Here is a 130,300-nt window from a genome sequence, read left to right on the forward strand (position 1 = left end):
GGCTTCTACCCCCTAGCTGGCCCTCCTGACCTTTAACAATGAGAGATGGGAACTGTCCTTCCCATGCAACTTATTGGTCGACCCAGTGTGGGAGGAAGAGAGTGAGGCAGGGTGGCCCTTGGTAATGGTGCCAGAGGGGGTGCTGGACAGGAATTGGGGACAAAAGCTCCTCTGTGCAGCTGAGTGAGGGCAGTACTGGGGAAGGGGTATCTGTAAAAGTGGCCAGGTGGAGTGGGGCAGGGATTTGGGGGCCCAGGAGGAGGCATTTGATATTCAGTGCTTTGGAGCAGCTGGACTTGGACATGCTTGGCATTCAGGAAATACACATTAATGACTTTAGGGTAGCTTGATGGGCAAAGGGTGTTTGGAGGAAGGGTCTGTCTTTCTGGTCCTCTGGGCCAGGGAAGAATGATGGGGCTGGAGTCTTGTTCTTCACATTTGGGGTGCAAGTACAGAAGGTGGTAGAGCTCTGACCAGGGAGGGTATTACTGGTGGACTTTGTGCTCCGTGGCACTGGTTATCATTATATTAGTATGTATGGTCCTCAGTTAAGGTGTGAAAGGAAAGATCAATGGAAGGAACTGGTTCCCTTCCTCTGGACCTCATGGTGTTTGGTTTTGCGGGGGGATTTTAATTGTGTCAGCCAGCCTGAGGACCACTGGTCCTGTTTTCCTGACCATCAGAGGAAACTCTTCTATGATGAGCACTACCTGGTACAGCTCTGTAGCGAGGTTGGCTTAGACGATGTGTTTCTTTATAGTGGAATCAGTGAGGGTGGGCTGTAGCCTCCTATTCCTCTGATCCGAGCTCACACCAGCCGCAGAGGGGGTACACCTTTCTGCAGGGACAGGCCAGGAGTCGCATTGACTGGATTTACATGAAAGAGAGCATGTCGACAGCCCAGTGCAGGGTAGTGCCAATGGACTGTTCAGATCATGCAGTTCTCACGATGTGCCTCAATGTGGGCAATTCCCTGACTCATGGCAGAGGATATTGGAAGCTGAACATCCAGAGCTAGCAAGATAAAGGGGGCGGGGGTGGCGAGGCCTGGTGGTGTTGGCAGAACAGGAAAGCATCAGAGGGTTCTATGGCAACCAGGGGGATTAGTGGGAGTCAGTGCGGGAGGAGCTGGTGGCTTTGTTCCAGCAGCCAGGCAAACACCACCGTGTTAAAGAAACCAACGGAGCCAAGTTCTGCAGCATCGTCTGTGGGATTTCCACAAGAGCATCCAGGCAGGGGAGCCAGTCAGCGTGTGACTGTACGACCAGATCAAGCGACAGCTGGCTGAGTTCCAGGACATGCGGCTGCAGCTGGCCGATATGAGTGGGACCACTGAGGGAAGGGAGGGGAGGCCTCCCCTGGCATTTTTGCAGCCTGCAGGGAACAGATACAAAGCAGGGGGATGCAGGGACTCAGGGCAGGACCTGCGGATCCAGTAGAGCAGGACCATGGTCGATGGAGGAGAGAGAATCCTGCAAGAGGAAGCAGCTGAAGGGAAGCAATAAGTGCAGAGTGCTAGCCAGCCAGCTGGGAGTCACAGGAGTCCGGAAAAAGAAACAACAGCAGGTCCCATGGTGTAATGGTCAGCATTTGGGACTCTGAATCCTGCGATCTGAGTTCAAATCTCAGTGGGACCTCCTGGGGCTATGTTGGTTTGCTGCAAAGCCTTGGAGCTCAGTGTGCTTGGTTTCCGTGTCTCTGGGTGAACCAGAGTGACGCTCCTCCCCTTGTGCTGGGTGACTGACGTCCACTGGAGATAGGTCTTTGGTCCGGCTGGTTTGACAGAATGGCCGCTATAGGTTGGGGCCCTAGAACTTCACAGTCTGGCTAGAGATTCCTGCTGATTGACCTGATGGTTGTGTGTGTTGCTGCTTCACCTGATGTCCACAAGTTTGATCCTTGTACCTGCAGTTGCCACCCTCTTCCTGTTGCCCACATGGCATTTAAAGGAAGGAGTGTCAGGGCCAGGCCATCCCTGATAGGCAGGAGGGAGGAAGAGTCCCAGGCTGGAGCCCAGCACACCTCTCCTCTCTGGGCAGTTGCCACCCTCTTCCTGTTGCCCACATGGCATTTAAAGGAAGGAGTGTCAGGGCCAGGCCTGATAGGCAGGAGGGAGGAAGAGTCCCAGGCTGGAGCCCAGCACACCTCTCCTCCTCTGGGCACCTAGAGCAGAGGTGGCTGGTGCTGACAGCTCCAAGGGAAGGCTTAAAAGGCACAGAGCAACTGAGGGTGGGGCAAGAGGATCATGCCTATGCGTGGCCAGCAGACAGCCACAAAGACATCCAGCCAGCCTGCTCTCTGGCATGGAAAACCCCCACTGAAGGCCACCCACAGACCAGCATTTGTTCTGCGGCCAGCATCTCAAGGTGGTAGGAAAGCAGGGCCAGCCCCCCGTGGAGCCTCTTACCATCAGTACCAGGTTTACCATGGCACCCCTGGCGTCATGGCGCCGGGCCCAAGCTCCAAAGGGGCCCCTGCCTGGCCCGCTCTTCTCTGCCCCCCTCCCCTGTGGATATCAGCATGGACTGGCAGGGGCGCTTTGGGAGCGGGAGCTGTCAGTGTTAGTGCACAGCTGATTTCACATCCATTGGACACACAGACATCTCTTTCCAGTATCCCCCGGCACCACTGCTAGAAATGTGAAACTTGATTGACATCTGTGATCTCTCTGATCTCCAGCTGTAAGTGGAGAGGCTGTGTCATCCCCCCCCCCCACACACACACACAGAGTCCTTTCCCCTCTGTCTTGAAAGGGGACCTGGAGCTCAGTGCCTGTTGCATTCCCCAGGTGCCAGGGAAGGCAGAGCGAGCTGTGATGTGAATCTATGTGCTCGCTTTTAGTCCACAGCCCCAGCTCTTCCTGCGATGCTGGGCATCAGTGGAATTCTTACTTTCCCCCAGGAAGATCAGACCCACTCCATGTGTGACATTCAACCCCCCAGGAAGCCGAGAAATCAGAATAATGCAGATTCCAAGGCCAGAAGGGATGATAGAGAGATAATCTCATCTGCCCTCCTCTAGAACAGCCTAGAGACCTGCCACCAATTCATTCCTAGTGCAGAGCTTTTAGAAAAACATCTTGTCTTGATTTAACAATGGGCAGTGAGGGAGAATCCACCAGAACCCTGGGTACATTGTTTCAGGGCCTAATTACTTTAAAATGTGAAGGCACCTCAGTTTGTTCTCTTTGTAATAATGTTTCTGCCACTGTATCCAGGCAGGGAACTAGTGGGGTAAGACTGGAATCCTGGGGAAGAGGCGTATGAGCCAAAGCAGCCAATGGCTTAGACAAGCATTAATGTCATAATTTGGGTGGCACTAATTGCTGGGCAGCGGCGGTTTAACCAGCATTTCAGCCGGGAGCATTTCTAGTTTGTGCATTTTAAAGTCTGCCTTTGCTGTGGAAGAAACCCTAAGAAAATCCAGCCAGTGATCAATCTCTGGTCATTACTTTGAACACAGCTTTGGGATTCAGCGGGGAAAGGTGAACTGTCAAGTTGGAGGGAGGTTACCAGTGGAGTTCCTCAAGGATCAGTTTTGGGACCAATCTTATTTAATCTTTTTATTACTGACCTGGGCACAAAAAGTGGGAGTGTGCTAATAAAGTTTGCAGATGATACAAAGCTGGGAGGTATTGCTAATTTAGAGAAGGACAGGGATACCCTACAGGAGGATCTGGATGACCTTGTAAACTGGAGTAATAGGAATAGGATGAAATTTAATAGTGAGAAGTGTAAGGTCATGCATTTAGGGATTAATAACAAGAATTTTAGTTATAAGCTAGGGACGCATCAACTAGAAGTAACGGAGGAGGAAAAGGACCTTGGAGTATTGGTTGATCATAGGATGACTATGAGCTGCCAATGTGATATGGCTGTGAAAAAAGCTAATGTCGTCTTGGGATGCATCAGGAGAGGTATTTCCAGTAGGGATAAGGAGGTTTTAGTACCGTTATATAAGGCACTGGTGAGACCTCACCTGGAATACTGTGTGCAGTTCTGGTCTCCCATGTTTAAGAAGGATGAATTCAAACTGGAACAGGTACAGAGAAGGGCTACTAGGATGATCCGAGGAATGGAAAACTTGTCTTATGAAAGGAGACTCAGGGAGCTTGGCTTGTTTAGCCTAACTAAAAGAAGGTTGAGGGGAGATATGATTGCTCTCTATAAATATATCAGAGGGATAAATACCAGAGAGGGAGAGGAATTATTTAAACTCAGTACCAATGTGGACACAAGAACAAATGGATATAAACTGGCCACTAGGAAATTTAGATTAGAAATTAGACGAAGGTTTCTGACCATCAGAGGAGTGAAGTTTTGGAATAGCCTTCCGAGGGAAGTAGTGGGGGCAAAAGATCTATCTTGCTTTAAGATTAAACTCAATAAGTTTATGGAGGAGATGGTATGATGGGATAACATGGTTTTGGTAATAGGCCCAATGGCCTGTGATGGGTTTTTAGATGGGGTAAGATCCAAGTTACCCGGGAAAGAATTTTCTGTAGTATCTGGCTGATGAATCTTGCCCATATGCTCAGGGTTTAGCTGATCGCCATATTTGGGGTCGGGAAGGAATTTTCCTCCAGGGCAGATTGGAAGGCCCTGGAGGTTTTTCGCCTTCCTCTGTAGCATGGGGCACGGGTCACTTGCTGGAGGATTCTCTGCTCCTTGAGGTCTTCAAACTACAATTTGAGGACTTCAATAGCACAGATATAGGTGTGAGGTCTTTTTTAGGAGTGGTGGGTGAAATTCTGTGGCCTGCATTGTGCAGGAGGTCAGACTAGATGATCATAATGGTCCCTTCTGACCTAAATATCTATGAATCTATGAATCTATGGAGAGCCAGAAGGAGTTCTTAGTCTTTCAAGGAGGCTCTGCTTCTATTTTAGGCGGAAAGCGTTAGCCAGAACCAGCCTGAGAATGGCTGGGTTTGGACTTTGAAAAGTGCAGCTGCATATGATCTCAAAGAGGTAAGTGAGACCAGTGCCTGCAAATTAGGCAGGGGGTGGGGATTTCTCTCGGGTGTTTGGAATGATGTTGACAAGCTCCTGCAGCTGGGACACAGAAACCACCCCCCTGGCTGGGTCCAGGAGAGGCACTGCTGAGAGCGGCTCTGCGTCAGATGGAGATTTAAGTTGTAGGAGTGAAGAGGAAGGGTGGGCTTGTGGGTAAAGCACTTGCCTGGGGCTCTGGTGAGCAGCAGTCAGTCCTGCCTCCGCTGTAAAGTCCCTGTCCATCGGTCAGTGCCTCAGTTTCCCACCTGCGTGTGTCTCGCTCCCCATGACTTTAGAATAGGAACACTTCCTAACTAGAGCTGGTTGAATATTGGTGATTGTGAAATACAAAAAAATAAATAAATAAACAGGGAACAAAAAAGCTGAAATTTCAAAGTGTCCCTTGGAACAAGAATGATGAAAAAGCTTCAGTTGATCCCTCCTATTGTTGCATTTTGATCATGGAGGTTTATTTTGCTTTGCTGGTCACCTTTTATGAAATATGATGTGGTACCATATTGGCAACAGGATCCAAAATGATAAAAATGTCACCAAAATCTACATGCAAAACATTTTGATTTTGACAAAACTGGAGTTCTGGGACCGAAAACGGTTTGTCAAAAAACCCAACAACTAAAAACCTCTCACAGCACCCCTACAAGCAGGGCAGTGCCATGGCTCTATCCCCACGTCTCAGAGGAGCTGCTGAGGTACAGAGAGTTTAAGTGACTGGCCCAGGGCTACACTGGAAGTCAGTGATGAAGAAGGAACCTAGGTGTTCTTCCCCCCCCCCAATCTGCTAGAAGCTCTTCTGGGCAGGGACCATCGTGCTCCATGGGTGTGTCAACATGGCAAGTGCTCCAGCTACAGCTGTGCTGTGTAGGATAGACACTTACTACCGAGACAAAAGGGGACAAGGGGTTTCCCCCTTCCTCTAGTAAATCCACCCCCAGGAATGGCAGTAGCTGGAAGAATTACTCCATTGACCTAGCTGCATCTGCAGTGTGAGTTACACCAAACGAACTACACGGTGTGGGGCAGGACTTTGTTCACAGCCCTGAACAAGGCAGCCAAGCCCACCTAAGTTTTAGGTTTAGACTAAACCTCCTGGAGGGCCAAGCTGGATTGGGGCCTGCCAGTGCTACAGTAATAAGACTAGTGTCAACAAGAGTCAGCCCTAGAGATCACTGCTGCTTGGATGCCATAGTGATGGGGGCTGGAGTGGCTATGGAGAGAGATCTGTCCAAAGGTGCTCAGCCGACTCTCCTCCACCCGAATTGCAGTGTTTGACACGGAGGCATTGGTAATATTCGGAGCAGAGTTCATGCCACAGTTTCTATAGCATCCCTCCCAGCTGTCAGCCTGCTCCATCAGCGGGGCTCTCAGCCATGCAGTGAGAGATGGAAACACTTGGGGGGAGCAGGGGAGACGTGCAAGGGGCAGAGGAAGAGCAAGGAGGAAAGAGGACAAAGGGGGTAGGGTGGGGAGGAGATGGAGCAGTGGGGAAGGGGCATGGGATGGGGAAGAGAAGGGGACAGGGGAAGCAGGGGCAGGGGGAAGGAAGGGAGTGGGCTGGGGAGGATATGGAGTAGTGGGAAAGGGGCATGGGATGGGGAAGAGAAGGGGACAGGGGAAGCAGGGGCAGGGGGAAGGAAGGGAGTGGGCTGGGGAGGAGATGGAGTAGTGGGAAAGGGGCATGGGATGGGGAAGAGAAGGGGACAGGGGAAGCAGGGGCAGGGGGAAGGAAGGGAGTGGGCTGGGGAGGAGATGGAGTAGTGGGGAAGGGGCATGGGATGGGGAAGAGAAGGGGATGGGGGAAGCGGGGGCAGGGGGGAAGCTGGAGCTCAGCATGCGGATCCCCTTGGCAGAAGCTGGGGCTCCCCTGTTAAGCAGGCCCATCAAACCCTCATCATGACAAGCCCCACCTCCCCTGCATCTGTACCACCCCGATGAGCCCCCCAGATACCCTCCCAACTGAGCCCCAACCACCTGCACCTGGATCCCCTGCAGAGTCCCATTGCCCCTGCACCTAGAACCCCCCAATGAGCTTCTGTGCATCCAGATCTCCCACTGAGCCGCCCGCACCCAGAGAACTCTCTTTCCCCCACCTGGATCCTCCCACACTAAGTCCCTCTGCACTTGGATCCTGCTGCCGGGCTGAGCCTGCTCGCCCACCCCGGTGCACCTGGCACAGAGGGGTAGGGCTCCAGGGTGTTTCTGGGGCAGGTCTGGCCCTTGCATTGTGTCAGGGTCGGGTGCAGCCTCACTGCCGAGTCCCTGTCCCGGGGTGGGGTGGGGGAAGGCTGCAGGGATCTCCCACCTTCATGCAATCAGTGTCCTATGCTCCCCACTGCCATGTTGGAGCCTCCACATTTATTTATTGACAAATAAAATTTGCAGAATTTTAAAATGTTGTGCACAGAATTTTTAATTTTTTGGTGCAGAATCTCCTCAGGAATTCGGGATGCTGTGCAGCTGGGATGGTGGAACTGTGTGGAAGGTGGTGGGCAGTGGGGAAGTCTATGGGCGGGGGGTGCTGGGCGAGCGGTGTGGTGTGCAGGGTGCTGTGCAGTTGTGGTGGGAGGCCAGCGGGGAGCTTTCTGGGAGGCGTGGGGGCTGGGCATAGAGATCTGTGGAGGAGGTCTCTGGGCGAGGGGGCAGTGGGCATAAGGGTGGGGCACTGGGCAGGGACGGGTGTGGTGCAGGGCCACCCTCAGGGGGAAGGGGCACGCTGGCAGCACAGAGCTGGGTAGGCCAGTGTGCATCTGGCAGCTGCAGGATAGTAAACAGTGCCTCCTGCTGGGCTGTGCAGAGCGGGGCTGCTCCCACCGCACTGTGCCTCATTGCCCCCAGCCCGCCCTTCAGACTGGAGACTGACCATCCCGCCCCCCCCTACACTTTGCCCCATGGGGGCCCACAAATGTGTTTGGAGCCAGGCCCACAAAAAATTAATCCGGCCCTGTCTGTGGGTGTGGCCTCGGGAGGAAGGGTGGGGTGAGGCCTCCAGGAAGAGGGGCGGAGTAAGGGGACTTGGGGAAAGGGGTGTCATTGGGGGTTCCACAGTTCAGATGCCGGTGGCCCCCACACAGTAAGGAAGCTTCCGCCGCCCAGCTCTGTGTTCGTCGCGTGGGGGAGAGCAGATGTCCATGGGCGTGATTTGCAGAGCAGCAGGCTCAGCTGTCAGAACTTCCCGGAGCGATGAAAGGGGAGGGGCCCAGCCTCTGCAACAGGAATGCCGGGCAGGCGAGTTCACGGCGGGCATTGTGGGATACTGGCAGAGGCCAGTTATGGTGATATAATGACCAGCAGCTTCTACACTGACGTTTTCTTGCTTTACCTTTGCCGCAAAAAGCTCTAGACCTCTCGTCGAGGTGGTTTTATTCTTTCGGCAAAACAGGGCAGTTTTGTCGCCAGACGTGGCATTGCAGTGTGTACACCAGCCAAAGGCCGCCAACCAAGGGAGTGTCGTGTGAACATGCGCTACCAATTTTCTTATAGCGCTTTCTGACTGTCAGCAAAACTGGCCTCCACCAGTATCCCACAATGCCCACTGTGAACTTGGCTGCCCTGCATTCCTGCTACAGAGGCATGAGCCCCTCCCTTTTCATAGGGCCTGGGCATATAGACTCGCTACTGCTCTGTCCAGAACACAGGCCAGAACCTCCTGATTGCTTGCTGCTCTGATCTGCCTGAGGGCTCGGGCTTATGGACACTGCTGCCCTACCCTGATTGTAGGCCAGAGCCCTCCAACTGTTTGGTGCCCCCTACCCTCAGTCCTGTGCTATCCCACAGAGTGGCGGAGACCCCTGTGCTAATTCTCCCCTGAACTGTGCCCTTCCAGAGGACTTGTTGCAAGGGGCATGGCCTCCCTCCCAGACAGATGGAGTGACAGCTGGAAGCGTACCATGGATTGATATAGAGGCAATCAGATCTTTTCTGTCTTCTTATCTATCCCTTTCCTGATGATTCCCAATATCCTGTTACCTTCCCAGCAACCTGACCTGTCTCCCCAGGTACTATGAGATTGTCTGCTGCATCTTTGCAAGGAAGAAATGTTTTCTGCTGTGAGAACCCCCCATCCCCCGAGTTGCTGCGGGTACCCTCCTCCACTCTACAGTGTTGACCTAATTTGGTGGTGCAGATAAGCCCTCACAGAGAGAAGACAAAGCAGCTGTTTTTTGCTACAGCTGGTAGTGTGGCTAAGTAGTCTAAGGGTATGTCTACACTATGGAATAATGTCAAATTTATAGAAGTTGTTTTTTTAGAAATCGGTTTTATATATTCGAGTGTGTGTGTCCCCACAGAAAATGCTCTAAGTGCATTAAGTGCATTAACTTGGCGGAAGGCTTCCACAGTACCGAGGAAAGTGTCGACTTCCGGAGTGTTGCACTCTGGGTAGCTATCCCACAGTTCCCGCAGTCTCTGCTACCCCTTGGAATTCTGGGTTGAGATCCCAATGCCTGATGGGGCTAAAACATTGTCACGGGTGGTTCTGGGTACATATCGTCAGGCCCCCATTCCCTCCCTCCCTCCGTGAAAGCAAGGGCAGACAATCGTTTTGCACCTTTTTTCCTGAGTTGCCTGTGCAGACGCCATACCATGGCAAGCATGGAGCCCGCTCAGGTAACCGTCACCCTATGTCTCCTGGGTGCTGGCAGACGTGGTACTGCATTGCTACACAGAAGCAGCAACCCATTGCCTTCTAGCAGCAGATGGTGCAATATGACTGGTAGCCATCATTGTCATGTCTGAGATGCTCCTGGCCACGTCGGCCAGGAGCGCCTAGGCAGACATGGGCGCAGGGACTAAATTTGGAGTGACTTGACCAGGTCATTCTCTTTAGTCCTGCAGTCAGTCCTATTGAACCATCTTATGGTGAGCAGGCAGGCAATACGGATTGCTAGCAGTCCTATTGCATTATCTTCTGCCAGGCAGCCATGAGATGTGGATGGCATGCAGTCCTTCTGCACCGTCTGCTGCCAGCCAAAGATGTAAAAGATAGATGGAGTGGATCAAAACAAGAAATAGACCAGATTTGTTTTGTACTCATTTGCTTCCCCCCCTCCCTCATCTAGGGGACTCATTCCTCTAGGTCACACTGCAGTCACTCACAGAGAAGATGCAGCAAGGTAAATCTAGCCATGTATCAATCAGAGGCCAGACTAACCTCCTTGTTCCAATAAGAACACATTTAAGACCACCTGGAAACATCCTTGGTCCAAACATTGGCACCTCCTTGACTACGTTATAGCAGAGCCCGAGACTATACCGATGTCCATATAACAAAAGCTATGAGAGGTACCGATCATTGTTGGATGGACCATGGATTAGTAAGATCAGTCATGTACCTTCGGCTCGCTCCACAATACTGCAAACACCCCAAGACTAAGTGAAAGCAGTACAACATCAAAGCACTTGAAAACCAAGCCAGTTGTGAGACGTTCCAGCAACATCTGTCTGAGAAACTCTCTAAACTGCCTGACAACATCATTGACCTTCAAGAGCACTGGGATCAACTTAAAAACACATTCACAATTCTACGATTCTATGATTCTGTAATGCATGTGCTGAAACCATAGGGTATTCCACTCTTTAGCACCAAGACTGGTTTGATAAAAACCACAAGGAAATCCTAGCAATAATTCACAGAAAAGAAATTAATTTTGTAACTGTCAAAATGATTCCTCTAACAAAAGAAAACATGAGGCCTATCACCTGCTTAAAGCCAAAGTCCAAAGGAAGCTACGTGACGTCAAAAACAAGTGGCAGCAAGAGAAGGCCTCTGAGATCCAGGGTTTCGTAGACCAGGATGACACAAGCAGCTGCTTTCAAGCAACCAAAGCTATATATGAGCCAAGCTCCAAAGGCCCAACCCCCTTACGTTCTCAGGATGGCTTCACCCTCGTCAAGGACAGTGCAGCCATTAAACAATGCTGGAAGGAGCAATTTGAGAGGCTACTAAACCACAAATCCATGGGTCTCTGAAGACAACATCGAGTTTATTCCACAACTCTCAGCAATGGAACACCTTGCTGATCCCCCCATAACCAGAGGAAGTCCAGCATGCCATCACCCAGACAAAAAAATCACAGGGCTCCAGGCCCAGATGGCATGCCAGCTGAGGTTTTTAAAGCTGGTAGAACTATGCTCCAGCACAAACTTTGCCAACTCCTCAAAAAATCTGGACCTGCAAAGAAATTCCACCTGACTTTAAGAATGCTAACATTATTACAATATTCAAGAAAGGGGACAAATCTTTGTGCAGGAACTATAGAGATATAGCTCTCCTCTCCATCGCAGGGAAGATTCTTGCCCGGATCCTACAAAACCACCTCCTCTCCTTTGCTGAGGAACTCCTCCCTGAATCACAGGGTGGCTTCAGGCCATCCATGGCACAACCAACATGATCTTTGTGGCGTGACAGATTCAGGAGAAGTACAGAGAGCAACACCAGGAATTGTTCATGGTATTCATAGACCTAACCAAGGCCTTTGACTCTTATCAATCATGATGTCCTATGGAAGGTGTTGTGTCTGTCCACAGAAATTCATTTTCATCATCAGATGACTCCATGATGGGATGACTGCCACCATTTTGTGCAACAGCTCAGAGACAGAATCATTCACCGTTTGCACCAGTGTCAAGCAGAGCTGTGTCATTGCTCCAACACTCTTCTCCATTTACCTTGCCACAACCCTGATTCTCATCCGTGACCGCCTTCCTGACGGAATTGGGATTGAGTGTCATATGGATGGTCAACTCATCAATCTCCGTCTCCTCCAGACAAACTCTACGATCAAGAAAATTGGCATACTGACCTTCCACCTTGGTTCCGAGGTCCGTCGGGGACATCAGTTGGCGGTTCCTTCTTGGAGCTGTGAGTACGGGCACGTACTTGGCGCGGTACACCCCCGTCCCAGATACTTGTCCCCTTTGTGGAGTGAGGGAAACCCTGGCGCACGTATATTTGGAGTGCGCCAGGCTGCAGCCCCTGTTCCAGCTCCTCACAAATCTCCTATTACGTTTTTGGTTGCATTTTTCCCGTCACCTTTTTATTTATGCACTCCCCATCCGTGGCCTCACAAAGTCGCAGGATCTCCTAGTTAACCTCCTCCTGGCCCTGGCTAAAACGGCCATCTATAAAACCAGAGAGAGGAGGTTGGCCAATGGAGTTTTCTGTGACTGTGGGGCCGTTTTCTGATCCTCAGTCCATTCACGTATCCAGGCGGAGTTCCTCTGGGCGGCGTCCACCCACTCCCTTGATGCTTTTGAGGAGCGGTGGGCACTGTCCAAGGTTCTCTGCTCGGTGTCCCCATCCGGGTCCCTTTGTCTGACCCTTTGATTGGGGGAGAGAGTAAGAGACCCCAGCCCCAGCCATTGCTGCTGCGGACACCACCACCTTAGAGGGATCCTTTCACACGTGGGTGCACTTCCCCCCCCCCCAGATTGTCCACCCCACAGCCTGCCCCTCTTGTTGGGTGCTTTCTGAGGAGGGAATTGTTGGTGACACTCAGGTGTGGCGCCAGGTAACCCAAGGGGGTGGAAGACCACGAGAGTCGATGAAGCCCCCTCACTCTGGGCCCCCAGGTAATTCGGAAGGGTGGAAGACCACTTGAGTCGAGGAAGCCCCCCGCTCTGGGCCCAGGCAAGCTTGAACACTTCCCTCCCCTGAAGCTAATAAGAAAACAATTGTGATTGGTTGCTGTGTTACACATTGCATATGCTGCTGTGTTTACTTTGTAAGTGTGTTATGCAAAAAAAGCATCTTTTGCTTAAAAAAAAATTACTCTCCTATAGCCATCTGGCCCGTCCCTGTCACACAATTTGAATTTACTATAAATATGTTGGATGTTTTTTTACGTTTTCCTATATTTTGATTTCAGTGATAACACAGAATACAAGTTGCACAGTTGCTCACTTAATATTATCTTATTACAAATATTTGCATGGTAAAAATGACAAGAAGTCAAAACCTGAAGGGGCATACGAATGTTTTGCATCTCTGGCACGTAAATACCTTGTGTGACACTGCCCCCCATATTAATCATAGTTCTATAATTATGATATGATTGTGACATAATAATGATGCATCTGGTACAAGGTGTGTCTTGTGAGCTATCTATGGAAAAGTTATGATTTTCTGAATATGAATATCCTGTTTGTATGTGCGTATCAATTTTATATCTGGAGTTATGAATTTTGACTATGTATCTGTATTTCAAATGTGCTTACTCTGGGTAACATCCACAACTAGCCTTTCAGGTACAACACCCGGGCATACGTCCTTGGGGGGGTGAGGGAGAGACACCCGCAGAGCCGGTGGAGGGGGCAGTGGGGAGGGACGCCGTGGTCGGTGGTGGGGCCGTAGCAGTGGGGGTGGCCCCTGCCACGGAGAGCCTGGTGTTTTTAGCGGGGCCCTTTCCCTTCTTCTTGCCCTCATCTTTCCCGCCGGCTGGGGGGGCTCCCCTAGAGTCTGGGGAGGCGGTGGGCATGGCACCGGCGGACGTCACCCCGGTGCCCTCCATTGCCGATGCCCCAGCAGGGGTGGTGGCAGGTGGTTAACAGGATTTGGGGTCAGGTAAAAAGGGACAGGCTGTGGGATGGGCAGTTCGGGGGGGGGCACATGAACCACCGTACGCTTGTCCAGAGAGTCCTGTTTGGTTGGCTGGTGCTTCTGGCCAACACAGTGGAATCAGGGCGAGCAGCTAAGTCCAGAGGCAGACGTTAAACAGCCAGCAATGATGATGGAGGGGGCAGTGATGAGGATAGTAGTGTGGGGGTTGGGAGGACACAGATGGATCGGGGGGCAGCTCCATGTCACACCCCCTGTGTCCCTACAAACACAGTCACAACACAGTCAAGGCCTCCCCCCACATGAGAGCACAGTTCGAAAGTTACTCAGTCTTGGGCCCCCTCCACGGCGATTTGTAGATTCCCCGGGCGGTGTTCCTCCAGTAGACAGCTGTTTCTCTGTCTGTTCCGGGCTTTCTTTTTCACATTCCAGGGATGCCGGAGCAGATGATAAGAAATTCTCTCAGCCGGAGATGGGTCCACAGACAAACAGCAAGCGGCTGGGTCTGGGGGCTCGGTCCTTCCACTCCCCCCCTCCGGGGAAGCAGGCCGGCAGCTCCGCCCTCTCTCGGGGGTGGGTTTCAGCTGGAGCGGCAGCAGCGTCCGAGGGCAGGCGGGGGGGGGGGGGGTGCTAACAGCCAGCCGGCAGCCAGCCAGCACTCTAGCAACAGCGGAGAAAGAAAAAAAACAACAAAAAGAAAAGAAAGAGGGGAGAGCATCTGGCCCGGTCGGGGGAAGCCGAAAGCAGGGGCAAAAGCAAGGAAAGACCAGGCCAGAGGGCAGCAGCAGGAGAGCAGGCTAAGTAGGTCCCTTTTCCCTGGGTAAGTAACAGGGAAGGGGTTTGTTTTTTTTTGAAATAGAAAAGAATTTAATTGTGTAATGCTTGCAAAGAATTACTAAAGAAAACAAAACAAACTATGCAACAAAACAACGCAAGGGTAATAGCAAGGGTGGAACTCCCTTGCTCGCCTGGGTGTTGTAGAGAAGGTATCTCTTGGGCCCGGACAGGAGCAGCGATGGGTTGAGTAGGAGGAGGGTTGATTTCAGGTGCCGGGCAGCCAGGGGCGTCGGCAATGACGGGGCCGATGTCCTGCTGGGTCTCGGGGGTTTCGGATGCCCCTCCCCCCCGGGCCACAGGGCAGTCTCTGCGGACATGCCCCGCTGAGCGGCAGAGGTAGCACCGGGCCTCTCCGGTGGAGTAAAAGACCCGATAGCGGGCTCCCTGATAGGGGACTAGGAAAGACCCCTCGAGCGCCTCTCCGTCACGTGCCCCCGCCGGCGGTAGAAGCTGCACTTGCCGGCGGAACGAAAGGACGTGACGGAGGGTGGGGTCCTTGCAGCCCAACGGGAGAGGGCTGATGACAGAGACAAGTTTCCCCAGGGTGGAGAGAGCGGGTAACAGGGCAACATTGGGCAAAAAGGGAGGAACGGAGGTGAGGACGAGGCAAACGCCCAGGTCTTCTAGCAGCTCTACGGGGACAAACACCTCCCCCACCGCCAGGCCCCTCTCCACCACCTCCTGGGTGGCAGCCTCCAAAGCTAAGAAAAAAAACGACCTTCCCATACATCTTGGAGGCTGCCACAATAGCCGTGGGTCCTACCACCTTCGCCAACGCCTGCATGTATGTCTCCACGTGGGGCGAGGCGGGCACCAGGAGGCAACGGACACCGTGCCTCCTGGTCAAGGTGGGAAAAGGGCCCCGGCCGCTGCTGATGGTAGCGGAGGCGGGGGGGGCGAGATGACGAGGCGGCAGGCAGGGGGGGAGCCCGTCACTGCCCGGGCATACGTCCTGGGGGCCGGGGGAGGGACATTCGCAGAGCTGGTGGAGGGCAACGCAGGGAGGGGCGCCACGGTCGATGACGATGTGGGGGCAGCCTCGCCCCTCTCATTCCCCACCATTGTGAGCAGGGAGAGACGGGGAGACACCAGAAGGAGGAGGGGGGAGGGGGAAGCAGATTAACCACTCCTTCCTGCTGGGCTGCAGGTGGGGTGGGGCGGAAATGCCAAATGGGGTTGACTGGGAGGGGGGAATAACAGAAATTGGGGTCCGGTGATAGGGGCAAGCTGTGAAATAAGCAGTCCGGGGGGGTGTGTAGACCCACGCACGTCTGTCCAAAGAGTCTCGTTTGGTCAGCTGTTAAGTCCGGTCCGAAAGGCAAAGTTCAAAGCAAACAGCTAGATCCGAAGGGAGATGGCAGGTTGCCAGCAGGGACGGACGGCGGGAGGGCCGTGACAGTTGTAGTAATGGGGGGGGGGGTTAGGGGCACCGATGGATCGGGGGGCAGCTCCGTGCCACACCCCCTGTGCCACCACAGACGCAATTAAAACACAGTCAAACTCCCCCCATGAGAGTAAAATTCAAAAAATTACTCAGTCTTACGGCCCCCTTCACGATGATTTGTAGCTTCCCTGGGTTATTTCTACTGTCTTCTGAAATCTTCTTCTCCAGCTGTGTTGGCTGTGTTCCAAGGCTTCCGGCAGGCTGTGAAAAATTACAGAAATTAGCTGACAGCAAAATGATGAGGTCTGGGGGCTTCCACTCCCCCCTCCGGATAGCAGGTCGGCAATCTTCCCCCCCTCCTCCAGGGGTTTCAGCTAAGGCAAATAGCTGTGCCCGGGAACAGGCGTGGGGGGGGCGGGTGCTGGCAGTACATTGGCAGCTGACCAGCACTCAGCAACAGCAGAGAAATGGCAGAAAGACAAAACGAAACAAAAAAGCGTCTGGCCCGGTCGGAGGGGGGAACTAAGGCAGGTTCAAAAAGTAAGAAAAATCCACAGGCCAGGGGGCTTTAGGAAAGAATAGAAAGCAGATAGCTGAGGAGCAAGCAAAGGACGTCCCGTTTCCCAACAGGGAAGGCTTTTTTTTTTTTTTTTTTAAAAACAGAAAAGAAGTTTATTGGTAACACTTACAAAATTACCAAAGGAAACAAAACAATGCAAAAAGAAGGTATAACACAGCAGCTTTCAGGAGGGAGAAGTGTCCAGGCTAGCCTGGGCCCAGAGCCAGGGGGCTTCCTCGACACTCGTGGTCTTCCACCCCCTCGAGTTACCTAGTGCCGAGCCCAGTGTCACCGATTATCCCTCTCCTAAGAGTGCCCGGCAAGATGGGCACTGCTGCGGGGTGGGCGGTTTAGGGGTGGGGGGGGTAGACACCCATGTATTATAGGACCCCTCCTACATGACAGTAATGATGGTATCCACAGCGGCAACAGCTGGGGCTGGCGTCTCTCGCTCTTCCCCTCAATCAAAGGGTCAGACGGAGGGAACCGGACAGGGTCACCAAGCAGAGAACCCCAGACAGCGCCCACCGCTCCTCAAAAGTGTCAAGGGAGTCGGTGGACGCCGCCCAGAGGAACTCCGCCCGGATACGTGAGTGTACTGAGGATCGGAAAAAGGCCCTACAATCGCAGGACGTTTCATGGGCCAACCTCCTCTCTCTGGTTTTATAAATGGCTGTTTTAGCTAAAGCTAGGAGAAGGTTGACCAGGAGATCCCGTGACTTTGTGGGGCCATGGATGGGAAGTGTATAGATAAAAAGGTGAGGGGAGAAATGAAGCCAAAAGCGCAATAGAATATTTGTGAGGAGCCAGAAAAGGGGCTGCAATCTGGAACACTCTAAATGTACGTGCGCCAGGGTTTCCCTCACATAACAAAAAGGGCAAGTATCCGGGATGGGGGTAAACCGTGTCAGAAAAACACGCCCGTGCTCACAGCTCTGTGAAGGAGCCACCAACTGATGTCCCTGACGGGCCTCGGGACCAAGGTGGAATACAGGCTGGCCCATTGAGGTTGCTCACCCTCCAAAGGTGGCAGGAGGTCCCGCCACTTTGTATCAGGGTGGGACACCAGGGTGTGGGCGTGAAGGGTGTGAAGCGTGAGTGTGTATAAATATTTCCGTGGTGCAATTTGAAAACTGACCGGCTGCAGTTCATGCAGCCAGCTTGCAGTGAAAGGGTGAGGGGTTTGTTGGGATCTACGGGGTAGGGGCCCAATGGAAAGGTCCGGCGGGCCTGGGGTGGAGGATGGGCGGGGTGTGCCCTCGCGCAAGGCTCGGTTGACATAAGCCCGAGCAGCAGGGGTCAAGGCGGCCTTCACCTCCTAAAGTACGCGCCGGGGGGTACGGGGGCTGGAAAGCCCCATGCACCGAGCGAGCGTCAGGGGATCCAGCCAGTCTCTCCGGTCGTAGTCCAGGAGGTCTCCAACCCTCGTGACTTCCGCCAGGACCAACCTCCGGCGCACCGAGTGGGACTCCGCCACCTGCACACGGAGCTGGGGGTTGTCTAGCAGGGGCTCCGTGAGGAGATCTGCTCCCACAGTGGCCGCCACGGACCTGGTCGTTAGAAACAGTTTCCAGGTCCGGAGGAGGTCCTGGTAGAAGACCGGCAGCCCGGAGAGGTCTCACGGAAAACCCCTCGGACAAAAATAAAAGAGCTGCCGGTCGTATCGGAGCCCTTGGACGCGGCGCAGGAAGACGTGCGCCAGTATGCTCCATGCCGAACTACTTGCACTATAGAAGAGCCTCTGCAGGGCCTGGAGGTGGAAAACGCGGACCTGAGCGTACAGACACTTCAGGCCCTGCCCTCCTTCCTTCAGGGGTAGATGAAGAACTCCAACAGGGGCCCAGTGCATTCCTGACCAGAAGAACTCTAGAATCAATCTCCGGAGGTGGGTCAGGAAACCCGGGGCCAGGGCCACGGTGTTGAGCCGGTACCAGAGCGTGGACAGGACTGGTTGGTTAAGCACCAGTGCTCTCCCTCGGAGGGGGAGACATTGGAGTAGCCTCGTCCATTTCCGGATCCGCTCTATCACCCCGGCCTCTAAATTTTGCCAGTTCTCCGGCGGGGAAGGGTGCGTGGCGGAAAGGTAAATGCCGAGATAGAGCAGTGGACCCGCACTCCACCGGATGGTCTGAAGCGCGGGTGGGAGGGAGCTCACCTGCCGCCAGTCCCCCACTGCTAAACCAGAGCTCTTGACCCAGTTGACTCGGGCGGAGGAAGCTGCCGAATAGATGGCACGAGTGGAGGCATGTCAGGCCAAGTCGCCCGGGTCCTGGACCACGAGGAGTACGTCATCAGCGTATGCCGACAGGACCAGCTGCAGCTCCGGCTCCCGCAGCACCAACCCTGTCATCCTCCTGCGGAGGAGACAGAGGAAAGGCTCGATCGCCAGAGCGTACAACTGGCCCGAGAGGGGGCACCCCTGCCGCACTCCTCGCCCAAAGCGGACCGGTTCAGTCAGGGTCCAGTTGAGCCTAACCAAACACTCTGCGGAGGCATACAGCACCCGGAGAAAACTCACAAACTGAGGTCCGAATCCAAACGCCTGCAGAGTGCTCAGGAGGTACCCATGGTCTACTCTATCGAACGCCTTCTCCTGATCAAGAGACAAGAGGGCGAACGACAGACCATCTCTCCGCCCGAGTTCCAAAAGGTCTTGGACTAGAAATAGGTTGTCAAAAATGCTGCGACCCGGGACAGTATAGGTCTGGCCTCGGTGAATCACGTCCGCCATCACAGACCCTAGACGCAGCGAGATTGCTTTCGCTACGATTTTGTAATCCGTGCTAAGGAGTGAGACGGGACGCCAGTTTCGTAGATCATAGAATCATAGAATATCAGGGTTGGAAGGGACCCCAGAAGGTCATCTAGTCCAACCCCCTGCTCAAAGCAGGACCAATTCCCAGTTAAATCATCCCAGCCAGGGCTTTGTCAAGCCTGACCTTAAAAACCTCTAAGGAAGGAGATTCTACCACCTCCCTAGGTAACGCATTCCAGTGTTTCACCACCCTCTTAGTGAAAAAGTTTTTCCTAATATCCAATCTAAACCTCCCCCCCTGCAACTTGAGACCATTACTCCTCGTTCTGTCATCTGCTACCATTGAGAACAGTCTAGAGCCATCCTCTTTGGAACCCCCTTTCAGGTAGTTGAAAGCAGCTATCAAATCCCCCCTCATTCTTCTCTTCTGCAGGCTAAAGAATCCCAGCTCCCTCAGCCTCTCCTCATAACTCATGTGTTCCAGTCCCCTAATCATTTTTGTTGCCCTTCGCTGGACTCTCTCCAATTTATCCACATCCTTCTTGAAGTGTGGGGCCCAAAACTGGACACAGTACTCCGGATGAGGCCTCACCAATGTCGAATAGAGGGGAACGATCACGTCCCTCGATCTGCTCGCTATGCCCCTACTTATACATCCCAAAATGCCATTGGCCTTCTTGGCAACAAGGGCACACTGCTGACTCATATCCAGCTTCTCGTCCACTGTCACCCCTAGGTCCTTTTCCGCAGAACTGCTGCCTAGCCATTCGGTCCCTAGTCTGTAGCTGTGCATTGGGTTCTTCCGTCCCAAGTGCAGGACCCTGCACTTATCCTTATTGAACCTCATCAGATTTCTTTTGGCCCAATCCTCCAATTTGTCTAGGTCCTTCTGTATCCTATCCCTCCCCTCCAGCGTATCTACCACTGGAGATATCGCGGAGGTTCCCCCTTCTTCGGCAACAAGGCGAGCACCGCACGCCTGCACGACAGAGGGAGGACCCCGCTCTGCAAGGACTCAGCCCAGACGGTGACTAGGTCTGGGCCGAGGATGTCCCAGAACGTGAGGTAAAACTCCACGGTCAGCCCGTCCATGCCCGGAGATTTATTGATGGTCATGTGATGGATGGCTTCCGAGAACTCGGCCAGGGTGAGAGGCAGCTCTAGTCGGTCTCGGTCGCCCACGCTGACCGTGGGGAGTTCCTCCCAGAGCACCCAGCAAGCACCAGGATCGGTCAGATCCGGGGAGAAAAGGCTTGTGTAGAAGTCACGGGCCCTCCCACACATCTCCTCCGGATCCTTGAGGGGGGTTCCGTCTTCCGCAAGAAGGCAGGTGACGTGTTTCTTGGCCCCCCTCGTTTTCTCCAGGACATAGAAGAAGCGGGAGCCGCGGTCCATCTCCCGAAGGAGGCGGATGCGGGACCGAACGAAGGCACCTCGGGCCCGGTGGTCCTTGAGGGCCCGGAGCTCCTCCCGCTTCTCCCGGCACGCTCCGCAGAGAGACGGGTCCTCGGGGTTGGCGGCCAGGCGCCTCTCCATCTCTAAGACTTCCCGTTCCAACTGCTCTTTCGCTGCATTTCGCCGTCGGCTGGTGCCCCAAGTGTAGTCACGGCAGAAGAGCTTGGCGCGCACCTTCCCGAGATCCCACCATCGCTGCAGCGAGGGAAAGGCACGCCACTGCTCTCGCCAGGCCAGCCAAAACTCCCGGAAGGACGTCACGAAGCTCTCGTCCTCCAACAGGCTGTTGTTAAAGTGCCAATAGGCCGGCCCCGGTCTCTCTGCACGGAGGGAGACCGTTATGGTGACTAAGTGATGGTCGGAGAATGGGGCTGGCCAAATGGCGGAGGAGTGGGCCTGTGAAAGATGGAAACGGGATAAGTAAATACGGTCCAACCGAGAGTGGTGTGACTGATGACCTCCACCCGGACAAAAGTGAACGTGGAAGTGTCATCTGGTTGATGGTCATGCCAGACGTCCACTAGGGAGTGATGTTCAACTATCCCTCGGAGAATATTCGCGGCGGCCGGGCTCGGCTCGGCCCCTGAGCGGTCCCGTTCCTCGAGGGTGGTGTTAAAGTCCCCTCCCAGGACCAGGCACTCGTGCGAATCTAGGGTGCCGAGAAAGTCGGATACCCGCTGATAGAATTGTGGCAGCCTTGAGCTGATTTGCGGGGCATAGATGTTAACAAGATTGACCACGAGCCTCTCCATACGGACTCGAAGGTGCAGCAGGTGGCCTGGCACGGCCTCAGTGACCCCTAGTACCTCAGGCCGTAGGTTGGGGGAGAACAGGGTCGCCACTCCAGCTTGCCAAGTCGAGAAGTGGCTAAAGTATGCCCCATCCCCCCACTCCAGCCGCCACCTGTCCTCGGCAGTCGGGTCCGTATGGGTCTCCTGCAGGAAAACTACAGAGTACCCCCCTTCCTGAAGGTCAGAGAGCACCTGGGACCTGCGGAGAGCCATCCTACAGCCCCTGGTATTCAGGGTTGCAATAATAAGAGGCGTCATGCGGAGGGCTGGGGGAGTGGGGATTTCTTGTTGGTGGGGGTGTTCAGGGCCCCCGGCGGGTTGCACAGCAACCCGTGACCCATCCCGTGGATGAGTAGATCATGTCGGAAGCCGTAGGCTCGCTCGTAGGCCGCAGCACCGCGCCTTCCTTGCCCCCTGCCCTCCTGTATAAGGGTCCTTGTGGCCTGGAGGATTTGGTCAAAGTCCCCCCATAGCTGAAGAGCCAGCTGTACCCTATTGCGGGCGCCACGGGTGTGTTCTAGGAACTTCCGTAGTGCATGCCGCAGCTCATGGGGGGGTGGGGTTACAATTTCCGGGGTATTCCCTGGTGGAACTCTTAATACAGCCTCGTGGTCCGCTAAGGCGGGTAGACAGGGTGCGGACCACCGATGGGGCGTCTGACAGGCTGGGGTTATTAAGTTCATTTCACGCCTTGGGGTGGAAGGGGATGGCAGGGAGAAAATTGCAACGCCTAATGGGTCGCGACTAGAAAGTGCAAAGACTGCTCCCTGGGGGGAATCTGCGAAAGGTGGGAAGGAAATAACCCCGGGGTGGCATTAGCATTGCAGGAGGACGGGAATTGGGCAGTGACAGGGGTGGGGACAGGGTCAGGGGTAAGGCTCTGGGGTTCAGGAGGCAAGCAGCTAAAGGAAAGTGCCTCCTGAGCAGAGTCAAGGGTTAAAGGGTAAAAGAGGGCTAGGCACTGGCTCCATGGTGGTCTTAGCGGCCATGGCATCAGGTGGTGGACCACCTTCTGCAGGGTGCTCGCCCGGGAAGGCAATTAGGGGGAGGGAGCATGGGGAAAAGGGGGCTGGGGTAAGGTTGCCCAGCTCGAGGCCAGCCGGCAGTAGATCATCCTCTCCCTGGGTGACCGGGGTCAAATCTAGGGCCTCAATCTCCGCATACACGGGGGAGAGGCCAGCTCCTGCTACCCCGGGGCCTCTCCTCTAGGGCCCGCCTCAACGGTCGCCTCGGGGTCCACGGGGGGTTCAGGTAGTGTCCAGGCAGAAGGCGTCCTCAGGAGTCTCGGAGGGGAGGGTCTCCCATGGAGGGGGGATTCTGCCCTCCAATGCCAGTCCGTCTTCCCCTCCCGACACCAGCAGACGGATCTCACTCGTGGCCGTAGAGGGAGGCTCAATATCAGTGCCTCCTTTCCTGATCTTCCGGGGGGCTTCTGCATCGGATGGATGCAGCGGAGCTCGAGCCTTCCGCTTGCCTCACTTCCCCTGGACTAGGGTCCAGTCCTCCATAGTGTCATCTGGGGGTTGGTTAGCAGGGGTCATGTCGGGGGGCGGAGGCGATGGTTCAGGGGTTCGGGGGGGTAGTGGTGAGGCAGCATGAGGGGCGGGGGTTTCTCCTTGCGGCGGGCCCTCTCCTATACCTGGTAATATTCTTGCCACACCCTCCTCCATAGGCTCTGCTGGATTGGTAATAGCAAGGGTGGAACTCCCTTGCTCGCCCGGGCGTTGTAGGGAAGGTATCTCTTGGGCCCAGACGGGAGCAGCGATGGGTCGAGTAGGAGGAGGGTTGGTTTCAGGCGCCGGGCAGCCAGGGGCGTCGGCAGCGACGGGGCCGATGTCCTGCCGGGTCTCGGGGGTTTCGGGTGCCCCTCCCCCCCGGGCCAAAGGGCAGTCTCTGCGGACATGCCCCGCTGAGCGGCAGAGGTAGCACCGGGCCTCTCCGGTGGAGTAAAAGACCCGATAGCGGGCTCCCTGGTAGGGGACTAGGAAAGACCCCTCGAGCGCCTCTCCGTCACGTGCCCCCGCCGGCGGTAGAAGCTGCACTTGCCGGCGGAACGAAAGGACGTGACGGAGGGTGGGGTCCTTGCAGCCCAACGGGAGAGGGCTGATGACAGAGACAAGTTTCCCCAGGGTGGAGAGAGCGGGCAACATTGGGTAAGAAGGGAGGAACGGAGGTGAGGATGAGGCAAATGCCCAGGTCTTCTAGCGGCTCTAGGGGGACAAAATCCCCCTCCACCGCCAGGCCGCTCTCCACCACCTCCTGGGCGGAAGCCTCCGAGGCTAAGAAAAAAACGACCTTCCCATACATCTTGGAGGCCGCCCCAATAGCCGTGGGTCCTACCACCTTTGCCAACGCCTGCACGTATGTCTCCACGTGGGGCGAGGCGGGCACCAGGAGGCAACGGACGCCGTGCTTCCTGGTCAAGGCGGGGAAAGGGCCTCGGCCGCTGGTGACGGTGGCGGACGCGGGGCGAGATGACGAGGCAGCAGGCAGGGGGGAACCCGTCACCGCCCAGGCATACATCCTGGGGGCCGGAGGATGGACAATCGCAGAGCTGGTGGAGGGAAACGCAGGGAGGGGTGCCACGGTTGATGACGAGGCCACAGCGGTGGGGGCAGCCCCTGCCATGGAGGGTGTAGTGGTTTTAGCGGGACCCTTTCCTTTCTTCCCGCCCTGGCCCTTGTGGCCAGCTGGGGGGGTTTCCTAGAATCTGGGGGGGGGGTGGGCGCAGCAGCAGCAATCCCCCGGTGCCTCCTGCCGCCGGTGCCCCAGCGGAGGGGGTGGCAAGTATCTTAACAATAGTGGGGGGGGACCTTGGGGGTCGGGCAGGGGGGGAAGGGCAACTGATTTTGTTGGAGGGGCCTCGCCCCTCTCATTCCCCGCCATTGTGAGCAGGGAGAGACAGGGAGACACCGGAAGGAGGAGGAGGGAGGGGGAAGCAGAGTAACCGCTCCTCCCTGCTGGGCTGCAGGTGGGGGGGGAATGATGAAGGGGTTGGACTTGGAGGGGGGGGGGGAAACAAATCAGGGTCCGGTAATAGGGGCAAGCTGTGATATAAGCAATCCGGGGGGGGGGGTGGCGCAGACCCTCGCACGTTTGTCCAAAGAGTCTCGTTTGGTCGGCTGTTATATCCGGTCCGAAAGGCAAAGTTCAAAGCGAACAGCTGGATCCGAAGGGAGATGGCAGGTTGCCAGCAGGGAAGGACAGCGGGGGTGCCATGACAGTTGTAGTAATGGTGAGGGGGTGGGCACCGATGGATCGGGGGGGGGGGGGCTCCATGCCACACCCCCTGTGCCGCCACAAATGCAAGTAAACCACAGTCAAACTCCCCCCCACGAGAGTATAATTCAGAAAATTACTCAGTCTTACGGCCCCCTTCACGATGATTTGTAGCTTCCCCGGATTATTTCTCCTGTCTTCTGAAATCTTCTTCTCCAGCTGTGTTGGCTGTGTTCCAAGGCTTCCGGCCGGCTGAAAAAAATTACAAAAATAAGCTGACAGCAAAACGGCTGGGTCTGGGGGCTTCCACTCCCCTCTCCGGATGGCAGGTCGGCAATCTCCCCCCCCCCCCCGGGGATTTCAGCTGAGGCAAATAGCTGTGCCTGGGAACAGGCATGGGGGGGGGGGGGTGCTGGTGCCAATTTGGCAGCTGACCAGCACTCAGCAGCAACAGAGAAATGGCAGAAAAACGAAACGAAAACAAAAAAGCGTCTGGCCCAATTGGGGGGGGGGGGGTGGAAACTAAGGCAGGTTCAAAAAGTAAGAAAAATCCAGGCCAGGGGGTTTTAGGAAAGAATAGAAAGCAGATAGCTGAGGAGCAAGCAAAGGACATTCCGTTTCCCAACAGGGAAGGCTCCAGAATAATCAGGAACCTTCTGGAGACAATTAAGACTGGCTGCAGGTGTTCTAATCAGCCTATCAAGAAGCTGCTAGAATCAATTAAGGCAGGCTAATCAGGGCACCTGGGTTTTAAAAAGGAGCTCACTTCAGTTTGTGGTGTGTGTGTGAGAAGCTGGGAGCAAGAGGCACTAGGAGCTGAGAGTGAGAACATAGACTGAGGTGTACAAGCATTATCAGACACCAGGAGGAAGGTCCTGTGGTAAGGATAAAGAAGGTGTTGGGAGGAGGCCATGGGGAAGTAGCCCAGGGAGTTGTAGCTGTCACACAGCTGTTCCCGGAGGCATTCTAGACAGCTGTATTCCACAGGGCCCTGGGCTGGAACCCAGAGTAGAGGGTGGGCCCGGGTTCCCCCCAAATCCTCCCAACTCCTGGTCAGACACCGGAGGAGTTGACCTGGACCGTGGGTTCAGAAAAATGGCCAAGCTGAGGGCTGCTGTGAAGCTCCAAGGTGAGCAAATCTGCCAATAAGCACAAGACCCACCAAGAACTTTGTCACAGTTGGTATTTTATTGTTGTTTAACAGTGTGATTAAAACTGAATTAAATCACAACTTTTTTTTAAACCCCACGATTAATTACAATTTTTTTTTAATTGTTTGAAAGCCCAAGAAGGAAGTTATGAGCAATATTTGCCCTGAGGATATGCCACCTGCTGGGGACAATCCTGAACCCAGAGATCTCACAAGGTCTTTGTTGGGAATCCGAGCAGTTTCCTTCAGGCACAGTTTAACGACCCCTCACCTGTGCAGATGCCTCTCAGGATCTCTCTTTCCTCTGAGCCCTGGAGATCTGTGGACAAAGGCTCTTCCTCTTTGTCATAAATATAAAGGGAAGGGTAAACCCCTTTAAAATCCCTCCTGGCCAGAGGAAAAATCCTTTCACTTGTAAAGGGTTAAGAACCTAAAGGTAACCTCGCTGGCACCTAACTAAAATGACCAATGAGGAGACAAAATACTTTCAAAAGCTGGGAGGAGGGAGAAAAACAAAGGGTCTGGGGCTGTCTGTGTGGTGCTTTTGCCGGGGACAGAACAGGAATGGAGTCTTAGAACTTAGTAAGTAATCTAGCTAGATATGCGTTAGATTATGATTTCTTTAAATGGCTGGGAAAATAAGCTGTGCTGAATAGAATGACTATTCCTGTCTGTATGTCTTTTTGTAACTTAAGGTTTTGCCTAGAGGGATTCTCTATGTTTTGAATCTAATTACCCTGTAAGGTATTTACCATCCTGATTTTACAGAGGTGATGGTGTAAAACATTTTGATTAAATGACAGGTTTCAGAGTAGTAGCCGTGTTAGTCTGTATTCGCAAAAAGAAAAGGAGTACTTGTGGCACCTTAGAGACTAACCAATTTATTTGAGCATAAGCTTTCGTGAGCTACAGCTCACAGAATGCGTCCGATGAAGTGAGCTGTAGCTCACAAAAGCTTATGCTCAAATAAATTGGTTAGTCTCTAAGGTGCCACAAGTACTCCTTTTCTTATTTTGATTAAAAATTTCTACCAGCTAGTCACCATGTGCTTTAGTCAAGGAGACACTGGTGCCAGCCAGGGGGTGCTGGACCCCTAGCTGTGTCCCAGGCCCTATCCCCCACTCCACCCCTTTCCCCAAGTTCCCACACCCACCTCCACCCCACCTCTTCCTGCCCCCTCCCCCGAGTGAGCTGTGTCGTCACTCCTCCCCCCACCCAAGCCTCCTGCGTATTGCAAAACAGCTGAGCGTGGTGGGCAAGAGCACAGGGAGGGAGGAGGCGGCAGCACTGCGGGAGGGAGGGGTGAGGCTGCGCATCATGTCCTCACCCCTTCCCCTCCCCACCAAGAGCCTCCTCAATGCCACGAAACAGCTGATTGTGGCAGGCAGGAGGCGCTAGGAGAGGAAGGGGACAGTACGCCACATCCTCACTCCTCTGCCCTTCCCCCACCCCAGGCTCCTGAACACCGCAAAACAGCTGATCACAGTGGGCAGGAGGCATTGGGGGAGGGAGGAGGTGCTGATTGGGGGGGGGGCCGCCGGCAGGCAGGAGGCATTGTGGGAGATAGAACGAGCTGATGGGGGGGGGGGGCGCCGGCAGGTGGGAGGCATTGGGGGAGGGGCGGGGGGCTGATAGGGCTGCTGGAGGGTGCTGAGCACCCACCATTTTTCCCCCCAGAGTCAGCTCCTGGCAGGAGCCACATATTATCTTCTGAAGAGCCGCATGTGGCTCCGGAGCCACAGGTTGGCCACCCCTGACCTATGTGTTTTGTAGAAGTTAGTTATAAAAGACTAGATAATATAGTGTATTTTGGAGCTGTCCTCTTAAGCTATCTTGGGAGATGTTTTTCCTGATATCCTTTCTCCCCGGTGGGTGAGCAACTGGCCATTGTGAATCTGCTGATAATTACTCAATACTGTTCCAGATGTTAGGTAAATATCTGGGATGTTCTAAACCTATTGCTTATGTCTGTGTTTCCTTAAATCTAATAAACTGCAGTGTTAGACAAGAGCATGCTTCCTTGCATTTAATTCTGGATCAGACAGAATTGCTGTGTTCCTATTGATTTATTAGTGACACCACATAGGGTGAAATAGTTAAGTTGCCCCTGCTGTGGGTTCTGAAAAGCCCGGATAACAACAGGACCAAGTAAACTTAGACCATCCCTCACAGGTGTTTGTCTAACCTGCTTTTTAAAACGTCCAATTATGGGGAATCCACAACTTCACTTGGAAGCCTATTCCACAGCATAACTACCCTTATAGATTGAAACTTTTTCCTAATATCTAACCTAAATCTCCATTGCTGCATAGGAAGCTCATTAAGGACCTGGCTGAAGAGACAGGAGAAGGAGTAATGGGCTTGAATTGCAGCAAGAGAGACTTAGGCTAGACATTAGTAAAACCTTCACAACTGTAAGAATCGTTAAGCAGTGGAACAAATTACCTAGGCTGGTTGTGGAATCTCTGTCACTGGAGGTTTTTAAGAACAGGTTGGAAAAACTCTTGTAGGGGATGGCCTAGATAATACTTAGTCCTTCCTCAGCTCAAAGGAATGAACTAGATGACCTTCAAGGTCTCTTCCAGTCCTGCATTACTATTAGGGCTGTTGATTAATCACAGTTAACTCATGCAATTAACTCAAAAAAAGGGTGACTAAAAAAATCGCAATTAATCGCCATTTTAAATGCACTGTTAAACAATAGAATGCCAACTGAAATTTGTTAAATATTTTTGAATGTTCTTCTACATTTTCAAATATATTGATTTCAATTACAACACAGAATACAAAGTGTACAGTGCTCACTTTATATTTTTCACTACAAATATTTGCACTGTAAAAATGATAAACAAAAGAAATAATATTTTTCAATTCACCTCATAAGTACTGTAGTGCAATCTCTATCGTGAAAGTGCAACTTACAAATATATATTTTATTACATTGTTTTGTTTTTGAGTGCAGTTATGTAAAACTTTAGAGTCTACAAGTCCACTCAGTCCTACTTCTGGTTCAGCCAATCTCTAAGACAAACAAGTTTGTTTATATGGCTTCCTGTGGTGGAGTTCTTCATATTCCCCCTACCGTCTCCAAGGATGTTAAATTTAATTACATTATCATCTCTATTACTAAGTGGTTCAGCTGTATTCACCTTTTGGATCACATCTTGTGTGCCACTTAGGACTAAATCAAGACTTGCCTCTCCCTTTGTGGTTCCCAGGACTAGCTGCTCAATCATTAATGGTATCTAAAAGCTTTATCTCTGGATCCCGTCCTGAGGTGACATGTACCCAGTAAACATGGGATAGTTGATATCCCCAATTATTACTGAGTTTTCTATTTTTATAGCCTCTCTAATCTCCCTAAGCATCTCATAATTACCATCACCATCCTGGGCATATTCCTACTGCCATACTCTCATTATTCAAGCATGGAATTTCTATCTGATTTTATGGCACAGTTTCATTCATTTAAACTTGGTTTTACTATATTTGACTGTTTTCTTTTACATATAGTGACACTGCCCCATCAGCACAATCTACTCTGTCATTCCTATCTAGTTTGAATCTTGGTATTACCATGTCCCACTGATTATCATCATTCCACAAAGTTTCTGTAATACTTATTATATCAATATCAACGATGAGTCAAAGCGACTGAAATTCACATGTGCAACAAGATGAAGGTCTTTTAACAGCTAGAGTGTTTCCAGCAATCTAATGTCACAGTAATTAGCGTGTTCTCTTGGTCTGGCCATGGCCACTGAACCTGAGCTACATCAGACATTTGAGTCTGAGCCCTATCACTGACAACTTTCTGACAATGTGTTGTGGATTTTGCTTACATTCTGAAGGAGTTTCTGTTAGGATAAAGATATTCAGGCCTGTCTGCAAAGGCCTGTACTTTAAGAATTTAGGTGTATTATCACTTGGCTAGTTCTAGAGGTATAAAAGAGAGAATCAAAATCACTATCTGCTGGTGTAAGGGCCTTCTCTTACTGTGACAGTCTGAGGCCCTGTTCTTAGGCTAAGGCCTTTGGCTAAGCAGCAGAGGCAGCCATAAGCTAGGAAGCGAACAGTCACATTGAAATAAGGTGCTATTGAGCTGTTAGGCACTATCAGGACAGAATTGTATTCCTATCACCTCCAGAGAAAGGGAAGTGCCTAGAAAATGTAAAAGGAAACTTAGTTTGATAGCATCCTGTCTGGCAAGAACTCACTTATCAATAGCTGGGATGTGAAATCCTCACTTCGGTATTGTTTTGTCATTATAGTTCCCACTTTGCTATTGTTTGTCTGTATAATCTCTCTGGTTCTGTGATTGTTCCTGTCTGCTGTATAATTAATTTTGCTGGGTATAAACTAATTAAGGTGGTAGGATATAATTGGTTACATAATCATGTTACAATATGTTAGGATTGGTTAGTTAAATTTCAGGAAAATGATTGGTTAAGGTATAGCTAAGCAGAACTCAAGTTTTACTATATAATCTGTAGTCAATGAGGAATTGGGTGGGGGTGTGGGGGAGATGGGAACAGGGAATGGGGGTAAGAAAATTGGAATCATGTTTTCCTAAGGGTAGGAATGGGAACAGGGACACAGGTGTAAGGCTCTGTGGGTCAGAGCTGGGAAGGAGGATACTAAGGAAGGAAACTGGAATCATGCTTGCTGGAAGTTCACCCCAATAAACATTGAATTGTTTGCACCTTTGGACTTCGGGTATTGTTGCTCTCTGTTCATGCAAGAAGGACCAGGGAAGTAAGTGGGTGAAGGAATAAGCCCCCTAACAGTTTCTCTTAGAAGTTTTGTCCTTGTATCAATATTTGTGTGTTAAGAACAATGTTTTGAGGTGGTCTCAAATCTACATGGAGATATGGGACTAATTACGCATTTTGCAGCATTGCTCTGTCAGTTAATGGTGTGAAAAAATCACAAAAGCTCTAATGTAGACAGTTATAGAAACAAAAGTCCAATTAAACGAAATCTAGGAAATTAAATGTCCATAAGTAAAGATTTTAGTAAAGCTTTTGATACTGTCTCACATGACCTTCTCATAAACTAGGGAAATGCAACCTAGATGGAGTTACTATAAGGTGGATGCATAACTTGTTGGAAAACCATTCCCAGAGAGTAGTTATAAGTGGTTCACAGTCATGCTGGAAGGGTATAACAAGTGGGGTCCCACGGGGATCAGTTCTGGATCCGGGTCTGTTCAATATCTTCATCAATGATTTAGATAATGGCATAGAGAGTTCACTTATAAAGTTTGCAGACGATACCAAGCTGGGAGGGATTGCAAGTGCTTTGCAGGATAGGATTATAATTCAAAATGATCTGGACAAACTGGAGAAATGGTTTGAAGTAAATAGGATGAAATTCAATAAGGACAAATGCAAAGTACTCCACTTAGGAAGGAACAATCAGTTGCACACATACAAAATGGGAAATGACTGCCTAGGAAGGAGTACTGTAGAAAGGGATCTGGGGGGCTATAGTGAACCACAAGCTAAATATGAGTCAACAGTGTTGCAAAAAAAGCAAACATCATTCGGGATGTATTAGCAGGAGTGTTGTAAGCAAGACACGAGAATTAATTCTTCCACTCTTCTCTACATTGATATGGCCTCAACTGGAGTATTGTGTCCAGTTCTGGGCACCACATTTCAGGAAAGATGTGGACAAATTAGAGGAAGTCCAGAGAAGAGCAACAAAAATGATCACAGGTCATGTTTTCTAGACCTTTAAGGGAAGATTGAAAAATTGGGTTTGTTTAGTCTGGAGAAGAGTGAGAGGGGACGTGATAACTGTTTTCAAGTACATAAAAGGTTGTTACAAGGAGGAGGGAGAAAAAATGTTCCTTTTAACCTCTGAGAATAGGACAAGAAACAATGGGCTTAAATTGCAGCAAGGGTGGCTTAGGTTGGACATTAGGAAAAACTTCCTAACTCAGAGTGGTTAAGCACTGGAATAAATTGACTAGGGAGGTTGTGGAATCGCCATCATTGGGGATTTTTAAGAGCATGTTGGACAAACACCTGTCAGGGATGGTCTAGATAATACTTAGTCCTGCCTTGGGTGCAGGGCACTGGACTAGATGACTTCTCAAGATCCCTTCCAGTCCTATGATTCTATAAACTACATTAAAGCAGTGTTAAGGTTGCCTAGTTCTGCCTCTTGTCCTTCCAGCATATGAAGAGTGGTGAAAGTTAAAACATCTGACAACCAGCAAATAAACTATACACCACACCTGCAAAAGGAAGCTTAACTCTGCCCCTACTCTCTAACCATGGAGCCAGTAAATGTCACTGGGAATAGGTCAGTAAGGGTGATGCAAAGGTTTACCAACTAACCAGGGAAGTGATAAATTTTCCATCTCTTGAAGTCTTCAACGCAACATTGGATGCCTTTCTGGAAGATATTTTCATCAAAACACAAGGTATTCAGCTCACTTCAATGGTAACTGGATGAAACTGTATAGCTTGTATTAAGAGAAGGTCAGACTAGATGACCTAATAGTATCTCCTGGCCTTAAAATGTACTGATCAGAGAACATGCCATGTTTGTGTTGTGTTTGACAGATTTGAATTCCACCACTTATCTCCATGCACTTCAGCTATGCACACTGTGTCAGCTGTAGCTTTACATGAACAGTGGAGGGAACAGTTGGAGCAGCTTGGCAGAACTGTGATGAGAATCACAGAATATCAGGGTTGGAAGGGACCTCAGGAGGTCATCTAGTCCAACCCCCTGCTCAAAGCAGGACCGATCCCCAATTAAATCATCCCAGCCAGGGCTTTGTCAAGCCTGACCTTAAACTTCTGAGGAAGGAGATTCCATCACCTCCCTAGGTAACGCATTCCAGTGTTTCACCACCCTCCTAGTGAAAAAGTTTTTCCTAATATCCAACCTAAACCTGCAACTTGAGACCATTACTCCTCGTCCTGTCATCTTCCACCACTGAGAACAGTCTAGAGCCATCCTCTTTGGAACCCCCTTTCAGGTAGTTGAAAGCAGCGATCAAATCCCCCCTCATTCTTCTCTTCCGTAGACTAAACAATCCCAGTTCCCTCAGCCTCTCCTCATAAGTCATGTGTTCCAGTCCCCTAATCATTTGTTGCCCTCCGCTGGACTCTTTCCAATTTTTCACGTTCTTCTTGTAGTGTGGGGCCCAAAACTGGACAAAGTACTCCAGATGAGACCTCACCAGTGTCGAATAGAGGTGTTGGAGACCCCAGGGCATGGCCACTAGTTAAGTTGAGGGGATGGAAGGCCTCCCTGCTGAAGGCCTAAGGGCTTCTTCTCAACCCCCCTTAATAGAATTCAGGCCTGGCTGGTTTGAGTAAGCGCTTTTGCTCTTAAAAGAATGTTGCAGCCGCAGATAATGCCTTATAGTGTAAGGTTTGCTGACGCCAAGTTAAAGATAAAAGGAGACGGCTACAAGGCCAGACAGAATGTGCTGGTTGTTTAAGTTGCTAGGAATGCTTGTTAGAGATTGTAGGAAATAAACATTGTTGTAACCCATATAAGGAAGGCAGAGTATTTGTGCAAAGTTTTAATTGGCTGATGTGTAGTGCAGTAGCATTAAGGAATATAAAAGTGTGCGTAATGACCTGCTCTGGTGTGCAGGATTTGAGATTCTATTCTCCCTGTACCTTGTTTGCAGCTGCAAATAAACTTTTCTGCTTCTCCACCCCGTTGCGATTGAGTGAAGCACACCGGGTAACGAACCCCTGCTGTTTTGCCTCTCGGCACTGAGTGCCGGCAACAGAGGGGAACGATCACGTCCCTCGATCTGCTGGCAATGCCTCTACTTATACATCCCAAAATGCCATTGGCCTTCTTGGCAACAAGGGCACACTGCTGACTCATATCCAGCTTCTCGTCCACTGTCACCCCTAGGTCCTTTTCTGCAGAACTGCTACCGAGCCATTCGGTCCCTAATCTGTAGCGGTGCATTGGTTTCTTCCGTCCTAAGTGCAGGACTCTGCACTTGTCCTTGTTGAACCTCATCAGATTTCTTTTGGCCCAATCCTCCAATTTGTCTAGGTCCCTCTGTATCCTATCCCTACCCTCCAGCGTATTTACCTCTCCTCCCAGTTTAGTGTCATCTGCAAACTTGCTGAGGGTGCAAGCCACATCATCCTCAAGATCATTTATGAAGATATTAAACAAAACCGGCCCCAGGACTGACCCTTGGGGCACTCCACTTGATACCAGCTGCCAACTAGACATGAAGCCATTGTTCACTACCCGTTGAGCCCGACAATCTAGCCAACTTTTTATCCACCTTGGAGTGCATTCATCCACTCCATACTTCTTTCACTTGCTGGCAAGAATACTGTGGGAGACAGTGTCAAAAGCTCTGCTAAAGTCAAGGCACAACAAGTCCACTGCTTTCCCTTCATCCACAGAGCCAGTTATCTCATCATAGAAGGCAATTAGATTAGTCAGGCATGACTTGCCCTTGGTGAATCCATGCTGACTGTTCCTGATCACTTTCCTCTCATGTAAGTGCTTCAGAATTGATTCCTTGAGGACCTGCTCCATGATTTTTCCAGGGACTTAGGTGAGGCTGACTGGCCTGTAGTTCCCAGGATCCTCCTTCTTCCCTTTTTTAAAGATGGGCACTACATTAGCCTGAAGAGAGGTGCATGTGAGTCTTGAAGGAACAGGTATTCCTCACATCAGTGCTAAGTGTTGTAGGTTGTGTCAATGAAGGTGCACAGGGTATGTTCTTTCCACAAGGGTTGTCAGCAGTCTGATGGCATATGTGCTAATGGTCTCCAATGCTCAGTGACGGTAAGTAAAGGAATCTGGAGTGCAAGGGTAAAGTGGTGGTGACATTAGGAAAGTCTGAGATAGTGAGCAGTAGACTCAGTGTTTGAGTACAGGCCAGGGGTAGGTAGCTTCTGTTCCCTGGACTGGACCTAACCAAGTTTTGCCTTTGCAAAGAGAAAGTGTTGGACTTACTGTAATCCTGCTCCTGTCCTCTGTTTGCTCTGCCCTGCTACACAACACTTTGGAAAGTGTTCATATGCGTCTCATTGGCCTGTTGGAGTGTTGCTGAAAAAGGGCACAACTGAGGTTGCATTGAGGGGTGTTGTGAACCTCAACTCTTCTTTCCCCTTCAATAACCAAGGGGACAGGAATCCTTACCCAGCGAGGTCAAATTCTCATAGTTCTCCTGCATTACATCTCTGTAGAAGGCTCTCTGAGCAGGGTCCAGCAGAGCCCACTCGTCTACAGTGAAATACACAGCCACCTCCTCTAAGGCTATTGGCCCCTGAAAGAGCAATAGCCCCTCACTCGGTACCTGCTGCGTACTGTAATAAACTCAGGACAGACAGCTGCAAGGGGGAGTAGAAAACAGTCCCAGAAGTTTAAAAGGCCCACGTCCCTATCAACTGAGGAGAGGACCACAGGTCAATCAGGTTCAGGTGAGAAGGGGTTATCAGAGAACCAGTTAGGATCAGCTGAGAGGGAATTACCTGAGGTAACCTGAGGTTGATTAGTAGGGGTTGTGATGGTCCCTCATACGTATACTAGACCAGTTAAAATGAATGGCATAGAGACCACTGTGTTAGTGGACTCGGGAAAGCTGGTCAGGCAAGACCAACTATCTCAGGCCAAGTACACAGGAATATCCTGTATACATAGAGATGTCACTTACTACCCGACCATCCCAGTAAAAATAGAAGTCCTGGGAAACCCCACTAAGGTGACAGTGGGAGTAGTCCTGAAACTCCCCTATCCAGTCCTCATAGGATAAGACTTCCCAGGGTTTGGCAGCCTACTCCCCAGAGAGGAGTCAGAAGAAGATAATAACCCCGAGAGCAATGGGATGACCCTGATAGTTAGCACCCCCCCCCCGCCCCAGTCTTCCATGAATTTGCCCAGGATTTGTTTTCTCCCCCTGGGAAGCCCAGGAAGACTCGGCGAGAAAGGAGGGCAGATAAGAGGAAGGGAATAAGAATCTTGGCCCAGAACCAGAAGTCTATACTTGTAGGGGAAAGAGTTGGCCCAACATACAAGGGGACTATGCAGGCAGTCGACGAACTGGCAGCTGGACCTAGTTCCCCGGGGACTCCCTCCAAGAGGGAGACAGAAATAGATCCCCCTGAGTTTGGGCAAATTGGACCTTCACTGGAGAATTTTGGGCAGGATCAGGGCAATGATCCGATATATAACAATATTTGCCAAGAAGTAGTTGAGGTGAATGGGGTCCCTGTGGAAGGGAGAGCCAAGGGCCCAGGGCCATATTATATGATAAAGAAGGACCTGCTATACAGAGTAGTCTGGGTCCAAGAGCAAGTCATGGAACAGCTCTTAGTACTGCAGAAGCACCAGAGGGGTGTGATGGATCTAGCCCACAGCCATCTGTTCGGGGGCATCTAGGGGTAGATAAAACCCTCCAACTTCTGCAGAGGTTTTTCTGGCTTGGAATTTATGCGGCGGTCCGACGATATTGGGCCTCCTGTCCTGAATGCCAATTACCTGGCTCCTGACCACACTTAAGGGCCCCTTTGGTACCTCTGCTGATTACTGAAGTCCCATTCGAGCAAAGAGGGCTGGGAAGAACAGCCGAACCCAGGGAGAAACATCATCGAGCATGTGTTGCAGATGAAAGACAGAATAGCCCAAGTCGCCCCCATACTGCGGGAACACATGGAGAGGGCACAAGCAGCCCAGACTACAGTCGCCAAGAGATGATCCAGAAGTTCCAGGTAAGAGACTGGGTAATGGTGCTCGTACCCACAGCAGACAGCAAGCTCCTGGCCAGGTGGCAGGGGCCATACGAGAAAATAGAAGCCACTGGAGAGGTCGACTATAAGGTCCAACAGCTGGTCGCCAGAAGCTGGAACAGATCTATCATATAAACCTGTTGAAACCTAGGCAAGACAGAGAAGCTTATGTGGTCACTCTAGGCTCGCCACCCCACAAAAGCAACTGGCCTGGCCAAGTGGGAATATCCCCAGAATTGACCCCTGACCAACGAACTGAAGTGATCAACATCATCAGATGCAACCAGGACATATTATTGGAAAAGCCAGGCAGGACTACTGAGGTTCACCATCACATCCTCACAGAGCCTGGAGTGAAGGTGAATGTCAAGCCATACCGGAGCCGAAAAGAGAAGAGATCAAGACAGAAGTCAGGAAAACGCTGAAGTTAGGAGTCACTGAAGAGTCTCATAGCCAATGGTCAAGTCCAGTTGTCCTAGTACCTAAGCCTGATGGCAGTATGAGGTTTTGCAACGACTTCTGGAAACCAAATGAAGTGTCCCAATTTGATGCATACCCTATACCCCGGATAGATGAGCTAATTGACCGATTGGGAAAAGCATGATTTTTGTCCACCTGACCAAGAGTTATTGGAAAATCCCCCTGGCCAAGGCCGACAAAGAGAAGACGGCCTTTTCAACACCAGAGGGACTGTATCAGCACACAGTCCCCCCTTTTGGTTTACATGGGGCTCCCGCAACTTTCCAACAACTCATGGACAAACTGTTGCATCCACATGGCAAGTATGCAGCCGCCAATCTCGGCGACATCATAATACATAGCCCAGATTGGGAGACGCACTTGGAGAAGGTGGAAGCAGTCTTGGACACCATGAAGAAGGCCGAGCTGACTGCAAATCCCTCCAAATGCGTGGTTGGGCTAGCAGAAGCCAAATACCTCAGGTACATAGTGGGGAGGGGTGTGGTGAAGCCCCAACTCAACAAGTTAGAGGCAATACAGAATTGGCCCCGACCAGTCTGGAAGAAACAGGTCAGAACATTCCTGGGACTAGTTGGATACTATAGGCGGTTCATCCCCCCACTTTGCCACCAGGGCATACCCATTAACAGACTTAACAAAAGCCTGTGGCCCAGACATAATAAGATGGACCAGTGCAGCTGAGGAGGCTTTTGCAGATCTGCAGACCACCCTTTGCACCTAGTGCTTGTAGTTCCAGACTGGGAGAGAGATTTTATCTTGCAAACCAATGCCTCTGAGGTTGGGTTGGGAGCGGTTCCTTCACAAATGGTCGGAGAAGAAGAAGAATACCCAGTCCTGTTCCTCAGTAGGAAACTCCTGCCCAGGGAATGTAAACATGCCGTAGTAGAGAAGGAATGCCTTGCGGTAGAGTGGGCCGTAGAAAGCCTTCGCTACTACCTACTTGGACAGAGGTTTACCCTTGTCACTGACCGTTCCCCTCTGAAGTGGATGCACCAAAACAAAGAAAGAAATGCAAGAGTAACAAGGTGGTTCCTGTGGCTACAACCCTTCCACTTCAGAGTATGACATAGATCCGGAATCAAGCATGGCAACTTGGATGGCCTGTCGAGAGTGCACTGGTTGCCGACCCAAGTAGCCCAACCCCATAGTGTTGAGCAGTGTGGGGAGCAATATGTGATAAACTCAGGCCAGACAGCTGCAAGGGGTGGGGTAGAAAACTGCCCCAGAAGGTTAAAAGGCCCTCCTCCCATCAACAGAGGAGAGGTAACTACAGGTCAATCAGGCTCAGATGAGAAGGGATTCTCTGAGAACCAATTCGGATCAGCTGAGAGGGAGTTACCTGAGGCTGATTCCAACCAAGGGCTGCCTGAGACCTTTTTAAACCCTCCCCTGGTGGGAGAGGGAGAAAAGGAGTCCAGCTACTAGCAGGATAGGTGCATCAAGACAGTGAGCCTCTCCGGGAGGGGAGGCTGCATTCCTTCCCAGAAGGGAGGAAAAACAAGCCCAAGCGACTGGCTGAGAGGAGGAACAGACTGCCCTTGTGCACCCTAAAAGGTCAACTTTTAATAGAAGTAAAGGAATCACCTCTGTAAAAACCGGATGGTAGATACCTTACAGGGTAATTAGATTCAAAACATAGAGAATCCCTCTAGGCAAAACCTTACATTACAAAAAAGACACACAGACAGGAACAATCATTCTATTTAGCACAATTCTTTTCTCAGCCATTTAAACAAATCATAATTTAACACATACCTAGCTCGATTACTTACCAAAAGTTCTAAGACTCCATTCCTGTTCTGTCCCTGGCAAAAGCAGCATACAGACAGCCCCAGACCCTTTGTTTTTCTCCCTCCTCCCAGCTTTTGAAAGTATCTTGTCTCCTCATTGGTCATTTTGGTCAGGTGCCAGCAAGGTTAGCGTTAGCTTCTTCACCCTTTACAGGTGTAACCCTTCTGGCAGGCCAAGTTGATAGCAGCAAGGGCCGGGTTCAGTACACAGGGGTTCCCTCTCATCAAAACAAATGCAAAAATGGCTCGAGCCCCCATCCAGCGACCTGGGAAAATCTTACACACCCCCTGGGCACCTCAAAGAGGCAATACTTCCCCTCTCACAGAGACTGGGTGTAGCAGAGAATCTTTAATAACATGAGGTAAACGACATCAGCATTAAATTGGGGAAACACCAGAACTAGTGTTGATTAACCAAACCATGAGCAAAGACCCACACCAGCAAATTGGGCCATATCCTTTCCCTCAGGTTCTTGAGTCCCAGAACCCAACCGTCTGGAGTCCAGCAATCCACAAATCACCCAAAGTTCAGCCCCAGAGTTCAAAAGTTCATCTCCCAGAGTGTTACTCCCCAGTCTGACTAAACAATGTGCCTGTGTGCGGGGGGGGAAGGTAAGGGGGCACATTACTTGACCTGAAGCTGACTGCCCCACAGGACCCACTCTGCACAGCTCAGCATCTCACAAACACTCCACTCCGCCATCTCACGAGCAGCTCTGCTCAGCTCGCCTCACTGTCTCACAAACACTCCACCAGCCTATCCACAAACAGCACCACTGCACCCTATATCTTCTAGCTCCCCACTACTTGACACAGTGATTTCAGCTCATAGTAGTGGGAGCCTTAGTGCTGGTGCACCGTAAGGCCAAAGCGAATTCAGCACAGTACCTGTAGCAAAACTCCTAATAGCCCCAAAATTAGCTCTGACATTCCACAGTGGAGAGAGACAGAAGTGCAATTGGTGCTTCATGCCCTCACAAAGGGACCCACACCACCAGGTACTAATACCTGTCTCAAGCCCCTCATTTCACAGAGTTTTGGAACCCATGTCCCTTGCCTATCGAGTGCTACTAAGTTGATGGTGAGTCCCTCCATCACAATAAAAGGCCAAGTACAGTTCCAGGCACAGTTCCCATAATCAGTGTAATAACAATTTATTCTTCCTGCCCCAATAACAGAGACACTGGGGATCCCACAACAGCCAAAATGACTTGGGCAGTTATGGCCTCATTCTAGGCGGGGTGGGTGTGCCTATGCAAATGAGATCAGCCCCTGAAGTTCTTTTCCACAACTTGCCACACCTCACCACCAGATGTCAGGGTGGAGCTCATCCTGACTCTGCTTACACAGGTGAGAGGATTTTTCCTCTGGCCAGGAGGGATTTTAAAGGGGTTTTAGCCTTCCCTTTATTTTTATGACAAAGCTGCTTTCAGTTAAGCCTACAGCTGTTAGGGGACATGGTTCAGACCTGGGTCTGGGTTTGCAACAGGCTAGTGGGTCTGGCTCAAACCAGGCAGGATGCTGGAGTCCTAAGCTGTCAGGGCAGGAAAGCAGGAGCAGAAGTAGTCTTGGCACGTCAGGTGGCAGCTCCCAGGGGGTTTCTGTGATCCAACCCATCACAAGCAGAACAAAAGGAGTGACCCTGGGGGAATTCTCCTGACATTGGCCCCAGGGCAGCACACTCTCACAGCAGGGGGCACAGTCAGAGTCAGGAATTGGCTTTTCCTCTCCCTGCATTTCACCTTGTTCACTGGAAAGTGAATCTGCCCAGGGATGCTGCACTAAGTCTGTGTGGGCACGTTAAAGATCTGGGAATCTCTCTCCCCAATTATTTCTCCCACTACCCCTATCAATCTCTCTCTCCTTTTTCTCCTTGTGTTTCCCATCTCCGGTCCCTTCCCCTCTGGCGGACAGCCAGCCATTCCTGGGTGTTTGCTCTCCTATGGCTGGATCAGCTCCTGCAATTGCTAAGGGGAGGAGAGTGTGGGGTAAGGAGGGGCTGCTTGTGCAGTCACTTTCATGCCCATCCCCAGCATGTTCCCTGAGGTCTCTATCAATCATTTGTAGTATCTGCCTCTGAAGCTGGTGTGGGCAGAGCCTAGGGCTGGCCCATGGAGCTAATTACAACTGGAGAAAGTCCTCACCTTGCCTGGGCATAGAGGAAGCTTCACTCCAAGTCACTTCCAAGCCCAGACCCCACCGGGGGAGCAGCAGCTGCTGCTCAGTCTGGGCTCCCAGATCACAATGCAGGCAGCAGAATCTTACCCAGGAAGCTCAACCCAAATATCCTGAGAAGAGAGAAACACAGTCAGACAGAGACTGAGGGCTTCCCCCCTCTTTAGCAACAGCTAAAAACCCCTCCCCACAGGGACATATCCTGATTTTATTTGCCCCCATGTTAATCTGGAGTCACTCCATGGTCTTCCTTGAAGTGTCTCAGTGAGACCAGAAACATGGCTCAGGAGGGATGAGGCCAGAGTCCTTTCCTCCTCCCTCATTCCCTCCTCTTCTTCTGAGAACAGCAACAGTTTCCCCTCCAAAACCTGAAATTCCTCCAGTTTTGAAAATGGGGAGAGAAGCAAAGTCTGTCGTGATTTCATATCAGTATTTGATAAATGCATAGGGAGTTATCAGCTGCGCCTCCCAGCCGTTCACACGGGGTGGTGGGAGCCCTGGGCGAGACTTCTTTAACAGGAAAATGGATGGCATGGAGGAGCCAAATTTTTTAAGAAATTTCCATGCTCAGTGACTGGCAGATAATGGCCAATAGGTACCTACTCCCGAGACAACTCCGTCTCAGCGCTGGGCGAAGCAACCCCTCATAGAGACCATTTGCCATGGGGGGTTGGGATATGGGACACGGAGCTGGGGGGAGGGGGGCGGTCGGAGCCGGGGGTGGGGGCAGGTCACGGGGTGGAGGCCAGTCGGACCCGGGAGGAGGCCGGACGGGGGGGGGGGGTCGGATGGGGGGGGCAGGATACGGGGCGGGGGGCGGTCGGAGCCGGGGGGACACGGGACACGGAGCGGGGGGAAGGTCAGACACGGGGGGGGGCAGGACACGGAGCGGAAGGGCAGGTCACGGGGCGGAGGCCAGTCGGACCTCGGAGGAGGCGGGAAGGTGGTGTTGGGAACACTGGGGCATGGCCACTAGGTAACTCGAGGGGATGGAAGACCACAAGTGTCGATGAAGCCCCCTCGCACTAGGCCCCTGTGTCCTTGCCCCCCCCCTCCTGCCTGGAGGCACTCGCAGCAGCTCTGTGTGCTAGGCCCAAGTGTCCTTGCCCCCCCCCCCGCCTGGAGGCACACACAGCAGTTATGCTGAGAATCTGCAACAGTATGTTGCAGAGTCAGACTGCCTGAAACTAAGCAAGGCCAAACAGGGAAAATATGGAAAAACAATGCTGAATAAAGCAGCTTTATGTATAGTTTAACAAATGATACAGAGAATTAGGGAACTAGCTGGGAACTGGATTGGCTGGCTATATGGATACTTGGAGCAGCTTGCTATTAAATAAGTATGCTAAAAAAAAGGATGTATAAAAGCCTGTGTAACTTCCTGCTCTGTTGTACAGGATTTGAAATTCAAATCTCCCTGTACCTTTTTGAAGCTTCAAATAAACTTTTCTGCTTCTCCACCCCGTTGTGATTATTGGGTGTAGCACACCGGGTAACGAACCAACTCAAGCTGTTGTTCAGCCTCTTGGCACTGGGTGCCGGCAACAGCTTTTGGCGTCCCTGGGTGGGCCCGAGGCTGCAATTTAGCCTTGCCCGGACCCCTCCTGGAGGTCAAGGATTGCGGCGAGAACCGACGCCCAGAGCGCACCGGTGAGTTCATCGGGGGCCTCGGAGGAGACGCGATTTGATCGACCCCAGAGGGCACAACGGTGCAACGCACTCATATAGTGGAGAAGCTGTTGTGGACTACGGTGAAGAACCGGTCCCTTAGACGTGGGGGAGGAGCAGCTGCAGGCCACGGTGAAGAACCGGTCCCTTGAATAAGGTAGGATCCTTTAAAATCCGGATTATATGCTCTGTTGGAACCTGGGGACGCCCAGAGTTACCCTGTAGGTATGGGACAGGGACAGAGCTCAGAGGTTAGGGCACGGTGTACGCCCCTAGAGTGCATTCTAGCAAACTGGAAGGTATTTGGTGCGGATCCAATGACTAAGAGCCAATTAAAACGATTCTGTACAGTTGACTGGCCTCAATATCAACTAGAGAACCAGGAGTGGTGGCCACCAGGAGGGTCAATTAATTACAACACGATCCTTCAGTTACTCCTGTTCTGTCAAAGAACAAGGAAATGGAATGAACATATGTATGCGCATTTGTTTCTGACTTTATGTACTCGACCAGATATTTTACAGCGCTGTAATCTGACTCCAACTGGTTTGGTAGCAGCTAATGTTAGTCTCCAGACCCCCACCCCCACTGTAATGGCAGAGCCGGTGTCCCCTTCGGCCCCTACACCCACACCTTGTAAGTCCCCAATGGTTGGCCTATACCCCTTAATCACTGAAACTAAAGTCGCCCGGTCTGGATCAGACAGGCATCCTGCCACAACTATGCAGGTTTATACTCATGTGCCCTTTAATCCTGTGGATTTGGCTGCTTTCAAAGCACAGGCAGGAGAGTTTTCCACCAACCCAAGCAGGTTTATATCAGTCTTTGAGGGGTGCCTCAGTAGTCACAAGCCGGACTGGGATGATTGTAACGTCCTCCTGCGAACCCTATTGTCTGAGGTTGAAAAACAACAGGTTGTGTCCAAGGCAAGGGAGGAGGCACAGAGACGGTACGACCGGGATCGTATTAATGTCCCTGACCCGGATGCACAAGTCCCCCGAGCAGACCCCAGGTGGGATCCAAATGATCATGGGGATATGACCCGCCTTACCTCCTATAAGGAGTTGCTTTTGCATGGACTCCGTCACTCGGCTGTCCGACATAATAATTGGGCAAAGCCATATGAAGTAATGCAGGATTTAAAAGAAAGCCCAGGGGCCTTTCTACAGCGTATTCGGGACACCATTCAACAGAACACTAATGCAAACCCCGATAATCAGGCAACTGAGTCAATTATTAAGGGAATTTTTACGAGCAAAGCAGCCCCTAATATTAAAAAAAAGTTACAAAAAAAGGAAAATTTAATGGGTATGACCATGGCACAAATTTTAAAAACTGCAAACCAAGCTTATAGTCTAAAAAAAACAAAGAAAAAGAAAAAGCAAGTGAGACTAATGGTAACAGCGGTACAGGCCGGCACTAAAAGAAGTGGCCGGGGAGGAAGGGGCCGTGGACGCGACCGTCCGGGCCTGCAGGAGAGACGACTGGGTCGCAACCAGTGTGCCCTGTGTCGACAGGAGGGACACTGAAAAAATAAGTGCCCAAAAAAAAAAAAAAGGGGGGGTGCCCCTATAATGGCAATGGTGAAGCAGGAATAGGGGTGTCAGGGGAGACGGACCACCCTACCCCCGGAACCCCGAGTAAAGATGCGGGTGGGAAGCTCAGAAATAAATTTTTTAGTGGACTCTGGAGCGGCCCGAACTGCCGTAAATCAGCCTCTTCAGTTGCCAGTAGCAGATTCCCTTACTGTGGTGGAAGCCACAGGCAGGGACACCAAGTGCCCAGTGTATGCCCCAGCGGAATGTGCTTTGGGAGACAGGACTATATCCCACAAGCTGGTATACCTCCCTGAGTGTCCAACACCTCTGCTGGGACGGGATCTACTTTGTCGCCTCGGTGCCACCCTGCATTTTACTGAGGACAAAATAACCCTTACCTTACCCCCTGAGAATGCCTGGATCATGACCCTTGCAGTTGAGCCCTCAGCCATGCAAGCCCCAGAATGAAGCCCGTGGGAAGACCAGGTGTACCCCCTCGTGTGGGCATCAGGGATTCCAGGAAAGGCCACCCACCAGACCCCTATTACTATTCAGCTCATACCAGGGAAAGGCCCAGTGCAAGTAAAACAGTATCCAATCAAGAGGGAAGCCAAAAAAGGTTTACAGGAAACTATAAATCGATTCCTAATGTATGGTATTCTCCGGAAATGTCAGTCAGCCTGGAACACTCCCATTCTACCCGTACAGAAGCCTAATGGCACGTATCGGCTGGTACAGGACCTAAGGGCAGTCAATGAACGGGTTAAGACTCTGCACCCTCTTGTCCCTAACCCGTACACCTTATTGGCTTCTATAGGGGGACAGTATACCCATTTTTCAGTCCTTGATCTAAAAAATGCTTTCTTTACCATCCCAGTTGCCACCCCATCACAGGAGATCTTCTCCTTTGAGTGGGAGGACCAAAAAAGGGTTAAAAAGCAACTTTGCTGGACAGTGTTGGCCCAGGGATTTAAAAACTCTCCCACCCTTTTTGGCCAGGCTCTGGCCAGGGACCTACAGGAGTGGGATAATAAGGAGGCTCTCCTTCTGCAGTATGTAAATGATTTGTTAATTGCCACTGTGGGCCAAAAACCCTGTCTTAAAGCCACCGTGAGCCTCCTGAATTTTATTGGACTCCGGGGATATCGTGTAGCACGAAGTAAGGCTCAAATTGCCCTCCCAGAGGTACGGTACCTCGGGTTTCACATACGGCAAGGGGAGCGTCAGCTTTCAAGCGAAAGAAAGGAAGCTATCTGTCAAGTTCCTACCCCAAGTAACCGTAAGCGGCTCAGGGCATTTCTGGGTATGGCAGGCTTTTGCAGGATATGGATCCCAGAGTTTGGACTGTGGGCTAAACCCCTGTACGACTGTGTAAAAGAAGCAGATCATGACCCCTTCTATTGGACCCCAGAGGCTGACAGGGCATTTAAAATCCTGAAAAAAAAATTGATGGAAGCCCCGGCTCTGGGCCTGCCAGATCTCTCTAAGCCGTTTCAGTTGTATGTACATGAACAAAGGGGGGTTGCGCTAGGAGTGCTTACACAGCTGTTAGGAGCATGGAAGCGTCCTGTGGCTTATTTTTCTAAGCAATTGGATCACGTTGCAAAGGGTTGGCCGGCATGTTTACGGGCAGTCGCAGCTACTGCCCTATTGCTTGAGGAAGCCGAGAAGCTAACATTGGGAGGGGTTATGCAAATCTATACTCCCCATATGGTCCGAGCCTTATTGAATGCAAAGGGAGGGCTTTGGCTCACCCAGGCTCGGATTGCTCGGTACCAGGCTAAGCTGTTAGAGAACTCTGAAGTCACCCTACAGCCTTGCCCCTCCCTTAACCCAGCCACTCTCTTGCCAGAAACAGAGGAACAGAAACATGACTGTTTAGAGATCATAGATGTCCAGTACTCCAGCCGTCCGGATTTAAAGGATGTACCCCTCCCAAATGCAGATTATGAGTGGTACACTAATGGTAGCAGTACTGTAATAGATGGGCAAAGGAGGGCGGGTTATGCTGTTGTGACCCTCCATGACACTGTGGAAGCTAAAGGTTTGCCTGCTGGGACCTCTGCCCAGCTTGCCGAACTAATAGCCCTGACCCGTACACTTGAACTGTCAAAAGGAAAGCGGGTCAACATTTTTACTGATTCAAAGTATGCTTTTGGTGTGCTGCATGCTCATGCTGGCCTATGGAAGCAAAGGGGAATGCTGACAGCCCAAGGCTCCCCAGTCAAGTACGGGCCCCAAATCCTCCGGCTCCTAGAAGCTGTACAACTCCCCTCGGAAGTGGCGGTGGTACACTGTAAAGCCCATCAAAGGGAGGATCAAGATGTGGCCAGAGGTAACGCCCGGGCAGATAGAGAGGCTAAGCATGCTGCCACCCTGCCATTCCCTCAGGCTGAGAACGCCCATATGCATGCCCTTATCCCATCAGTAGGGGAGCTTCCAACCCCTCAGTACTCTGAGAAGAAGAGACAGCTAACTGACAAACTCTGTCTCCGGGAAAAGGAGGGATGGCTCCATTCCCCAGAAGGGAAGGTCCTCTTACCAAAGGGCCTGATCCGGCCGGTGCTGCAGAAACTACATCAAACCACTCATGCTGGCAGGGAAGCACTTATCCAGCTAATGGGAAAATACTTTATCACTTCCGGACTCCGACCCCTGGCTGCCCAGGTACAAGCGGACTGCTTAGTCTGCCAAAAGAATAACCCCCGACCGGGTCATCCTGTGCCACCAGCTGCCCTAGAACCCACTCCGGGCCCCGGACAAGTGTGGCAAATAGACTTTACTGAGTTTCCCCGGACCCAAGGGTTCAAATATCTCCTTGTTATAGTGGATCGGTTCAGCGGATGGCCAGAAGCCTTCCCATGCCGTAACTGCACTGCCAGGACAGTGGCCCTCAAGTTTGTTAAGGAGATCGTTCCTCGCTTTGGACTCCCCCTGTGGATGGAATCTGACAACGGGACACACTTCACGTCAAAAATCATTCAAAGCATCTCACATGCCTTACGGATCCCCTGGAAACTCCATACGCCCTGGAGACCGCAAGCCAGTGGGGTAGTGGAGCGTACCAATCAGACCCTTAAACGGCATCTCTCAAAAGTGTGCCAAGAAGCCTCACTGCGATGGCCTGATGCTTTGCCCCTCGTCCTACTCCGTATCCGCGTTCTCCCAAAGGGTAAATTAGGGCTCAGTCCCTTTCAAATTATGTTTGGAAGGGCATGGCCCATGAATGGCACCCCGGTTCTGTCAGGGGAATAAAAGTTGGGTAATGTTTTTTTGTCACAGTATATGTGTTCCCTGTCTGCTGTTCTCTTGTCTCTTCACAGGTATACCAAGGATTCCCAGCCTCTCCCCTTGGACTCTCCCGTTCACTCCTTACAGCCCGGTGACTCTGTGCTTGTTCGCACCTGAAAAAACAAGCCTCTCCAGGAAAAGTGGAAAGGACCCTATACCGTCCTGCTGATCTCCCATACAGCGGCAAAAATCAAGGGACACAAGAACTGGATCCAACACGCTCGTCTGAAGGTAGTACCTGCCCCCTCGTCAGCAGGACAGTGGACCGTCCAACCTGCTGACTCCTCATCTAGTAACAATCTCGGGCTAAAGCTACTATTTAAAAAACACAAATAGCGGGCACCTTAATGCTAAAATGGGCCCACCCAGGTACTGGAGACCCTGGGTTGGAAAAACTCTGGTAATAATTAATTGGGTAACATTGTTATTCTTTGTATTGGTATTTCCAAATTGTGCATATCAGGAGCATAACTCCTTTGTTTTGCTTGCGCACCATGTTGCTACTTTAACAAACCAGACTGATTGCTGGGTGTGTGCTCCAACTCCACTATCCCCCAAAACGGGAATGCCCCTTGACATGCTGCCCTTGACCCTAGCAGAATTAGCCACCACCAAAGAGCAGGAAAGAACGGACTCACCGCTCTGGAACAAGACCTCTTTACAGCAAGCCACCTATCAGGACCAGGAGTATTCAGTTGCAGTACTCACTGAGGGAGTGTTATGTTTTACCCGAAACCAATCTGATCCCTATGGGCATCCTGTGGGAAAGAGCTCCTGTGTCATTACACAGTGGGCTAATGGGTATTAAATAAAGACCAACAGGGGAGGCCAACGGTGTGGGTGTAATGGTTCCTCCCCTTTTAAAAAAACACTTACAAATAATCTTACCACAAAAAAGGAGTTTAAAAATGTAACTTGCCGTCCAGTTAATATCTCCAATGTAGCAAGCCAATGGTGGGTTTGTAGTGGTCCCTATGGCGAGTGTAATTTGAACGGCACAATTAGAAATGCCCCCACTTGTACCCAATCAGGAGAATAGGATGCCCCCCTAGGGGCATATAAACTGTTTAAAAAAGCAGCCTTAAAGCAGCCAGAAATCCCCTTAAAAAACAGTCCTTATTGGGCCCCATAGGGTCACTATTTTGTATGTGGCCAAAAGGCTTACAAGGTGCTGCCAGCCAACTGGACAGGTAGCTGTTATATAGCTCATGGAGTTCCTCATCTTTCCATAACTGCCACACTGCCCAAAGGAAAAATTAAAAATGCCCGAGACACCTCTGTTAAGTCACAAAAAAAACCCCTGCGGCGACTGACTAAAGCATTAAAGGGCAATATAAAAAATCCCCTCACAACCAAGAAGCTGGTAGGGTGCTCTGTACTGAAAATAGCGCCACTGTTTACCGGGCCAGCCCTGGCATGCATAGGCCGCTATACTGTAAGGCTGCAAATGGTACTTGAGAAAGTGGCCTTAAAGTTAAAGGACTCGGTTAATAATTTAAGGTCAGCAGTAAAAACATTAAATAAAAAAGTACAGCAGCTCAGGACGTTTTCCCTCCAAAACAGGCTGGCTTTGGACTATCTCTTGGCATCCCAAGGAGGGGTTTGTGCCCTCATCGGGCCCCAATGTTATATATATATAAATAATAGCAATTATAAAATCTATAAAAAAATGGTACAGGCTAAGGCCCATGCCCAAGCCGGAGCACAGGTTGCCTATACTGCCCCAGAGAACGATTGGTTGCAAACCTTGTTTTCAGGCTGGGGTTTGTCGTCTTGGCTTGGTGGTTTCTTTAGCCTGCTATTAAAATTTCTCTTTCCTGTACTGCTTGTATTACTGATATTATGCTGTGCGGTATCATGTGTCAGGGCCCTTTTGCAGAAGTTAATAAGTCCTTCTCTTCAGGGCTATCACAAAGTGCTTATGCAAAGTCATATTGTAAAAAAATAAATAGCCCAAGTGAGAAAACTCAGAGCCAAGGCTGTTGAGTGTTCTCAAAGGGGGGAGTTGTTGGGAACACTGGGGCATGGCCACTAGGTAACTCGAGGGGATGGAAGACCACGAGTGTCGATGAAGCCCCCTCGCACTAGGCCCGGGTGTCCTTGGCCCCCCCCTCCTGCCTGGAGGCACTCGCAGCAGCTCTGCGTACTAGGCCCAAGTGTCCTTGGCCCCCCCACCTGGAGGCACACACAGCAGTTATGCTGAGAATCTGCAACAGTATGTTGCAGAGTCAGACTGCCTGAAACTAAGCAAGGCCAAACAGGGGAGATATGGAAGAACAATGCTGAATAAAGCAGCTTTTTGTATAGTTTAACAAATGATACAGAGAATCAGGTAACTGGCTGGGAACTGGATTGGCTGGCTATATGGACACTTGGGGCAGCTTGCTATTAAATAAGTATGCTAAAAAAAAGGATGTATAAAAGCCTGTGTAACTTCCTGCTCTGTTGTACAGAATTTGAAATTCAAATCTCCCTGTACCTTTTTAAAGCTTCAAATAAATTTTTCTGCTTCTCCACCCCGTTGTGATTATTGGGTGTAGCACACCGGGTAACGAACCAACTCAAGCTGTTGTTCAGCCTCTCAGCACTGGGTGCCGGCAACAGTGGGGGGGTCGGAGGGGGGGGCAGGATACGGGGCGGGGGGCGGTCGGAGCCGGGGGGGGGGCAGGTCACGGGGCGGAGACCAGTCGGACCCGGGAGGAGGCCGGACGGGGGGGGGTCGGATGGGGGGGCAGGACACGGGGCGGTCGGAGCCGGGGGGACGCGGGACACGGGGCGGTCGGAGCCGGGGGGACGCGGGACACGGGGCGGTCGGAGCCGGGGGAGGGACAGGTCACGGGGCGGAGGCCAGTCGGACCCCGGAGGAGGCGGGAAGGTGGGGGGGTCGGATGGGGGGGCAGGACACGGGGCGGGGGGCGGTCGGAGCCGGGGGGGGGCAGGTCACGGGGCGGGGGCCAGTCGGACCCGGGAGGAGGCGGGAAGGTGGGGGGGTCGGATGGGGGGGCAGGACACGGGGCGGGGGGCGGTCGGAGCCGGGGGGGGGGCAGGTCACGGGGCGGGGGCCAGTCGGACCCGGGAGGAGGCGGGAAGGTGGGGGGGTCGGATGGGGGGGCAGGACACGGGGCGGTCGGAGCCGGGGAGTGGCGGGACACGGAGCGGGGGGACGGTCGGACAAGGGGGGGCAGGACACGGAACGGGGGGGGCGGTCGGAGCCGGGGGGACACGGAGACCCCGGGGCCGAGGCGCCCCGCAGCACAGCGCCCGGCCGAGACGCGGGGCCCCCGGGACACGAGAGTTCGCCCGAGACGCGGGAAGGCGCCGCGGGAAGGGGCCGCTTGACGGGGGCGGTCTGAGAGGCGCGGGCTGGGGGTTCTCTGCGGGGCGAGGGGATGCCAGGTTGGGGGAACCAGGCTGATCTCAGGCCTCCCCCTTACCTGGGCTCCAGAGGGCGGAAGCCCCCCCGGGGCAGGCTGGGAGATGTAGTCGCTGACTCGCCCAGGAGCGGAAGTGACGTTGGCAGGGGGTGGGGTCTGACCCCTGCTGCGTGCGCGCCGCGGTGCTGCTGCTGCTCCCCCTGAGGCTGCGGGGCCGCGCTGAGAGCCCCGCGCGCGCCCGGCCTGGGCCCTTCGTCAGCGGGAGCCGCCCTGGGCTCTGCCCCCCGCGGAGCTGCGACCTCCAGGTACCGGAGCGGGGCCCGGCGTCTCGCAGCGCCGCGGGCTGCTCCCTGCGGCCCGCCCGCCCGCCCGCGGGGCTCAGAGCCGCTGTAAGAGCGGGAGCCCAGCGCCCCCCGCCCGGCTCTGCCTGGGGCCCCCCGGGGGCCGGGACCAGCCCCCCGGGGGCCGGGACCAGCCCCCCGGGGGCCGGGACCAGCCCCCCGGGGCCCTGAGTGTGGCTGGGCGGGGGCTGCCGGGCCGGGGGGAGTGAGCCCGGGCTGGGGGGGGGGAGACCTGGGGAAAGGGGCGGATGGAAAAATGTCTGTACAGTTAGGAAATTGCAGGAAGGGGAGAAGAGCAGGTGACCCCCGAGAAGCTGGGGGCTGAGATCCCCTCGGATTTACCGCTGCCCTCTCCCAGGGTGATACCACCCTTTCCGGTCCTTCCCCTTTCTCTCTGGTTAGCAACGATCAAACTCCATGGTGATCCCCCCTCCCCTCCGCCGCTTTTCTCTCAATTGCCGGAGAAGGTCTTCTCTGGTCTCCTCCACCGACTGTACCCCATTTGCTCGCCACTTCTCCAGTGTCTAGTTCAAATCTCAGCTTTGGGGGTGTTCCCCCCATTTTTCCCTGCAGTGTTTTGTCCTTGTTTAGGTGGGAAATGTTCCCCTGAGTGATTTCTGAAATGGGCAGAGGCTGGGAGAGTCCTGATGGGCTGGGGGGGGGGGCACTCTCTGTTGGCAACAGGGCATGGAAAGGCACAGGAAGGGAAGAGAGGAGCTCCATTCCCCATGGAGACTGCCGGGCCCCAGGTTTCCCAGTCCCAGCTACTTTCCCCCACCCAACCCAGCAGCCCCTGCCCCTACCACCTGCTAGTCACATTTCCAGAGCCCACTGCCAGCCCCGCCCCACAGGCAGTGACCACCGGACTCCAGCCCCACTCTTTTCCCCTGTGAAAGGGCTCCCTGCTGTCCATGTGAATATGAGGCAAAAAGAATCCATCCTGTTCTGTTGTTGCTTGAATATCGCTGTATAATCCCCTCAAATTTCCCCTGTTTTCTCTTGAACTGTTGAGTGATGACATAAAATCTACCCAGATCTTGGTGCTTCTCTCTTATATTGGCAAATATTAAGTTTGTGCCCCATTTTCTCCTCAGTTCTGAAATACTGATATCAAATTCTTGAAAATCTTCCCGCTTTTCTCTCCAGGTGTCCAACTGAGATCAGGGTTCTAATCGTACTGAGCGTGGCTCAGGCTTTGCCTGAGATCAGGTGCCCCAGTGTGCCGGACACTGCACAAACTTTGACCAAGTTTGGGGCACTCATTGTCCCAGGAACTGCAGAGAGCCCTAAAGAGAGCAGGGACCTTGTTGTGCTGGGTGCTACAGTGACCCTGACTGATCTCCGGGCCCCTGTTGTGCCAAGCCCTGCATCAATACGAAGTGAAATCAGGCTCCCATTGTGCCAGGTGCTGCAGAGACAGCAAACAAAATCGGGGACCTTGTTCTGCCAGGCGCTGTGGAGACCCCAAGTGAGATCTGGGTCCTGTTCTGCCAGGCACTGCGGAGACCCCAAGTAAGGTCAGACCCCACCGTTCTGCCACGCGCTGCGGAGACCCCAAGTGAGATCTATGCCCCTGTTGTGCCGGGCGCTGTAGAGACCCTAACTGACATCAGGCCCCCTATTGTGCCAGGGAAAACGGAGACCTGGAGCGAGATCACGGCCCCCCTTGTGCCAGGCAGTGCCTCCATTGTGCTGGGCACTTCAGAGACCTCGACTGAGATCTGTGTCTCCGTTGGGCCTGGTACTGCACTGACCCCACCACTGTACTGGTCACTGCACAGACACTGAAGGAGATCCTGGCCCCACATTTTGCCAGATGCGGCAGAGACCCCAAACAAAATCAGGGATCCTATAATGCCGGGAGTTGCAGAGCCCCCGACTGAGATCAGGCCCCCTGTTGTGCAGGGCTCTGCACAGACACTGACCAAGGTCAGAGTCCCCATTGTGAGAGGTGCTGAACGGACACCAAGGGTATGTCTACACTGCCATTAAAAAGTCCACAGCGGGCCCATGCCAGCTGACGTGGGCTCACAGGGCTCAGGTGAAGGGGCTGTTTCATTGCAGTGTAGATGTCTGGGCTCGGGCTGGAGACAGGTTGTAGGACCTGCAAGGTGGGAGGGTGCCAGACCTTGGGCTGCAGCCCAAGCCATAACATCTACACTGCAATTAAACAACCCCACAGCCCAACGACCCCGTGTGAGCCCAAGTCAGTGGGCACAGGCCAGCCGTCAGTGTCTAACTGCAGTGTAGACATGCCCACAGTGACAGAGAACCATTGCCACAAAAAGCTCAAAGGCTAAATAGGCAAATGGTGGGACTCTCCATTTTACAGATGGGGAAACTGAAGCTCAGAGAGCTGAAATAATTTGCTCAAGTTTGCGTGGAGAATTTGGGGCAAAACTGAACCCAGATTGTTTGAATTCTTGCCTCTCCCCTTAACACAGACAGCTGTCGCGGCACAGGAGCTAGCAAACAGAGCTGTAAACAGGGGAGTTTGAGTGGGAGTTCTGTTGGAGAAGATTAACAGGACTTAGGTGGGAAGGGTATGACAGATACAGAGGCAGCAGTGGGAGTGACTCATGTAGTGGAAGACACAATGAGGATGACTGAATATGGAAGCTGCAGTATGTACATGATCCTGGAGGAGGTACCTGGTAAGAGTTTTGTCTGCATGAAATGCCGTCTGATAGAGCTGGTGGAGGAAAAGATCCAAGGTTTGGAGATGCAGGTGGAAAGTCTGGTTGAGTTTAGAAAGAGGTTCGAGCAGATTATGGAGCAAAGACATGAGGTATCTGAAGGGAAAAGCTCAGACTTGCAGATGGAAGCAGGGCTGGGGAATTCTGAGGGGAGACTGGGTGAGGAAAGTGGTCAGTGGAAGCCTGTGACTAAAAGAACCAGGCAGAGGAAAAGATGGGCTAGTGAAGGAGAAATAGAGCTCAAGAACAGGTTTGCAGAGTTGGAAAATGAAGAAAGGGCTCAGCAGGTAGTCACTGAAGGTGGAAGGGCAAGGAAGAAGAGAAGAGCGGCTAGTCCTATAGGAAAAGGGGAAGAGTCAATGGAGACTACACCAAATATGAGCCCCAGGAGGATACAGGGTAGGTTGAAGAGGATTACAAGGGAGAATAGGAATGGAAAGAACTTGCAGCCAGAGGGAACAGGGGATAGACTGGAGAATAGCACTGTCACCAGGAAAAGGCAGGTCTATGTAATCGGGAACTCTTTACTGAGACTAGACAAGCCTGTAACCAGAGCTGATCCAGAGAATAGAAGGGTATGCTGTCTTCCAGGTGCTAAGATACGGGATGTAGACCTGAGGTTGAAAAGGATCCTAAAGGGAGCAGGAAAGAATCCCCTAATTATCCTTCATGTGGGAACAAATGATATGGCTAGATTCTCGCTGGAACGTATTAAGGGAGACTATGCTGGGCAGGGGAAGACGCTTAAGGAAATGGAGGCTCAGGTGATCTTTAGTGGGATTCTGCCTGTTCCTAGAAAAGGGCAACAAAGGTGTGACAGGATTATGACTATCAACAGATGGCTTAGGCAATAGTGCTATAAGGAGGGCTTTGGGATCTATGGCCACTGGGAGGCATTCATGGACAGAGGATAGTTCTCTCAGGATGGACTTCATCTGAGTAGGGAAGGAAATAGACTTCTAGGGTGGAGACTGTCACAACTGATTAAGAGAGCTTTAAACTAGGAATTTTGGGGAGATGTCCAGGTAATCTCCACACCGGATTTTAGCATTGAAAGGGAAGAAAACGAAGTAAGAAAGTATACAGCCGTGGTAGGAGAATGTATATAAGGAGGAAGGGCAGTGTGGATACCAGTCTAATAGGTTATACTGGCTGTAGAATGACTGTGCCTAATAGGGTACAGAATGTGAGCGAGGCCAAACAGCAAAAATTAAGATGTTTGTACACCAATGCAAGGAGCCTAGGTAACAAAATGGAGGAACTAGAGGTACTGGAAGGAGGATCCTGGGAACTACAGGCCAGTCAGCCTCACTTCAGTCCCTGGAAAAATCATGGAGCAGGTCCTCAAAGAATCAATCCTGAAGCACTTGCATGAGAGGAAAGTGATCAGGAACAGCCAGCATGGATTCACCAAGGGAAGGTCATGCCTGACTAATCTAATCGCCTTTTATGATGAGATTACTGGTTCTGTGGATGAAGGGAAAGCAGTGGATGTATTGTTTCTTGACTTTAGCAAAGCTTTTGACACGGTCTCCCACAGTATTCTTGTCAGCAAGTTAAGGAAATATGGGCTGGATGAATGCACTACAAGGTGGGTAGAAAGCTGGCTAGATTGTCGGGCTCAACGCGTAGTGATCAATGGCTCCATATCTAGTTGGCAGCCGGTATCAAGTGGAGTACCCCAAGGGTCGGTCCTGGGGCCGGTTTTGTTCAATATCTTCATAAATGATCTGGAGGATGGTGTGGATTGCACTCTCAGCAAATTTGTGGATGATACTAAACTGGGAGGAGTGGTAGATACGTAGGAAGGGAGGGATAGGATACAGAAAGACCTAGACAAATTGGAGGATTGGGCCAAAAGAAATCTGATGAGGTTCAATAAGGATAAGTGCAGGCTCCTGCACTTAGGACGGAAGAACCCAATGCACCGCTACAGACTGGGGACCGAATGGCTAGGCAGCAGTTCTGCGGAAAAGGACCTAGGGGTGACAGTGGACGAGAAGCTGGATATGAGTCAGCAGTGTGCCCTTGTTGCCAAGAAGGCCAATGGCATTTTGGGATGTATAAGTAGAGGCATAGCGAGCAGATCGAGGGACGTGATCATTCCCCTCTATTCGACATTGGTGAGGCCTCATCTGGAGTACTGTGTCCAGTTTTGGGCCCCACACTTCAAGAAGGATGTGGATAAATTGGAGAGAGTCCAGCGAAGGGCAAGAAAAATGATTAGGGGACTGGAACACATGACTTATGAGGAGAGGCTGAGGGAGCTGGGATTGTTTAGCCTGCAGAAGAGAAGAATGAGGGGGGATTTGATAGCTGCTTTCAACTACCTGAAAGGGGGTTCCAAAGAGGATGGCTCTAGACTGTTCTCAATGGTAGCAGATGACAGAACGAGGAGTAATGGTCTCAAGTTGCAGTGGGGGAGGTTTAGATTGGATATTAGGAAAAACTTTTTCACTAAGAGGGTGGTGAAACACTGGAATGCGTTACCTAGGGAGGTGGTAGAATCTCCTTCCTTAGAGGTTTTTAAGGTCAGGCTTGACAAAGCCCTGGCTGGGATGATTTAACTGGGAATTGGTCCTGCTTTGAGCAGGGGGTTGGACTAGATAACCTTCTGGGGTCCCTTCCAACCCTGATATTCTATGATTCTATGATTCTACTGGTGCAGGAAGTGAAACCAGATATTGTAGGGATAACAGAAACATGGTGGAATAGTCGTCATGACTGGTCTACAGGTATTGAAGGGTATGTGCTGTTTAGGAAAGACCGAAATAAAGGTAAAGGTGGTGGAGTAGCATTGTATATCAATGATGAGGTAGAATGTAAAGAAATAAGAATCGATGGAATGGATAAGACAGAGTCCGTCTGGGCAAAAATTACATTGGGGAAGAAAACTATTAGAGCCTCCCCTGGGATAGTGCTTGGGGTGTGCTATAGACCGCCGGGATCTAATTTGGATATGGATAGAGCCCTCTTTAATGTTTTTAATGAAGTAAATACTAATGGAATCTGCGTGATCATGGGAGACTTTATCTTCCCAGATATAGACTAGAGACGAGTGCTAGTAATAATAATAGGGCTCAGATGTTCCTAGATGCGATAGCTGATGGATTCCTTCATCAAGTAGTTGCTGAACCGACTGGAGGGGATGCCATTTTAGATTTGGTTTTGGTGAGTAGTGAGGACCTCATAGAAGAAATGGTTGTAGGGGATAATCTTGGTTCAAGTGATCATGAGCTAATTCAGTTCAAACTGAACGGAAGGATTAACAAAAATAAATCTGCAACTAGGGTTTTTGATTTCAAAAGGGCTGACTTTCAAAAATTAAGGAAATTAGTTAGGGAAGTGGAATGGACTGAAGAACTTATCAGGCAGAGGAGGCCTGGGATTACTTTAAATCAAAGCTGCAGAAGCTATCGGAAGTCTGCATCCCAAGAAAGGGGAAAAAATTCAAAGGCAGGAGTTGCAGACCAAGCTGGATGAGCAAGCATCTCAGAGAGGTGATTAAGAAAAAGCAGAAAGCATACAGGGAGTGGAAGATGGGAGAGATCAGCTAGGAAAGCTACCTTATTGAGGTCAGAACATGTAGGGATAAAGTGAGACAGGCTAAAAGTCAAGTAGAATTGGACCTTGCAAAGGGAATTAAAACCAATAGTAAAAGGTTCTATAGCCATATAAATAAGAAGAAAACAAAGAAAGAAGAAGCGGGACCACTAAACACTGAGGATGGAGTGGAGGTCAAGGATAATCTAGGCATGGCCCAATGTCTAAACAAATACTTTGCCTCAGTCTTTAATAAGGCTAAAGAGGATCTTGGGGATAATGGTAGCATGACAAATGGGAATGAGGATGGAGGTAGATATTACCATATCTGAGGTAGAAACGAAACTCAAACAGCTAAATGGGACTAAATTGGGGGGGCCCAGATAATTGTCATCCAAGAATATTAAAGGAATTGGCACATGAAATTGCAAGCCCATTAGCAAGAATTTTTAATGAATCTGTAAACTCAGGGGTTGTACCGTATGACTGGAGAATTGCTAACATAGTTCCTGTTTTTAAGAAAGGGAAAAAAAGAGATCCGGGTAACTACAGGCCTGTTAGTTTGACATCTGTAGTGTGCAAGGTCTTTGAAAAAATTTTGAAGGAGAAAGTAGTTAAGGACATTGAGGTCAATGGTAAATGGGACAAACTACAACATGGTTTTACAAAAGGTAGATTGTGCCAAACCAATTTGATCTCCTTCTTTGAAAAAGTAACAGATTTTTTAGACAGAGGAAACGCAGTGGATCTAATTTACCTAGATTTCAGTAAGGTGTTTGATACCGTGCCACATGGGGAATCATTAGTTAAATTGGAAAAGATGGGGATCAATATGAAAATTGAAAGGTGGATAAGGAATTGGTTAACAGGGAGACTACAGTGGGTCCTACTGAAAGGTGAACTGTCAGGCTGGAGGGAGGTTACCAGTGGAGTTCCTCAGGGATCAGTTTTGGGACCAATCTTATTTAATCATTTTATTACTGACCTCGGCACAAAAAGTGGGAGTGTGCTAATAAAGTTTGTGGATGATAGAAAGCTGGGAGGTATTGCCAATTTAGAGAAGGACCAGGATATCATACAGGATGATCTGGATGACCTTGTAAACTGGAGTAGTAGTAATAGGATGAAATTTAATAGTGAGAAGTGTAAGGTTATGCATTTAGGGATTAATAACAAAAATTTTAGTTATAAGCTGGGGACACATCAATTAGAAGTAACGGAGGAGAAGGACCTTGGAGTATTGGTTGATCATAGGATGACTATGAGCCGCCAATGTGATATGGCCGTGAAAAAAGCGAATGCGGTCTTGGGATGCATGAGGCGAGGTATTTCCAGTAGAGATAAGGTTTTAGTACCATTATACAAGGCATTGGTGAGAGCTCACCTGGCATACTGTGTGCAGTTCTGGTCTCCCATGTTTAAGAAGGATGAATTCAAAGTGGAACAGGTACAGAGAAGGGCTACTAGGGTGATCCGAGGAATGGAAAACTTGCCTTATGAAAGGAGACTCAAGGAGCTTGGTAGGAAAAAACAAGGGGAAATAGGTTACCTTGTATAATGAGTTAGCCACTCCCAGTCTCTATTCAAGCCTAAGTTAATTGTATCCAATTTGCAAATGAATTCCAATTCAGCAGTCTCTCGCTGGACTCTGGTTTTGAAGTTTTTCTGTTGTAATATCGCAACTTTCATGTCTGTAATCGCGTGACCAGAGAGATTGAAGTGTTCTCCGACTGGTTTGTGAATGTTATAATTCTTGACATCTGATTTGTGTCCATTTATTCTTTTACGTAGAGACTGTCCAGTTTGACCAATATACATGGCAGAAGGGCATTGCTTGTACATGATGGCATAGATCACACTGGTAGATGTGCAGGTGAACGAGCCTCTGATAGTGTGGCTGATGTTATTAGGCCCTGTGATAGTGTCCCCTGAGATGATCATTATGAATCTATGAACCCCAAGCCCAGTGTGTGCGTGTACGGCGTTGTTTTGGTCTGTTTGCATTGCATTGGCTTCCAAGGGAGGTTGTGGAATTTCCTTCATTGGAGGTTTCTAGACCAGGGTAGAGGTACACCGGTCTGGGAAAGTCTAGGGATACTTGGTCTGGCCTCATCACAGGAGGCTTCAGTAGACAACCTCTCAAGATCCCTTCCATGCCTATATTGAAATAATTCTCTTTTGTGCTGTTGTGTTCTACACTGACATCTGATTTGTGTCCATTTATTCTTTTACATCGAGACTGTCCGGTTTGGCCAATGTACATGGCAGAGGGGCATTACTGGCACATGATGGCATATATCACATTGGTAGATGTGCAGGTGAACGAGCCTCTGATAGTGTGGCTGATGTGATTATGCCCTATGATGATGTCCCCTGAATAAATATGTGGACACAGTTGGCAACGGGCTTTGTTGCAAGGATAGGTTCCTGGGTTAGTGTTTTTGTTGTGTGGTGTGTGGTTGCTGGTGAGTATTTGCTTCAGGTTGGGAGGCTGTCTGTAAGCAAAGACTGGCCTGTCTCCCAAGATCTGTGAGAGTGATGGGTTGTCCTTCAGGATAGGTTGCAGATCCTTGATGATGCACTGGAGAGGTTTTAGTTGGGGGCTGAAAGTGATGGCTAGTGGCGTTCTGTTATACTCTTCGTTGGGCCTGTCCTGCAGTAGGTAACTTCTGGGTACTCTTCTGGCTCTGTCAATCTGTTTCTTCGCTTTGGCAGGTGGGTATTGTAGTTGTAAGAATGCTTGATAGAGATCTTGTAGGTGTTTGTCTCTGTCTGAGGGGTTGGAGCAAATGCGGTTGTATCTTAGAGCTTGGCTGTAGACAATGGATCATGGGTGTGGTCTGGATGAAAGCTGGAGGCATGTAGGTAGACATAGCGGTCAGGAGGTTTCCGGTGTAGGGTGGTGGTTCTGTGACCATCGCTTATTAGCACCATAGTGTCCAGGAAGTGGATCTCTTGTGTGGACTGGTCCAGGCTGAGGTTGATGGTGGGATGGAAATTGTTGAAATCATGGTGGAATTCCTCAAGGGCTTCTTTTCATAGAATCATAGAATATCAGGGTTGGAAGGGACCTCAGGAGATCATCTAGTCCAACCCCCTGCTCAAAGCAGGACCAATCCCCAATTTTTGCCCCAGATCCCTAAATGGCCCCCTCAAGGATTGAACTCACAACCCTGGGTTTAGCAGGCCAATGCTCAAACCACTGAGCTATTGTTTAGCCTGCAGAAGAGAAGAATGAGGGGGGATTTGATAGCTGCTTTCAACTACCTGAAAGGGGGTTCCAAAGAGGATGGCTCTAGACTGTTCTCAATGGTAGCAGATGACAGAACGAGGAGTAATGGTCTCAAGTTGCAGTGGGGGAGGTTTAGATTGGATATTAGGAAAAACTTTTTCACTAAGAGGGTGGTGAAACACTGGAATGAGTTACCTAGGGAGGTGGTAGAATCTCCTTCCTTAGAGGTTTTTAAGGTCAGGCCTGACAAAGCCCTGGCTGGGATGATTTAACTGGGAATTGGTCCTGCTTTGAGCAGGGGGTTGGACTAGATGACCTTCTGGGGTCCCTTCCAACCCTGATATTCTATGATTCTATGAGAGCTGAGGAAGCATTGTTCTTAGTCAGCCATAAAAATGTTGGCATACTGTGGGGCCATGCGGGTACCCATAGCAGTGCCGCTGATTTGAAGGTATGCATTGTCCCCAAATGTGAAATAGTTACGGATGAGGACAAAGTCACAAAATTGAGCCATCAGGTTTGCTGTGACATTATCATGGGTAGTGTTCCTGATGGCTTGTAGTCCATCTTTGTGTGGAATGTTGGTGTAGAGGGCTTCTACATCATAGTGGCCAGGATGGTGTTATCAGGAAGATCACCGATGGATTGTAGTTTCCTCAGGAAGTCAGTGGTGTCTCAAAGATAGCTGAGAGTGCTGGTAGCATTGGGCCTGAGGAGGAAGTCTACATAGCCAGACAATCCTGCTGTCAGAGTGCCAATGCCCGAGATGATGGGGCGCCGAATATTTCCAGGTTTATGGATCTTGCGTAGCAGATAGAATACCCTTGCTTGGGGTTCTAGGGATGTGTCTGTGCGGATTTGCTCTTGTGATTTTTCAGGGAGTTTCTACACCATCTGCTCAACAAACTCCCTGAAAAAGCACAATAGCAAATTCGCACAGACACACCCCTAGAACCCTGAGCAGGGGTATTCTATCTGCTACGCAAGATCTGTAAATCTGGTTTGGGGGTGGGGGGGCAGTGACCTCTCTGAGGCCTGGGGCTGCCTGAACAGTATAGCTGGTAATGGAGGGGCAGCAGTGAGTGCTGGAGGAATGAGCCAGGAGCACAGCACCACAGGACTGGACACAGACTTCTCCTGACCCATGACACACCCCCAGCTATGGCCCTGCCCTGCCAAGGCAGCCTGTGCATCCATGGACAAACCAGCTCTTCCTGCAGCCTAATACAATGGGGTCTGGGGACCTTTCCGAGCTGTGGGTCATGGGGCTCTGGAGTTACCGGGGTCTGTTCCTGGCTCTGTCACTGACCTCATTGGTGATGTTGGGGAAATCACAGCCCCTCTCTGTTTTCCTCCTACCCATTGTCTACTTGGATTGTGATCTCTTTGGGGTAAGGACTTTCCCTCTCTGTCTGTGCAGTGCCCAGCACAATGGGGATCCTGATCTCAGTCAGGTTCTCTGCCATGTGCTGCACGATAGGGCTCTGATTGCCATCAGTGTCTGTGCAACGCAAAGCACAGTTTATAGACTCTCAGGCTTTGAGGCCAGAAGGGACCATCAAGATCATCTAGTCTGACCTCCTGCACATCGCAGGCCACAGAACCTCACTCACCCACTCCTGTAATAGACCCATAACCTCTGGCTGAGTTAATGAAGTCCTCAAATCATTATTTAAAGACTTCAAGCTACACAAAATATCCACTATTCACACTAGTTTAAACCTGCAAATGACCCATGCCATGCCCCATGCTGCAGAGGAAGGCAAAAAAATAAAAACCCCACAGGGTCTCTGCCAATCTGAGTCTGGGCAAAATTCCTTCCCATCCCCAATTATGGCAGTCAGTTAGACCCTGAGCATGTGGGCAAGACCCAGCAGCAAGACACCTGGGAAAGAATTCTCTGTAGTAACTCAGAGCCCTCCCCATCTAGTGTCCCATCACCGGCCTTTGGAGATATTTGCTGCTAGCAGTTGCAGATCAGCTACATGCCATTGTAGGCAGTCCCATCATACCATCCCCTCCATGAAGGCATTGAGCTCATTCTTGAAGCCTGTTAGGTATTTTGCCCCCGCTGCTCCCCTTGGAAGGCTGTTCCAAAATTTCATTCTAATGGTTAGAAATCTTCGCCTAATGTCAAGCCAAAACTTGTTGGCCGCCAATATCCATTTGTTCTAGTGCCAACATTGGTGCTTAACCTAAATAACTCCTCTCCTCCCTGGTATTTATCCCTCTGATGTATTTATAGGGAGCAACCCTGTCTCCCCTCAGCCTTCTTTAGCTTCTTCGAGTCTTCTCTCATATGGCAGATTTTCCATTCCTCGGATCATCCTAGTAGCCTTTCTCTGCACCTGTTCCAGTTTGAATTCACCCTTCTTAAACATGGGAGACCAGAATGGCCCAGGTGAGGTCTCATCAGTGCCTTGTATAGCAGTATCAGAGGGGTCGCCGTGTTAGTCTGGATCTGTAAAAGCGGCAAAGGGTCCTGTGGCTCCTTATAGACTAACAGACATATTGGAACATAAGCTTTCCTGGGTGAATACAGAGCACCGTGTGACGTAGTGGGTATTCACCCACAAAAGCGTATGCTCCAGTACGTTTGTTAGTCTATAAGGTGCCACAGGACTCTTTGCTGCTTGTATAGCAGTACTAACCTTTCCCTGTGTCTACCTCGCCTGACCCATCCTAGGACTGCATTAACCTATTTCATGGCCACATCACATTGGGGGTCTGGGGCTCTGAGTTCTTGCCCTTTATCATTTTACTCCCACCTGTGCCCGATGCCACTCTTTTCTTAACTTGCTTTGGTTATTTCAGTTCCAGTTTTTACATGAGATCTAATAACTGCAAAGCTGAATGAAAGATAAAACAAACAGAACCATTTCAATTTTGGCACATAGCTGGTAGAACTATACCTAGTAAAGGTATGCTGTAATTACCTGGTTACCTATAGCATTTTCTGGTGGGGTGGATAAAGCAATGTCAAAGATCCAAAAGCAATTTTAGGACGAAAGGGCTCATCAGGTGTTTGCTTTCCAAGGAGCATGCCACCAGCCAAGGCTTGAGGTCTTTCAGGAGTGGGGTGCTGGATTGTATTTAGTAATCTCAAAATAAAAGGTTAAGATGGCTGGTTCACAATATCCAATGAAATCTTGCAAACAATTATACAAATAGACTCTAATGCTATTAAAACAACATGGTATTAATACTGATTCAAAACTAAAATTAAAATTATGAGATAAACACATGAGAAATGAACTGACACCAACTTTCCATTTCTTAATGCCTGAAATTTTGACACTTGCTCAAGCCATCTTTTTTTTAAAAGTGCGGCACAGCACACAGTCAAGTTACTTAATGAAAACACACCAATTATTGACTGCTTTGTGTTGCATAAGCATCTGATTAAGCACCTAATTAAAACTATACCACTGTAAGTGGAAATGCATCAACACAGCTTAGCTCCACTGTGTTTAAATGTGAATGAAGAGTTTCTAAATTAAATACATGGCAGGATGGTAAACGGGGAAATTACACAGAAGTGCCTCTACCTAGTCCTGTTGACTTCTTGTCCCAACCCCCCATGAGTTCTGGCCTCTTGGTCAACTCAGCTCCCAGTCCCACATCAGCCAGCCTAAGCCATTTCTACTGCAGTTCTTCATCCCCCTCACCCAGGTAGGGGTTTGGTGCTGCAGCCCCTAAGACACCTGCGTTAATCACTGTCTCACGTTCTGCGGCTAATTAGATTTCAGGGAACGATTTATCAGAGTTACCGACTCTGGGAGGTGGGAGAGAGGAGAAGGGGAGAGGGAGTTTGCTCCTCACAATCTGTAGGGCCATGTTCAACCCTGGTAGCTTCCATGTTACCTCATCCTCCACCCTCCCGCATGGGTCTCTGCTCATGTGTCAGAGTGTCACATTCTGATCATAATGCCACTGGCCTCAGCAGAGCTCCCAGACAGGAGCTACATCATGATAGGGTTACGGTACTGAGAGTAAAATACATCACAGGGAGAGTGTAATTATCCCCAAAGGAAGCATTACAGTCCAGGAAGTGAAAAAATTAAAGCATGTAGTTACTTAAAAGTACGCTTGAAGGGATTGGATTTTTATTAATAAATTGCAGTAAATGTTGATTTCACTGTACACACACACACACACAGATGGAAAAACTATTTATATAGGTAAAATACAGAAATGCTTCTGGAGAAAGTAGTTTGATTTTAAGGATATTTACACTGTATATTTTGCTTGTGACATTGACAATTTGTTTGAACATTTAAAAAGATTTGGCTTTGGGAATCTCAACATTTACTGTAATTAAATAATTGTTGTCTGACCACCCCCATAATTTCCCACAGCTCTGAACATTGAAATTGTAAACATTGAAAAAAGGGCTTAAAATAAATATCAATATTGTCAACTGAAATAAAAAAAAAAGAAATAGACAAAATGAATGTTGCCAAACCCACTTAACAGCAATCACAATGTGCTGAGGATGGAATTCACAGCTAAGGCACCCAACCTGGATTCTGCCCTGTAGCGACATTAGACAATAGCCATAGCTACAAGGGGAGGAGGGATAGTTCAGTGGTTTGAGCATTGGCCTGCTAAACCTAGGGTTGTGAGTTCAATCCTTGAGGGGTCCATTTAGGGATCTGGGGCAAAAATTGGGGATTGGTCCTGCTTTGAGCAGCAGGTTGGACTAAAAGACCTCCTGAAGTCCCTTCCAACCCTGATATTTTATGAATAAAGTATTTTAGTGTATAAAGTTCCAGATTAGATTATACCAATTTGTAAAGACACATGAGGCCTTTCCCTCAGGGTATCACCTTCACTGGGTTGTTTCTTTTACTGGGAATTCCCAGAAGTCAATAGATAAATAACATTCTATCAGTTATGAAGTGGCCATTTCAGATTTCTGGCGAGTGCCTATTATTTTGCACTAGGGGCCAGGTCCTTGGAGAGACGGAACCTAGGTTTCATTTGTGCATGCTTAGCAGCTTCCAGAATTTGGTTCGAAGTATTTACTTGTTTCCCTGGCCTGTTCTTAAAAGTGCTGCTATAGAAAGTGGGGAGGGGTAGGAACTCACTGCAGGATCAGTAGCTGAATCCCTTATATATTTATAGCTCATCGGAAGAAGGATGCAGATTGGTGGGTGTCTGGGGATTTAATAATAAACACACAAATATCATTGTTCTTAATGAATTTTCATCTTCTAATTCCCATAACCCACTAATTATCTCTGGCTGCCCCCGGAAGTCTGGGGAGGGAGTACTAGTAAACTCCTTTGGCCAGTGTGGAGCCTAAGGCACAAGGATCTTTCAGTGGCTGCCTCAAAGTCACCCAGAGTGAAATTCACTTCACTGGATAAATCCCTAGTTGCTGGGCTCTGCAGAGGGGTGGGGACGGGAGGTGAATTCCATTCCTGGGCATGGACACCACCACCCCCCAGCAATCCTGAACCTGATCTCAGACACTGCCCCAACCTTCCCCTGCAGTGATGGACCCACTTGATGCTGCCAGAGCCATCTGCCATGGGACCTAGAGGGGCAGAGGCCCAGCTCCAGAACAGCTACCCCTGCCCAGAGCCCTGATGCTGTGCTGGAGTTGCCCTGGCTTTCCAGTCTGCAGATGGGTCTAGCTGTTTGGGGACTCGCCCATGTACCCACCACACACAATCTTCCTCACAACACACATCCCAGGATGGGGAAGGACCATCTGGCTGGCTGCAGTCTCCCCTTGCTGCTATGAAAGGAATGGGGTGGTCCCTCATATAGGACACGAACATACCCAGGTGCAGAAGGGAAATGTAGTTTCTTCCAGGGGCTTATAAATGTTTGGTTTAGAATCCTGAGCTCTGTCTTCCTGTTTATGTCTCCTGCCACTTTCAGGTCTCTTGGCTAGACAAGGTGGGTGAGATCATTTCTTTTAGAACCAATTAAAAATACATCTCTTTGATATCCTGGGGACAGCAACTCTTTTCCCTTTGTACCTCCTCCCCTCCTCACCTAGCCCTCAGCTGAGACTGTCCCATGTGATGGGAAAATAAGGGTTCAGTCCTGTAACTGGATTAGGTCTTGCAAGCAGTAACAGGTGTGAAAGCCTGTGTGCATAAATGACAGCAGCAGCTCTGGGACTCTGAGACATACAGAGAAGAGATGGGAGTGAGCAGGTTATGTTTGTGCAGGGTGTGAGTTACTCATGCAGCCACTGGGTGTTCTCTGCTGTACTCACTCACTCAGTCAGCTATAGATGTACTGAAAGGTAGAGGGTGAAGGGTGCGGCTGTTGCTGGGGAGCAGGTTCAGTGTCTGAGTGTAGAACAGTTGTCAGTAGCTCCTGTAAAGTGTAGCTCACATAAAACCAAATTCTGTTGTAGCAAAGATAAAGTGCTTGATTCTGTGCCATGGTTGTCGTTTTCCCTAGTACTTTAGTGATAGGCACAATCTCAAATGGCTGGGTGCACATAGGGGTTTTGTAGGAGTAAAGAAAGGGTCATTGCTCACATGGGTCAGAATTAGGATTACATTGGTGTGTACCTTATCTCTGCATTTTCTGATTATTACAAGTTTGAGTTTTGCTGATGTCTCTTCTGGAGGGGCACCAGACAGCTCTGGGCAACCTTAAATCCTGCATTCATAAAAGTTTTTTTGTAAGTGAACTTCCTAGCTTTTTGCACAGAGCGATGTTGGCTGGAGGAGTAAGCAGCCCTATAGGCAGTTGTGGATCTCACACAAGTTTGCAATCAGAGGCACAGAGAAGTGCAATGGCTTACCCAAGGTCACCCAGCAGGCCCGTGGCAGAGCCAGGAAAAGTCCCCGTCCAGTGCTCTCTCCACGTAGTTGCTGGGTGATTCTGAAGTGCTGCAGCCCTCTCCTGTACTTTTTGTTACAGTGGAATGGGAATAATGGTCATGCTTTCAAATGTCTCTCTCCTTCCCCACCTTCTCCTTCTGCCACTGTTTCCAGCTCCACCTCCCCTTCTTGTCCATCCCCTGCAGCCCTCTCTTAGCACTGTAGGAGCCAGTTGCTGTCTCCTGTCCTAGGCTGCTGCACGCACTTATTACAGGCAGCAGCAGCATACGGTATGGCATATGCCACCTTGGTGATGTAGCCTGAGCTGCACATTGAGCTGGGTCCCTCACTGCTACTTCCAGCTGGGCCCCCTGACCCTGGTCCAGCCATGCCCTAGCTCCGCCCAGTCTGCCCCTCCTCCAAACATGTCCCCTCCCCTATACACTCTGCCCTGCCCCTCCATACCATACACATGTAACATGTACCTTTACACTATTCATATTTTGGATGAATCAGAGCCACCCAGAGGATTCAGGGGGTCTGGGGTCTTCAGCGGAGGGGGTCCTTCCACTCCAGGACTTTGGGGCACTTCGCCGAAGACATGGAGCGGAAGGACCTCCGCCGCCGAAGACCCGAAGCAAAAGAAGTGACGGCGGGTCTTCGGCGGTGGGTCCTTCACTCCGGGTGTGTTCAGTGGCACTGAAGAACCTGCTGCCGAAGTGCCGCTGAAAATTCTCCTGGGGGGCCCCTGAAAACTCTCGTGGGGGGGCCCAGGGCAAATTGCCCCTCTTGCTTCTCCCCCCCGGGACGGCCCTGCAGATGATCTACAAATTTGTGTTACCTTCAGCTCCCTCCCCACCCCAATTTCAGGTGTTTGGTGGTGCCCCAAATGGTTTTCCATTGATAGTTTTGGAGGGAGCAAGACCGATCACTTGAGCCTTGCGTTATCTTGCAGCTGACTAGTAAGAAGTGACGACTCCCTCTTGGGTGGATGGGCCAATCCTCTCGGTGATTGATTTTTTCCATTCTGAGTCCATGAAGTAGATTTTCAATATAAATGCTTTGTTCCTTACATGTGACCCATACTTTGATCTCTGTCATTATGAGTCTTGACCAGTTATGAGTTTTCTGTACACACCTCACATCCTCCAAGAGATGTGTTTGCTGTGATGGCAGGTATCAGGTGAGAGCTGCTGTCAAAGACCAAGTCACCCTTTTCTAAGGGATCTCTGTGTCACTGTCTGACCCCCGTAGGCCAAGGAGAGGACAACTTTCTACTAATGGCCTTTAGGACGGCTGCTGAGTTCACTGCAGTGCCCCTCATCCCCTCTCCATTTCTCTTCTCGGAGTGCTGTCTGGGATGCTGCCCCGCTTCCTCTTCCCCAGGCCCCCCCGTATCTACCCCATGTGCCAGGCTGCTGGCAGCCCCCAGTGAGAGGCAATCCAGCCCATCAAACTGGTGCCAAACTGCTGGGCCTCAGGCCTTCTGGGGTGCACCTCTGTGAGTCCAATTGCCCCCTTCCCAAGGTGTGCTACAGGGCATGTCCTTCTAGTGTGTCAGGGCTCAATCCTCTGGCTGAGGCCTTGGGGCACTTTCTTCCTCTCTTGGGGTACCAGCTGAAAGAGCCAACTGTTGGAAAACAAGGGTAAATAAAGGAATGAAAGAAAAGAAATGCGGGGGAAACGTGGACAGATCCCATCCGGATATTGGCCCCTCTTACTTCTGGAGGCTCTGGGAGCGTCTGAGTCCTGTGCAGAGTTTACTGGCTCTCCAGCGCAAGTTTCAGCCTGCTCCCCCTTTGAGCTCCGGGGATCCCCACCCTCCCTCGGTGAAGGCCAGAGCCCCGAATGCTGCCAGCCCTCTCTTTGCGGCTGGAGATGCTCCACAGACTGTTCCCTTCCTAGCGTTGCTCCCCTCTGAGTAGAGTAGGTCTCTCCTGTTAACTCCTGCTCCAGTCATAGCATGGTTTGCAGGTGTGGAGGGGCTGGGCCAGTCCAGACTAAAGCAGCAGTTTTACCCCTTCTATGCCAGCGTGGGGTTTATATAGCCCTTCGCAGGCACCCAGACCCAGGGAATGGCCCTCTATCAGTCCCATGCCTGATGTGGTGGGGCGACCCACTGGCAACATTGCCTTTGAGAGTGTTGCTCTCTCCTGCTCCCACTCCATCCCCTCCCCCTTTACTGTCACCATAATGCCTGTCACCTTCACTTCCTGAGGGATGACTCCTGGAAGGTGTGTTTTGTTATATATTTCCCTACCCCGCCCCCCCTCCAGGATCCGTTGTGCACCCTCTGTCATTCACCTCTGTCTCAGGAGATAAGGCGGGTCCTGGGGCACGGGTGATTCTATGCTGGAGATCCATCATCACTGAAGGAGTGGCAGCCTTGACCCTCCTTGAAGGTTGCCGGGATGCTGATGTGCACCAGAGGAGAACTGGGGCTTGACTGAGTCCATGGACCATTTGGCCCACACGGTGTCACTGTAAAGCCTGCTCTGCATGGCTGCCAATTGCTGCTGGTGGTGTTGCACCCGTAAGTCTCTGTAACACTGTCTCCAGTGACTCGAGAGCATGAGGGCCAGCCTCAGGCAGAGTGGTAAGAAGCAGGGCACAAACCCCAGATTGGTTGTGAGGTCGATATGTAGATTTCACCAACCAAGTATCCAGTGTAAACGCTTCAGGCACTGTAACAGCATTAACATGGAATCACAGACAGTCCCCTTGGGTCATCCCGTAGATCTCCCCACGCAGGTGACCCAGCCTTTGTGACAGATGGTCCCTTCCACCAGGGGTTCTGAACCTTTTTCTTTCTGAGGCCCCCCCAACATGCTATAAAAACTCCACAGGCCACATGGGCCACAATAACTGGTTTTCTGCATTTAAAAGCCAGGTCTGGTGTTAGGGGGTAGCGAGCAGGGCAACTGCCTGGGGTCCCATGCCACAGGGCCCCCACAAAGCTACATTGGTTAGGCTTCAGCCCCGGGTGGTGGGGCTCAGGGCCCTGGACTTCAGCCCCATGCACTGGGACTTCAGCTTTCTGCCCTGGGCCTCAGCGAGTCTAATGCTGGCAGCCCCCCTGAAACCTGCTCATGGCCCTCCAGGGGGCCTCAGACCCCTGGTTGAGAACCATTGCCTTACACCACAAATCACAGCAATGTTCAGGTTACTGTCAGTCCCAAAGGACCAGTCACTTACTTAGATCAGTTGATTCTTAGATCTCACAACAAAGACCACACTTGTAGCCAGTCCTGTAGTAACCTGTATTAAGCCCTGGTCTATGCTAGGACTTTAGGTCGAATTTAGCAGCGTTAAATCGATGTAAACCTGCACCCGTCCACACGATGAAGCCCTTTATTTCGACTTAAAGGGCTCTTAAAATCGATTTCCTTACTCCACCCCTGACAAGTGGATTAGCGCTTAAATCGGCCTTGCCGGGTCGAATTTGGGGTACTGTGGACACAATTAGACGGTATTGGCCTCCGAGAGCTATCCCAGAGTGCTCCATTGTGACCGCTCTGGACAGCACTCTCAACTCAGATGCACTGGCCAGGTAGACAGGAAAAGAACCGTGAACTTTTTAATCTCATTTCCTGTTTGGCCAGCATGGCAAGCTGCAGGTGACCATGATGGAGTCCCAGAATCGCAAAAGAGCTCCAGCATGGACTGAACGGGAGGTACGGGATCTGATCGCTGTATGGGGAGAAGAATCCGTGCTATCAGAACTCCATTCCAGTTTTCGAAATGCCAAAACCTTTGTCAAAATCTCCCAGGGCATGAAGGACAGAGGCCATAACAGGGACCCGAAGCAGTGCCACGTGAAACTTAAGGAGCTGAGGCAAGCCTACCAGAAAACCAGAGAGGCGAACGGCCGCTCCGGGTCAGAGCCCCAAACATGCCGCTTCTATGATGAGCTGCATGCCATTTTAGGGGGTTCAGCCACCACTACCCCAGATGTGTTGTTTGACTCCTTCAATGGAGATGGAGGCAACACGGAAGCAGGTTTTGGGGATGAAGATGATGAGGAGGTTGTAGATAGCTCACAGCAAGCAAGCGGAGAAACCGGTTTTGCCGACAGCCAGGAACTGTTTCTCACCCTGGACCTGGAGCCAGTACCCCCCCAAACCCACCCAAGGCTGCTTCCTGGACCCGGCAGGCGGAGAAGGGACCTCTGGTGCGTGTACCTTTTAAAATACTATACATGGTTTAAAAGCAAGCATGTGAAAGGATTACTTTGCCCTGGCATTCGCGGCTCTCCTGGATGTACTCCCAAAGCATTTGCAAAAGGTTTCTGGGGAGGGCAGCTTTATTGCGTCCTCCATGGTAGGACACTTTACCACTCCAGGCCAGTAACACGTACTCAGGAATCATTGTACAACAAAGCATTGCAGTGTATGTTTGCTGGTGTTCAAACAACATCCGTTCTTTATCTCTCTGTGTTATCCTCAGGAGAGTGAGATATCATTCATGGTCACCTGGTTGAAATAGGGTGCTTTTCTTCAAGGGACACTCAGAGGAGCCCATTCCTGCTGGGCTGTTTACCTGTGGCTGAACAGAAATGTTCCCCACTGTTAGCCACGGGGAGGGGGGAGGTTTGAGGGGGTAGCCACTCGGTAGGGGGAGGCAAAATGCGACCTTGTAACGAAAGCGCATGTGCTATGTATGTACAGTTAACAGCAAGGTTTACCCTGAAAGAGTGTAGCCACTGTTTTATAAAATGTCTTTTTAAATACCGCTGTCCCTTTTTTTTTCTCCACCAGCTGCATGTGTTTCAATGATCACAGGATCTTCTCCTTCCCAGAGGCTAGTGAAGATTAGAAAGAAAAAAAACGCACTCGTGATGAAATGTTCTCTGAGCTCATGCTGTCCTCCCACACTGACAGAGCACAGACGAATGCGTGGAGGCAAATAATGTCAGAGTGCAGGAAAGTACAAAATGACAGGGAGGAGAGGTGGTGGGCTGAAGAGAGTAAGTGGTGGGCTGAAGAGAGTAAGTGGTGGGCTGAAGACAGGGCTGAAGCGCAAATGTGGCGGCAGCGTGATGAGAGGAGGCAGGATTCAGTGCTGAGGCTGCTGGAGGACCAAACCAGTATGCTCCAGTGTATGGCTGAGCTGCAACAAAGGCAGCTGGAGCACAGACTGCCACTACAGCACCTGTGTAACCAACACCCTCCTCCCCAAGTTCCATAGCCTCCACACCCAGATGCCCAAGAACACGGTGGGGGGGCCACCGGCCAACCAGCCACTCTGCCACAGAGGATTGCCCAAAAAAAGAAGGCTGGCATTCAATAAATTTTAAAGTTGTAAACTTTTAAAGTGCTGTTTGGCATTTTCCTTCCCTCCTCCACCACCCCTCCTGGGCTACCTTGGTAGTCATCCCCCTATTTGTGTGATGAATGAATAAAGAATGCATGAATGTGAAGCAACAATGACTTTATTGCCTCTGCAAGCAATGATTAAAGGGAGGAGGGGAGGGTGGTTAGCTTGCAGGGAAGTAGAGTGAACCAAGGGGCGGTGGGTTTCATCAAGGAGAAACAAAGAGAACTTTCACACCGTAGCCTGGCCAGTCATGAAACTGGTTTTCAAAGCTTCTTTGATGCGTACCATGCCCTCCTGTGCTCTTCTAACTGTCCTGGTGTCTGGCTGCGCATAACCAGCAGCCAGGCGATTTGCCTCAACCTCCCACGCTGCCATAAACGTCTCCCCCTTACTCTCACAGATATTGTGGAGCACACAGCAAGCAGTAATAACAGTGGGAATATTGGTTTCGCTGAGGTCTAAGCGAGTCAGTAAACTGCGCCAGCGCGCCTTTAAACGTCCAAATGCACGTTCTACCACCATTCTGCACTTGCTCAGCCTGTAGTTGAACAGCTCCTGACTACTGTCCAGGCTGCCTGTGTACGGCTTCATGAGCCATGGCATTAAGGGGTAGGCTGGGTCCCCAAGGATACATACAGGCATTTCAACATTCCCAACCGTTATTTTCTGGTCTGGGAATAAAGTCCCTTCCTGCAGCTTTTGAAACAGACCAGAGTTCCTGAAGATGCAAGCGTCATGTACCTTTCCCGGCCATCCCACGGTGATGTTCGTGAAACGTCCGTTGTGATCCACCAGAGCTTGCAGCACTATTGAAAAGTACCCCTTGCGGTTTATGTACTCGCCGGCTTGGTGCTCTGGTGCCAAGATAGGGATATGGGTTCCGTCTATAGCCCCACCACAGTTAGGGAATCCCATTGCAGCAAAGCCATCCACTATGACCTGCACATTTCCCAGGGTCACTACCCTTGATATCAGCAGATCTTTGATTGCGTGGGCTACTTGCATCACAGCAGCCCCAACAGTAGACTTGCCCTCTCCAAATTGATTCCCAACTGACCGGTAGCTGTCTGGCGTTGCAAGCTTCCACAGGGCTATCGCCACTCGCTTCTCAACTGTGAGGGCTGCTCTCATCTTGGTATTCATGCGCTTCAGGGCAGGGGAAAGCAAGTCACAAAGTTCCATGAAAGTGCCCCTATGCATGCGAAAGTTTCGCAGCCACTGGGAATCATTCCAGACCTGCAACACTATGCGGTCCCACCAGTCTGTGCTTGTTTCCCGAGCCCAAAATTGGCGTTCCACAGCATGAACCTGCCCCATTAGCACCATGATGCATGCATTGGCAGGGCCCATGCTTTCAGAGAAATCTGTGTCTGTGTCCTGATCACTCACTTGACCGCGCTGACATCGCCTCCTCGCCCGGTATCACTCTGCCAGGTTCTGGTGCTGCATATACTGCTGGATAATGCGTTTGGTGTTTAATGTGCCAAAGTGAGCTGAGCGGCCTCCATGCTTGCCTTGGTATGGCGTCCGCACAGAAAAAAGGCGCGGAACGATTGTCTGCCGTTGCTCTGACGGAGGGAGGGGCGACTGACAACATGGTTTACCGGGTTGGCTTCAGGGAGCTAAAATCAACAAAGGGGGTGGCTTTACATCAAGGAGTATTTCAGGCAGGACTTCACGGAGGGTTCCAATAAGAAATGGTGCACCTAAGTTATTGTTCTCATTGGAACAATGAGGTTAGTCTGGCCTCTGATTGATACATGGCTAGATTTACCTCGCTGCACCTTCTCTGTGAGTGACTGCAGTGTGACCTAGAGGAATGAGTCCCCTAGACAGGGGAGGGGAGGAAGCAAATGAGTACAAAACAAATCTGGTCTATTTCTTATTTTGATCCACTCCATCTATCTTTTACATCTTTGGCTGGCAGCAGACGGTGCAGAAGGACTGCATGCCATCCACATCTCATGGCTGCCCGGCAGAAGATGATGCAATAGGACTGCTAGCAATCCATATCGCCTGCCTGCTCACCATAAGACGGTTCAATAGGACTGACTGCAGGACTAAAGACAATGACCTGGTCGAGTCACTCCAGATTTAGTCCCTGCGCCCATGTCTGCCCAGGCGCTCCTGGCCGACGTGGCCAGGAGCACCTCGGACATGACGAGGACGGCTACCAGTCGTACTGTACCGTCTGCTGCCACAAGGCAAGGGGTTGATGCTGCTGTGTAGCAATGCAGTACCACGTCTGCCAGCACCCAGGAGACATACGGTGACAGTGAGCTGAGCGGGCTCCATGCTTGCCGTGGTATGGCATCTGCACAAGTAACTCAGGAAAAAAGGCGCGAAACGATTGTCTTCCCTTGCTTTCACGGAGGGAGGGAGGGAATGGGGGCCTGACAATATGTACCCAGAACCACCCGTGACAATGTTTTAGCCCCATCAGGCATTGGGATCTCAACCCAGAATTCCAATGGGCAGCGGAGACTGCGGGAACTGTGGGATAGCTACCCACAGTGCAACACTCCGGAAGTCGACGCTAGCCTCGGTACTGTGGAAGCACTCCGCTGAGTTAATGCACTTAATGCACTTAGAGCATTTTCTGTGGGGACACACACATACTCGAATATATAAAACCGATTTCTAAAATAACGACTTCTATAAATTCGACCTGATTTCGTAGTGTAGACATACCCTAAGATTTGTTTAAAAGGAAATGAGAGTTGTTTACAGAGTTAAAGCAGGTAATCATATAGATGCAGAAGAGTTACAGTCTTAAATTTCGAAAGGTAATAGAAGCTTCTATAATAAGCAAGTTCTATATATTCTTTAGAACTAACCCAGGCTAAGCAGCTGGGGATCTCTTGCTTATGCCTTGAAACTTTGCCCCTGGGAGTCCAAGCAGCATACAGATAATCAGTTCCTTCTACATGAGTTTTTTTATCCCCTTCCTGCCATGTGCTCTGAGCTGCAAACTCAGCTAAGGGGAAGTCAAGAGCACAACAGTCTTTTGCCGTCTTTAACATCCCATAATGCTCTGTCTGCTGTTGATGGACCTTTCCTCCCAGGCAGGGTGTAATCCATTTTGTTGCCAACCAGCACTTCACGTAGGTAGAGTCTCTCTCCTGTCTGGTGATTGACAGAGCCACAGAGGCTCACAATGCAACTAGTCAGATATTAACCGAGGCAGCAACTCACAAGTATTCCATAAAGTCTAAACACATTCTTATAACCCTAATGCCTGTTTTAACAATACTAACACAGGTGAGCCAGACTGATTCCAGCTCTGCGTTTGTCCATGTTCAGTTAAGACATGGGGGCTTTTGCAAGAGCTAACACTTTATCTGCCAGTGTCACAGGCAGGATGGGCAGGGATGGTGTCTCTAGCCTCTGTTTGCCAGAAGCTGGTACGGGTGTCAGGGGATGGATCACTTGATGATTACTTGTTCTGTTCATTCCCTCTGGGGGGCCTGGCATTGGCCACTGAGCTAGATGGACCATTGGTCTGATGCAGTGGGATGTTCTTGTGTTCAGTCTCTATCAGGAGTATCTACTCATTTGGACTCACTGGGGAGTCACAGAAAGAAACAAGGTGTGCTGAGGCAAGAAGATCGAGGGATGTGATTGTCCCCTCTATTCGACTTTGGTGAGGGCTCATCTGGAGTACTGTGTCCAGTTTTGGGCCCCACACTACAAGAAGGATGTGAAAAATTGGAAAGCGTCCAGTGGAGGGCAACAAAAATGATTAGGGGACTGGAAACATGACTTCTGAGGAGAGGCTGAGGGAACTGGGATTGTTTAGTCTGCAGAAGAAAAGCATGAGGTGGGGTTTGATAGCTGCTTTCAACTACCTGAAAGGGGGTTCCAAAGAGGATGGATCTAGACTGTTCTCAGTGGTAGCAGATGACAGAACAAGGAGTAATGGTCTCAAGTTGCAGTAGGGAAGGTTTAAGTTGGAGATTAGGAAAACCTTTTTCACTAGGAGGGTGGTGAAACACTGGAATGGGTTACCTAGGGAGGTGATGGAATCTCTTTCCTTTGAGGTTTTTAATGTCAGGCTTGACAAAGCCCTGGCTGGGAGGATTTAGTTGGGGATTGGCCCTGCTTTGAGCAGGGGGTTGGACTAGATGATCTCCTGAGGTCCCTTCCAACCCTGATATTCTATGATTCTATGAAGAAGTCCCAGTCTCAGAGCCCCTGGGGTCACACTTGCCAAAAGCTAAAACAAGGCCTCATCCCATGAAAGGGGGCACTCCCAGAAGAGACTGTACAAAGGCTGGAGCATCAAACAACTTTGTCCCCAAGGCAGCTGTCTCAGGTTTACAATGAGAGGGAGAATCCCCCAAAGTGACTCCTTTGGTTCATAGAATCATAGAACTGGAAGGGACCTTGACAGGTCATCTAGTCCAGTCACCTGCACTCAAGGCAGACTAAGTATTATCTAGACCAGTGCTACCCAAAGTGGTGGTCTGCGGACCGGTGCCAATCTGCGTGCAATTGGGGGAAAAAAAATTGCTGGTCCCCCACATCGGATAGCTTGAGAAGCACTGATCTAGACCATCACTGACAGGTGTTTGACCAGCGTGCTCTTAAAAATCCCCAATGATGGCGATTCCACAACCTCCCTAGGCAATTTATTCCAGTGCTTAACCACTCTGACAGGAAGTTTTTCCTATTGTCCAATTTAAGCCACCCTTGCTGCAATTTAAGGCCATTGCTTCTTGTCCTATCCTCAGAGGTTAATAAGAACAATTTTTCTCCCTCCTCCTTGTAACAACCTTTTATGTACTTGAAAACTGTGATCATGTCCTCTCTGTCTTCTTTTCCCCAGACTGAACAAACCCAATTTTTTTCAATCTTCCCTCTTCGATCATGTTTTCTAGACCTTTAATCACTTTTTGTTGCTCTTTTCTGGACTTTCTCCAATTTGTCCACGTCTTTCCTGAAATGTGGCGCCCAGAACTGGACACAATATTCCAGTTGAGGCCTACTCAGTGTGGAGTAGAGAAGAAGAATTACTTCTCATGTCTTGCTTACAACACTCCTACTAATACATCCCAGAATGATGTTTGCTTTTTTTGTAACACTGTTGACTCATATTTAGCTTGTGGTCCACTATGACCACCAGATCCCTTTCCGCAGTACTCCTTCCAAGGCAGTTATTTCCCATTTTGTATGTGTGCAACTGATTGTTCCTTCCTAAGTGGAGTACTTTGTATTTGTCCTTATTGAATTTCATCCTATTTACTTCAGACCGTTTCTCCAGTTTGTTCAGATCATTTTGAATTTTAATCCTATCCCCCAAAGCACTTGAAACCACTCCGAGCTTGGTATCGTCCGCAAACTTTATAAGTGTAACACACTCTGTTACTGGGAGGGTTTGACCATGTCTCAGGGTTACACCCTGGTGGGAGGGAGCTAGGCCTGAACTGGAATAAGGTCACTCTGTGCTTCACAGTGTGGTAGAAACTAGAATGTCCATTAGCAGGGAAAAATCCAAGGGGAATCGGCTTGTGGAATGGACAAAAGCTCCATCTGAATTCTTTCACATAGATCTTCTTACCCTCGCAGGCTACAGAATAACATCTGCGTTTCACTCCAGATCATCCCATCCTCCCAGGGAGAAGGAAATGGCTGCAATGGAGCTGGCTCAGGTAACGGATTATCAGGGAGCTGGTGGTGGGTTCTGCTTGGAGGGAGAGGAGCAGTAAATGCATAGGAAGTTGGGAGCTGCTAGAGGTGGTGGGAGGCAGGAAATATCTAGGGTGGAGAAAAGGAGGGGACAGGATGTGACAAACCTGCTGAGACTTGTGTAATCTAGGTTGCAATGGGTTGTCACCCCCAGGGTGCAGTCTTGGGGGCTTCTGGGAACCGCTGTGCCCTCTAACCCTCAAGCTGGGCTGGCCCTTCTCACACTGCTTTGCTGGAGATGCAGCCAGCCTCTCTAGGCCCTGTTATCACCCAACACAACAGCAGCTGGCGCCATATACCCAACTAAGCTACCTGAGTGCGTTACCTAAGCCACTCAAGGACAGATAGAAGACAACAGCCAATTTCCCAGCTCCCCAACTTTGCACACCTGCTGTAGTATAAATCCAGAATTATACCATCTTATAGTTCACAGGGATCTGTATAATGTAAGCTCATTAATATAGTTCGCCTTCCCCTGGATATGGGAAAGATATGTAGAACAAGCTTGTGCTAACCAAGCTGAGATTTTCCCCAGACACTTCACTCAAAATACACAGATTAAGATAAAGCATAAAACAAGTTTATTAACTACAGAAAGATAGATTTTAAGTGATAACAAACAGATCAAAGCAGATTACTTAGCAAATAACCAAAAATTCAAACTAAGCCCAACATACTAGATGGATAGAATTTGGATTAGCAATTTCTCACCCTGACTGATGATACAAGCAGTCCATCAAGTTTCAATACACAAGCTAGAAATCCCTTTACCCTGGGACCAGCACTTCCCCCAGTTCAGTCTTTGTTCCTCAGATGTTTCCAGTTCTCTTGTGTGGGGAATGAGGCCAAGAGATGATGTCACACCCAACCTTGTGGCTTTTCCATATGTCAGGAACCCTTTGTTCCAAACTCAATTCCTAGTCCACTTTGTGGAAAAATACAGATACCAAAATGGAGTTCAGTGTCATGTGATCTGGTCACATGACCTAGCATACCCTGCTGAGTCATGGTAGCCATGATTCATAGGCTGGCTGAAACATTCACAGGAAGGCTAAGGTCTTCCATGGTCCATTGTCTTTGTTGATGAGCCATCACCACTGTCTTGCTTCTTCATTGTTGTACCTTAAAGGCTAGTTGTGGGTGTTACCCAGAGTAAGCACATTTGAAATACAGATACAGAGTCAATATCCATAACTTCAGATACAAAGATGATACAGGCACACAAATAGGATAATCCTATTCAGCAAATCGTAACTTTTCCAATAACACTGCACATGACGCATCTTGCACAAAATGCATCATAATTATGTCCAAATCATACTATAATCCTACCACTATGCTGAATATGGGGTGTAGTGTCAGATAGGGCGTAATTTCAAGGCACAGGAGTTGGGAATGGAACTTCCCCTCTTTGTGGAACAGGAAATAACCCTCCAGCCAGGGCTGAAAAAACTTCCCAGATTCCCAGTGCTGGAACCTGAATCTACTGACACTTCATTAGTTACCACCACCCCCAGTCTGTGTGGCAACTGCAACCTTTATCAGTGATGGTTTTCTACAGTAAATCCTCACTTAACGTTGTAGTTATGTTCCTGAAAAATGCAACTTTAAGTGAAATGGTGTTAAACTAATCCAATTTTCCCATAAGATTTAATGTAAATGCCGGGAGTTAGGTTCCAAGGAAATTTTTTTGGGGCAGACAAAAGGCATTATGTACAGCTGTTTGGCAGCGCTTAGGACTTTCTGGGAAGGAGAGGGAGGAGTGGAGACACAGCGCTTCCCCGCTCCTCCCTGTCCCTCTCAGAAAGTCCTAAGTGCCACCAAACAGCTGTTTGGTGGTGGGGGAAGCGCTGGGAAGGATGGGGAGGAGGCGGAGAAGAGGAACTTATGCATTGCTCTCCTGTAAAGTCGCTGCTCTTCCTCGAAATCTTACATGCAGTGCACAGAGCAGGCAGCCAAACGATGGTATAAGGGAGCATTGCACAACTTTAAACGAGCATGTTCCCTAATTGAGCAGCGACGTAACTTTGAAACAACGTTAAGTGGGAGGACGTTAAGTGAGGAGTTACTGTATTCTCTTCTAGGTCATTGATAAGAATGTTAAATAGCAGAGGGCCAAGAACCAATCCTTGCGGGAACCCGCTAGAAATAAATCCATTCGACCATGATTCCCCCTTTACAATCACAGTTTTTAATCTATTTAATGTATGCCGTTTTTATTATGTATCATTCTAGTTTTCTAGTCAAAATATTGTGCTGAACGAAGTCATATACCTTACAGAAGTATATTACATCAATACTATTAGCTGCAACGAAACTTTTTATCTTATCCAATAATGATACCTTTATTAATGGGTACTAATTATATTACCCTCCTTTAATTCTTTATTAATGAAATCCAGTATCGGCTGATCAGACTTGCCCAGTATCGATGTCAGACTAACACTCTTATAATTAGCTGGGTCATCTCTTTTACACTTTTTAAATATTGGCACAGCATTAGCTTTATTCCCAGTCTTCTGGAATTTCCCCAGTGTTCCAAGTCCTAATTTAAAATCAACATTAACAATCCACCATGCTCCTCCACCAGGTCTTTTAAAACTTTTGGATACAAGTTATCTGGACCCGCTGATTTAAACATGTCTAACTTTAATAGCTACTGTTTAACGTCCTCATGAGTTATTGTTGGAATGGAAAGAATGTCGTCGTCAACATCTTATGATATGAGTACATCATCTGCTTTTCTCCAAATCCAGGAGAGAAATATTTATTGAACACTTTTACCTCTTCTGCGTTATTTTTGATAATTCTGCCATTTCCATCTATTTACCACTACCATTGTTAGGATTAATTTTGTACTTTAAAAGCTTCCTTCTTATTTTATTGATTGGTCATTGATTTGCTGATAGCTTCCCTTATCAATTTTCTACAATTCTGACCTAACTTTTATAGATTCATAGATATTAAGGTCAGAAGGGACCATTATGATCATCTAGTCTGACCTCCTGCACAACGCAGGCCACCGAATCTCACCCACTAACTCCTGCAATAAACCTCTCACCTATGTCTGAGCTACCGAAGTCCTCAAATCATGGTTTAAAGACTTCGAGGTGCAGAGAATCTTCCAGCAAGTGACCCGTGCCCCATGCTACAGAGGAAGGTGAAAAACCCACAGGGACTCTTCCAATCTGCCTTGTAGGAAAATTCCTTCCCGACCCCAAATATGGCGATCAGCTGAACCCTGAGCATGTGGGCAAGATTCACCAGCCAGATACCCAGGAAAGAATTCTGTGTAGTAACTCAGATCCCACCACTTTTCTTTACTATTGACATCCCCTTTCTTCCATATATTTTATTTGGAGAGTGTTGGGATTCCTAACAGGGAGCCACCAGCAGTGTCCATAGATAGTCCCATCTCCTATATCAAGCTCTGGCTAGTAGGTATGTGATAAATGTGAAGACCCTGCCTCTGTCTGTCAGCTGGCAGACACAAAGGTTCTTTCTTTCTACCCTCTGATGCCTCCTGGTTGCTGTAAGCAAGGTGGGGTGGGACTGTTAACATGTGCCTCCCAGACCTTCCATTTACCTGGTCCTGCTGTTCCATGAATAGTGGGGCTGTCACTGGGGTAGCAGGTACTGAGTGTTGGACTCTTGCTCTTTCAGGGGCCGGTGACTTTCGAGGAGGTGGCTGTGGATTTCACCAGGGAAGAGGGGGCTCTGCTGGACCCCACTCAGAGATCCCTCTACAGGGATGTCATGCAGGAGAACTATGAGTCAGTGGTCTTGCTGGGTAAGGAGTCCTGTCCCCTCGGTTATTCGAAGCTGTGGGGTCTCTAAAGAACCTGAGTAGTAGTAACTTTATACCTTTATTCATCCTACAAGTTTTGACAAGTTTCCTTGCCCCCTTTTTTGCCTTATCCCCCACTCACTAGTATAATTTTTGGACATGTGCCTTTTTGGTGCCATCAGTCATTTTAAAATTGCATTTAATGTATCCTTATTGGATACATTAATAACTATAGCTTTCATGCCTTCCTCATTTTAAGAAGAAAATATGTTGCCTGTAGAATTCTAAGTTAAGTAAATAGGTGTATGACTCTGTTACGATGCTGGTTCTGGTGGGACCCAACTGAGAGTGCCAATTCAGGACAAATTGCTTAAAGCAGGGCAGTTACAGCCCAAGGCTGGGGTTTTCCCACCTCTAAGGCAAACCAAACCAAACTAGCCAGACAGAAAGGACTTTGGTTTTACCCCACTGGCTAACAACAAGTCACACAAGCAATTTCCTTAGACACTCCAGTTTCCCAGTATTGTGACAGATTTCTGTCAGCAGTCTGTCTGAGCCGTCGGGTGATCAGGCTGAGGCCACAGAATCGTTAAGGGAGGAGATGACGGAACACATCAGGTGTCTAAATTTTTAAACTTTATTGATAAAATTTAAGGTCAGGCTTGACAAAGCCCTGGCTGGGATGATTTAACTGGGAATTGGTCCTGCTTTGAGCAGGGGGTTGGACTAGATGACCTTCTGGGGTCCCTTCCAACCCTGATATTCTATGATTCTATGATAAAATAATAAAATAACAGCGGAGAGTGCTGGAAATGCTTCTATGTTACTCGAAGGAAGGAAGAGTTAGTGCCCCAAGCCCTAACCCACTTTCATACTCACATACGCCCGACCCAAAGCTGGCCAAGCCTGGGTTTAACGTAAGAAGAAGAGTGGGGGAAGGGTGGACAGGAGTGCTGTCCTGGGGCCAGGTCATCCAAGGATTCGCTGTGATCTCCAAGTTGCTCCAGCTCTCAAGAGGGTTTTAAGTCCTGGGCTCCTTGTGCGGGGTGCTTCGTTCAGGGACCTCTGCTCCTGGTGCCCTCTGTGTCAGTCCAAACCAGCTTTCCATGGTGTCTTCAGCTTTCTCAAAACACCCTCGCTCCAGGGATGCAAGGCTCAATGCCCCTTCTTGCTCTCTCGCCGGTGTTTTCAATCTCTTCAGTCTTAGACCTTGTTTTCTTCTTTCCTGGCCTCGCTGCCTTGTAGGTCTGTGCAGTTGGGGTTTTCTTTCTCATGGCTGCTTGGGCACATTCACGCCCCTGTCTTTCTTGGCTGTCAGCCAAGTCTTGGCTGTGAGCAGCGTCGTTGGGCTGGGGCCAGTGTCATATCATTGGACTGAGCTTGCTAGCTGCAGTGTTGTGTTAACCCGTTCTCTTCTCTCTTTCTCCTTCCCCCTTTGGCCTCTTGCAGCCTGCAAAAGAATCTTCCACTCCCCACTCACACCTTTGACCATCCCCAAAATGCTTTGCGATGCTTGCAACAGTGTTAGCAACATGCAGTGCTGATCTGCCTTCCCCATGGGAATCCCTGAGGTTGTGACAGTATCACCACCAGAGCCACTCATTGTGGGGATAAATGGTTATGAAAACCAATACCCCAGTAAAAGAAAAAAGGTTCTCTAGATCTCAAAGGGCCAAGCCTCAGACCCAGGTCTATATACAAATCAGATCTTACTCACAAATCATGCTGTTGCCAATCCTTTAGAATCTAAAATCTAAAGATTTATTTATAAAAGGAAAAAGATATAGATGAGAGCAAGAATTGGTTAAATGAAATTAATTACATACATAATAGCAAAGTTCTTAGTTCAGGCTTGTAGCAGTGATGGAATAAACTGCAGGTTAAAATCAAGTCTCGGAGGACATCCACAGCTGGGATGGATCATCAGTCCTTTGTGTAGAGCTTCCATTTGTAGCAAAGTCCCTCCAGAGGTAAGAAGCAGGATTGAAGACAAGATGGAGGAGCTGCAGCAGCTTTTTATAGTCTCTTGCCATGTGGTCATTCTTTCTTTGTCCCAAGACAAGCTGTCCATCACATGGCCTGGAAAAACCTCAAGAGTTCTGTTCATACACCTGTCCCTGCATACCTTGCTGCTTCACAAGGTGTATCTGCCTTCTCTCAACGGGTTAGTTGTAAAGCTGGTGGTCCTTAATGGGCCACCCAGCAGGCTGGGCAGAGCTGACCCCAACTTGTCTGGGGTGTCACCCAGAAGCATAGCATAAGTTTGAAATACAGACAGTATAGAGCCAATATTCATAACTTCAACTACAATTTGATTCACATATATAGACAGTATAAACATAACCAGCAAATCATAATTTTCCCACAGACACCTCACACAACAACCTTTGTACCATATTTTCTGCAAATATATAACAGTGGTTGCAATAGTGATCTGTACAGTTACTGATTCTGTCAATAACATCACAGACTTATGCATAGCTTGTGTGACAGTCAGATGAGCTCCTCTTTTGATAGAAGAATGTATAATGCTGCCATTTGGGACCCCATGGGTGAGGGGAGGAGAAGAGGGGGAGTAGATCATTTTTGGGTGCCAGGACTTGGGGAGGGTGTGTGCAGGATTAGAGCTAAGAAGCAGCAGGGAGGGATGAGGTAGTGAGAGATGGGGAGAACATAAGAACAGCCATACTGGGTCAGCCCAGAGGTCCATGAAGCCCAGTATCCTGTCTTCTGACAGTGGCCAATGGCAGGTGCCCCAAAGGGAATGAACAGACAGGTTATCATCAAGTGATCTATGCCCTGTCACCCAATCCCAGTTTCTGGCAAACAGAGGCTAGGGACACCATTCCTGCCCATCCTGGCTAATAGGGGGGGAACACAAGAAGCTCCCAAGGTGCTGGGAGGTGGTGCCGGCTGAGCGTAATGGGAAGAAGGGGAGGGGAGTGTGGAGAAAGAGCACCCGGGAGGTGGCCTGGGTGCATCAGTGGGAGGGAGGAGAGTTTGGGATCTAGAGCTGTGGGGGATCCCAGACCTTTAACCCCAAATCCTTACCCAAGCCTTGTTGCTTTAGACCCTACACTCCAGTTTTATTTCTGTTCAGTTTCTCTTCATTATACATTTTTTCCTTAAAAACATCTAAGCAAGGAGATTCTGCCACCTCCTAGGTAACCCATTCCAGTGCTTCACCACCCTCCCAGTGAAAACATTTTTCCTAATATCCAACCTAGACCTCCCCCACTGCAACTTGAGACCACTGCTCCTTGTTCTGTCATCTGTTACAACTGAGAACAGTCTAGATCCATCGTCTTTGGAACCCCCTTTCAGGTTGTTGAAAACAGCTATCAAATCCCCCCTCATTCTTCTCTTCAGCAGACTAAACAATCCCAGTTCTTCCTGCTCCCAAAAACATAACGAGTCCATGTATGCTTCCCAGTTCCCTCAGCCTCTCCTCATAAATCATGTGCTCCAGCCCCCTAATAATTTTTGTTGCCCTCTGCTGGACTCTTTCCAATTTTTCCACATCCTTCTTGTAGTGTGGGGCCCAAAACTGGACACAGTACTCCAAATAAGGCCTCACCAATGCCGAATAGAGGGGAACGATCTCATCCCTTGATCTGCTGGCAATGCTCCTACTTATACAGCTCAAAATGCTGTTAGCCTTCTTGGCAACAAGGGCACACTGTTGACTCATCCAGCTTCTTGTTCACTGTAACCCCTACATCCTTTTCCGCAGAACTGCTGCCTAGCCATTCGGTCCCTAGTCTGTAGCACTGCATGGGATTCTTCCGTCCTAAATGCAGGACTCTGCACTTGTCCTTGTTGAACCTCATCAGATTTCTTTTGGCCCAATCCTCTAATTTGTCTGGGTCTCTCTGCATCCTATCCCTGCCTTCCAGCGTATCTACCACTCCTCCCAGTTTACTGTCATCTGCAAACTTGCTGAGGGTGCAATCCACGCCATCTTCCAGATCATTTATGAAGATATTGAACAAAACCGGCCTGAGGACCGACCCTTGGGGCACTCCGCTTGATACCGGCTGCCAACTAGACATGGAGCTATTGATCACTACCCGTTGAGCCCGACAATCTAGCCAGATTTCTATCCATCTTATAGTCCATTCATCCACCCCATACTACTTTAACTTGCTGGCAAGAATACTTTGGGAGCTGTATCGAAAGCTTTGCTAAAGGCAAGGAATAACACGTCCACTGCTTTTCCCCTCATCCACAGAGCCAGTTATCTCGTCATAAAGGCAATTAGATTAGTCAGGCATGACTTGCCCTTGGTGAATGCATGTTGACTGTTCCTGATCACTTTCCTCTCCTCAAAGTGCTTCAAAATTGATTCCTTGAGGACCTGCTCCATGATTTTTCCAGGGACTGAGGTGAGGCTGACTGGCCTGTAGTTCCCCGGATCCTCCTCCTTCCCTTTTTTAAAGATGGGCACTACATTATCCTTTTTCCAGAACCTCCCCTGATCGCCATTAGGTTTCAAAGACCATGGCCAATGGCTCTGCAATCACATCCGCCAACTCCTTTAGCACCGTCCGATGCCGTGCATCCGGTCCCATGGAGTTGCGCTCGTCCAGCTCCTTGCCCCTCCATGCATGTTCCGAGGTAATAAGCAATACTCTGATAATGACATTTTACCTCTAGCATGTATAAAATTGCCCACAAGACATGAGACTAGGTCATAGATCATAAAATCACATCAGAGTCAACAGGAGTGAGCGTTTGGAGAGTGTGTTCTCCCCCACCCACCCATCTTTCCCCCATCTGCAGCAGCTGCAAGCTGTCTTCCCTCCAGGCTCCTTAGATCTTTGAACCTGTTCCTCCCGAGGTTGCGTGGCCCAGTTCTTCTTTCTTACATTCTCCTTTTCCGGAATAATTAGAGGCTGTTGCTCCTGAATTTTATTGTTTAATTACCCAGCCTTCTCCACACACTGGGGGAGTTTAATTGTCCTTCCCATTACACCTTAGTCACTGTGCCTGCCCCATGAGGCATTGCAAACCCTTCCCAAATCACCCTGCGGCCAGGTGCTTGGTGGGATAGCTACCACAATGCACTGCTCTCTTTGCTGTTGCAAGAGCTGCTAATGTGGATGCGCTCCACCCTCACGAGGAGCACAGGGTGGGGACACAACCGCAGTTTAATTTCAGCGCTTTAATAAAAGTGGTATGATTTGTGCAGAAACTTGCCAGTGTAGACGTTCCCGAAGGCAATTCAAAAGTCTCTCACACCACAAGTTCCAACAGTCTGACTGGCTGAATCTTTCAGTCAGGATCCCTCCCCAGTCCAGTGCTGCTTCCTTTGTTCTTTATTCCCCAAAATGTGCTTTTGCGATGTCACAGTTCTGGGGTAGCTAAGCTTTAGACCTGCCTCTATGGTCTGCTTAAGGAATGCCCTCTCAAGTATCAGGCCTCTAGCCAGCCCCTCTCTATGGGTAGGGACCCACATGCCTCTACTTTTTGATCAGGGTTTGAGGATTGCAGCTTGTCCTCCACTGTGTTCACTGGACTAATGTCCAGTTCTTGTGCTTCGCTTTCTCTCCAAGGGCTGTGAGCAGTTGGTGTGTGATAGAGGTAGGAATTTTGGAGATACTTGTAGGATGCCAATACACACCTCAGTTTCCCTCTGTTATTGGTATTGCTATGATTATAAAGAGCAGGAGACATGAGGTGTTTTGTCACGTAACTGTCATGGGGTGATATGAATGGGTCATTAAGGACTGGCTGGGACCAACCTACATCAATGGAATACCCGACAGAGACAAGGGAATAATTTTCACCTGTCCATGGGAGGATTTCCGCTTGGCTGAGTGAAGCATACATGGACTTGTTATGTTTTTGGGAGCAGGAAGAACTGGGCTCGCAGATGCAGGGAGCTCTACTGGAGTGAAGACAAATGGACAGGCACAGTGAAAGGAAACCAAAATGTTTTCTACAGCAGCATGGCTCAAGGGCAGTGGCCAGTATAGACTATATTGTCTTCTTTGCTTCCCAGTGCTAATCTAAGGACTTTCCAATGGTGTGTTTTGGTTGACTAATAAACCCTGCTGTGTTTTATGTCTGCCCAGTGTCACAGCAAAAACTTGACAGGTTTCAGAGTAACAGCCGTGTTAGTCTGTATTCGCAAAAAGAAAAGGAGTACTTGTGGCACCTTAGAGACTAACCAATTTATTTGAGCATGAGCTTTCGTGAGCTACAGCTCACTTCATCGGATGCATGCCGTGGAAACTGCAGCAGACTTTATTTATATACAGAGAATATGAAAAAATACCTCCTCCCACCCCACTGTCCTGCTGGTAATAGCTTATCTAAAGTGATCATCAGGTGGGCCATTTCCAGCACAACCTGAGAAAACCTGGATTTGTGCTGGAAATGGCCCACCTGATGATCACTTTAGATAAGCTATTACCAGCAGGACAGTGGGGTGGGAGGAGGTATTTTTTCATATTCTCTGTGTATAAATAAAGTCTGCTGCAGTTTCCACGGCATGCATCCGATGAAGTGAGCTGTAGCTCACGAAAACTCATGCTCAAATAAATTGGTTAGTCTCTAAGGTGCCACAAGTACTCCTTTTCTTTTAGCAAAAACTTGCTGAGGTGCATTGAAGCATGCGTGAGGAACAGTCTCTGAACAGCAGTGTGGTTCAGCTGGACCTGCTGGGCAGAGCTCACAGGTTGGAATAGGAGTGTTGAAGCCATAGGCTTAGTCTCAGGTGTTGAAGCTACATGGCCCATCCTTGTGAAAGAGTGGGACGCCTTGGAGGTCTAGTGCACTCAAGGGGCACCTCCCAAGGACTGTTTAAAAGCCAGGGCATTGCACAGGTCCTGTGGATCCATGACAATGTGCCAGAGGTTAACCCTTATGGGGAAAAGATATAAAACAAGAAAATGATCTAAATTCATATTTACCATTGCCCCCTCCTCAGCCCTCATGGGAATCCCTGTTCGGTTCCAAAGTGTATTAGAACCTTCCTTAAAGGCTTACCTCTTAGTTATCAGGTCATGTCAGTTTTGTTAGAGGGCTTTCCCTTCACCCTCCCACTTCCCTGGTTCTTGTCACGTAGACAGGAAGAAGCAAAAGACCAGAAGTCGGGAAGTGCAGATAATGCAATGTTTATTGGGGTTAGTTTCCAAGCAAGCATATTCCGAAGCCTTTCACACTAGTCGAGCTTATCTCTGTATGCTGATAGTCTGTTCCCCAGTGTTCCCTCCCCAGCTCCGACGCTGCAGAGCATTTACCTAGCATCCCCCTTGCCAGCTCTGACGCCGCAGAGCCTTGCCTGTGTCCCTGTTCCCGTTTCACCCCTTAACACACATGATTCCAATTTCCCTTCCCCCTCCTGATTGACCCCAGTTTATATAGTAATATTCTCAGCTATATCTTAACCAATCATTTTACTGAAATTTAACAAACCAGTTCTAACATAGTGTAACATAATTCTCTAACCAATTATATCCCACTACCCTAATTAACTTACACCTAGCAACGTTAATTATACAGCTGACAGAAACAATTAGAGAACCAGACTGATTAATAATGTAAAAGTGGTGGCCATAAATATAAAACAATACAGAAATGAGGGTTTCACAACCATTGATAAGTGATTTCTTGCCAGACAGGATGCTATCAAACTAAGTTTTCTTTAATCATCTTAAGATCTGTTTCTTTATCTGGTGGTGATGGGCACTGTCCAGACAGGATCGTCTTCCTAACAGCCCAATACAACCTTATTTCAATGTGACTGGTTTGGGATGTGAGGATGTGACCCTACGCTTCCCAGCTTATGGCTGCCCCTGCTGTTTAGCCAAAGGCCTTAGCCTAACAACAATGCCTCAGACTATCCTAGTGAGAGAAGGCCCATACATAGGCAGAGTGTGATTTTTATTCTTTGTTTTTATACCCCTGTAACTAGCTAAGTGATTAAAAATACAGTAACTCCTCACTTAATGTTGTAGTTATGTTCCTGAAAAATGCAACTTTAAGTGAAACGATGTTAAGCGAATCCAATTTCCCCATAAGAATTAATGTAAATGGGGGGGTTAGGTTCCAGGGAATTTTTTTTTTTTGCCAGACAAAAGGCATTATATACATTTTAAACAATTTTAAACAAGCAATTTAATACAGGTGTAAGTTTTAAACTATTTTAAAGCTATTTTGGGGGGAGGGATAGCTCAGTGGTTTGAGCATTGGCCTGCTAAACCCAGGCTTGTGAGTTCAATCCTTGAGGGCGGCATTTAGGGATCTGGGGCAAAAATTGGGGATTGGTCCTGCTTTAAGCAGGGGGTTGGACTAGATGATCTCCTGAGGTCCCTTCCAACCCTGATATTCTATGATTCTATGAAAACAACAATTTAATATACAATCATCATTGCTAAGTATGAAGCTTGGTTGAGGTGGTGGAGTCAGAGAGTGGAAGAGGGTGGATTGTCCGGCTGCTCTTCTTGCTGTTCTTGCTGAACTTTCTGAACGCGAAAAAACAAATCTAGAGATTGTTTTGCTTTCCTTTTTTTTTCTTGGTAAATTTCTTTATAGCAAGTCATTAGATGATCAACTCCCCTAATCACTTTGGAGCTGCATTTCCTGTCAAGATCATCATCACTCAGGATTTGCAAGCCAGCCTTAACGTGCCTCTTCTCCGCCCACACCACCTCCTGCTTTCGTCCACACTCTGCATCCTCGCTTCGCCCCCTCCCTTCCCTACCTCCTGCCTGTGGCAGTCAGCTGGTTGCGGCATTCAGGAGAGAGGGGGGAGGAGTAAGGACTCGGCTTGCAGGCTCCCCCACCCTCTCCTGCCTCCTGAATGCTGCAAACCAGCTGATTGCTGCAGGCAGGAGGCAGGGAAAGGTGGGGGAGGCTGCGTGCAGACTCCTTACTCCTCCCCCCTCCCTCCTGCCTCCTGAATGCCACAAACCAGCTAATTGCCACAAGCAGGAGGCGGGGGGAGCAGGGGGAAGGCGCTGATCTGCAGGGTCTGCTGGTGGGCAGGAGGTGCTGGGGGGGCGCATAGGAGAGCTGATAGGGGGGCTGTCAGCTGAGGACAAAGCAGGCAGCTAAATAACGTTATAGCGGAGCATTTCACAACTCTAAATGGAGTATGTTCTGTAGTGGAGCAGGGACGTAAGAGTGAAACAACATTAAGCGAGAGGAAGTTAAGTGGGGAGTTACTGTACACCTAAGTTCTTAAAGTATAGGCTTTACAGGCAGGCCTGAATATCTATATTCTAACAGTGCATTATACCCCCATTTTGTGTCTGTCTTGTCTATTTAGATTGTAAATTCTTCAGGGCATTGGCCATCTACTATTCTCTGTTTGTACTTTGCCTAGCACAATGGGGACCCACTGTTAGTTGGTCCTTAGGCACTAAGGTAATGAATATGATTTATAATAATAACAACTCTCCTGCCACTTTGAGCCAAGGAAGATGGCCTTGGGATCTGAGGATGAGGGGAAAGGAGTGGACGTGTTGTTCCTTGACTTTAGCAAAGCTTTTGACACAGTCTCCCACAGTATTCTTGCCAGCAAGTTAAAGAAGTATGGGCTGGATGAATGCACTATAAGGTGGATAAAAAGTTGGCTAGATTGTCGGGCTCAACAGGTAGTGAACAATGGCTCCATGTCTAGTTGGCAGCCGGCATCAAGTGGAGTGCCCCAAGGGTCGGTCCTTGGGCCGGTTTTGTTCAATATCTTCATAAATGATTTGGAGGATGGCGTGGATTGCACCCTCAGTAAGTTTGCAGATGACACTAAACTGGGAGGAGAGGTAGATAAGCTGGAGGGTAGGGATAGGTTACAGAGGGACCTAGACAAATTAAAGGATTGGGCCAAAAGAAATCTGATGAGGTTCAACAAGGACAAGTGCAGAGTCCTGCACTTAGGACGGAAGAATCCCATGCACCACTACAGACTAGGGACCGAATACCTAGGCAGCAGTTCTGCAGAAAAGGACCTAGGGGTTACAGTGGACAAGGAGCTGGATTTGAGTCAACAGTGTGCCCTTGTTGCCAAGAAGGCCAATGGCATTTTGGGATGTATAAGTAGGGGCATTGCCAGGGGATCGAGGGACGTGATCATTCCCCTCTATTCGACGTTGGTGAGGCCTCATCTGGAGTACTGTGTCCAGTTTTGGGCCCCACACTACAAGAAGGATGTGGAAAAATTGGAAAGCTTCCAGCAGAGGGCAACAAAAATGATTAGGGGACTGGAACACATGACTTATGAGGAGAGGCTGAGGGAACTGGGATTGTTTAGTCTGCAGAAGAGAAGAATGAGGGGGGATTTGATAGCTGCTTTCAACTACCTGAAAGGGGGTTCCAAAGAGGATGGATCTAGACTGTTCTCAGTGGTAGCTGATGACAGAACAAGGACTAATGGTCTCAAGTTGCAGTGCGGGAGCTTTAGGTTGGATATTAAGAAAAACTTTTTCACTAGGAGAGTGGTGAAACAGTGGAATGCGTTACCTAGGGAGGTGGTGCAATCTCCTTCCTTAGAAGTTTTTAAGGTCAGGCTTGACAAAGCCCTGGCTGGGATGATTTAGTTGGGGATTGGCCCTGCTTTGAGCAGGGGGTTGGACTTGATGACCTCCTGAGGTCCCTTCCAATCCTGATGTGACTGCTTAAAAATGGGTTGGGATTAAAACCATGGAATAATCTTTGTGACACATATCCCACAAATTCCACTGACCTCCCTTGTTTTCTTTGCCTGGAGTAGGGTTTCCAGTTTCCAAACCTGGTGTGATCTTGCAGCTGGAACGAGGGGAAGATCTGTGGGTCCCAGACCTCCAGGGCTCTGAGCAAAAAGTGCTCCCAAGAGCTGCCTGCTGGTTTAACCAATTCCAGGTGAGGAATTGTTTAAACCAACTCAAAAACTGTTTGGGAATGCAGGAAACATTTGGGATTCCCTACAAAGAGCCTGTGAGCTCTCCAAGTTCAGGATTGTTCCCTGTAGGCGTGGAATCATTATGGCAGATGTCACCTATTCTGACTTACAACTGGCAGCCCGTCCCTCTCCGATCTCGCTTTCCCCGAGTGTTCTGGTGAGATGCGGACCAAAACTGATCCTTTCCTCTCTCTGAGGAAGGGGTTGGGGAAAATCAGCTCCCACAGGTTTGATCTCTCCCACACATATTTTGGTTTGTTTATCCCCTTCTCCATTCCTTTCTCTGAGATTTCCTTTCTTTCTGACACAGGGAGTGACCTATGTCTGGATTCTCTCTGTCTCCCATCAGGTGATGGGATGGTGAGTGAAAATGAGGAGGAGAAACCCCAGCAGGAAGATGCTGAGGAAGAAGAACCACATGGAACGTTATCAGGAAGATCCAAAGGGAATGTTTCCAGGAGTTGTGCACTCCCAGAAAAAGCAAAAGCATGTGAGACTGAGCAGAGGCCAGAGGAAAACTTCAGTAGCCACTCAGACCTTAATACACGTGAGAGAATCAACTTGGAAGAGACACGCTACACATGCCATAAGTGTGGGAAAAGCTTCAATCGGAGCTCAACCCTTCTCACACATTGGAGAACCCACACTGGAGAGAAACCCTACACATGCTCTGAGTGCGGGAAAAGCTTCAATCGGAGCTCTGCCCTTATCACACATCAGAGAATCCACACCGGTGAGAAACCTTATGGATGCTCTGAGTGTGGGAAATGCTTCAGTCAGAGGCCACACCTTACTGCACATCGGACAATCCACACAGGTGAGAAACCTTATGAATGCTCTGAGTGTGGGAAACACTTCATTGATAGTTCAACCCTCATCTCACATCAGCGAATCCACACAGGAGAGATGCCCTACACATGTTCTGAGTGTGGGAAAAGCTTTAATCAGCACTCACACCTTATCACACATTGGAGAACCCACACTGGAGAGAAACCCTACACGTGCTCCGAGTGCGGGAAAAGCTTCAATCAAAGCTCAAACCTTATCAAACATAGGAGAATCCACACGGGTGAGAAACCTCATGGATGCTCTGAGTGTGGGAAACGCTTCATTCATAGTTCAGCCCTCATCTCACATCAGAGAATCCACACAGGTGAGAAACCTCATGGATGCTCTGAGTGTGGGAAACGCTTCAGTGATAGATCAGCCCTCATCTCACATCAGCGAATCCACACAGGAGAGATGCCCTACACATGCTCTGAGTGTGGGAAAAGTTTTAGTCGACACTCAGCCCTTATCACACATCGTAGAATCCACACAGGAGAGAAACTCTACACATGCTCTGAGTGTGGGAAAAGCTTCAATCGGAGCTCAAACCTTATCACACATAGGAGAATCCACACAGGTGAAAAACCTTATGGATGCTCTGAGTGTGGGAAACGCTTCATTCATAGTTCAGCCCTCATCTCACATCAGAGAATCCATACAGGAGAGACGCCCTACACATGCGCAGAGTGCGGGAAAAGCTTCAATCAGAGCTCTGCCCTGATCACACATCAGAGAATCCACACAGGAGAAACGCCCTACACATGCTCTGAGTGTGGGAAAAGCTTCAATCAGAGCTCAAACCTTATCACACATAGGAGAATCCACACGGGTGAAAAACCTTATGGATGCTCTGAGTGTGGGAAACGCTTCATCGATAATTCAACCCTCATCTCACATCAGCGGATCCACACAGGAGAGAGGCCCTACACATGCGCTGAGTGTGGAAAAAGCTTCAATCAGAGCTCAAACCTTATCAAACATCAGAGAATCCACACAGGAGAGATGCCCTTCACATGCTCTGAGTGTGGGAAAAGCTTTAGTCAGCACTCACAACTTATCACACATTGTAGAATCCACACAGGAGAGAAACCCTACACATGCTCTGAGTGCGGGAAACGCTTCAGTTATAGCTCAGCCCTTACCACACATCAGAGAATCCACACGGGTGAAAAACCTTATGGATGCTCTGAGTGTGGGAAACGCTTCATTCATAGTTCAGCCCTCATCTCACATCAGCGAATCCACACAGGAGAGAAGCCCTACACATGCTCTGAGTGCGGGAAAAGCTTCAATCAGAATTCTACCCTGGTCACACATCAGAGAATCCACACAGGAGAGACGCCCTACGCATGCTCTGAGTGTGGAAAAAGCTTTAATCAGAGTTCAAACCTTATTAAACATCAGAGAATCCACATGAGAGAGACGCCCTACGGATTATCTGAGCATGGGAAAACCTTCAATCGGAGCTCAAGCCTTATTAGACATCAGAAAATCCACCTGGGAGAGACACCCTACACCTGCTCTGAGTGCGGGAAAAGCTTCAGTTATAGCTCAAAGCTTATCACACATCAGAGAATCCACAGTGGAGAGAGACCCTACACATGCTCTGAGTGTGGGAAAACCTTCAATCAGAGCTCAAGCCTTATTAGACATCAGAAAATCCACATGAGAGAGAATTGTAATAAATGTCTTGACTAGGGCTGGCCAAAGACTTTTTTTTTTTTTAAATCACATTTGCTAATTCCCACATAGTGATCTTGCACCATCTTCACCGTGGTCTCTCAGCTCCCTGAGATGAGTTCCCTGCTTCTGCCTTTGCAGCTCACCCTTCTTTGGGGTCAGTCCTGTGATCTTTTCTATCAATTCCTTTCCTTTCGAGTCATAGGAGTGTGTGTCCTTCCAGCCAGGAATGTTCATCAGCTCCAGGTGGGAGAGAGGTTTGATCCCAACAAGCTACACTGAGGCAAAAACTACCTGTGCCTTACATCCACTAGGGCTGTACATGGCATTGGCTGCTCAAGTTAGTGATCTTGGTGTAAAAAGACAATTAAACTTGTAGTGCAGATGCAGCCCATGAGCAGTGGTTGGCGTTAGCTTTCCCCTTGACCTGACCTAAACTCCATCACTTTTCCTAGTCTAAACAAACCCTGAGCACCATGGTTATACTGTTCCCCCATTTCAAAGCAATTGGTAGTCATCAAGTTCCCCTTTCGGGAACAAATGGTTTCGTTCCCAGTTGCTCTGATGTTGCTTCAGGTTGTTCTGGAGAGCAGATATTTTTACTACCATTTCCTCACTTATAATATATTGAACTATAACAAAGAGCTGGAACAGGGCAGGGATGGGGGGAAATGTCATTTCACCCTCTGTAACAATAAAAGAAGATAGGCTAAGTCAGAGGGATTCCCTTATTTCCTATCACCGTTCCAATCCCCCTATTGTTCAATTGGTTAGGTCAATATTTTGTCTAAAGGGCTGGGAAGAGTATTCCCTAGTAAATGACTTGTAACTAAGCAAAATACCCATGCATTTGGCTCCCAAAGCAGTTGTGGCCCAGGCCCTGCAGGAGGTCGCTCCTGAAGAGATCTCCTTCCTAATCAGATGCATGTTGCCTATTATTTGGGAAATGCAATCCCTATCTAGGTAGAGATGGGACAAATGGAAGTGACATTTCTGTTCAGCTCACTCCTGGGAGATGCTGCAAATGTGTACAAAATGAAATCCGTGTTGAAAGTGATATAGCTGCAGAAAGATACCTTTTTTTAATAGATACCTGACATTTGGTGTCTTACAAGGATTCTAAGGCACTCCTGAATTTGGTCCCTAATTTAAATCTGTGCCACCAGATTAAAGAAATAAAAGGGCATATTTGGGGAAATTATACGTCACTATCGCTACTGATATGTTGTGGGGTTGGTGAAGAATTCTATTCCAGAGAAGTGTAAAATTACTCTAAGTAAAGTCAAAGATTTGACAAGAACTCAGGTAGAAATTGCAGGTACTAGTGGTTGATTGTTCACCCCAAAGATGGACACTATGGTGACCTGTGGCCCAGGTAAACTATTTTTAGAACACTGCTCCCTAGTTAAGTGGCATTAATGACACTCCTAAAGGATGCCATGATTACATTGGGTACAACTGTCTTTTACCATTTAGATCCAAAGTTTCATGAAGCACAGACAGAATCATAGAAGATTAGGGTTGGAAGATACCTCAAGACGTCCTCTAGTCCAACCCCCTGCTCAAAGCAGGACCAACACCAACTAAATCATTCCAACCAGGGCTTTGTCAAGCCGGGCCTTAAAAACCTTTAAGGATGGAGATTCCACCACCTCCTTAGGTAACACATTCTAGTGCTTCACTAACCTCCTAGTGAAATAGTGTTTCCTAATATCCAACCTAGACCTCCCCCACTTCAACTTGAGACCACTGCTCCTTGTTCTGTCATCCGCCACCACTGAGAACAGCCGAGCTCCATCCTCTTTAGAACCCCACTTCAGGTAGTTGAAGGCTGCTATCGAATCCCCCCTCACTCTTCTGCAGACTAAACAAGCTCAGTTACCTCAGCCTCCTCATAAGTCATGTGCCCCAGCCCCCTGATCATTTTTGTTGCCCTCTGCTGGACTCTCTCAAATTTGTCCACATCCTTTCTGTAGTGGGAGGCCCAAAACTGGATGCAATGCTCCAGGTATGGCTTCACCAGTGCCAAATAGAGGGGAATAAACAATTCCCTAGATCTGCTGGCAATGCTCCTACTAGTGCAGAGTTCAGAGTGGGGAGGGAACCCTGACATGGTGGCAGTGATGGGATCATTTTGAACCAGAAGCGCAGACCTCAGGATTTTAAAAGGACACTTTTTTTTAAGCTGAGAGCAGCTTGAGGTTTGTTTTTTTTTTCTTTGCCTGAGGACAGAGTAGTTAAGCTATAGCAAAGGAATTCACAAGCTGTTCCCCTCCTCCCCCCACAGCTCTCAGGCTAGGCTAGGCTAAGGCAGGAAAGTTAGCAAAGATGACAGAAAGTGAGGTCCAGAAGAAACTGGAATTAGCCAGAAGAAGCTGAAGAGAAACAGAAGGCATATGAAAGACACATGGACTTACAGCGCTTGGAGGTGGAGGAGAGGAAAAAGGCAAAACACTTGGAGATGGAGTTAGAGCTGAAGTTCTTATAGCTGGAAAGGGTTAAGCTGGGTCTACCAGATAACCCTAACAGTCCTTCTCCAGGTACCTCTCCCCATTCCTAAAATTTCCCCACCTACAAGGTAGGCAATGATACAGAGGCCTTCTTAGAAAATTCTGAAAGTGCCTGCCTTGGATACAGCATCTCAACAGACCAGTATATGGTGGAGCAGAGGCTGCAGCTCAGTGGACGCTTAGCTGAAATGCTTAAAGAACACATGAACAACTAAGAACTTTTTTTAAAAAAGGCCAGAATTAGAATGGAGCTAACACCCAAGCATGCCCGTCGGCAGTTCAGAGCCCTAAGATGGAAACCAGACATGGCATTTTCCCGACACGCCTACCCCATTGTAAAAAATCGGGATGCCTGGATATCAGGAGCAAGTGCTAAATCTCTGGAAGATCTGCAGGTGGGAAGAAGGTTATCCCATGGAGGGACACTGGAGCCCAGGTGTCAGCTATCCACCAGTCCTTAGTGGACCCCAAATTTATCAACCCAGAGGTCCAAGTGATGATTCAACCCTTCAAGTCAAACTCTTTAAACTAGCCTATAGCCAAGTTGCTTGTCCAGTACAAGGGCTGGTCAGGAATGTGCACTTTTGCAGTCTATCACAATTATCCCATTCCCATGCTGCTGAGGGAAGATTTGGCCAACGATGTGAAGCGGGCCAAGAGGGTGGGAATGGTCACCCGCAGCCAGGCTACGCAAACCTCCACACCTATCCCTGTTCCTGAGCCTTCTACAGGGCCCCGTCTATGTTCCCAGAGACCCAAACTGAGGAGGTAGAACTGGATCTCATGCCAATGACTGCAATAGCAGTAGTAAATCCAGTCCCAGAGACCCAACCAGAATGAATAGGCGGAGAAACCAGCACCAGAACCATTGCCAGCACTGAATCCAGCACTTGCAACCCCGTCTACAGCTCCAAAACCAGAGGGCACCATCGAGCTGCCCTGGCAGCAGCAGCTAAACCTGTGCAAGAGGCTCAGCCAGAGCCTGAAACACAACATAGTGCACCAGCAGAGAACGGTTAACAGTCAACGGAAACAGCCCCATCACCTGCATCGTGTCCAGAGGGACCAAGCCCGAGTCCACAATCCAATGAGGAACTGATGTCTCCACCATCAAGAGAACAGTTCCAGGCCGAACAGGAAGCAGATGAAAGCCTCCAGGGAGTTTGGACGGAGGCACGGAACAACCCACTACCTTTCAGCTCTTCTAATCAATCCTGGTTTGTTGTAGAAAGAGGTCTTTTATACAAGGAAACTTGTTCTGGTGGGCACCAGGAGGACTGGCATCCTCAGAGACAGTTGGTAGTTCCAACTAATTACAAGGTAAAGCTCTTGAGCTTAGCCCACGATCATCCTTGTGGCCATGCTGGGGTAAGCAGGACCAAAGACCGTTTGGGGAAGTCATTCCACAGCGTGGGAGTGGGCAAGGATGTTTCTATCTATGTCCAGTCTTGTGAAGTGTGCCAAAAAGTGGGGAAACCCCAAGTCCAGATCAAAGCCCCTCTCCAGCCACTTCCCATCATTGAAGTCCCATTTCAGTGAGTAGCTGTGGATATTCTGGGTCTTTTCCCTAAAAAGACACCCAGAGGAAAGCAGTACATACTGATTTTCATGGATTTTGCCACCCGATGGCCGGGAGCAGTAGCTCTAAGCTACATCAGGGCTAAAAGTGTGTGCCAGGCATTAACAGACATTTTTGCCAGGGTAGGTTGGTCATCCAACATCCTTATGGATTCGGGAACTAATTTCCTGGCAGGGGCCATGAAAAACCTTTGGGAAGCTCATGGGGTGAACTACTTGGTTGCCACCCCTTAGCACCATCAAACAAATGGCCTGTTGGAGAAGTTTAATGGGACTTCGGGGGCCATGATACATACATTCTTAACTGAGCGCTCCAGTGATTGGGACCTAGTGTTGCAGTAGTTGCTCTTTGCCTACATGGCTGTACCACATCCCAGTTTGGGGTTTTCACCATTTGAACTTGTATATGGCTGTGAGGTTAAGGGGCCATTGCAGTTGGTGAAGCAGCAATGGGAGGGGTTTACACCTTCTCCAGGAACTAACATTCTGGACTTTGTAACCAACCTACAAAACACCCTCCGAACCTCTCTAGCCCTTGCTAAAGAAAACCTACAGGATGCTCAAAAAGAGCAAAAAGCCTGGTATGATAAACATGCCAGAGAGCGTTCCTTCAAAGTAGGGGACCAGGTCATGGTCTTAAAGGCGCTCCAGGCCCATAAAATGGAAGCATCGTGGGAAGGGCCATTCACGGTCCAGGAGCGCCTTGGAGCTCTTAATTATCTCATAGCATTCCCCACTTCCAACCGAAAGCCTAAGGTGTACCATATTAATTCTCTAAAGTCCTTTTATTCCAGAGAATGAAAGGTTTGTCAGTTTACAGCCCAGGGAGGAGATGACATTGAGTGGCCTGAAGGTGTCTACTATGAAGGAAAAAATGCTGGTGGTGTGGAAGAGGTGAACCTTTCCATGACCCTCAGACGTATGCAGCGATAGTACTAGCTGTGCACCAGCTTTGTGCCGATGTTCTCAGCTACCCCAGGAGTGACCAAATGGGCATACCACTCCATTGACACAGGTAATACTCGCCCAATTAAATCCCAACCTTACGAGGTAACTCCTAATCATTTACCAGGTAACTCCTCAAGCTAAAACTGCTATAAAACGGGAGATCCAGGACATGCTACAGATGGGTGTAATCTGCCCCTCTGAAAGTGCCTGGGCATCTCCAGTGGTTCTAGTTCCCAAATCAGATGGGGAAATACGCTTTTGCGTGAACTACCATAAGCTAAATGCAGTAACTCGCCCAAACGACTATCGAATGCCACACAACAGATGAGCTGTTGGAGAAACTGGGACTTGTTTCTAGTTCATCTCTACCTTAGACTTAACCAATGGGTACTGGCAAGTACCGCTAGATGAATCCATCAAGGAAAAGTCGGCCTTCATCACCAATAAGGGGCTGTATGAATGTAATGTGCTCCCTTTCGGGCTGTGAAATACACCCACCACCTTCCAGAAACTTGTAGATGGTCTACAAGTGGGATTGGGAGAATCTGCAGTCACCTACCTTGACGATGTGGCCATATTTTCTGATTCCTGGGCAGAACACCTGGAGCATCTACAAAAATTCTTCAAGCGCATAAGGGAGGCAGGACTAACTGTTTGGGCTAAAAAGTGTCAAATAGGCCTAAACAAGAGTGACATGCATTGGACACCAGGTGGGTCAAGGAACTATCAATCCCCTACAGGCCAAAGTGGATGCTATCAAAAAGTGGCCTATCCCAAAGTCAAAGAAACCGGTCCAATCCTTCTTAGGCTTGGCCAGTTATTACAGGTGATTTGTACTGCAATACAGCCAAATTGCTGCCCCACTGACAGACCTAACCAAAAAGAAACAGCCAAATGCAGTTCAGTGGAATGAAGAGTGTCAGAAGGCCTTAACCAGCTTGAAGCAACACTCATGTCTGACCCTGTGCTAAGGGCCCCAGAGTTTGACAAACCATTCCTAGTAACCACAGATACGTCCGAGCGAGGTGTGGGAGCAGTTTTAGTGCAGGAAGAACCAGATCAAGAATTCTATACTGTCATATTTCTCAGTAAAAAACTGAGAGGAAAAGCCACTGTTAAATCACCAAAAAGGAATATTATGCCATTGTGTACACTCCGGAACAGCTACGCCCATATGTTTGGGGATGGCGTTTCCACCTGTAGACCGACCATGCTGTGCTGAAGTGGCTTCATACTGTCAAGGAAAATAACAAAAAACTTCTTTGGTGGAGTTTAGCTCTCCAAGATTTTGATTTTGAAATACAACACATTTTAGGGGCTTCTAACAAAGTGGCTGATGCACTCTCCTGTGAAAGTTTTTCCCAGAATCATTTACATCCTTAAAATTTGGAAAATATTGTTAGTTTTATATAATCAGTAGTGTGTCTAGAGGGGCATGTGTCTTATTAACTCTGTTTTTCTCCTAGAGCTCCAGGAAGAAATCACAGCCAGCATGGAACAGGCTGTCCAGCATCATCTATGATTTGGGGGGCATGTCATAAACATACAAATAAAGATAGCATAAAACCTTCCTGGGCAGCTGTACTGAATCTTTACCTGTAAGGGGTTAAGAAGCTCAAATAACCTGTTGACACCTGACCAAAAGGACCAATAAGGAAAGGAGACACTTTCAAATCTGGGAGGGGAGGTTTTGTTCGTGCTCTGTTTGTTCTCTCTCTGGATGGAGAGAGAGACCAGGCAGGTACAATGTCTCCTAAAAACATACCTGAACTGAACCATCTAAAATTACAAAAGTTGTAAGGCAAGGAAATGCATTAGATTATCTTCTGTTTTAGCTTGTGAATTTTCCCTATGCTAAGAGGTGGTTTTATTCCTGTTTTGTAACTGTGAAACTGAATCCAGAGGGGAGTCCTCTGTGTTTTAAATATTTTTATTACCCTGTAAAGTTACCTTCCATCCTGATTTTGCAGGTGTGATTCTTTTACTTTTTTCTTTATAATAAAGTTCTTCTTTTAAGAACCTGATTGTCCTTGTCATAAATATAAAGGGAAGGGTAAACCCCTTTAAAATCCCTCCTGGCCAGAGGAAAAATCCTCTCACCTGTAAAGGGTTCAGAAGCTAAAGGTAACCTTGCTGGCACCTGACCAAAATGACCAATGAGGAGACAAGATACTTTCAAAAGCTGGGAGGAGGGAGAAAAACAAAGGGTCTGGGTCTGTCTGTATGATGCTTTTGCTGGGGACAGAACAGGAATGGAATCTTAGAATTTAGTAAGTAATCTAGCTAGGTATGTGTTAGATTATGATTTCTTTAAATGGCTGAGAGAAGAGCTGTGCTGAATAGAATGACTATTCCTGTCTGTGTGTCTTTTTTGTAACTTAAGGTTTTGCCTAGAGGGATTCTCTGTGTTTTGAATCTAATTACCCTGTAAGGTATCTACTATCCTGATTTTACAGAGGTAATTCCTTTACTTCTATTAAAAGTCTTCTTGTAAGAAAACTGAATGCTTTTTTATTGTTCTAAGATCGAAGGGTTTGGGTCTGTGGTCACCTATGCAAATTGGTGAGGATTTTTACCAAACCTTCCCCAGGAAGTGGGGTGCAAGGGTTGGGAGAATTTTAGGGGGAAAGACGTGTCCAAACCACGTTTCCCAGTAAACCCAGATAAAGTTTGGTGGTGGCAGTGGAAATCCAAGGGTAAAATAATTTTGTACCTTGGGGAAGTTTTAACCTAAGCTGGTAAAAGTAAGCCTAGGAGGTTTTCATGCAGGTCCCTTCATCTGTACCCTAGAGTTCAGAGTGGGGAAGGAACCTTGACAGTGCTAAAAACCAAAAGGTTTGGTCTGTGCTCACTTTGTTAACCAATTGGTTATTATATTATTCTCAAGCCTCAATAGGAAAGGGAAGGTGGTTTGGGGGGATATTTTGGGGAAATAGGGACTCCAAGTGACCCTTTCCTGAACTTTTGTGTAAATCACTTGGTGGCAGCAATACTGTCCAAGGACAAGAAAGGGAATTTGTGCCTTGGGAAAGTTTTTAACCTAAGCTGCTAGAAATAAGCTTAGGGGGTCTTTCATGCGGGTCCCCACATCTGTACTTCAGAGTGGGGAGGGAACCCTGACAGGTCCTAGATTAACTTTTCCCCAGAGCCATGCTTTCAGCAATGCTGTGGTAGATTTAAGCAATAAACAGAATCCTCGAGCATCAAGAGAGCATCTCCTTCTTTGACTATAATGCTTTTATAACACGTCAGATCACGGCAGGCCCTCCCACCCCCAAATGCAAGATATGGAAAAGGCACAGCCAGACTCCCCCCACCCCAAAATCACGTCTTCCAACTAGGATGTTACTATAGGCACAACAGCTGCACAGTTAAAGTCCACCCAGCCACCCCTCCCACTGGGCCACAAGTCACCATCAAAGCAAATGAACTGACACGGCTGACAGTTCCCATCAGAGCCAGGATATAAAATAACATACCACGAAGTTATCACAAAACAGGCTGCAGCTGGTCTGATGTTTAGTGCTCTGGAATAGGAAGTCAACCCAATTCACTCCCCACTTTCCCCTTGGAGGAAGCTCTGTCAGGTAAGGAACCCAAGGCCAACATGGGCAGCTAACAGTGCCCAGTGCTGTCTCGCTGGGCAAGACTTACCCCACTTCTGGATGATGATCCTGAGCAGCGGGTTGGCAGAGGAGAGTGCCTTGTGGTAGTTATCATCATTGTTGTGGGCAGCAATGTCCATGTACCCCAACAGCACATCCACGCAAGGGATCTGATGGACTGTCTGGATCAGCTGGTAGAACTCCTGGAAGCCGCCCACACTGGAGCGCTTCATGGCAAAGTGGTGGAACTCGGTGTCAAACTGGGGGCAGAGAAGAGGGGTCAGGGCCAGAGAGCTACAGGCCAGCACAGTAGCCTGGGGGTTCAGACTCAGCTTTGCCCTACAATTTGCTTCATGTCCAGTCCATAGGGGATCAGTGGGGCTCTCACCAACCAAGATAGCGAGGGCTTGGTGCCTGCACACACATGGAGTGAGGTCAGACTACACATGGCCTACTGGGTCCCCGACACCAACTCCTCCCCCAGGAGCCCTGAGCATCACCCCAGCACCCTCACCTCTCCAGAGGCTCCTTCCCACCCCACACTGACCGCTGCAGCAGGGCACCCTCTGGCCCATATGGGGTCCAGAGCCCAAGGATCTGCCAGGATCTAATGTGTGGGCTGAGGAGTCAAGCCAGTGAGAAGAGAGGTACCACTGGGAATGCCAGGTGGCACTGCAGGGCAGAGGGATGCTCCCAGGTGCGAGGAGGCCTGAACAGGGTCACACACCCAGGTTGCACGGGAAGCACTGCCTCTGCACTCGGCCAGTTCACTATTGCAGGGGGCTATGGAAAGCCCCTTGCCCAGCATTACTTTGCAAGGCAGAGAAAGCAGACCTGGGTCACATATAGCTAGGCTGCCATGCAGGAAGAGACCCAAAAGCCTCCTCTATGTCCCCTCACTCCCCTGTAAACCAAGCTTCACGAGACCCGGTAGCCACTGCTCCACTTCCACCACTGGGTTTGCAGAGGCCTCCCTGACCAACTGTAAGCCTGGCACATGCAAACATCAGGGCAAGGCACTCCGGTGCCAGGAGGCAATTCCACGGTCACGTTTCCACAAGGAGCTGCTGCCTACTAGAGCCTCTGAGCGGCAAGGTTAAAATCCATCCAGGGAGACAACTGTCAGGAGAGCCAAGCCCTCAGGTCCCACACTTCCTCCCGTGGAACCCCCTACCAGAGGCAACAATAAAGTCCACGTGGCAGCCATGAACACTGGGCAAACCTGCACTGCTGTGGCAGCAGGGATGCTCAGAGCTCTGGCACTCGGCCTGGGCTGGCAGAATAAAGGGTTAATGGGGGGTGGAAGGGAACTTCTCTGACCAACCGCCTTAGCCAGGCATGGGAGGCTGCATATACAGCCCCGCATCTCTCCTCAGACAACCCAGGTACTTCCTCCAACAAACTCCCTCATTACTGCTCCCCTCAGAAAAAATCAGTCACCCAACAGAGAGACAAAGAGAAGCTGATCAAAACAGCAGATGCACGGCACTGTCCTGTAGCCCCTAGCCAGACTCCAGCGGGCAGAGATGCCAGAGAGGAAGCCAGGTGGATTCCAGGGTGGCCACAGCCAGGAACCTGCTTTTCTGTCTGCCCCATGCCAGAGAGGCAAAGTTTCTGGCCTGAAGAGCTGATCAACTGGCACAAGCCGGGCAGAGATCTGCCTGTCCCTCTGCCAGCTCCACTGGTGAGGGCCCTTCCTCCACAGTCCACTGATGTCCCAGGGACTGAAGGTAGAGCTGTCACAGTCTGCAAGATTGCAGCATGGTTCTGTTGCATAACCTGCCAGCTATTGCGAGGGCTTTGCACCACACAGAGCTACCGAGCTAGCCCCCTGCCTCCTTGGGGGATGGGGACAGACTGAGGGCTAGCCAGCCCCTGAACTGAAGGGTGACTTGAGCCCCCCAGGCTGCAGCCCCGTGCATGGAATAACCCGCTTGACCCCACATCCACCAGAGCAGTGGAGACACGGGCTGAGTTGGCAGTAGCCGAAGCATGCCCATCCTGTCCCAGCTGCAGCCATGGGCCAAGCAGGACCCCCTGCAACAGGGATCTGGTGCCTCCCCCAGGGCCAAAGGCTGAACGTGCTGCCCCCTGGGGCTCTGGGGAAGGGCAGAGATGTGTCAGGTGGCACCGCTGGCAGGTTATTACTTTGCTCTTGACCTTGATGATGGGCTATGGGCTCCATGACGGGGTGTGATGGTGCTTGGCCATGCTGGACCGAGCTGGGCTCGGCCGGGCCCGGCTGCTCCTCCCGCTGCCTGCCCGCCCTGCACTAGCTGTGGCTCATGCAGCCACGGGGGGTTTTCACTGGCCATGATGTCGACCCGAGCAGGTTACGGGCCACCACGGGATTGGCGGAGGTCAGGCCCGGAGGCGGGCTCAGAACATCCTCTGCACCAGGATGGAAGATTGCTGAAAACGTCACCTAGGTAATGGGAGTGGGAGTGTGAGTGCTCCAAGGTGTGGTATCAGAATCTAAGGTGGTGGGGGTGTGACGTTACTGACATCACCTGTGACTCTATAGATTATTGTTGCAGCCACTATTGTATATTTGCAGCAAATATGGTACAAAGGTTGTCATGTGAGGTGTCTATGGAAAGGTTATGATTTGCTGATTATGATTATGCTATCTGTATGTGTGTACCATTTTTGTAGTTGAAGTTATGAATATTGGCTATGTACTTGTATCTTAATATGTTTTGATTCTAAGTAGCCTCAGTGAAGCATTTGGTCAGCTTCTTAAGGAGGGACTATTCCTATGGCTGCTGGGAGATGGGTTTCTGAGTTGCATCCAGCAGCCTCTTTGGGCCACCAGCTGAAAGCACCAAAGCCATCATCGTTACAGGGGGTGCAGGGGCAGGAGCATGTCCTGGGGGAAGCCATGGCCCAAGGGGTGCAGAGGCAGGAGCATGCCCTGGAGGGGACCATGCCCCAGGGTGGGCAGGGGCAGGGGACAAAAGGGACCATGCTCCAGGATTGCAGGGGTTAGGGCCAGGTCATGGATGGGAGCAGTGTCGGTATATGGTTTATGGATTAGATGGGGGAATCGCAAGTGGAGAATATCAAATTTATCAGGAAATATCGCATGGTACTCCCTGGGTGCTGCCATGATTAACGATAGTGGAATACACAGTTACCCAGCTATGTGGTTTGTTACAGAGGGTCCAAAGAATATAACCCTCTGGTCTCCTGGAGCAAATGAACCCTCTTGGGAAAATAGGGCCCCACATTTAGGGTGTGATGTTACCATATGTAACCACAATGGTACTTCCATGGAAGATAATCCCCGAAGGTGTGATTTTTATGTACATATTACATTAGGCGTAAAATCCCCTTTGGGACACTGGGTGTACGATGAGTTAACCATTTTACAGAATGTAACCCTACAGGGGATATGGACGCCAAGTTGAAAGAATCCAAATTTAAAGTGGCCACAGCCTGGAGCCAAGAATATTCCCCGACGAGCAAATGTCTGGGAGCCATTGTGGGAGCAGGTGCAGCCAGCACTTTTTAACGTGTCCTTTCACTCTATTCCAGGGGTGGTACGCCCCAAGGAATGGTGGGTGGACCAAATCCATCCTAATTGTAGTATGTACATAAAAGGATTGAAACAACAATTCAATGGGTGGGTGAGGGGATACATCTGGAATTGTCGTCGGAAAAGGGGGTTGTGGGCAGCGGGGAACACTATGCTGGGTACATGGAATCTGGGGGACGAGTGGGTAACCAAACAATTAGTAAGCCAAAATATGAAATGTCAACAACAAATTAATGAATTAATGGAACAGCAACTATCAGCAGTTGCCACAGGGTGGAGGACAGCAGTAGAGGTAAACTTGCAGTTAACTCATTGGGAAGGGGACCTGGTGACATGGGTAGGGGATGGCTTCAGAAGACTAACATGGGGAGAAGTGTGCGTAGATATTAAAAATGCTCAGTTAATAATGTTAATGGTATTCTCTTGGGAATGTATGCAATCCTGCAATATATGAGAGATGCTTGGTCAGAACAATGGCCTTCAGTATTAAATTGGAAGGCTAGCCCATGTTTATCCACAATTGCAAAAACATACCCATCTACCTGGAAAATAACATCCCCGACCTGTGGGGACAGTTCTTGTGTAATTGTTACTATGATACCATGGGAAGGAAATGCAAATAAGGTGGTTCCCTTGAACCCTATGGGAGTAACTAGGGAAGGGGGAGCGCGTTGGGAGCCACTAGGAAATAGGTGGGGGTGGAATGGGGTAAATTGGACTGTCATCACATTAAGCAGGTGTATATCCAGAGGAGGAACATGGATGTGCCCCTCTCCTATGACTATGGAGGAGCTGGATCAATAGCCTATTGCAAAGGGGGGAGCATTTAGGGGTAATGTTTATGGGGTACAGTGTATTCTCTTGGGAATGTATGCAATCCTGCAATATAACACTAGGAAGCAAAATCCTTCCACTGTATGACCAAATTATGAACTTCTATACACTGCCACCTGGACTATGGTGCACCAATGGATCAGTAGACTTAATCGTTGTAAACAATCGAACCATCACCTACTACCCCATACCGTACCAAGTAGTTGAATTGGTTTGGACAATACCAAATTTCACTGTGGATATTCAATGGACACACAATATGGACAAAAGTACACAAAGATTACAAGAGCAACTTGCTGCAAGTGCCAACAGTTGGACACACTTACAATACACACTACAGGATGGCGCTGACAAAATTTTAACCCTATCAAAGGAGGAGAAGCAGTGTTTTTGATGGTGGCCAGGATGTTGGACCATACTGCAGTGGTCAGGACTCTCGGTGTTGCTGTGGATTATCATAGCAGCTGGTGTATTGTTAACTATATGTGTGTTACATTGCATATGGAAACGATCAAGGGGGGCACAACCCCCTAGAGAACAGCCACTAATTATAACCTATAAGTAATGTAGTAAGCCCCCCCGAGTGTACTTGACAACCCAGAACCAACCTTCTCGGGCCCACTATACTGGGAAGTCTGGAATGCTAACTGGAATAGGTGTGGTATGCCTGTACGAGAGAAGGTGCAGGGCATGGTACTACACAAGGGGCTGTGGGACAGATGGAGCTTCAAAACCTTCCACCTTGATGCCTGGCCCCATCAGAAAGTGTGTCGTCATATGTCCTATGCTTTTCCAGGGATATCTGGGCAGGAGGATCCCAAAAGAAAAAAAAAGAAAAAAAGGGGGTGGAGTGTTAGGATATAGATATTCAGGCCTGTCTGTAAAGGCCTATGCTCTAAGAATGTAGGTATATGTTCATCATTTAGCTAGTAACAGAGGTATACAAGAAAGAATCTGCGTAAGGGTCTTCTCTCACTGTGACAGTCTGAGGCCCTGTTCTTAGGCCAAGGCCTTTGGCTAAGCAGCAGAGGCAGCCATAAGCTGGGAAGCGACCGGTCACCTCCTCACATTCCAAACTAGTCAATCTGGGGCTGTTAGAAAGGTGATCCGATCTATCACCTCCAGAGAAAGGGAAAAGCCGAGAAGATGTAAAAGGAAATTTAGGTTGATAGTTTTCTATCTGGTAAGAACTCACTTATCAATAGACACAGCTGGGAAACCCTTATGTCTTTATAGATGTCGTTGTGAAATCCTCACTTCTGTATTGTTTTGTCATTATAGTTCCCACTTTCCTATTGTTTATTGGCATGGTCTCTGTCTGGTTCTGTGATTGTTTCTGTCTGCTGTATAATTAATTTTGCTGGGTGTAAACTAATTAAGGTGTTGGGATATAATTGGTTAGCTTATCATGTTACAATATGTTAGGATTGGTTAGTTAAATTTCAGTAGAGTGATTGGTTAAGGTATAGCTAAGAATATTACTATATAAATTAGGGGCAAACAGGAAGTAAGTTGGGATTCAAAAATAAGGAAAAAGGACCTTGAATTTAAGCTTGCTGGAAGTTCACCTCAATAAACATCGAATTGTTTGCACCTTCGGACTTCGGGTATTGTTGCCCTCTGTTCATGCGAGACCAGGGAAGTGGGAGAGTGAAGGAATAAGCTCTCTAACAGCATTTACCAAGCTGGCCCTAAGTTCTGTGCCAGGCTCCAGGGCAGCAGGGCAGGTATTCTGCAGCAGCTTGGGGGCATGGAGATATTGGTGAAGTAGTTGGGAGCATGAACAGTGCAGCCAGTCCAGCCGCTCCGATTAGTTACAATGATGTTCATCTCTGTTTGTTTCACAAGGCCCCACATGGTTAAGTTTCAATATGCCATAGAGTTTTTAATGACAACACAGAAGTGCCTCACATCATAACAGCTAGGGCAGAGATTCTCAAACTTCATTGCACCACAACCCCCTTCTGACAACTAAAATTATTGCATGACCCCAGGATGGGGGAACGTCAAGGTTCCTTCACCACTCTGAACTCTAGGGTACAGATGTGGGGACGTGCATGAAAACCTCCTAAGCTTACCTTTACCAGCTCAGGTTAAAACTTCTCCAAGGTACAAACTATTTTACCCTTTCCCTTGGGCTTTCGCTGCCAACACCAAACATCTAACACCAGTTACTGGGAAAGAGTTCATTTGGAAACGTCTTTGCCCCCAAAAACCTCCCAAAACTTACCCCACCCCTTTTCCTGGGGAAGGTTTGATAAAAATCCTCACCAATTTGCATAGGTGACCACAGACCCAAACCCTTGGATCTTAAGAACAATGAAAAAGCATTCAGTTTCTTAAAAGAAGAATTTTAATAGAAGAAAAAGTAAAAAGAATCACCTCTGTAAAATCAGGATGGTAAATACCTTACAGGGTAATTAGATTCAAAACATAGAGAATCCCTCTAGGCAAAACCTTAAGTTACAAAAAGACACAAAAACAAGAATATCCATTCCATTCAGCACAGCTTATTTTCTCATCCATTTAAAGAAAACAGCATCTAACACATATCTAGCTAGATTACTTACTAAGTTCTAAGACTCCATTCCTATTCTGTCCCCGGCAAAAGCATCACACAGACAGACACAGACCCTTTGTTTTTGTCCCTCCTCCCAGCTTTTGAAAGTATCTTGTCTCCTCATTGGTCATTTTGGTCAGGTGCCAGAGAGGTTATCCTAGCTTCTTAACCCTTTACAGGTGAAAGGGTTTTTCCTCTGGCCAGGAGGGATTTTAAAGGTGTTTACCCTTCCCTTTATATTTATGACAGGGACCAAAGCCTGAGCCCCCGAGGCCTAGGGTGTGTGTGTGAGGCAAAGCCTAAGGCCCACTGCCCCGTGCAGGGGCTGGGGGAGAGTGGAGAACTGAAGCCCTCAGATGTGGGCTTTGGCCACAGGCCCCAGCTAGTCTATCCCAGCCCTGGTGACCCCTTGACCCACTTTGGGGTCCCGACCAACAGTTTGAGAGTCACTGTGCTAGGGGAAACCTGGAGGTTTGGGCAGCAGGGAAGGAACAGTCAAGGCTTATAGCATCAGGGAAAATGGGGGAGGCAATTTGGGATAAGAAAATTAGCTTGATAGTTCTACTGAAATTATCAGTAGTGACATCTGTCAGTGCTGACATTTATATGTCAGCATTAGGCTTCAGAGTCAACACTCCCTTTTCTTGATTGGGGCAGTTCAGGCCCCTCAGAGCTATTGTCCCAGGCTGTCTGCAGACTCAAGAAGCTTCCACTATACTTGGTCACGTTTTCAGAGTTTTTTTTAAAAAAACAACCACAAGGGCTAGAAACATAATTTATAAAAAACAGAAAGCAAAGATTCTGGAGCAGAGTTTTCTGGATTCTGTGCAGATTCCATGGCTGAGGAATTGTGGTGCACTGATACGCTGGAGACTGGGGTCTAGGGAGATGGGAATGAGTGCTCCTCCAGGGAGGTGATTGTTTCAGGGTGACGATGAGGACAGCTGCTTTGTTGAGATGGTATCTGGAGCTTTGAATGGCCTCTCTGCACCATGACTCCTCTAACATGATCAGAGAGATCTCCTGACACACATTCTGAGGGTGACATGACACTTAAATATTCATCTGGCATTGTGGGGCACACTGCTTTGCATGGCAAGGTGACGTGGTGCAGGCAGGGTAGAGGGTGTTGTCCAAACCCTATTTGTAAGGTGGTTGCTTTCACATGTTAACACCAAGGAACAGAGGAGTGATAGTCAGCACACAGTCTGGTAGACACACTATGGTTCCTAACTAAGTGAGGGCACCGGGTTTTGTCTTTGCCTGTCAGTTGGGCTGCAACATGTTTGTCAGTTGTACCCAAGGTGTGACAGGGTGTTGCCGCTGTGTGGATGGGCCTCCCAGACTGTGGCTGCATTGCAGGATTCAGCTGTCATGGTGTCCCTCAGGGCCTTGCAGTCTCTGTTACCAGACATGCTCTGTTCACCCACCTGCCCTTTGCTAGTCATCACACAGGGCTGGGAACAAAAGACAAGTCCAAGGCATTGGTAGTGTTTGGGAGCCCAAAACAAAAGGAAATCAGGACTCAACTGTGGTGCAGTTTGGTCCCCTGCCCCAGTTGGTAACTGTGGTGCAAACAGGAACATGTTCCCCAGCCCTGGAATGGGAAGGCCCGTGCTGCTCACAGGCATTGTCTAGTTCAGTGGTCTCCAAACTTTTTGGCTCGCGCATCCCTAGGGTAAAGAGCGGAAGATCTGCCACAGAGGAAGACCAGAAGACGCGCCACCGACAGAAGAACAGAAGACTTCCCGCAGGCACGCTGCCAGAGAGGAACATCAGCCACGGACGTGCAGAGCTTCCACCGAAGAAAAAAAACTGGTGGCGTGTCATCCGGCGGCGCTCTTGCTGCGGCCCCCCCCGGTATCATCTCGGCACCCCAGTTTGGAGACCGCTGGTGTAGCTGTCTGGTGTCAAGCTGGCGCTGTGCTGGATGGCGCTGACAAAATTTTAACCCTATCAAAGGAGGGTGTCCCGAGAGCGACGGCAGCTCTCCCTGTAGGCATGTGCATTTGGCAACGTATTTGGAAATGGGAGCTGGATGCTCAGTCTATTTTGTAAGTGTGTGTGTGAAGGAGACAGTTAGTGTTTGTAAACCAGTAAACACATACACAAAAGCACTGTGTGTCAGGCTGGACAGGGTATGTGGGTGTGTTTAAATGCTCCCTCCTACATTCACGCAATCTTTAAACTGTTTGATCAACCCACCGCCTACAATGTGCTCACAACCTTTTCTCTCCCTCCCGCGTCATTTACCCCTTGGCAGATGGGTACAGCAGCCCTTCGGATTGCTGGGGATCTGGCCCCATTGACGCCAGTGGAGCCACAGCCCATTGACACCAGCAGGGATCTGGCCCCAACGACTCCAAAGAAGCCATGGCCCAATGATACCAGCGGGGATCTGGCCCCATGGACTCCAACAGAGCTGTGGCCCATTGACACCAGCGGGCATCTGGCCCCATTGCCTCCATTGGAGCCATAGCCGATTGACACCAGTGGTGATCTGGCCCCATTGACTCCAGTGGAGCCACAGCCCATTGACACCAGTGGGGATCTGGCCCGTTGACTCACTGAGCGAGCTGGGGCCCTGTGAGATCTCATCTGTCCCCGATCGGAACACAAGGCTGCTGCTGAATCCTCCTGGAGTTGAGAGCAGGCTTCCCCCAGGCCCTGTCCAGTGTCTCTGGCCTCAGCAGTCTGGGAGCGGCATAAGGGGCCGTGTGTGCTGGGGTCTGAGCAGAGGCCTGAGGGCAGGGAGTTGCTGGGTGGCTTAGCCAAGTCCCTGCCCTGCTCTGGCCTCTGCAGCCCATTTCCGGGCTGGACTTGGCAATGGGTCCCCAGTGTCTGGGCTTTGCAGCGCCTTCGCCAAGGAAAGACCAAGCCCCTGTTTGCCTGGGTCTGAGCTCTGAGAGCCGGGGGGCAGGGCCCTGCCCCTGAGCTGCCTGCACATGGGGGTGGGGGTAGATTTCCCCACCTACCTGCTCCTTGTCATGCCCCCATGAGATCCCTAGGGAGGGTCCGGCTAAGAGCAGGGTAAGTTTTGTCCCTGCCCAGGGATCATGGTGGGGCTGTCTGCTGCCTGTCTGGGAGAGCTCACCTGCACCCAGTGCAGGCAGGCCAGGGTGGGTACCCACCAATCCCTGGGTAAGGCCAGCTCTCCAGCTCTCAGGCAGCTGCTGTCTCCTGCCCCTGGCACTGCAGCCCTTGGGGGAACAGCACAGGGCTCCCGTCACAGAACATGGCTCAGAAATTCATACAGCATGGGACAACACAGCCCCTGTGAGTGTATCCCTGCTACTGCCACTGGGGGGATCCCCCATGCAGACTCTGCCCCCTGTACTACCACGGGGGGGACCCACTGTACTGACACCAGAGGAGGGACAGGACCCTTGTGCAGACCCCACTCCCCTGCACTCACACTGGGAAGGGGATGGTATGCCCATGCAAAATCCCAGAGGGCAGGAGATGGAATCTCAGGTGCAGGGTGGAGTATGCTGGGAACTCCTTGCTGCTTTGTTTCCAGTGACACAGAGCAACTCATCGGACCAGCGCTCCCAGCATGGCCCCACTGCAGAGCTCCCCCTAGACACACCCTGGCAGAATGGCACAAAGCACTCTGGGAGCCATAGGGGTTGGGGACTCTCTGAGACCCGCAATCTAGTTCCAGTTCTGCCTCTCCACCCCCGCCCACCTTTGTCTAGGTCTCCCCCTCGGGAGGTTCTTGCCCTGTGATTGGTCTGTGGCAATTTTCTGGTGAATGTTTGTAAAGGGCTCATGGATGAAAGCCACACTGTGATTGGCATGGATCAATAACAGGGTCTCAGTTCATTGCCCAGTGGTGACAGTTTACAGGGCACTGCCCGGCTGTTGCAGCGTCCCTGATCTTGTGTCTTAGCCTGGTAGGGACGCTGGCACCAGTGTTAACTCTGGCACTACCTGATTGAGCTTCCCATTACAACCTGGGACCTGAGCCCCACCCCTGCACCCGGTGAGGGGTCAAACGTTACTGGATCCATTTGCCCCAGGGTAAGAGCTTCTGGGTTATGGAGGATCGGGTCCTTGGGCTCGGGCCCAGCCCCCTGCCTCATGTGGGGCTTCAACAGTCCCATCTGGGCAGGCTGCCACCTTCAGCCCCATTTCTCTAGGGTACTGGTCTGTGCTGCTGCCCGCTGGCCTCATGCACTCGGGCTTGGGGCCCTCTCAATCTCCATGGCACAGGATGATGGACAGTCATTCCTCATCCCTGCCCTTGGGCCTGAAATCAAGAAACGGCAGAGCAGGCTTCACGTGGCAGGGAGCCAGTGACACACAATGCTGGCTGGGCCAGGCGCAGGGCAGCCAGGGCCTGAGTGAGCTGAACATGCACCTAGACCTGCCGATTCCCCTCAATCCCGACCCACCGTCACCGTGTTATCCCAGCCCTGCCGATGCCCCTGAATCCTGACCCGCAGTCCCTCCCTCCCTGATAACATCTATTAACCAGCTTTCCATCTCTGGACAGTCATTCGTTCTGGACCGTTCAGCTGGGATCCGAGTCAAATCCTGTGTTGGGAGCCAGAGATGCTTTGGGAGGCCACAGATCCTGCAGGGGATGGTTTTGGTCTGATAGAACTGGATAACCCAGGGATCTGTGGTGCCCCTTTGGTATGGGGCTAATTATGGCAAATACCAAAGGGTCGGCCCTGCTCTCCATTCCAGGAGGGGCTGAAGGGGAGGTGAATCTCCCCAGAGCCTCCACTGCCTCTGGCTACTGGAACAGCCTTCCCTGGTGCTGCAAGCCCCAGATGCCCCTCCCGCAGTGCCCAGCTCCCATCTTCCCCCAATAGCTCCTATAAGGCAGCTGCCCCTCAGTTGTGACATGCATCCAGCGCCCAGCACAACAGGGCCCTGATCCCTGTGTGAGGCCCAGTTGTGCCCCTGCAATTCCCATAACAAGGATACCCACCACACCAAGCATCATGGCACTTGGGGGCAGCGCAAAAGAAATCAAATCTACTGTCACCCTGCAGTTACCCAGCACTGATGTCCCCAGACCTGCTCCCTCTTCCCCCCAGTTTATCTGCTAGGTGGTATAAAAGTGCCGCCTAGAACACCTGATCTGAGGAAATCATTTCACCCACTCCCACAATGCAGCCACCTTTGGGGTAGAAGACAGCAGCTGCTTCCCAGAACATGACAACATGTCGCAGCAAGTTAGAACAGAGGAGGAAGGGGAATCCCACGAAGCTGCCGGGGGTGGTTATGGAGGCTGAATGTATTTGGCTGAGCTGGACCCATGGCCTGGACCCAGTAGCTAATGCTCCCGCTGTTATGGAAAGGACCCTGCCCATGAGCACAAGTGGTCCAGAAGCCCTCTCTCTTCAAAGAGACAGCACCCCTAGTGGCAGGCTGGGAAGCTGCACTCAGCACAACATGGGTCGCGGAAGCTACTAGATCGCACGCCCTGGTTCTCATGGGTGACTTTAATTTTCCTGATATCTGCTAGGAGAGCAATACAGCGGTGCACAGACAATCCAGGAAGTTTTTGGAAACTGTAGGGGACAATTTCCTGGTGCAAGTGCTAGAGGAGCCAACTAGGGGGGGCGCTTTTCTTGACCTGCTGCTCACAAACCGGGTAGAATTAGTGGGGGAAGCAAAAGTGGATGGAAATCTGGGAGGCAGTGACCATGAGTTGGTTGAGTTCAGGATCCTGACACAGGGAAGAAAGGTAAGCAGCAGGATACGGACCCTGGACTTCAGGAAAGCAGACTTCGACTCCCTCAGGGAACGGATGGGTAGGATCCCCTGGGGGACTAACATGAAGGGGAAAGGAGTCCAGGAGAGCTGTCTGTATTTCAAGGAATCCCTGTTGATGTTACAGGGACAAACCATCCCGATGTGTCAAAAGAATAATAAATATGGCAGGCGACCAGCTTGGCTTAACGGTGAAATCCTAGCGGATCTTAAGCATAAAAAAGAAGCTTACAAGAAGTGGAAGGTTGGACATATGACCAGGGAAGAGTATAAAAATATTGCTCGAGCACGTAGGAATGAAATTAGGAGGGCCAAATCGCACCTGGAGCTGCAGCTAGCCAGAGATGTTAAGAGTAACAAGAAGGGTTTCTTCAGGTATGTTGGCAACAAGAAGAAAGCCAAGGAAAGTGTGGGCCCCTTAATGAATGAGGGAGGCAACCTAGTGAGAGAGGATGTGGAAAAAGCTAATGTACTCAATGCTTTTTTTGCCTCTGTCTTCACAAACAAGGTCAGCTCCCAGACTGCTGCGCTGGGCATCACAACATGGGGAATAGGTGGCCAGCCCTCTGTGGAGAAAGAGGTGGTTAGGGACTATTTAGAAAAGCTGGACGTGCACAAGTCCATGGGGCCAGACGAGTTGCATCCGAGCGTGCTAAAGGAACTGGCAGCTGTGATTGCAGAGCCATTGGCCATTATCTTTGAAAACTCGTGGCGAACGGGGGAAGTCCCGGATGACTGGAAAAAGGCTAATGTAGTGCCAATCTTTAAAAAAGGGAAGAAGGAGGATCCTGGGAACTACAGACCAGTCAGCCTCACTTCAGTCCCTGGAAAAATCATGGAGCAGGTCCTCAAAGAATCAATCCTGAAGCACTTACATGAGAGGAAAGTGATCAGGAACAGTCAGCATGGATTCACCAAGGGAAGGTCATGCCTGACTAATCTAATCGCCTTCTATGATGAGATTACTGGTTCTGTGGATGAAGGGAAAGCAGTGGATGTACTGTTTCTTGACTTTAGCAAACCTTTTGAAACGGTCTCCCACAGTATTCTTGTCAGCAAGTTAAAGAAGTATGGGCTGGATGATTGCACTATAAGGTGGGTAGAAAGTTGGCTAGATTGTCGGGCTCAACGGGTAGTGATCAATGGCTCCATGTCTAGTTGGCAGCCGGTGTCAAGTGGAGTGCCCCAAGGGTCGGTCCTGGGGCCGGTTTTGTTCAATATCTTCATAAATGATCTGGAGGATGGTGTGGACTGCACTCTCAGCACATTTGTGGATGATACTAAACTGGGAGGAGTGGTAGATACGCTGGAGGGCAGGGATAGGATACAGAGGGACCTAGACAAATTGGAGGATTGGGCCAAAAGAAATCTGATGAGGTTCAATAAGGATAAGTGCAGGGTCCTGCACTTAGGACGGAAGAACCCAATGCACAGCTACAGACTAGGGACCGAATGGCTAGGCAGCAGTTCTGCGGAAAAGGACCTAGGGGTGACAGTGGACGAGAAGCTGGATATGAGTCAGCAGTGTGCCCTTGTTGCCAAGAAGGCCAATGGCATTTTGGGATGTATAAGTAGGGGCATAGCGAGCAGATCGAGGGACGTGATCGTCCCCCTCTATTCGACATTGGTGAGGCCTCATCTGGAGTACTGTGTCCAGTTTTGGGCCCCACACTACAAGAAGGATGTGGATAAATTGGAGAGAGTCCAGCGAAGGGCAACAAAAATGATTAGGGGTCTGGAACACATGACTTATGAGGAGAGGCTGAGGGAACTGGGATTGTTTAGTCTGCAGAAGAGAAGAATGAGGGGGGATTTCATAGCTGCTTTCAACTACCTGAGAGGTGGTTCCAGAGAGGATGGTTCTAGACTATTCTCAGTGGTAGAAGAGGACAGGACAAGGAGTAATGGTCTCAAGTTACAGTGTGGGAGGTTTAGGTTGGATATTAGGAAAAACTTTTTCACTAGGAGGGTGGTGAAACACTGGAATGTGATACCTAGGGAGGTGGTAGAATCTCCTTCCTTAGAAGTTTTTAAGGTCAGGCTTGACAAAGCCCTGGCTGGGATGATTTAATTGGGGATTGGTCCTGCTTTGAGCAGGGGGTTGGACTAGATGACCTCCTGAGGTCCCTTCCAACCCTGATATTCTATGATTCTATGACTCTATGATTCTCAGCAATGGAACACCTTGCTGATCCCCCCATATCCAGAGGAAGTCCAGCATGCCATCCCATCACCCAGACAAAAAAATCACAAGGCTCCAGGCCCAGATGGCATGCCAGCTGAGGTTTTTAAAGCTGGTAGAACTATGCTCCAGCACAAACTTTGCCAACTCCTCAAAAAATCTGGACCTGCAAAGAAATTCCACCTGACTTTAAGAACACTAACATTATTACAATATTCAAGAAAGGGGACAAATCTTTGTGCAGGAACTATAGAGATATAGCTCTCCTCTCCATCGCAGGGAAGATTCTTGCCCGGATCCTACAAAACCACCTCCTCTCCTTTGCTGAGGAACTCCTCCCTGAATCACAGCGTGGCTTCAGGCCATCCATGGCACAACTGACATGATCTTTGTGGCGTGACAGATTCAGGAGAAATGCAGAGAGCAACACCAGGAATTGTTCATGGTATTCATAGACCTAACCAAGGCCTTTGACTCTTATCAATCATGATGTCCTATGGAAGGTGTTGTATCTGTCCACAGAAATTCATTTCCATCATCAGATGACTCCATGATGGGATGACTGCCACCATTTTGTGCAACTGCTCAGAGACAGAATCATTCACCGTTTGAACCAGTGTCAAGCAGGGCTGTGTCACTGCTCCAACACTCTTCTCCATTTACCTTGCCACAACCCTGATTCTCATCCGTGACCGCCTTCCTGACGGAATTGGGATTGAGTGTCATATGGATGGTCAACTCCTCAATCTCCGTCTCTTATGAACAAACTCTAAGACCATGAGAATTAGATCACATTGTCATTCTTGCACAGTCAGTGGCCAACCTGCAAACCCCCCTAAATCTTTGTGCAGATGCCTATCACAGCCTGGGTCTCTCTCTCAACATCAGGAAAACCAAGGTACTCTACAAGCCCTCACCTGCACAAAGTACTCATCATACTCCAAAATCACTATCAGTGGAGAACCCTTGTAAAATGTGGACCATTTTCCATACCTTGGCAGCCACCTCTCCCAAACAACCAGCATTGACACAGAAATTGAATACAGGATCTGCTGTGCCAGGACATCTTTTGGAAGTTATTCAAACGAGTCTTCAATGATAGGGACCTACAAACAGGTATCAAGATTTTGGTTCACAAGGCAGTTGTCATCCCCACCCTTCCCCATGGCTGTGACACCTACAGACGTCATCTGAAGCAGCTGGAGTGGTTCCAGCAGCGCTGCCTTAGGAGGCTTCTCAGGATCAGCTGGGGAGACCAATGAACTAACATCAGCGTTATCTCTGCAGCCAACATCAGCAATATAGAAGCGCAGGTCATGAAAGACCAACTCTGCTGGGCTGGCCACTGTGTACATAGGCCTGGCACTCAGCCCCCGAAGCAAGTAGTATTCTCTCAGTTAAGTCAGACTCAGTTAGGTGGAGGTGGGAAGGGAATGAAACATGCCTGGTGGAAAGTTTTACGCTCAGCCTTGAGGATTAAGCCCGAGCCTCCAGCATGGGTGCTGGTTTTCTCACTCTCATGCAGCACACTCTTCAGGCCTTAGCTGAAACCACTGATTCCAAGGGGGATGGTTTTGAGGTTCTCATCAGGTTCTGAGGAACAAGAGGTTACCACCATCCCTGGGAGGGCTCAAACCACCATCTTTTTTGGTTAACAGCCAAATGCACTGACCCATTGCACCACAGAGATACAAGTCCACTGTTACCAAGGCTGCTCCCCAGCAGCCTGGGGCTAGAGCTTGCAAGGCACTAGTGTGGATGCTGGAGACTGGGTGCTGGATGCTGTAGGGGAAGAGCCAGCAGCGTGGTGCAGCAGAAGCATGCTGGGCCCAGAGGTCGGTGGATCGAAACCATCTTCCGCTATGCATGTGATCTTTTCTTTTTGCTTTGGGCCTTCAAGTGAGGCGGCAACCAGCAGAGCACCAAGAGCCTAAGCCAGTCGTTCCCAACGCAGTGCCTGAGGGTGCCTTTTTGTGCGTCTGCAGGACACCCCGCCACCGAAATGCCACCAAGAAGCATTGCTGTTTCTCAGTGGTATTTTGGCAGCAACACTTCTTCCTGCTGCAGCTTTTGGCAGCACTCGGCAGTGGCATTTTGCCAGCAGGGTGTCCAGTGCCCACCACAGTCTTCCGAGAATAGCAATATGCTATTTCCACAGAAAGGTTGGGGACCACTGGCCTAAGCCAAGAGGTGGCTGAGGTGTCAGACTGCCAGGAAGCTCCCCGGGACATCTGGCTGCCTGGGCTGAAGGAAGAGGCAGGCCCATGTGTGATGAGGGCCTCCTGTCCTGGCTTTAGGCAGCAGTGCTTCCTCGTCTCCTTTTCCCACCCACACCAGCAGGCGGCTGCTGCGGGAGAACACGAGGGAGGCTTTCGGGACACTAGGCATCTCTGTGTAGCTGTCAGGGGAAAGAGCCGAGGTTCCCGACTCGACCTGCCGTTGACTTGCGTGGCTCTGCGCTCCATCATCAGGGGCGGGCCAGGCTGCAGACGTGACTCAGGTTTGGGCAGCATGGCCGCACTTCCCTGATGATGCATGAGGCAAGCCAAGAGCTTTGCGCAGCTGTAACGTTGCTGCCTTTGTTGGGACACTTCTGAGAATATCAATTCAGGACAAATTGCTTAAAGCAGGGCAGTTACAGCCCAAGGCTGGGGTTTCTATGCACACCATGGCAAACCAAACCAGCCAAACAGAGAAGACTTAGGTTTTACCCCACTGGCTAACCACAAGTCACACAAGCAATTTCCTTAGACACTCCAGTTTCCCAGTATCACCACCAGTGCCACTCGTTATGGGGATGACTGGTTATGAAAACCAATACCCCAATAAAAGAAAAAAAAGATTCTCCCAATCCCAAAGGACCAAGCCAGGTCAATGTACAAGTCAGATCTCACCCACAAATCATGCTGATGCCAATCCCTTAGAATCTAAAATCTAAAGGTTTATTCATAAAAGGAAAAAGATATAGAGGAGAGCTAAAATGTGTTAAATGGAATCAATTACATACAGTAATGACAAAGTTCTTGGTTCAGGCTTGTCGCAGTGATGGAATGAACTGCAAGTTCAAATCAAGTCTCTGGAGTACATCCACAGCTGGGATGGGTCATTCAGACCATTGTTTACATGTTAGTTTGAATGTTCCCAGGAAAGCTCAGCTGTGGTTTGGCATCTCCCAAAGTCTAATGTCAGTTAAGTGTTTCTTGATTGGGCACCTACTGAGAATAGTCCTTTCTCAAGAAGCTGACCAAATGCATCAAGGAGGCTACTTGGAATAAAATAAATTTGAGATACAAGTACATAGCCCATATTCATAACTTCAAATTCAAAAATGGTACACACTTACAGGCAGCATAATTATAACCAGCAAATCATAACCTTGTCATCGACACCTCACACGACAACCTTTGTACAATATTTGCTGCAAATATATAACGGTGGTGTCAACAATGATATATACTGTTCCAGTTCATATTAATAACATCACAGCAGCCTACAGAGACGTCGTATGGAGGCAGTCTTCAAGCCCGTGTGTCTCGTCTGTTTCTCCCTTGTCACTTGGGCAGAGGTGGGAAGGGAGTGAAACGTGCCCAACTGAATATTTTGCACTTGGATTAAGCCGAAGTCCCCAGCGTGACTGCTCAGAAACGGGGTTTTGTGGCACGGCCCCCACACTCTTTCAGCCAGCACATGAACCCACTGGGTCCAAGAGGGAGCCTTTGAGGTGGCAAAAGGTGGACTTCATGGCTCCCAGCAGACTTTGAGGAACCCGCCTTCAGTGGCATCCCTGGGGGAGCATAAACCACCCTCCTTTCGATTAACAGCCAAACTCACTGATCCATGATACCACAGAGACACCTACCAGGGGCTGGTTTGCCAGGGCCACTGCCCAGCACCCTGCACCACTTCCTGCCAGTGCCAGAGTTCACAAGGCACTAGCCTGGACCCAGGGCTGCTAGGTGCTGCTTACAAAAAGCCAGCAGAGTGACACAGTGGAAGTGTGCTGTGCCCATAACATAGAGATTAATGAATCAAAACCCTCTTCTGCTAGCACCGGGCCTCCTTCTTCTTACACTGGGCCTTCAAGCGAGGGGGCGGCTGGAAGAACCGCAAGAATCTAACCTGTGAGGCAGGAGGTGGCTGACGCCCGCAGCCTGCTGGGGAGCTCCAGGAAGTTATTAAGGGACAGAGACTCCTAAATGCCCTGAGTAACAAGGGTCTGGGGTTCACCGAGGCAAGTAAGGGGTTCACTATTTCAGCCTTATAACCCTGGGTGTCAGGTTGCTGTGCAGCTTTGATCTAGAGTTCAGATCCCAACAACCAACCAGCAGCCCACAGCCTCACCCTGGGTATGACCCACATAGTTACTTCTTACAGGCTTACCTTACCTGCCTTCCAGCCCTGGATTCGCCCCCTAATCATCCTACTGCCACTCAGAGCCACAGTCGTGGAGGTGCTGCAGGAGGGAGGTGTGACTCTAGGGTGGGATTCTTCTCTAAAGATGGCTGGCAGAAATGTGGTGCTCAGCTCTGTCAGCGACCTGTCCAGTTGCCTCGCTGACAGGGGATGCAGACAGTTATGTAAAGCACATAAAGGGGGTATTTAGATTCCAGGTGAATGTGAGCAATGTGCAATTATGAGAGGAAATTTCCATCCCTCCACCAGTTGAACAGCAGGGCCCCAGTGGACTAATGGATAAGGCATTGGCTTCCGGATTCTGGGTTCAAGTCCCACCTGGGGTGAAAAACTACTTTCCTCCTGTATATTGAAAGGAAATCGTGGTCTTATTTTCACCAAGGAAGCTGGGAGATGTTTGAACACAAAGTACCGGATCTTGGGAACAATCCCCCAGCAATGTCATCTTCCACTTGAAAAATACTTTCTAAATCCATCAGAATCAAAAAGTTAATACTAGTGTTTGTTTGAGAATAGAGTGAAGGGGAGTGTTTACTCCGATATGTCAATGAGTGAAACAGACAGAAAGAGCAAGGCGGTTCTGAAAGAGAATGGATCTGTCTGGAGACAAAGCAGACCCTGAGAATGAGCAACGGTGTGAAAAGAACAGCTTCAAATGTGTTAGATGTTAGTTAGTTTGGTCTGGCAAATTTAAAGAAAATACCAGTGTCCTTAACATGATGCAAACATTGGCTGTTTTTGATCTTTTATTGAGGGTTCATTGAGAAATATTTTCCTTAATTATGTTATGGAATAAAGGGTGGGCTATGAAGGCACCATTCTTCCTGCTTTCACCCTTCGAGACAACATGGCTACATGGCATTGTACACTTCCCAGTCAATTGTACACTTCCCAATGCACACTTCCCAGTCAACCGCTAGAGAAGACAACAGCAACATAGCCAGGGATGGCAGCAGGGCAGTTTGGAGCTCCAGGAATACGGTGGTACCAGGTCTCATCAATGGGGAGATGGCCACCCCAGCATGCACCAGGATGAGCCAGCAAGTGTGGTGTGTGCTGCAGTGAGCCACTACTCACTTTTGCAACTGTGTTGCCCTGAGGACACTCATATGTCTCCTCGTTCTGTCATCTGCTACCACTGAGAACAGTCTAGATCCATACTCTTTGGAACCCCCTTTCACGTAGTTGAAAGCAGCTATCAAATCCCCCCTCATTCTTCTCTTCTGCAGACTAAACAATCCCAGTTCCCTCAGCCTCTCCTCAAAAGTCATGTGTTCCAGTCCCCTAACCATTTTTGTTGCCCCCTGCTGGATGCTTTCCAATTTTTCCACCTCCTTCTTGTAGTGTGGGACCCAAAACTGGACACAGTACTCCAGATGAGGCCTCACCAATGACAAATAGAGGGGAACGATCACGTCCCTCGATCTGCTGGCAATGCCCCTACTTATACATCCCAAAATGCCATTGGCCTTCTTGGCAACAAGGGCACACTGTTGACTCATATCCAGCTTCTCATCCACTGCAACCCCTAGATCCTTTTCTGCAGAACTGCTGCCTAGCCATTCGGTCCCCAGTCTGTAGCGATACATTGGGTTCTTCCATCCTAAGTGCAGGACTCTGCACTTGTCCTTGTTGATCCACACCAGAATTCTCTTGGCCCAATCCTCTAATTTGTCTAGGTCCCTCTGTAACCTATCCCTACCCTCCAGCGTATCTATCTCTCCTCCCAGTTTAGTGTCATCTGCAAACTTGCTGAGGGTGCAATCCATGCCATCCTCCAGATCATTAATGAAGATGTTGAACAAAACTGGCCCAAGGACCGACCCTTGGGGCACTCCACTTGATGCCAGCTGCCAACTAGACATGGAGCCATTGATCACTACCCATTGAGTCCAACAATCTAGCCAGCTTTCTATCCACCTTATAGTCCATTCATCCAGCCCATACTTCTTTCACTTGCTGGCAAGAATAGTGTGGGAGACCGTGTCAAAAGCTTTGCTAAAGTCAAGGAACAACACGTCCACTGCTTTCCCACTTAGAGGAGAGGAAAGTGATCAGGAACAGTCAGCATGGATTCACCAAGGGCATCATAGAACCATAGAATCATATTCTATGATTCTATGATTCCGCTCATCCACAGAGCCAGTTATCTCATCATAGAAGGCAATTAGATTAGTCAGGCATGACTTGCCCTTGATGAATCCATGCTGACTGTTCCTGATCACTTTCCTTTCCTCTAAGTGCTTCAGAATTGATTCCTTGGCTGGGATGATTTAGTTGGGGATTGGTTCTGCTTTGAGCAGGGGGTTGGACTAGATGACCTCCTGAGGTCCCTTCCAACCCTGCAAGTCCTCAATAAATCAATTTAAGTGGTAAAACACTGGAATGCATTATCTAGGGAGGTGGTGGAATCTCCTTCCTTAGAAGTTTTTAAGGTCAGGCTTGACAAAGCCCTGGCTGGGATGGTTTAGTTGGGGATTGGTCCTGCTTTGAGCAGGGGATTGGACTAGATGACCTCCTGAGGTCCCTTCCAACCCTTATAGTTTATGATTCCCAGATCCATGAGGGGGATGCCGTCCTCTGCCAGAAGTCAGGTGACATGCTTCTTAGCCCCCACCACCACCCTCTTTTTCTCCAGGGCGTAGAAGAAGCAGGAGCCGTGGTCCATCTCCCAAAGGAGGTGGATGCAGGATTGAACAAAGGCACCCCGGACCCAATGGTTCTCAAGGGCCCGGAGCTCCTCCCACTTCTTCCAGCATGCTCCACCAAAGGATGGATCCACAGGGCTGGTGGCCAGATGCCTCTTCTACTCTAAGACCTCCCATTCCAACTGTTCTATCACCGTATCCCTCCACCGGCTGGTGTGCCAGGTGTAGTCATGACAGAAGAGCAGGCGTTCACCTTCCCCACATCCCACCACCACTGCGCCAAGGGAAAGGCACACCTCTGCCCTCACCAGGCCAGCCAGAACTCCTGGAGGGAATCCACAAAGCCCACATCCTCCAACAAGCTGTTATTAAAGTGCCAATAGGCTGGCCCCTGCCTCTCTGCGCTAAGAGAGGCCGTCACAGTTGCCAGATGGAGATCTGAGAATGGGGTTGGCTGGATGCTGGAGGAGTGGGCCTGTGAAAGGTGACAGCATGATAAATAAATAAAATAAATAAAACTTTTTCACTAAGAGGGTGGTGAAACACTGGAATGCGTTACCTAGGGAGGTGGTAGAATCTCCTTCCTTAGAGGTTTTTAAGGTCAGGCTTGACAAAGCCCTGGCTGGGATGATTTAACTGGGAATTGGTCCTGCTTTGAGCAGGGGGTTGGACTAGATGACCTTCTGGGGTCCCTTCCAACCCTGATATTCTATGATTCTATGATTCTATGAAATGTGGTCCCACCAGGAGTGGCATGACTGATGGGCCTCCACCCGGACAAAGGTGAACGTCAACCCGTCATCCAGGTGGTGGTCGCGCCAGACATCCACCAGGGAGTGATGGTCCACAATTTCCCAGAAGATGTCCACAAGAGCCGGGAACTGCTTGGTCCCCAAGCAGTCCTGTTCCTCGAGGACGGTGTTAAGTCCCTGTTCAGGACCAGGCACTCGTGAGGATCCAAGGAGCTGAGGAGGGCAGACGCCAGTTAAAAAAGGTGTACCTGCACTGGGCCCGATGTTGGGGCATAAACATTGATGAGATTGACCACCAGGCCTTCCATGCAGACCCAGAGGTGCAGCAGGTGGTCCGGCACAGCCTCAGTAACCCCCAGTATCTCGGGCCATAGGTCAGGGGAGAACAGGGTAACCACTCTAGCTGTATGAGCTGTGAGATGGCTAAAATGAACCCTGTCCCCCCACTCCAGCCACCAACTTGCTTCAGCTGTTGGATCCATATGGGTCTCCTGCAGGAAAACCACAGAGTACCCCCCCCCAAAAAAGGAGAGCATCTGGCACCCACCCTACAGCCCCAGGTGTTTAATGTAGTGAAGGTAATGGGCATCATAGGGAGGGCTGCGGGGGAATCCTTGCTGGCAGGGACACTGTTGGGCCATGCAGTAATAAGTGACCAATCCCTTATGTAAGCTGGGAGTCACAGAAGCAGTGGGCCCTCTGGTAGGCCGAAGCAGCCAGCCTCTCTGTCCCTTTACTCTCCCCCAAAATGGTCCTCATGGCCTGGAGGATTTGATAAAATTCCCCTCAGAGCTGGAGAGCAAGCTGCACCTTGTTCCAGGACTGACAGGCATCCTGAGAAACTCTTGCAGCTCCTCTCGCAACCTATCAGGGGGTGGGGTCACAGGCCCCTGGCTGTCCTCTGGTGGGGCCCCTGTCAAAGCCCCATGGCCTACCACAATGGGCAGGCAGGGAGAAGACCTCCAGCATGGTGCCCAACGGGCCGGCCCCACACAGCCCTCCTCAGACCCTGGCTCAGTGGGCAGGAGGGAAAATAGCAGCCCTTAGGAGATCAGGACCAGGGAACATGAAGGCCATGCCCTGGGGGTCATCCACTGGTCAACCCCAGGGGCAGCAGCAGCTCGGGAGATGGAGGGGGACAGGATCAGCATCAGGGGTCGGGGCAGAGATCAGGAACGGGGTCAGGGAGAGGGGTGGAAATGGGACCATGAGCCCCAGCAGCCGGGCAACCCAGGGAGGCATCTCTTGGCTGGGCTCAGGTGTTAGGGGAATGGGAATGGGGCCCTCGGTGATGCCAGGCTCTTTCTCCATGGTGGGTGCTGCAGCCATGGCATCGATGGATGGAGAATTGGCAGCGGGGTCCCCACCCAGAAAGGAGGTTGGTTGCCCTGCAACAGCAAGAGGTGCCCCTGGTGACTCAGGGCCTGGCCACATGGCATGGGCTGTTGCCTCGATGGGCTTGGTGGCCTTCAGTGAGGTGTGCACGACTGGGCAGGTGGAAGGGTCCAGGGGCTCCCCAGAAGTGAGAGTGGGAGCAGTGGTCATGGGGAGGGGAGGGTGGTGTAAAGTTACCAAGAGCGAGGCCTGCTGGCAGAGAATCATTCTTCCCCTGTGTGACTAGGGTCAGACCCTGGGCCTCAATCTCCTTGAATATGGAGGAGACGTCTCCCACCTCCCCAGGGACCTCCCCACCGGCACTTGAAGCGATACTTGCCTTGGAGCTTGCAGGGGGCTTAGGTAGCAAGAGGGTGGGAGGGGGACCACCAGAGGTCCCCTCAAGGAGGGACCCCAAAGGAGGAGCAGCGCTGCCCCCTATTGCTGCCACATCTTCCCCAGCCAGCTCCGGTGGAAGGAGGGCAAGGCAGAAGGTTTGGCATCTATGGCCTCCTTCCTGTTCTTACAGGAGCAGCAGAGGGGAGGAACTGAGCCTGAACCTTCCATTTGCCCTGCTTCCCCTGTACAAGGGCCCCAGCCCTCCATGTGTCATCTGTGGGCTGGCTAGCAGTGGCCAGGCCGGGGACAAGGGCGATGGCACAGGGACTCGGGGAGCTAGCAGTGGGATGGCACGAGGGAGGGAAAACTCTTCCTGGGGCAGGCCCTCTCTCATGCCCAGCTGCACCCTCACCGCACCCTCCTTCACAGGCCCTGCCAGACTGCACGCAGCAGAGGCAGGGCTCTCCCACTCATCTGGCAAGATTTTCCACTCCTCAGCTGGACAAAGACACCCCTCCTGAGGCCTCTCTTTTATGCACTGATATTAACAAGTTACAGATTGCCCTTCTCATGTGGTCAGTTACCACCCTTTACCTTGTACATGTTGGTTCAATCAAAACATCTCTATCCATCACGCTATCACCCTGACCTTTTCTTTAAGAGGGGCCAAATGTGTCTCTGTATCATCTTCGGGGAGTGTGTTTACACCATAACTTTGCATCAGCGTATTCTGATACTACACCTCTGGAACATTTATGTGAATACTTAGGCTCGGAGTCCTTGTGTTTTTGCAATACCAGCCCTGTTTCTGCTGTAGGCCAAAAGCCTAATGGGAAGAAATTGTCTCATGTAAAATTGTACTCCATTTTGCTAATTTTGCTAAAATAAATTGTCACCTTGAATTAGTAAGAAGAAATTGTTTTGAGTTTATTTTTTGCTGATTGGGTTAACATCTGTTCTTAGATGGATAGAAGTTTTATGGCTGTAATTGCCTTATCTATTGTTTGGTGTGAGTAAAAAATGTAAGGTAATTAACTAAGAAAGAACAACTGGGTCAGATGATCAAGAAGGGAGTGGAGGAGTCAAGAGACACCATCTTTATTATCAATCACCCGGATGGCAAATTGACAACCCTAAAGGCATACACCCCAAGGACAAGAGAAGGAGTTGAGCCATAAGGACAAGATAAGAAACAGTTGTGGATCTTCCTGGTAACAACTCAAAATAATGCTAATTAAGAGCAACCTTGAATACCTCATGATTGACAGCTCTGGTATGACACAGCAAGGTCCAGAGACTTGTATGGGAACTTATCACCATAAAAGAAAGGTGTATTGCTGTGGGACTTTGGGTTCATTCTGCATCAACATTGGAGCTTTGAATGTGTTTGACAGAAGTCCAGCTCCCCTCCCTCGTGTGCAGTTTCAGCTGGCCACTGGAACTGACCAAGCAACACTATGGACTGGTAACTATAAGATCCAGTTGCAGAACCTTTTGGTGTGTGTGCATGTATGAAAGCATATGCTGATTTTAATGCTTAAACTGTACTCTCAATAAATGTGGCATATTGCCTTACCCTCTTTTTAAAAAATTGTGTATGCTTCTTATAAGCATAACACTGCTAGGTCCTGTGAACTTCCACATAAGCATGTTTTGTAACAGGGCCTGACTGCTGCTCATACCTTGACTCTTGCTAACTTTGCTTTCTCTCAGCAGGGCCTGAATTTAG

At 49.8% G+C, this 130,300-nt stretch overlaps 1 protein-coding gene, 1 long non-coding RNA gene and 1 other non-coding gene across 9 annotated transcripts; 2 read left to right on the top strand and 1 right to left on the bottom strand.

Moving 5' to 3' along the window:
- Positions 1-1,565: 1,565 nt before the first annotated feature.
- On the top strand, positions 1,566-1,637 carry TRNAQ-CUG (transfer RNA glutamine (anticodon CUG)). Its single transcript has one exon. It is a non-coding gene; the product is annotated as a tRNA-Gln (tRNA).
- A 12,919-nt stretch (positions 1,638-14,556) lies between these two features.
- Positions 14,557-50,900, bottom strand: LOC140901720 (uncharacterized). The gene is made up of 4 exons (XR_012155941.1): positions 50,831-50,900; positions 40,869-41,012; positions 24,706-24,817; positions 14,557-16,047 (listed from the first exon to the last, which is right to left on the bottom strand). It is a non-coding gene; the product is annotated as an uncharacterized lncRNA (long non-coding RNA).
- Positions 50,901-50,917: 17 nt separating this feature from the next.
- On the top strand, positions 50,918-100,530 carry LOC140901721 (uncharacterized). 7 transcript variants are annotated; one of them, XR_012155942.1, is made up of 5 exons: positions 50,998-51,075; positions 70,979-71,547; positions 78,261-78,343; positions 93,363-99,390; positions 100,443-100,528. XR_012155942.1 is itself a non-coding variant. In XM_073321058.1 (4 exons), the coding sequence occupies exons 2-4, from the start codon at positions 71,000-71,002 to the stop codon at positions 95,576-95,578; spliced, it is 2,847 nt and encodes a 948-aa protein (XP_073177159.1). In that variant the 5' UTR covers positions 50,918-51,075; positions 70,979-70,999; the 3' UTR covers positions 95,579-100,530. The 7 variants fall into 7 exon arrangements, 6 of the variants coding, with proteins under 6 accessions (XP_073177159.1, XP_073177158.1, XP_073177160.1 ...); XM_073321058.1 differs by having other exon boundaries at positions 50,918-51,075; positions 93,363-100,530; XM_073321057.1 differs by having other exon boundaries at positions 93,402-100,530.
- Positions 100,531-130,300: the final 29,770 nt, after the last annotated feature.

This window comes from Lepidochelys kempii, chromosome 22, assembly GCF_965140265.1.
Source record: "Lepidochelys kempii isolate rLepKem1 chromosome 22, rLepKem1.hap2, whole genome shotgun sequence".
Lineage (NCBI taxonomy): Eukaryota > Metazoa > Chordata > Testudines > Cheloniidae > Lepidochelys > Lepidochelys kempii.

Coding starts and splice junctions, on each gene's coding strand:
- LOC140901721 (XM_073321058.1), top strand. CDS start 71,000: ATGATGGAGTCCCAGAATCGCAAAAGAGCTCCAGCATGGACTGAACGG. Junction 71,548..78,260: donor AGGCGGAGAAGGGACCTCTG/GTGCGTGTACCT, acceptor TTACCCTCGCAG/GCTACAGAATAACATCTGCG. Junction 78,344..93,362: donor CTGCAATGGAGCTGGCTCAG/GTAACGGATTAT, acceptor TTTCTGACACAG/GGAGTGACCTATGTCTGGAT.